A 144,179-nucleotide genomic window follows, 5' to 3' on the forward strand; every position below is an offset into this window, starting at 1 on the left:
AGTGATTTTTCTCATCAGCCAGGAAAACACTTCCTTAGTCAATGATCTCCAAGCCCTTGGGACTGAACTTGAGCAGCTCTGTTTCCTTGCCCCTGTTGGTGAAATTGTGGATGTATGCAGTGGACACCCCAGGGATGATCAAGCACACTCCCATGATGGCGAGGCCAGGGAGAATCTAGAACTCCACACCATTACTCAGACTCCAACCCGTCATTGACTCCTCAGAGGTGACCTGGATTTACCTCTCTTCCCCTGAGAAACTTTCTTGACCACACCATTCATTCCTGTGTAGAGAGTTGAGAAGTTGCAACACTCACCCAAGAGCCCCACACTAAAGCATCAGCAGTACACAAGACCTGCTCAGCAGAGAGTGTCAGCCACATCCTTGAGACTTCAAGTTGCCCTTCCCCACAGCTCACAATGCCCCTCTGTGTTTTCCCACTGAGAGCAGCTTTGCTCCTCATTGGCTTCCTGTAGGACAGGCTAGCTAGCTTTTGAACCTGGAACCCTGTTGCAAGCTTCCTCATCTTCACACACCTTCATACCCTTGCACCAAATCCTTGGCCTGGAACACTTTCTTTTTCTTGATTGCTTGGAACGTGTCTTGGTCATCTTTCAGAATCAACCCCAAATCTGAGCCTCTGAGGGTCCAGCTCTTTTCAATTCTTTCTCAGCCTGTCTGGGCAAAATTTGTGGTCTTGGCTACTGTCCTTCCTTGAAGCATTAAGCAGAGAATCTGTAAGGCAGCAAAAAGAAACAGAGCAGAGCACAGCACTAAGATCTTGGTGCACGGGGGCAGTGGGGAGGGACATCATCTTGGAGACTGGGAAGAGGAATGGGATGAGAAACTGTCTGAGGTTAGACCAGGAGGGGGGTAATGACTGGACTGTAGAAAAATTAATAATAATAATAATAATAATAATAATAATAATAATAACAATAATAGATCTTGGTGCACAGTGAGACACCTACCACCCTTTTCTCTGCCTGTCTCCATCCTAGCTGACATGTGAAGTGATTGGGTTTTGGCCAAATACTGAGTAAGACAAGGTGAAAGCACTCATTTCACTGAACTTACAATACATCTCGACCCCAATCTGTTCTAGAAACTTCCATTACAGAACGTTTTGCACTTATCGCTAAAGCTTCTGCTTCTTAATATTTATTCATTTATTTATTTATTTATTATATGTAAGTACACTGTAGTGTGTCTTCAGACACTCCAGAAGAGAGGCTCAGATTTTGTTACTGATGGTTGTGAGCCACCATGTGGTTGCCTGGATTTGAACTCAGGACCTTTGGAAGAGCAGTCAGCACTCTTAACCACTGAGCCAGCTCACCAGCCCCAGCATCTGCTTCTCTTTTTTTTTTTCTGAGTTAGTAATATTTTCTCACTATCATAAGGTGAAAAAAATCATTACATCAACCACTGTAAGTCAGATATACACATTTCCACTCGCCCCCAATATATCATTTGAATATGACTCCCTGGAGACCTCTGGCAAATACAAATGCCACATATAGTCCCTCGGTGACCCTCAGTGGGTTGGATGAAGCAAACTCATCTTGTCGAGAGAGTCGTTTATGAGCATCTGCTTCTTGATGCTCACCTCTTTCACTCAGATTCTGGGAAGCTCTAAAATGGGACAGACACAGAGTAGGACCACCATAAATTTCATTTGTCTTTTTGAGACTGGGTCTTTCTATGGACTCCCTAACCATTACTAAAAAACTAATTGCATGACACCACTTAGCTTTTGGAAGGCAGAATGAGAGGCGACATGAAATCCTTACTGAGAAAGCCATTAGTCTGCCGTCTGCCAAGACTGAATGGGGTCTTCACCCATGATAGGTTAGGCAAGCTGCTCAAGTAGTCTGGGAAACATATTTACAGAGGAATGAACATGCTGGTTGGGAGGATGGTGATTGGACCACCTTGCACTTCCCCACACTGCCCCCAATCAGACACAGTAACTTTCAAGCCGCCTCCTCCTCCTCCTCCATGTTAGAAGCCTAAGGCTAAAGATGACAGCCATGAACACAGTTCCATATGAATAAAGGAACTCCTGCCTCAATCTGTGGTGTGCCAACAGTGGTCTGGAAAGCAGCAGCTATCTGGGAGCCTGGTAGAAATGCAGAACTCACTCCTACCAAGACTTAGGGAGACCTCGAGCTAACTCCTTTGCACTTCAACTTTGAGAGATGTTTTTCTAGCCTACACAGGGATAACACTGAAAACAAGGACTTTGTTTTCTCATCTTGTCAGAAGGCTCTTATTCAAAGCATGCAAAATCTATTGTACTATTGGGATTTAATCTAAGAAAAATCAGAGGTTTGGGTCTCTATCATATGAATGTGTCATTTTGAAGTTTTGTGTGTGTGTGTGTGTGTGTGTGTGTGTGTGAGAGAGAGAGAGAGAGAGAGAGAGAGAGAGAGAGAGAGAGAGAGAGAGAGAGAGAGAGAGTGTGTTTAGTCTCATGTGTCCCCCAGGTTATCCTCTAAATTGATACATGGCTAAGGATAACCTTGAACTCCTGAGCCTCCTGCTCTCTCATATGTGGGAATACAGTCTATGCACAGTTTATTTTGTTCTGGGATAGGGGCAGGGGCAGCGGGGGCGAGGAGTTACAACTCAGAGTTTTGTGCATGCTGGAGAAGGACTCTATCACTGAGCAACATCTCCAGTCCTCCTGTGAGTCCTATTGAGAGAAACAAAATGAGGTGATGTAAAAATAACTGGGGCAGGGGCAGGACATCAGCAGTGGCAGTCAGAAAAGGCTTCCTAGAGGAAGCAACTTTTGAGCTAGGTCTGAGATAAAGAGAAGAAACAGCTGAGCCTAAGGGGCTGGGGAGAATCCTCCAAAGGAATGTAGAGACACAAGGCCCTGAGGTGGGAACTTGTTAGGTGTGAGAAAGAAGGCCTTACCTGGGTTAGAACCCTGCGGACAAAGGAAAAGAAAGCCGGTGCTGCAGACATGGGTAGGCACTGATTGCACAGGGCCATAGAACCTTCTAGAGTATGGTTTTTCATGTCTGCAACTAACACAACTGTCTTTTCACTTTAAAAATAAAGAAGACTTGACTCTAGGGAGATGGCTCAGCAGGTAAAGTGGTCACTGCTCCAGCATGGGGAACCCTAACACTCGGGTACAAACTGGGTGTGGCAGCTTTTCATCCTGGTGTTGATAGACAGAGGCAGGAGAATCCCAGGGACACACTGCCCAGCACTGTAGCCAATTGTTGAGCATCAGGTTGAACAAGAGACCCTGTCTAAGCTTAACAAGACAAGAGGGCAGGGGAGCAATGAAAGGGGATATCCAACAATCCAATGTTGACAGTACTCCAGATGCTCTCACACATGCATACACCACACACTACACACACACACATACACACACACACACACACTAATATTCCTTTACTGCTTGTAGAAAAATGATTTCATGGGTAAAGGGTGGAGTCAAAACAGATGGTAAAGCAGTTATTAGTAATAGAAAGTCGGATTACATCCACCTGTTAAATTAATTAGCTTATGTTATTTGTACAAAATGACAGGGTTCATTATCAAATTATACATGGGTGTGTTTTGGTAGCACACATCAAGAAAGTAAAGGTGGGAGCCACAGTGGGCTCCAGATAAAGGGGGCTCCAGGCAGTGCTGGCCTTGCTGCCTGCTGCCAAGCAAGCAACTATGGAGTTGGGCATTGTGATGAGCTACAGGCCCCAGAATGCAAGAATTAGAAGCTTTTGTTGGATGATGGGTTTTAGGAGCCTCTGAGAGCTCTGGAAGAGTCCCTCCTGACCAAGCACTAACTTTTCATTGTATTCTTAATTCTCATCATGTGTCTCCTCCAAGACCAATCTGGGACTTTCTAAAAACTTTACTGAAAAATACCTGGCACAGTCAACTGCATGTTTTTCACTAACTAATTAATTAATTACTAATAAATTACTCACTAATTAAAAAAATACCCTACAAACTTTCCTATGGGTTATATAAAGTATATGATTTGGATAGCTAGAGAATACATATCTGGAGATATACATATACACAGATATGAATATGTGTGTATATCCATCTACAAATATTATCGCAATCAAAATCGTAAATCAAATGGGTTGCGGTATAGCCTAAAAAAATTTAGGAATGACTGAAAATTCAAATTAAAGTTCAGTGGAAACAGTAGACTATTTAGCATGCAACAAACCCTGTGTCTTAGTTAGGGTTCCTGTTGCTGAGACAAAACACCATGACCAAAGCCGGTGATGGTACACACCTTTCATCCAGCACATGGGAGGCAGAGGCAGGCAGATTTCTGAGTTTGAGGTCAGCTTTGTTTACAGAGGGAGTTCTGGGGCTGCTGGGCCTACATGGAGAAACTGGTCTCTGTCTCAACAAACAAACAAAACAACCTATCACAAACCAAAGAACAAAATCAAATTGGGAAGGAAAGGAAAGGGTTAATTTCATCTTTTGCTTCCACATCACTGTTCCTTATTAAAGGAAGTAGTGGAAGGAACTCAGGGCAGGTACTGAAGCAGAGGCCAGTGAGAAGGGCTACTTACTGGTTTGTTCCTCATGAGTTGCTCGGCCTACTTATACATTCCAGAACCACCTGCCCAGATATCCTGTCTTTTGCGACTCAGTTATTCATGGGTGGGAGGGGGACTGCAAACGTGGAAGAAAATGAGAGGAAGAGAAAAAGGAGCTGGAGGCCAAGTAGAGGGTCCTATCAAGGTCTCAGTTTATTAGGCTGAAACGCTGGGTTTTAAAGCATACATCGAGGGGAATAGGGAGGGGTTGAGGGGGAATTAACAAAGAACAAAGAAGTGGGCATCAGGGGACACTCGGGCCGAAGTCAGGTGCCAGGCCGTAGGCACTCTGCATCTTATCTCCAGAACTTAGATCCTCCTTAACAGCCTTGGGTGGCAGGCCAGGCTCAGTGTGAAACTCATATCTTGGATGTCATGAGAGTCAGGAAGAGATAAGGAAGAGGGGACTATAATTCAGCTTTGACAGCCTCAGGTGCCAGGAAGGGAACAGGGAGAAGGGAGTGACAACCAGCTCCTTAGAACAAGGCCATTTGGCTTGTCAGGGTGGGAAACTGTGAAAAGCTCGCTTTCTCATGGTATGGTCTCCAACATCTCCCCCTTTTCAATTAAATTTAATAAGGCCACACTTAACTGAGGTGATCAAATGATCTTCTCATCTTTGGATGAGTGGGCATTAACCATGGCTGGGGGAGCATTGACCCGATTCCTCCCATGGGTGCTGTCACGACCCACACTTATGGCTCTTGGTATCTTTTGGGGAGGGGAGGCAGAGCTTTAGAAAGATTCTTTATTTGTACCTGGAACTAGATACCAACCTCCATGCAAATCGGGTGTGTCTCTCAGGGAACTCAGAAATGGTCAAATTGGACCTTCTCCTGCAGTGCTTAGCCTTGTACCCACGCTGTTGCCCATACTGAATGTGTATTATCATGAACCAGCATGCACATTTCTGAGTCCTGTGCAGCTCCTATAGGAGAATTGTCAACCTCAGATTCAGCAAGGCCTCTACAAGAATTATGCCAATTGTAACACCACAATTTGTGGCTCTTAGGCTATATTAGGAACTGGAGGTCACCCTTCCTCGTCCCTATTATATCCATGGCCTGAGGAACCAAGGGGACCCTGCATTAGCAGCAAGGGTGGAAAACCAGAGACCAGTAGTTGCTCTTTCTTCATCGGTGGGAGGAAGATGATCTTCGTCTGAGTCTTGGATATCCAGTTGATGGGAGTGGACTGCAACCAGCTTGCTTAAAGCAGCTTCAATCTGTGACTTAATAAAACTGGTTAATCTATTGAAGACCTAGGGGCCAAAAGACAAAAGCAGTAATATACCCACGAAAGGTCCCAAAAGACTGGGAAGTAGGGTAGTTAGCCAAGGAGAGGTAGAAAACCAATTTTGATACCAATATTCTTATTTCTCTCTGTTACGTTTTCTCTCTTCTCCACTAGTTCTAACTTTGTCTATGCTATCTTGAACTAAGCCAGTCTTATCAAAATAAAAACAACATTCTTTTAATATCTGAAATTTCTGTCTTTGTAGCCTTAATATTTGTTATATCCTACCTTATTTTGAGACCATTACTTCTAAGACATTAACCTTTGCCTCCAATTTTTTTATCTACAATAAGTTGCTAATATTCTTATGCATATCATTAACAAAATGAGCAGTATGCAGCTGTTGATCTAAAGCTGTGGTAGATATTTGTCAGAGACCATCCCATGAGAAAGTGAGCCCTTCACAATCTCCCTAACAGGCCCAATGGCCTTGTACTAAGAGCTGGTTATCACCCCCTTTCCTCTCTATTCCCTTCCTGGCACCTGAGGCTGTAAAAGCTGAATTATGGTCCCCTCTTCCCTATCTCTTCCTGAGTTCCCATGACATCCAAGGACATGAGGTTTGCCTGAGCCCAGCCTGACACCCAAGGCTATCAAGGAGGATCTATGTTCCGGAGATAAGATGCAGAGGGCCCACTGCCTGGCGCCTGACTTCAGCCCCCATGTCAGCAGATGCCCACTTCTTTGTTCTTTGTATAATTCTCCCTCAACTCCTCCCCTATTCCCCATGATGTATGCTTTAAAATGAAGGCACCTCAACATAATAAACTAGACCTCGATAGGTACCCTTCCTGGTCTCCTATTTCTCTTTTTCTTCCTTCCATCTCCTTCCAGGTCCCCCTCACACCCACGAATAACTGAATCCCACGGGACGAGATAGATATAGAAGTTGCAATTAAAGCAGTAAATCTTAAAATTGCTCATTTGACCTTTTCCAAGTTTGCATTCCCAGATTTTTAAACCAAGGATCATTTCCTAACTCTAACAGGCCACAAAACATAAGCAGGTCTCTATAACAAAATCATAACAGCAGATTCCTTATCTAAATTAGGATCTACACAATTAGTTAATTGACAACAATTACAATGAATATGAAAAGACTTGTCAAGTTTGGTGATCTTAACTCTTAAAATTATCTAACAATAGAGCATATAGGTAAGGTACAAAAGCTTTCACAGCTATAGGGGAGTTGGTCTGAATGGCCAAAAACAGTGTCTCCGATGAAATCTTATTAAATACACTTTAGCACTCCCTCTGCCTCATGGGTCATCATTTATAGTTGTCCTCAAATTGACAGAAGGTTGGCTCTCCTTGCCCATGGCAGAGACAGGAAGTTTCTTCATCTTGTTTCCAAGTAGCTGCTCTCCCTGATTACCCTTTCTTTGGGCACTCAACATAGTTTTCTTGTCATCACTGTCAGGGCACTCATGAACTCACAGGTCAGTCTGTCACACGAATCATTCTGGAAGCTAGCATGCTTCTGTAGCATTCTGTGGAAAAAAAAACAGAAACACCGCCCCCTTTTCCCCATATTAACTTTCTATTCAGGATCATGCCATGTGTCAATAAGTGGATCCTTTTCATCTCTCCTAGACATAATTATGTCCAGTTTTAGGAAACTATGAGGCATTTATTAAGTTCTTAGACATCCAAATTTCAAAATTCTTAAAAATAAAAGTATGATTTAAATAATGTGCACGGGGGTATAATTTCTCCCCCTTTTTTTTAGAAGATAGTTTTTAAAGTTCCACAATACCTTCCTTGTCTTTGAGAATTATTAAATTGTTGACAAAACATCTCAAACACTTGACTTATAGTCAGTTTTAATATAACATGGGCAGTGACTAATTACACTTTCAATTGTTTCTCTTGAAGAGAGATTGTAACTAGAATGCTTGAAAAGTTATTATATTCACATGTATATAATTTATTTATTTATTAATCAGAAATAAGAGAAAGTCCATAAGTTGTCTCTGCAAATAACTATCTTCTAGGGAAAAACAACTTGATCATTAAGTCTAAAACCCAAATAATTATAAGGATCCTGAGTTTGTATCCTTTCAGGAGCTATCTGTAATCTTTATCAGTTAAAGCTTTATGTAAACCTCTATAACACAAAAGCAAATCCTGGGGGGTCTTTTCCAGGCAAACCAGGACAATTTCTTAACTGACCAACACAGTCTTCTTAAAGGAACAGTATTTTTTTCTCATAAGTTTCATAAGCAATTGCAAGCTTGAGAATTAATAGTGTCTGAGGGATGAACAATTTTAAGCAATTGTAAGTTCTGAGATATAATATTGACTATTAACATACAACTTAAAGTTTGATTGTTCAACATTTTAAAACACCATCTATAGCACACAATTTAATCATCTCTGCTGAAACAGGAGGAAACTCAAAAGAATAAGTGTATATCCAATTCACATATACTTTTCTCCCATAGAAGGGCTGTTTTTAAACACAGTCAATGGGATGCATGCATGCATGCATGCATGAATTTATAGAAGATACAGAAGCATGCATAAAAACAATTTTTAACTATCTTAGGATAATGATTATCAATTTATTTTAATATGATGGTATGCAATAGATCAAACATCAATGTTCTGTCAAAACCAAATTATTGGCTATTTGGAACAAGGAACAGACACTTAGGTTCTTAAGACACAATTTTTGTTATTGTTTTTCAAAAATATATGAATTTATCTTACAATTCTTTATTAGCACCACCATGACTATATAGGTTGTTAAAACTTTACATTGAGATGAAGAAGGATGATTTTACAACAATGTTTTCTCTTGCCAAAGATTGGTTGTGGGCACATAAATAAAATGAGCAGGTAATATTTAATTACCATTGATTATAATTGATAAAAATTGATCACAGAAGTTTCTTCTGCTTTCTATGAAACCTTCTTGTTTCTCAGCAGTAATTTTGAATGTCACCAGATAACACCTAACAAAGGTTTAAGTTGCATTAAGGCCTCAAAGTGAGGTCTTAGCCAATTAACATCTCCTGGAAGCTTTGAAAATAAAATTTTGAAGCAAAACAATTTTTTCTTCTTAGCTTTTCTGGACCATGATTTTCTAATATAGCTAAAAACCCTAAGTATTAAAAGATATCGCCTCTGAATCTTATCTGGAGTTACAACTACCCCCTAGAACTTAAAAGCTCATGTGTGAGAGCAAGGATTTAAAGTTAACTTCCCCTTAAAAGCATTAGTAACTAAAATACTTTTCACTTAGGAAATAATATACGTATACATATAAGCAAACTCTGTACACTTTAATTTTATATAAAGTAGGCAAGTCAAATCTCAATGTCTTGATAAATTCCACAGCCTGATTGAGCTTTTATAAACTTTGAATTTAAACTTTATTTAGAACATCTGGCTAGGTCTGCAACAAGGCTCTTTTAGCTAAAAGGAAGGGGGGGGGAAGCTGAAGTCCCAGGTTTCCCTAGTCACAGTTTGCAAAACAAAAGAAGTGCCACATAGGCCTTGATGAGGCTGCTCCCCTCCGAGCTCAGCTTCAACCCAAACGCTTTTCTCAATCAGAGCACTCTGCCAGAGTTCTGACCTAAAGATTATCCCTATTTGGAAGTATCTTTAAAGACCTGTTTTCCTTGGTTTGTTCATGCTGCATCTTGTTTAGAATGACTCCAACCCTGAGTTACCAATTTTAAGCTAACTTTCTGTTACAAGCAAAAGGCTGCCTGCCCCTTTAAGAGGTCCATTTGCAATCGGCTCCCAGCAGGGCTTTTCCACCTCTACTTGACTCCCAGCCACAGTGCAGTGTAACTTATCAGTTTCTGCTGTGCAAATTGAGACTGATTTTTAAACAAGTTAAACTAAATCAAAGGATGGACAGCCAGCAGATAAAGTTTTAACCATTTATATTTTCAACATGAAACACAAAACAACAATCATTCAAACAACAAAACAAAAACAAACATAAATAGACAGACATATGGACAAATGGTACACCAAGGACAGACAATAGACAGAGAGGGAATAGAACTTAATTTCTCAAAGGGACCCAGATATCCTAACCAGAACTAAGAATAACTCCATAGGAGCCAGAGAGGAAGCAGGACGTCTCCCGTTTTCCTTCTGTCCCTAGGAGAGCTCTGAAATAGCTTATTTTCCTTTTCCCTCTTTTTTGCTAAAAGGTCCCAAACTGCTTTTCTGAACCTTATTTTCTCTCTCATGTTCAGACTCTAATTCTTTATCTCCTTCTCATGGGAATTCTGCCAGAGAAGGGAGAGGAAACACATTGGCAGCTTCTGATAGTTACTCTTCAACAAGAAAAGAAGGTTGCAGGGACCGTATCAGGACCCTCATTAGCTAATTTATCCTTTAAATCTCTACCTACCTTTCGCCATTTTTTACAGTGTATCTCTGCTCTATCTATAATAAACTATGGACATGCCTGGTCTATGAAAATAAATAAGTTTATCAAATCTTTCTTTTTAACTCTAACTCCTCTTTCCCTGAGAGCTATCTTTAAGCCACATATAAAGGCTGCCTCTTTAGATATCTTATTTCCCATTTCCTGAAGTGGAGATGATTCAACTCACCAAGGACTTCTTACTCCTGTGAGTGGCACAAGCGGTCGTTCACTACTTCTATTTTCTTGGTGTCGAAATGAACTTCTCTGGGAAATAGGATCCGGACCTCTCCTTCACGTCAGTCACCACTTATCTCATCCCTCTGGACTCAGTTATTCCTGGGTGAGAGGGGGACTGCAAACCTGGGAGAAAATGGGAGGAAGAGTAAAAGGAGCTGGAGACCAAGTAGACGGTCCTACCGAGGTCTCAGTTTATGAGGATAAAATGCCGGGTTTTAAAGCATATGTCGAGGGGAATAGGAAGGGGTTGAGGGGGAATTAACAAAGAACAAAGAAGTGGGCATCAGGGGACACAAGGGCCAAAGTCAGGAGCCAGGCGATGGGCACTCTGCATCTTATCTCCAGAACATAGATCCTCCTTAACAGCCTTGGGTGTCAGGCCGGGCTCAGTGCAAAACTCATATCCTTGGATGTCATGAGAGTCAAGAAGAGATAGAGAAGAGGAGACTGTAATTTATCTTTTACAACCTCAGGTGCCAGGAAGGGAACAGAGAGAAGGGAGTGACAACCAGCTCCTTAGAACAAGGCCATTTGGCTTGTCAGGGTGGGAGACAGTGACAAACTCGCTTTCTCATGGTATGGTCTCCAACACCCAGAGGTGCACAAAGAAGTAGGGCCTAATCTTAATAGTCACTAATGAAGAAAATGCCCTACAAATTTGCCTACAGGTCAGTTTTGTGGAGGCATTTCTTAAAAATTATGGTTCACTCTTCGAGCTTGTGTCAAGTTTATATACAAAAAGAGATAGATGAATAAATAAATCAATTTACCCAGGAAACCATAGTTTCATCCCTAATACCACAAAATAGGAAAGTAGATAATGGTTGACAAATATAGATTATAGATGATAGTGGTGGATAATAGAAGACAGATGACCAGATAGATAGACCGATATATAAATTATAGATAGATAGATAGATAGACAAGATGCTAGAAAATAATGATATAATATAGGTGATAGGTAAAAGACAATAGAAGAGAGATGGATGATAGATACTATACTATCTATAGATAATAGGGAAAAATAAGGTACATTACCGTAGATGAAGAGATAATAAAAGAGAAGAGACAGCAAGATAGACAATAAAGACAATACAGAAATGAAATAGCTGAGCATGATAGCCTGATTCTTTAATCACAGTACTCAGGGGCCAGAGTCAATACCATGTTTGTGAGTTCAAAACCAGCCTCATCTAAATAGTGAGTGCTAGGATAGGTAGGGCTATTCAGAGATAGCTTGTCTTGAAAACCTAAAAATAAAACAAAACCAAAATGCCGATGAAATAGATGACAGGTCTAGATCATAGAAGAAGATATCACAGAGATTGATTGACATACAGGAGATCTGTAGTTAATAGAGACAGATACTAGAAGATAAGATTAGCTGGATACGTAGATGAAGATAGAACTAATGTAAGGGAAGTTCTGGTAAGGGAGTATGGGAATTGTTAGACCACAGAATGAGAGGACAGCCTAGTTGGAACTGGGCAAGCATTCCACATTTGTCCTTTCATAAGGACAGCAGTCATATTAGTTACTTCCTACTGCTGAGAAAACTCCAACACCATGACCAGCAGTTGAGAGCTCATGTCTATCTTTTTTCTTCATTTTTCCACAATATTTTTTTTTTAAAGAAAATATTCGTTTTCATAGTAGAGCACTGGTATTTCACCTGAATGAATGTCTGTGTTAGGATGTCCGATCTCCTCGAGCTAGAGTTAGAGACAGCTGTGAACTGCCATGTGGGTGCTCACCTCGGGATTCATTCCATCAACAGCAGCCACAAGTTATTTCAGAAGTATTATCCAAGGATGGGCTATAAACTCCAAAACAGAATAGTCCAGCAAAATCTCCCCTCACGACCTGCTCAGAATGCTGTGTCTTTTCTCATGGCCAGCCTAGGACTCTCCACTCTTGGGTTGCCATAGGTACAGTCCTCAGCATCTTTTCTCACCTACTGGGGCTAGGGTTGCAATGACCATGGTCCAAGCCATGATCATATTTTGGATGTGATCCCATGCCAGAGCTGACATGCTCCTGAATTAAAATTCCTCTCCACATGTGTGCTTGCCCAGTAAGTACACTTGCCCTGACCTCATTTTCCAAATCTAGATTCTGGGAGGCCTTACTTAGACCTTTAAAATTAGTCTTCAGGAGAGGAGCTCAGGTAGCTTGTATGCTTAATAGGATTTCCAGGATTTTCCATCAAACAAAATTCTGAAGCTTTATGTGGCAGTTAGGTGGAGAAGCTCAAAGCCAGAGTGTTGGGAATTTCTTTATGAGTGTAGGCAGGCATGGTGTCATTCTTGGAGGTAAGTGAGCAGTGAGCTCATTCCAGAGCCCACAATCCAACAAACCTCTGAGGATCCATCTACAAAATAATGACTCAAGAATAAACATGGCCAAACAGTAGGGAAAAACACATGCCACAAAGCCTGATGACCTAAGTCAGTTCTCAAAACCAACATGATAGACAAGAACCAAGTCCTGCAGAGTGCCCTCTGATTTCCACATTAGCGCATGCTCACACAAATATAATGAGAAAAAAAATTTAAGACCAAAAGTATTACCAGTGGAGCTGAAAGTGTTTAATATCCATGCTTGGATCACTCCTTTGTTCTCCTGGAATGTGTTTGAGGCAGAGGGATTTGCTTGTAGGATTCTGAGCTACCTGTAAGTGGAAGCAATGCCCAAATCACAGAGGCAACCTACTCCCTACAGACTGTTTTCTAAGTGCAGTGGAATTCCTAGTGTCTGAAGCCCTGTGGGAGGCTTTCTTTGCAAAAAGCTTATAGAAAGTTTTCCTGAGTTTTTTTGATTTGCTTGGAAAACTAACTCTAGCAGCCTGAGGGTTGGGCATAATCCCCCCAGACAGCAGTGGGGAGCCAGGCACTTTGCCCCCAAACTTTCCCTTTCCTGTTAGTGCTTTAAAAACAGGGTTACATTCCAGTTCTGTTTGTATCCTTAATCCTCTCTCTCTCTCCTGACCTCTCCCACTCATCTTGGGCTTCACAGCCAATGCTGATCTCCCTGGCTCACTCTGCATTGCATTTTGGTGAGTCCCACTTAATAGTGCCAAGAAGTCAACGCAGAAGCAGCTAGCTCCTATCCTGGTCAAAGTTTCATAGGGGCTCCCAGCCTTCCCTCAGTCATGCCCTGAACCCTCCCATGGGTAGAACCCCTGAGTGTGGCAAAGAAGGTCCCTGCATGGGCCAGACCTGTAGAAATGTCTGGTTAGGCAGTTTCTCTGGGTCCCTCTGAGTAATTAGCTGAAGATGGGAGCCCAGCAAGGCCAAGACCAAGGGATTTGACAGTAGGGTTGCCAACTGATCAATGTGGTCTTTGTTCCTTGTTTCAAAAAAGATGACACAGTAATCCAGCCTGAAGCTTTTAGGAACAAGCAGCATCCCTGGAAGATGCTGCTCACTACTGTGAACCAGGAAGAGCACTGATGGCAAGCCAGGAGTAACCTCCATCCTTCATGTCTCAGGGGAATCATCACACATATAAGCAGGCTTCTCACTCATCTGAATTCTGATCTCAACTGAGAAAAAGACCCTACAGATCCTGTCCTGGATAGTTTTATGTCAACTTAGCACGAGCTAGAGCCATCTGAGAAGAGAAATCTAAATTTAGAAAATGCTTCCATAAGATCCAGCTGTAAGGCATTTTCTTAATGAAGAAATTAAGGCAATTTCATAATTAGGTGGGGGAAGGCCCAGCCAATTGTGGGTGCTGTCATCTCTGGGCTGGCAGTCCTGGGTTCTATAAGAAAGCCGGCTGAGCAAGCCAGGAGGAGCAAACCAATAACTAGCACTCTCTCCTTCATGACCTCTGCATCAGCTCCTGCCTCTAGGTTTCTGCCCTGCTCAAGTTCCTGTTCTGACTGCCTTTGATGATGAACCGTGAGGTGGAAGCCTAAGCCAAATAAGCCCTTTTCTCCCCCAAGTTGCTTTGGTCATGCTGTTTCAGCACAGTAATGGTACCCCTGACTTCAACGGGTCCCTTGTCAGATTAACTACTTGGTGCAGTAAAACATGCTCACTTTCATAAAGGTCCCAGTGGCTGCCAACCCACAGGGAGTGGACGCTTCTCTTGCCCACTGTTCACTGTCTTTGTTCTTCTCCCTCTAGTTATCTAAGCAGAAGCTTCAGCACCACTTTCCGGGCTCTTCCTCTTCAACTAATGACAATCAGTTGGTAACGAATCCACGTGTCATTGGATTGGATATTTCAGTTTATTATCCACGGGCACTGTGGTCCTGAGTCCTCATTTCCCACTGTGACCATTATCCATTTAGGTCTCTCCTCATCTGCAAGTGTTATTTTATAATAAATCTTCCCATCTCTGGGTTAACCAACTTTCCAATCACCCTGTTTACTGGGTGCCAGACTCTTTCCCATAGTGACCCTTCTAAAAAACAAATGTAGTTTTAAGCAGCTCAAAACCTTCCAGGGTCTCCCTACAGTCTAGAAATAAACCCTAAATTCTTCAATATGCTGTAAGAGATCCTTCATGGCCCAGAATGCCTGACTGTGCTGCCTCACTTCTCCTCCAACCTTGCTTGTACCCAGAGATTGAACCAGATTCTATTGACTCAGGCATTTCCTCATTCAGTTCCTGCTTTATTTCTTTTTAAGGTGTATCTATTTATTGTATGTATATGAGTACACTGTAGCTGTCTTCAGACACACTACGAGAGGGCATCAGAACCCATTACTGATGGTTGTGAGCCACCATGTGGTTGCTGGAAATTGAACTCAGGACCCCTGGAAGAGCAGTCATTGCTCTTAACTACTGAGCCATCTCTCCAGCCCCAGATCCTGCTTTATTTATCATTACACAATTAGTGTTTGGGAGTTGGGGGGCTGGAGCATACATATAAGGGAGTGTGCACTTACCCTAGCATGAGGTCAGAGGGCAACTTGCAGAAATTGGTTGTTCTATCTTCCCATGATTTAGGTCACAGGATCAAACTCAGGTTGTCTGCTCATGGAAAGTCACCAAACCACTTCAAAAAGATTTGCATTTTCAAAGTATCTCCCTGATTGGAAATGAAAGAACATTTTGAAATCCAGGCATAGTGGTACATGCCTTGAATCCCAGCACTTGAGAGGCAGAGGCAGGTAGATCTCTGTGAGTTTGAGTCCAGCCTGATCTCCATAGTGAGTTCCAGGTCAGCCAGGGCTACATAGTGAGACTCTGTCTTGAGAAAACAAAAACCAAAAAAGAATGCCTTAAACCCAGATTACCACATGATCTTCTGTACTTAACAGAAGCCAACCAACCTTTTATTCACTGGGGCTGACTTCCATTTCAGTCTACATGATGAATTCATTCCCACAGTCAAAAACTCAGCTTGCAAGCTTTAAAATTCAAGAGCACTCCTTCCCTTCTTCCCTTGCCATGTTGAGCATATCTTCAACACTTCCCATGGGACCTTGTTCTGTTATAGCATGTGGTAGTTTAGATGTGAAATGTCTGCCAAAGACCCAAGTTTTGAAGAATTGCTCCTCTAGGTGTGGCCTGAGGAAGAAAGTTAGATCATTGGGAGCATGCCTTTGAGGCTCTGTTGGGACCTTGCTCCCCTTCCCCTCCCTGCTTCTCTGCCATGGTAAACCTGATACATGCTGCTACCATGATGCACTAAGTTGCCTGATGCCCAAAGCTACAGGGCCAAGCAACCATGGACTGAAACTATGAGCCAAAAACTAACTCTTTCCTCCTAAATTGATTCCTTCATTTTGTCACAGTGATGTAAAAGTGAGTGACACACAGCACTCTCCACTTACAGGACTGTCTTTGTCACTAGATGAGTTTGCAGCAGATCAGGTATATAATCCTTTCAACTTTATGTCCTTAAAACCGAGCACTTGATTTAATTGTATCCTTTGAATGGATACATTTATACTGGTGTGTTTGTGTGTGTGTGTGTGTGTGTGTGTGTGTGTGTGTGTGTGTGTGTGGTGAGAGTACAGAAAGGTCCTCCTTTGAATCATAGAAAATGCCTTATTTCACTGTGTTTCTCTACTGGAGGATCCTGTCCATCTAAGACCCAAAAATCTTGTAAGGGATAGGTGGACCCTGTGTGTTGCTAATATTCCACAAACAGGCTTCTAGAGGAAAGAGAAAGAGGGCTCATTTTTATTGATTTGGTTAGGTTTGGCTGTTGCTGTTGTTGTCCCGGGGAGTCAAACCCAGTGTCTTAAGCTTGCCAGACAAGCACTCTGCCATTGAGCTGTTCCTTCGCCCAAGGAGTGGGGTTTTGAGCATTCTCCCAATATTGCATGATTTGGAATAGAAGTCTCTTGAACACAGACCTACATGGGAGGTGTAAACTCACAGTAGGCTTCAGTGAAGCAGGGCAGAAGGCCATGCAGACTGTGTGACATGGAACTATGGGGAGGAAGGGTCCTTTTGTCCTTCACAGTTGGCAAGATTGACCTGCAGATTTACTGGGCTCCATGGCCTATGGGTGACATTGGAAAGAAGAGAAATAGGTAACTTCTCCATGATGAAAACAGCTCCCCATGGACTAGACATAGTAAAACTTGAGAGGTTTGAAAACCAGAAGGGGTGTTTGGGTGAGAAGCTTGACTGAATTTGTGACTAAATCCTGTCAGTCTTTAGTTGAGATTAATCAGTTTAGGAAGAAGCAGGTTGGGACTCGAACTTGGAATGCACCTAACATCTTTGCTGAAATGGTAAGCTCATTTCTATATATGAATCCTTGGAAACTTAGATTCACTCATTCTTTCATTCATTTCCTCATTCATCCACTCAACATGTTCATGAAGGACCACATTTCTAATAGTTTTATTTTATTTAACACTTTAACAATTATTATTTTAGCCAGGCGTGGTGTTGCACGCCTTTAATCCAGCACTCGGGAGGCAGAGGCAAGCAGATTTCTGAGTTCGAGGCCAGCCTGGTCTACAAAGTGAGTTCCAGGATAGCCGGGGCTCCACAGAGAAACCCTGTCTTGAAAAACCTAAAAATAAATAAATAAATAAATAAATAAATAAAAAATAAAAATATTATTTTATCACTTTTATCATTATTAATCTGTTTGTATCACACACATACCACAGTATGCACGCAAAAATCAGGGGACCATTTTCTTTTCTTTTTAAAAAAATTTTCTTATTTTTAAATTTTATCTATTTATTTTTTATATGTACACTCTTTCTGTCTTCAGACACACCAGAAGAGGGCATCAGATCCAATTACAGATGGTTGTGAGCCACCATGTGGTTGCTAGGAAGCGATCTCAGGACCTCTGGAAGAGTAGTCTCTGCTCTTAACCACTGAGCCATCTCTCCAGGCCCATCTTAGGACCAACCATTTTCAAGAGTAAGTTTTCTCCTTCTACTGTGGGTTCCAGGGAATGAACTCAAGATATCAGACTTGCCTGCAGGCACTGTTACCTACTGAGCCATGTTACTGGTCCAAGCATCGCTTTTGTGCCTAGCAATGACTCTGCACAGTTTATTCTCACAAAGCCTTTTTAGTGCATCTATTATAATCGCCACTGTGCTACTTACAAAGCTAAATAAGTGTGCTTAGTTTAGGACATAATGTAGGGTTTCAGTCTGGGTCCTCTCCCTTTAAGAACTGAGGCATGCCAGGAAATACCAATGACCTGCAATAGAAGGTCCTACCCTGGAACTCACTATATAGACTAGGTTGGCCTCGAACTCACAGAACTCTGCCTCCTTCTGTCTCCCAAAGTACTGGAATTAAATTTTATGCCACTATGCACTTTCATTTTTTTTTTAGTTTTTTGATTATGTGTGTGTGTGCTCACCCGCAGGTACTTTCATGAGTGCACTTTCCCATAGAAGCCACACTGTGATCCGCTGGTTGCCATCCCCAGTTGGGAATGCTGGGAACTGAACCCAGATGTTCTGAATGGGCAGTAGATCTTAATTGCTGAGTCATCTCTCATTGATCATTGAGTCATCTCCCTGGCTCCAGAAGAACCTTCCAGACTGGCAACATGTGAGGCAGCTTCTTGGCACTGACAGAATTTGGAGATGCAGAGAAGAGGATGAGATCACAGAGCAAGTGATTGCATGGAGCTCTGGTTCTCAAGCTCTATCATCCTGGAAGGATGCAAACATCAGGAGGTGTTGAAAACAGAAGGGTGGAAGGACTGAGTTATGCAAGCCCCCCCCCTCCTTTGGCACTAACCTTTGAAAAGTCATAGCCTCTGATCCAGTGATCCAAAATTTAAGAGGCTAAGAAGGGGCCCTATGCCATCCAAGCACACATAAGGTAGGAGGGCTTCAAATTAGCAGAACAACCTCCAGATCAGACTCTGTGTTCGATTTTATCTTCCTAGGCAATAAAACGTGAAGCACATTCTTTGGCAGTGAAGAGAAAGGCAGACTGTGGCCTTTTCCTAATTCTTTGGAGTTTTATAGCATGTCAGTTAGTATAGCTCTGCTTATCACAGAGCCTGTGTCTCTGGAGCTGGAGCAGGCTGTGGATGTAAAAGGAAGTGTGGTCAGAACAGTAAAGCTCATGGTGGAGGGGGTGCTTGGTATCCAGGCTCTTAACTCTTTCGAGATCTGTTCAGCGAACAAATGCATGTCTGACTGACTGGGGTTAGAGCTCAGTTGGTAGAGTGCTCACTCAGTCCTGGCTTCAAGTCCCAGCACTGCACAATGTGGGTGTGGGGATGGTACAGGCCTGTCATGCCAGCCCTTGGAGAGTGGAGGCAAGGTCAAAGTTCAAGGCCATTTTCCTCCTTGCAGCAAGTTGGAGGTCAGCCATAGTTATATTGAGAACCTATTATTATAAACAAACAAATATATTATAAAGTTTGTATCTACATTACATACCAGGATTCCCCTGGGAAACACTCCCTAGTCATTAGGGATCTATTTTACATGAAACTTGATACCTTAGGCTCTCTACTGTTATGGATGCTTTAGTGTGGTCTATGGTGTTCATGTCTAAGGGGTTTGCTACCATTCAAATTTATTATGCTTTCAAAAGTACTTGGTAGTTGGGATTGCTTTCAATCTTATAATTTCATAGCTATCTTTTGAATAGAGTTTAGCATATATAAAATAATTATACTATGCTGCCTGATGATTATTCCTTCAGTTTAAACATCTGCTTAGAAGGATCAGTTCTTGTATAGAGTAATGGTAAGTTTTCCATGTCTGAAACACAAGTTCTCAGAAAGAAAAAAAAAGATGGGATTAGTGGCTATGAAAAATTTTTGGTGCTAAAACACTGGTGTCCAAAACTCTGTCTTCAGTTTTTACCAAAATGCTGGACTCAAAGATGAAGAACAGTTGGCATGAGAAGTAGAAAGGAGCCTTCAGAAGATAGACCTGGGTCCTTCAGTCCCACACCTGTTGCTGCTACTGTGAATGGAGCTGATCTCTGACCCTAACCCAGAGGGCTGGATCCCAAGGACTAAGCTGAATAGCAGGAATCATGGTACTGGAATGCTGGCCAGAGGGCCTTTAGCAGGTGAACATTGTTGTAGATCACAGCCCTCTGACCAATAACAGACACCATCTTTATCAGATCAACCATGCATTCTCTCAAGAGACCATCAGAAGCAACCTGTGGAATGCTGACCTTCCCTCAGAAAAGGAGTCCCTGGATCCTTAGGAGAGACTCCAGCTTCTCCTTGCATGCATTTAATTCATTTCTGCCCTAATTGGACTTAGTCTGGGGCTTAGGGATTGCTAAAGCACAATGGCTATGGAGGGGATGTAGTTAGATGGGATGTATCAGATGTGCTGTGTGAAGAGTTTCCAGTGCGCCTTTGTCTTAGTTAGGGTTTTACTGCTGTGAACAGACACCATGACCAAGGTAAGTCTTATAAAAAACAACATTTAATTGGGGCTGGCTTACAGGTTCAGAAGTTCAGTCCATTATCAGCAAGGTGGGAGCATGGAAGTAACCAGGCAGGCATGGCGCAGGAGGAGCCGAGAGTTCTATGTCTTCATCCAAAGGCTGCTAGTGGAAGACTGACTTCCAGGCAACTAGGGTGAGGATCTTATACCCACACCCACAGTGACACACCCATTCCAACCAGGTCACACCTATTGCAACAAGGCCACTCCTTCAGATGGTGCCCTGGTCCAAGGATATACAAACCATCACAGCCTTCTTAGGATTCACCCGTGTACCTGCTTGTAACTCTTCACCCCAACACTGTAAGGAAATAGTTTGCTTAGTTTGTTTTCTATTGGTGGGATAGACTGCCATTAACAGATGTGACTTGGGGTGGAAATGGTTTATTTCATCTTACAGCTTGTAGTCCATCATGACAGGAAGTCGGGGAGGGAGCTAAAAGCAGGGATCTGGAAGCAGGAACTGAAAAAGAAGCAATGGAAGTATGCTGCTCACTGGCTTGCTCCCATGGATTGCTCAACCTCTTTTCTTATGCTATTCAAGAGCACGAGCTTAGGGGAACACCATCCCTGGTGGGCTGGGTCATCCTCTCTCAGTTATCAGTCAGAAAAACCCTGCAGATTTGCATATAGTAAATCTGATGGAGGCATTTTCTCAATTGTGGTTCTTTCTGTTTGACTCCAGCTTGCTTCAAGTTGAGAAAAAACTAACCAGGACATAACCTCTGTAAATTCATTGGTTCTGCTGGATGATCCTCAGTAGAAACATATGTTGGTTTGCCATTGGGGCCTTAGGAGGAGGGAGTAGATGCTGCTTATGTTTCTCCAGAGAGAAACCAAGGCCTATCACTGCATATCTAGCCATAGAGTAAGAAGGAGGAATTCCCAAGATAATAAGACTAAGCTGGCACACTAAGCCTCATAGAAGCAAAAATCTATGTTCTGTGTTTTTCCCCATCAGTTCCTTAGAAAGCAGATCCCTTGGGATGATAGAAAGGGAAAGCAGGTAGTTTCTCATGGCAGGAAGGCACAGCAGCAAGTGACAGGCACAGAGGGAAGAAGATGAGGTTGAAAGATCTCATCTTCAACTCCATTCAGAAAGAGGAGAAGAGCAAAAGTGGAAATGGGGAGTATTTATAAACTCTGAAAGCCCACCCCTATGCTAAGCTTGCTCCAGCAAAGCTATACCTCCTGAACTTCCTCTGACAGCACCACCAACTGGAGATTTGCTGTTTAAATCCCTGAGCCTATAGGGCAGTGGTTCTCAACCCGTGGGTGGCGATCCCTTGTGGGGATCTTATTATCTTGTGGGTCACAGCATCAGGATGGTTGAGAAGCACTGCTCTAGGGGATATTTCTATTTCAAACCACCACAGAAAGGAGGTGTGGCCTGTGTTCTGTCATACTTCACCACGTTAACTATCTGTGAGATAGGCTGTCCATGCACACCTTACAAACAAGAGTCAGCTGGCTCTGTGAGCTAACATCACTTCAAAGTGGTGCTTGCCCATCTGTAAGCACAGGAGCTTCCCTGCTGTCCGGTTGTCCTTCTGTGAATGTTCTATATAAGCCAGACTCTAAGGATCAGGGTCCATATAGAGGTGGTATAACCTAAGTTAAGGAATATGTCTTTTTAGGTTTCAAACTAAGTTGGCTGCACATTGGACAGTGCACCTTCCTTGGCAAGGGAATAAAAACAACCTCCCTAAATCAGATGGGAGAAGAGACAGCTGTATTTGGTCTGTCCATGGGAAGAACATGCCAGAAGCCTACCTGCTCTTGGAGATAGCACTTCAGAGTCCTCCTTACCATCTTGATAACTTACCAAGAAGAAGGATTGTGATACCAAAATATTACTTCTCCCAGAGAAAAAAACCAGGAGTAGGCCTGGCCTTGAAACCTGGCCACCCCCACCAGCCCCCCTCTTCCTAGCTTGAGCATTAATGTTTTCTCTGTGGAAGCTGGATGGTCAGTCAGTCCTAATGAGACTATTTACAGCTGCTTGCCTGAGCTGACTAAAATAGAATGTGATCTCAAATAGGTCTTATCAACCAGCTTGCTCCATTGTCATGTTCACAAGGTAAAGATGTCCAGGGTTGCTCTGCAAAAAAGAGACCAGCACAGGGCTCTGCCCACATAAGGGAGGTATTTGTTTCATTTCCTGCTGTTAAAGTTCTTTGTATAAACTGCTCTGATCACAGATGATTTAACAAAAGCCACATAGGAGAGTAACAAGAGCCAAGGGCACTGAGGTCCCTGCACAGCCCACAGGAGAGACTTTGGGGGTCTAAGTGAGTTTGGGAAGTTTCCACAGACTCGGCAGATCCCAGACTTGGGTCCCCAGAGGGGTCTGGGCCAGGGACAGTCCAGCCAGAAAGACAGAATTAAAACATGGCAAGGTCTTTGCCAAAGGCACGCTAATAGCTCCCATCTATCACCCAGGGAAGGCAATGTCTGGGAAGAGATAATTGACTTTTCATGGAAAAGATGAAGTTTTACATGCCATGCTTCTTGAGTGACAGCTTTGCCTTGGGACAGCAGCAGCACGCAGGACGGAAAACATGTCCAAATTCTCACCCTATCCTCAGGCCGGGGTTTAACTTAGACCTGCAAGGTTATTTCCATGATTTAGACCCCAAACTCCATCTGTCTTTGTAGTCATCCCAGAAAATGGAATGGTCCCCACATTCCAGTCCACGAATTGCTATTACTTATATTTTCAGGTTTTTGTTAAAATGTGCTTACACATTTTGTACCTTTTTATTGCTACCCTAGTAACAGGTATGCAAATGGTATGCAAGGAGTGACAAGATTTTATCTGGTTTACCTGTAGGTAGACAAAATGGGTGCGGCCAGAAATATGCCTCTGCAGTTCAGAAAGGCAAAGTGGCACACTCATTGTCGCAGAGCAAAGCTGGGCTTGATCTCATCCTTCAGTTCTCAAGCTCTGCCTAGACACTGTGCCCCAATTCAGCCCACAGGTAAGAAATGCCTCCATACCTGATGCTCAAGGGTCATGTGACAGAGCTACCTGCCCATTATCCTCAGTGTTTGTCATGAGCCTATCCTGTAATGACACTGCTGCTCACAGAGTCGCCAATCAAATTGTACCCAAGCAGCCTCATGCACACACCTGTTTTCCTTAGTGGGTCTTTCTTGTCTTTTCCGGAGCTTGGTGAGGCACCAGACCACCCTGCCTGTCCTTCCTGACATCTTCCAGCCTCACAGCTGGGCTCCCAGAGTCACCCAAAGGGACATTTATATCTCTGTTCAGACTTCTGGAACTCCTGAAGCTGATTCAACCAGTCTGATTTTTCTAACAATAGAGGTTTTGCCTCTATGTTGCTGTAAGCACCTTATTTGGATAAGGACTTCACACAGTGTCTTATATATAAAATCATCAGGTAACAACTGAGGATTAGAGGGTGTTCCTAGAAAGGACCACATTTGGAACAGGGACACAACACAGGGACACAGCATAGGAGCACCTAGGAGATGTGCTGGGTGACAGAACACATATGAGAATGTCCCTTTAGGCTCCAACACCTCCCAGGAGTCTCCTCTTCCTACCAGTTCACACTGCTCAGCATTCCACATACTGTCTAAAATCCCTCTGTATTAGTCAGGGCTCTTTCTGTTCTGAGAGATCAAAGTCCTATCCTAAGGAACTTAATTACAGAAACATATGTTGATTGGCTTTCATGCCTACCTGCCCACTAAGGAGTGCTGACAGAGGAGTCACAGAGAGGCTACCACATGCCTGGCTTCCTGAGGCAAAACCTAGGAGTTGCACACAGTCATGTGGAAATGAAGAGGCAGAATAATGAGAGGGGTGGCACTGATTGTTCTGAGCTCTGGCTTTGATGCCATTGCCACACATGGGCATGCAGGGCAACCCACTGGTGTCTCTTTCTGTGGCCCCCCGGTGGGTGTTAAGAGCTTTCTATAGGACTTCCCTAGTTAGGGTAAGGAGAGAGGGAAACACTCCCAAAAAGGAGAGGAGGTAAAGTGGTCAAGAATGCCCACCCAGAGCAAGTCATTTACAAGAAACCCCTCCTCCATGTGGATATCATTTCCTTCCTGTTAAGTAATCAAGGAGAGAGCTTCAGGACCAGGTCTGCCCTGGGTAACTTACACTTGGGGCCAGAAATCAGAGAGCTGCTTCCTGCTCCTTCACTCTGATTTGTTGTGGCTTCCCCTTTTTCAAGATGGGATTTCACCCATTCAAAGAGGTTGATACAAACCAGCCGCATTTCCTGGAATCCCCCTGGGAACCCAGGACAAATTGATGAAACCAAGTTTAACAGCTGCAGGAACTACTGCTGGCATTAGTGTGTGCTTGGCTTGGAGTCCACAGCTGATGGGTTCCTGTTGGCTGTGTGTACAGGAGGGACACATTTACCATCACTGCACATTCAGGCAGTTCTCATAACAACAGATCAGGATGTGCTGGAGGCCCATAGAAACCCTGGCTGTTTCCTCTGCTTCTCCACTCAACTATTGCACACAGAGGGCTCAAAGCCTGAGTGAATCAGATAAGACCTGGAGGCAGATGTTTAGGACATACCACTATCCAGATCAGCTCATGTTTACTGATTGTCTCCTCCAATAACAGAATCATCCACCTCCTCCATTAGAATCTTTAAGTGAAGGGCTGGAAAGAAGGCACAGCAGTCAGGAACACTAGCTGTTCTTTCAGAGGACCTGGGTTCAATTCCTAGCACCTGCATGGCCCCTCACAACCATCTGTAACTCCAGGTCTAGGGGATGCTATGCCTTCTTCTGACCCCAGCAGTCAGCAGACACTTCAGTGGAGCAAAGCCATACATGCAAGCAAGACACCCATCCACAATAAATAAATAAAATCTAAGTAAATTTTTATCCATCAGGTATAGTCTAGAGCAGTGGCTCTCAACCTTCCTAATGCTGCCATCCTTAAATATAGTTCATCCCTTAAATACAGTTCCTTATATGGTGGTGACCCCCAACTATATTTGTTACTATTTCATAACTAATTTTTTCTACTGTTCCAAATTGTAGTGTAAATATTTTTGGAGATAGACGTGTGCCAAATGGGTTATGACCCACAGGTTGAGACCTGCTACTCTAGATAGACACTGCATCTTGCTGCCTGGTTGTCCCCACAGAGACATCCTCTATGTGACCCTGTCAAGTCTCTAACTCTTTCTGAGCCCTGGTTCTTCCTTTGGGAGGCTAGAAAACTTTGGTTTTACAACGCACAGAACTGTGTTGTACATATAGTAAATGTTCCATAAGGGGACTCAGGATTATCTATTATACTGCTACAGAAAGTGATTCGCCTACAAGCACAGCAGACTGTAGACACAGCATCTTTTCTAAATAGCCCTGGGAAAGCTCTTTCCCTTTCCCCCAGGGCCAGGTTCTTTACCCCCTACCCCAACTCTGGGTCCAGGACCAGGACACAAGATCCTCATGGGGAAGGTCAACTGGGAGCTTTGGGTGTGTTTCCCCTCATTGGCCTAAATTAGATGGGCTGATTGATGGCTGTTTGGGAAAAAACAGCTGCATTCTTCATGTGGTTTTTCCCCATCAAAACATGTCTGTTTCATTCTCTTTTAAAGGGCACCCATGAGTCATTTAACAGGAACTAAGATGTCTCAGTCTGCGACTTCCCAGGTGATTCACCTTCAACAGTGTGTGTGCACAGAATCTTTTAAGATCTGAAAACATGCCCCAGAGATTCCCACAGGCACTTGAGAGCAGGGGCTGTCCTGACAGAGCATTACAGAGGTGACATCAGATTTCTCAGCATCCTTTACTCACAGATGTTGTCTGGCAGGGAAGCAGTCATAGGCAGCCTGCTTGTTCTGGCAGGGAAGAAAGACAGACACAATGTGTTTCCCCAGGCTAGCTCGCTGGGTAAGACACAATGTATTAAGCCGGGCAGTGGTGGCACATGCCTTTAATCTCAGTACTTGGGAGGCAGAGGCAGAGGCAGAGGCAGAGGCAGAGGCAGAGGCAGGTTAATTTCTGAGTTCGAGGCCAGCCTGGTCTACAAAGTGAGTTCCAGGATAGCCAGGACTATACAGAGAAACCCTGTCTCGAAAATAATAATAATAAAAAAAAGACACAAAGTGTTTCCCCAGGCTAGCTCACTGTTGGAGCATCATGCTCTCAGGATAGTATCCACTCTTTTGGGAGACAACTCTCCACTCAGTCCCCAGGATTAATAAAGACACCTAAGGCAGATGGGATGAGAGGAGATAGAATAACTCCAGACTGTTCCCTGGGCCTCTGATACCTTCACCCTATGTATCTCAAGCAGGCTTCCAGTTGAGGGTTCCCTGGACACCCGTTCCACACTCCACTTGATCTTGTATTGGCTGGGAGAGCCCAGAGGTCACGAGCACGAGTTGGATTCCGGCTTTCCTCACTGACCTTGTGATCAGAACCTGTTTCAGGGTTTCATGAAAAGCACGGTCCCTTATCTGATACTGAAGAAGCCCAGAACAGAGGTGACATGCTGTTCTCAAGAGCATGTTGTCCTGACTGCCTCTACCACCACCACCACCAACACCGCCATCACAACTAACACCACCACCAACACTGCCAACACCACTAACACCACCACCACCACCCAATTTCTTCCTCTGTTCTCAGCAATTGGAACTCATTCTCTGCTCCCTAAGTTCATGTGTGTGCTGGTTACCTTATGTCAACTTGACACAAGGTAGAGTCATCTCGGGGACGGGGTCATACCTCCATTGAGAAAATGCCTCCATCTGTAAGGCAGTTTCTTAATTAATGATTGATAGAGAAGGGCCCAGCCCATTGTGAGTGGTAGCTTTCCCCGAGCTGGTGGTCTTGGGATCTATAAGAAAGCAGGCTGAGAAAGCCATAAGAAGCAAGCAAGAAAGCAGCATTCTTTCATGGCTGCTGCATCAGGCCTAGCTCCAGGGTCCAGATCGGTTTGAGTTCCTGTCCTGACTTCCTCTGATGATGAACTAACTACATGTGCAAGTGTAAGAAGCCAAACAAACCCTTTCCTCCCCAAGTTGCTTTTAGTCATGGTGTCCTAACCAGGACAATGTGTGATCTCATCTCCCTAAAACCATCAGGACAATAACACAAGCGTCTGTGCACGGCTTACTGCACCTTCCATTCTCTGACCCACTTGCTCATTCTTTCACTTACTTACACATTTGTTCACAACAATGAAGAGCATGGTGAGGCCATTGCCTTCCAGACACTGTGTTCATCCAAGGCAACAGAGCTATGAAATGTCCCCATCTCTACCTCTTAGAGCTGAGGTGACACATTCTACAGGACAAGCTATTATCAGTAGGATAGGTGATGGAGGGAGCAGGGCAGTAACCAGCAAAAGTAACCTGGATGGAGATTGAGCCTGGATCCCAGGAATCTCCTAGAGAGTGTCCTGAAGTTCTGCGGATGCCCATTGACTCCCTCAATCTTCCATACCTTATCCAAGGACTAAAGAACTATAATCTGTGCTCTCTATTTGGCACAAGCATCTTCCCTATTGAATCTTGCTGGCTCTTCCAGCCTCCCTGGCCTTTGCTCCTTCATCCTCACCATGGTCCATGCCCTCTGAAGCTCACCCAGCCTACTATAGAATCTTTCATTGCTTGCTTCCTTATGTTTCCTTGGTCCCTTGTCTGTCTCCACCAGACTGTGAAATCCCTGGGGGAAGGGACTGTCTCACTGGTGTCTGGATCCTGGGAGCTATACAGCCATTGTAAGGAGATTTCTGTTCTCAGGAATAACTGGCCCAATGGCTAAGTGGTCTGGGGGCAACAAGATTATTCACTGCAGGTTACCCAGTGTGTTCTGGCTAAATCTAATCTTAAAGGGCAAATAATCCAGCCTTGGACTCAGTTTTTGTTAATGTCCCTGGATCCCTCTTGAGAAATTCAGTTTGTTGGGGATTTGTTGTTAGGCAAACCAGTGTGATTTTCAAACTATTCATTAGCCAGGAAGCCTAGGCACAAATATCTCAATGAACAAGTCCTGATGAGAAAGGGACTCCTGGAATCACCTCTATTTGAAGATATATCTGCAGTCAATCCAAGCATGGTGGATTGAATGAGAATGGCTCCTATAGTCTCATATATTTAAATACTGGGGCTCCAGTTGATGGAACTGCTTGGGAAGGATTAGGTGGTGTGGATTTGTTGGATGAGGTGTGTTATGGGGGTGGGCTTTAAGCTTCAGAAGACTCCTGCCATTCCCAGTGTTTCTTCTCTGCCTCTTACTTGCAAAATCAAGATGTGATCTTCCAGCAGCTGCCTCAGTGTCCTGTTGCCATCCCTTCACTCTACCAGCATAGCTTCCAACCCTCTATAAGTTGTCTTGGTCATGGTATTTAGCACAGTGATAGAAAGGTAACTAAGGCCCTCTAACAGCCAGTAGTGAAATGGCTGCCAGGCCCAGTGACCTGCACCTGCAGACTCAACACTTGGGAACCTGAAGCAGAAACATTGTCACAAGTTCAAGGCCAGCCTAGGCTACATGAGGAAGTCCACACCAGCCTAGCCTGGCTGCAGTGTGACTGTCTCAAGCAAAAAGAAAAAGATGAAGCCTGGAGGATCTGTTGGTATTGATGAGACACTGCACAAATTCTGGGGCCTGTCTGCTTTCATCTCTGCAGATTAGGAGAGCCCAGGGAAAGGATAAAATCTAAAATTAACCAAAGATCCTAGGAATCCCTGCCCACCACATATCCCCGTGCTCTGGACCAAAACACTTCATATTCTGGCATTTCCCCAGTCTAGGTTATGCTTGTTATGCCAAACTACACACGAGGCTGATGCAGGAGGATTGCAATTTCAAGGCATGTCTAGGCAACATAGTGAGCCTTATTTATTTGCCTCAAGATAAATAAAAATGAGCACGAGGGTATAGCTCGGGGGTAGTATACTTGCATAGTGCACATGAGGCCATGCGTTTACTTCCTGATACCACAAAAAGACAAAAAGTGCGTGGATTTCAATTTCTTTTTTCTGTAGCATGGATCGAGAGTCCTGTGAAGTAAGAGAAAACATCCATGCAAAGTGTATGTAATGACAACAGCTTGCTGTTCCCTTGGTGTGCTGTGGCAGACAGGCCCTCGTTCCTCTAGCAAATGGCCTGTTCTCCAGGCTACTGTCACTCAGCTCTTGAGAGCCAAGCATGGTACTCACCAAGGGCCTCTGCTCACACTGAGCCACTTTATATCCTCGTGCTTGTGACTCTAAGTCCATGACTTTATTATGCATTTGTAGGCAGTTAACCCGTGGTGTAAATAAAGTTATATAGAAGCAGCAACTTCATCTTAGAGCTGTGGTTCTCAATGCTGCGACCTTTTGATGAAGCTCCTCACATTGTGGTGACCCTCACCCACAATCAAATTACGTTGTTGCTTCTTCATAACTGTGATTTTGCTATGTTATTAATCTTTTCTTTTGTTTGTTTGGTTGGTTTTTTGTTTTTTGGTTTTTGTTTTTTTTTTTTTTTTTTTTTTTTTTTTTTTTTTTTTTTTTTTGAGACAGGGTTTCTTTCTATAGCCCTGGCTATCCTGGAACTAACTTTGTAAACCAGGCTGGCTTGGAACTCAGAAATCTGCCTGCCTCTGCCTCCTGAGTGCTGGAATTAAAGGCGTGCACCACCTCGCCTGCCTTATGTTATGAATCTTGATGCAAGTATCTGATATGCAGGATATCTGATTGGGGGTTATGTCCCACAGTTTGAGAACCACCGGCTTAGATGAAAGAATGTGCACAGCTGCCTTTGAGCACTGATCATCCCAGCCACCTCTCCATTCATCTCTCCAGCCATCTCTCCATTCATCTCCCGTCCATCTCTCCATTCATCTCCCATCCATCTCTCCATTCATCTCTTCAGCCATCTCTCCATTCATCTCCCCAGCAACCTCTCCAGCCATCTCTCCATCCACCTCTATAGCCATCTCTGCCTGTTCTTAGACATTTATTTTAACTGTAAATGTACATTTACTCATCTGGTCAGTGTATTACCATGGCAATAGCAAAGTAACTACGGCACTGTCTTCTTTCCACAAGCGGTCATGGCCCTGGTTCCCCATTTGACACTCCAGAGAGCTCACAGGGAGGAACACTTCCCTTTTGTCCCTGCAAGGGATTCTCCTATGCTGACAACATTCAGATGACTCAGATGAGAGTGTACTTTTGAAGTGAAAGTTAATGTTGAAGAACAGGTAGAGAGGACTGGAGCTATAGCTTAGTAGTGAGGAGACATTTTTTTTCTACTCTTGTAGAGGAACGAGGTTCAGTTCCCACATCAATATGGTAGCTCACAACTGTTTGCCATTCAGCTTCGATGAGCAGATGTGCTCTTCTGGCCCCCACAGTCACCAAGCACACACACAGTGCACATACATACATGCAGGCAAAACACACAGACACATAAAGGATTTTTTCCTTTAAAAGAGAGTGAGAGAAGAAAAGAAAATTAGCAGCTTCAGTCTCATATTTTTGCCTCTGTCTTCCAATGAGGAAACAGACTAGGGAACAAAGTGTGGCTCCACCAGTATCCAGATGCTAACTAGATGCTAACTAGCTGTCATGGCTGGCCTAATGCAGTGGATGCACTTGGCTACTGATGAGTCATATGTCTCTTGGGGCATCTGCATGGCTGCAGCTCAGAAGCCCATCCTCCCCAATGCTGAATTAAGAGCTCCAAGATGGATCTAGGTCCTATTTATCCATGGCAGGTTTTCTATTAGTTTCCATTTTTGAAAAATTGTCATAGCAGCTTTGGTCATTATCGTGACATGATTTTTGAGAGCACTTTCTTTCTAAAAGGAAGACTTGTCAAAGGAAGGTATCTGTGAAGATGGTTATGGATGTTGTCAGCATAGGAGAGTCCTTTGAGGGGATGAAAAGGAAGTGGTCTTCAACTGGCATGTCAAATGACAGAAAAGTGTCATGACCTAAGAAGACAATGTCTTAGTTATGTTTCCATTACTGTGATAAAACATGGACCAAAAACAACTTAGAGAGGAAAGGGTTCATCCAGTCTACAGTTTATTCTCCATCTTGAAGGGAAGTCAGGGCAAGAACTCAAGGCAGGAACTTGGGGGAAGAACTGAAGTGGAGACCATGGAGGAATGATGCTTACTGGCTTTCTCCCTTTGGTGGTAGTTTGCCTTCTTATACACCCCAGGGCCCTCTGTCTAGGGATGGGACTGTGGGGCCTTCCAATCAGTCACCAATCAAGAAAATGCCCCACAGACTTGCCACAGTTAATCTGATGGGGGCATCATGTCAACTGAGGTGCGGCTTCCCAGATCACTCTAGCTTATGTCAATCGGAACATCTGGCCGCTGTCAACTTGATACATCAACACACTACTACTAACTCAGAACTCTTCCTTCCTTGTTTATCCTCAATATTTCATACATCAATATCAATATCACAGCATGAATAACTTTAAAAGTCCCACCATCTTTAACTTTTCCAAGACTTTTAGTCCAAAGTCTTTTTAAAAATACAAAAATTTTTAAAAGGTCAATGCCTTTAATCTGTAGACTCCTGTGAAATAAAATAATAATAATATTTTCTCATTTCATGAGAGAAGACTCAGGGTGTAGCCATAGTCTGAGAAAAGCAAAGCTAAACTCCAACCATGCAAATAACTCAGTCCCCAGGGCCTGGCACTCATGTTCTTCTGGGCTCCAGAAATCCTATGCAACTCTGCTTCACAGGTTCTGACATTTAAAACACCCAAATTCTTCTCAACTCATAGGCATAGGCCATCTCCACTCTACAGCATCTGCTCTCATGGGCAGTGGCCTCACTGTCCTGACATCTCCATCTTCTGGGGGCTCTAAAAGCTGCACCTTCACATAGCCTCCTGGTCTCTCTTCAGGGACCCTGACCCTGACATATGGTGTAAATCCTCAGACTCCCTCCATGGCTCCTTCAGTCTTTGTGTTCCTACCACAGCTGAGGCTGCGTTTTCACGGATGACCTCTGCTGGCCTCTCAGAGTGCCAAGCTTCAGCTGTTCTCCATGACCCCACTGTGTCTTCAAAACCAGTTAGATGTGAGAGACTCTGACACATTACTGAGTTTGGCTACCAGCATGGCCTATTGGCTTAGCTCCCTCTGAACAACAGCTTTAGTGTGCTTACTCCAAGGAAACACTCCCAAACCTCACCTCAACGATGATGGTCTCTTCTTAATCACCACTAATTTCTCAGTTCCAGCTACTTTTGATCAGTTCTCTATTTTCCCAGTAAAGCAAAAGTTTCAGTTTAGTGGTACTGGTTTCTTATTAATCACACCAGATTTTTCAACTCCAATTGACAAGACCCACAGATTCTAATTCAAATATACCATACAAACTGCCTTTTAGAATATTCAAGGGATTCTCAAACATCCTTCTGAAAGCCCACAAGCCAGGTCTCCATTGTCTGCACTGCTTGAGAGCTTGAGACAATATTCCCTTCCAAGCTCCTACAGGACAGCTCACTAAGTCGCTACTACTCAATGGCTCTATAAAGATATATTTTTATACATTTATTATTATTGCAAGATGTGTGACAGAATCCCTGTCTTCTGTGTTTGTTTTTTGTCTACTTGACACAAGCTAGAGCCATCTTGAGAAGAGGGAACTTCAACAGAAAAAATGCCTCTATCAGACTGCCTATAAGCAAGACCATTGAGCATATTCTTGATTTCAATGGAAGTGATGCTGGGGAATATTAAAAAAAAAGCAAACTGAGCAACCCAGGGGGAGAAAGCCAGGATGCAGTCCACAAACCCCCAGGTTCCTACCTTGGGTTGGTGGCCTGACTTCCCTTCCAGATGGCCCATAAACTGTAAGCTGAAATAAACACTCTGTCCTCACATTGTTTTTGGTCAGTGTTTTATCACACTAACAGAAAAGTAACTAAGATAGAAACTGAAATTGGTACCAGAAGTAGGTATTGTTAAGAGCTGGCCCCGTGTTTTGGGAAGGATTGTGGAAGGAGTTTGAAACACTGGGATAGAAAAGCTACTGGGTATGTAATGGGGCTAACTGAGATGTTATGTGGAACCTGTTAGGTGAGGTAGAGAATGGTCCTGAGCTGGGACCATTCACTGATTGAGCTTGGATAACATGTACTGCTGCTTCTCATGACTGTCACACCAGAACTCTGAGGCTGGGTCTCCTCTCCCTGCGTAATGTTTCTGTTTTGCCTTAAGAAAATAAATGGCCCTGTAGAGCCTGTGAGACTGCCCAGAGATAAAGATACTTGCTGCACAGACCTGACACCCCGAGTTCCATCTCAGAACTCACATGGTAGAAAGAGGGAACCTACTCCTGAAAGTTGTCCTCTTACTTCAATGTACCACAGTACATGCATACACACATGTGCACTTGCATGCACAAAGAAAACAAACACACACACAAATAGTAATAAAACAAATTTGTAAATGGCCTTGAAAACTCAGAAGTAGGGAAAGGATGCTCATTTGATACTTTTTTTCTTTTTTATGAGACAGGTTTCTCTTTCCAAGACAGGTTTCTCTGTGTAGCCCTGGTTGTCCTGGAGCTCACGGTGAAGTCCAGGCTGGCTTCAAACTCACAAATCTATCTGCCTCTGCCTCCCAAGTGCTGTTATTAAAGGCATGTGCCACCAGTGCCCGGCATGTTTCTCTGTGTAGCCCTGGCTGTCCTGGAGCTCACGGTGAAGTCCAGGCTGGCTTCAAACTCACAAATCTATCTGCCTCTGCCTCCCAAGTGCTGTTATTAAAGGCATGTGCCACCAGTGCCCGGCTCATTTGATAATAAAATAAACATTCACATGTTTTAAATTCAATTCTTGGGCCATGTATCGTGGCACATGCTTTTAATCCCAGCACTTGAGAAGCAGAGACAGGCAGATCTCTGTGAGTTTCAGGCCAGCCTGGCCTACATAATGAGTTCCAGGCTAGTCAAGGTTATATAGAGAGAACCTGTCTCAGAAAAAAATAAAATCAATTATTGAAAGAGAGTCAGGATGTAGCTCAATGGAGTAAATGCTAAGCATACCTGAGGCCCTGACCTCTACCCTCAGCACTGCAGGGCATAGTGGCCAGACCGGGTTACATAGACCCTGTCTCACAATGGATAGATAGATAGATAGTTGGATAGATAGACATAGATAGATAGATAGATAGATAGATAGATAGATAGATAGATAGATAGATAGATAGATAGATACATACATACATACATACATAGATACATAGATAGATACATAGATAGATACATAGATAGATACATAGATAGATGAACAGACAGTCAGAAAGAGAGAAAGGAAGAATGGAAGAAAGGAAGAAAGGAAGGAAGAAAGAAAGAAAGAAAGAAAGAAAGAAAGAAAGAAAGAAAGAAAGAAAGAAAGAAAGAAAGGAAGGAGGGAAGAAAGAAAGAAAGAAAGAAAGAAAGAAAGAAAGGAAGAAAGGAAGGAAGGAAGGAAGGGGAGAGAGAAAGAGAGAGAGAGAGAAAGAGAGAGAGAGAGAAAGAAAGAAAGAAAGAAAGAAAGAAAGAAAGAAAGAAAGAAAGAAAGAAAGAAAGAAAGAAAGAAAGTTACCAAGTACTTCTTATACATCCGTGGCCCAGTGAAGAGAAATCACACAAATCAGGGATGGCAAACCCTTGCCATCTTATGCCTGCCACCTGTGCCTCCTGCAAAACTCTAGGAAACCTTCAACTCAGAAGACAGTGACCAACAATCAGTGAGTGCAGGTCCCGATTCCCCTTGTCAGCAGCTTGTTCACTCAGTACAGAGCTGAAACTTAGAATCTAGGCTTGTCACTGTAATCCCGGGCTCCCCGCATGCAATCTGTGCTTACACCTGGAAATCATTTAACACCCTGTATTCCCCAGAGAAGAGCTATGAAGAAGTTGGCCCCAGTGCCTCAGTGTGTGGCCTTATTTAGAAATAAGATCTTGGCTGAAGTGAGCACAGTGTGTGTATCCTAATAGCATCCGTGTCTTTCTGAGAAGAAAAATTTGCCTTTCTTCTTTTTCATTTTCATTTTGGTTTAAAAGCCATTACAATCAAGGACTTCTAATAATTACTTTTTTAATGTATGAGGCAGGGGTTATCTCACTGAAGTTGGTGCTAGTCAGGTGGCCAGTGCTCCTAGTGATCCTCCTGTCTCCACCCACCACAGTGCTGGGCTTACAGGGCCACTCCTGGCTTCTTATGTTGGTCCTGGGAAAAGGATCCCAGACCTCAAGCTCACACAGCAAGCACTCTGTCCACCTTGTCATCACTTCAGCCTACAAGGACTTTTGCTCCATTTGTTTCATAGGAAAGGCAATTTGGACCCAGAAGCAAATACAGATAGAAGAAGGAAGACACAGGAAGATGGCTAAACACAAGTCAAAGAGAGGCGTGGGCAAAATTCGGCCTCCAGGCTTGACTTAGGGTTTCTATTCCTGCACAAAACATCATTACCAAGAAGCAAGCTGGGGAGGAAAGGGTTTATTCAGCTTACACTTCCACATTGCTGTTCATCACCAAGGAAGTCAGGACTGGAACTCAAGCAGGTCAGGAAGCAGGAGTTGATGCAGAGGCCATGGAGGGGTGATACTTACTGGCTTGATTCCACGGCTTGCTCAGCTTCCTTTCTTATAGAACCCAAGAACACTAGATCAGGGATGGCACCACCTACAATAGGCCCTCCCCACTTGATCACCAACTGAGAAAATGCCCCACAGCAGGATTCATGGAGGCACTTTCCCAACTGAAGCTCCTTTCTCTGTGATAACCCTAGCCAAGTTGACAACACAAAACCAGCCAGTACATGGCCTCACATGGAATCAACCCCTTCAGCACATTGATCTCGGCCCTTAGTGTCTAGAATGCTAAGATGATACATTACCATGTGAGTCACCCTAACTGTTAACCTTTTTTTTTTTTTTAACAATAGCCCCAGGAAGTGAAGAAGACACTGATGAATGGTATAGTCATCTTAAACTAACTACAGTTATGGGAGATGCTGGGGTTTTGTGTTTGTTTGTTTTCTTTTGAGACAGAGTCTTATGCATCCCAGGCTGACTGATATAAAGATATTCTTGAGCCGGGCATGATGGTGCAGGACTTTAATCCCAACACTCAGGAGGCAGAGGCAGCTGAATCTCTGATTTGGAGGCCAGTCTGGTCTACAGAGTGAGTTCCAGGATAGCCAGTGCTACACAGAGAAATCTTGTTTCGAAAAACAAACAATAACAAACTGCTTGCAAGTACTAGCATCACAGGCATGTCCCTCCAAACCCATTTTATATGGTGCTGGAACCCAGGGCTAAGCAAGAAGGACAGCAGAGTCTGGCTGTTTCCCACAAGTGTGACTACCAGCAAGGCCATTGCAAGAACAAGGTCCCTTGACTCCACATCCAGTGTTTCCACTATCGAGGATCACCACCTACTCACTGATTGCTCTGTGACGGTGGATAATGATTGTCAGCTTGATGGAATCTAGAATTACCTAGACGATAAACCTGTGGACACATCTGCAGGAGAATTTCTAGGTAGCACCATATAAAAGGAAAGACTCACCCTAAGTGTTGGTAGCACCCTTCTGTAGGTTGGGATTCTGGGCTGAATAAAATGGAGAAAGCAACTGAGCACCAGGATCCATCTCTCTCTGCTCCTGACTACAGATGTGTTGAGGTTTGGCAGTCGTGGTCAAGATTCAGCCTGTGGTCGACCCATCTTCGTCTCTCCTCAGCACACAACCCTTCCCCATATCTGTTCTGCAGGCTGTCAGCAGTAGAGACAGACTCCTGTTCTAGCTAGTGTCAGGGTCCCAGCACTTTCCCTATGTCACCTTGAAATTCCTGGTGAAAATTCCAGTTCCTTGGGGTCCATTATCACTGTTCTCAGAAAGCTGAAGGGAGGGCACAAGTGTGTTTTTAGAATAACCTTGGTCTTGCCACGACAGTCACAGATTCTTCCTGCTTTCCAATCTGATAACTTCAACAGAGTTTGCATCTCCAACCTGCCCTATCTACACAATGAACTCTGTGCTTTTCTAGTGGGGTGCAATCTAGAGTGACTGCTGTGGGCGCCCTCTTCTCAGAACAATGCTCTTGTCTTCTAGTATCCTATGGTCTACACTCCCATCCGCACAAATCAATGGCTCTTGAATAAACCACTTGGCTATCCAGCTTCAGTTTTCTCATTGAAAAATGAAGGTTTTTATGTTGGGAGACTTCAGTCTCTTTTCATTAGGAGAGCCCTGTCTTCTCAAGGGCTGCTCCAGGCTTGCATTGAAGGCTAAGACCAAGGCTCTCAAGCTTCAGCTCCCAAAGGAATTGCCGCAGGAGAGGTGTAGGAATCCAGGTGCCACACTCCAGTACTGTGATGCTGTGGCCTGGGGCCAGTTCCACGGAGCTGCATTCAAGAAGACCCAACCTCAGGCACATTGCTGCCTCTCTGGCTAATGAAGTCTGACAAGCCTACAGGCCAGGAGATGGCTTGAAGAGAACCCTCCCTAGATCTGAGCATGCTCTTCAGACTGGCTGGTCCCATGAAGGACAAGTGTTTCGTTTTGCTTTGTTTTTTTGTTTTGCTTTGTTTTGTTTCGTTTTTTGTTTTTGCTCCTTCCACTGACTTCACAGCCAATGGGCTCTTTGTTCCAAGGAAGCAGCATCCTAATTTGGCTAATGGAAGTAGTAAGGGATTTTATTTGTGAGATCTGGGTGACTCCCAGATCTCCAGAGGGGCCCAGACTAGGTCAGGCACTACACAACCAGAACCACATGTCCACTGTGTACATAGGTGTTTGTCCTCTCAGGACCCTGCTGCCCAGCTGTGGCTTCTGAACATTCTCTGATGGTAGAGGGGAGTAGTTAGATCTTTCTGCTGATGTCTGCCACCCCAGGGAAGATTCTTGCCTCCTTTTCACAATAAAATCCCAGTTCAGGACCAGGGCCAGGACCTAGGCACTGTACAAGGTGGCTGAGACCGTAGTTCTGGGATTTCAGTTTCTGAAAGCCAGAAGGGTTTTTGCTTAAAGGAAGAGTCAGTGGCAGACAGATATGGGTACAGAAACATCTGTTTTATAGGGCAGAAGAAAGCTTGTCACTAGCCCTACTGCCTCCCTTGACAGCAGAATCTACCTTCTAGAGTCCAGGCCCCCATGCTCAGGGGGAAGACATGAGCACACCATCCAAGAATAGACTTAAGGTCTCTAGGAGACCAGGGAGGAGTGTTGTTCAGTGCCTGTGGCTCCTCCCAGCTCTCCCAGCATCCCTCAGTACTTTTGGCTCCTCCCAGCTCTCCCAGCATCCCTCAGTACCTATGGCTCCTCCTAGCACTTCTCACCCCATCCCCTATCCTAAACTTCTCCTTCCTGGGAGCTAGACTTTAGATTCCCTTCCCCAAGCCTGATCCCTGTATAACTCAGCCATTTGGGTTATGCTGTTCTCTTGGCACTGGACACCTCTCTTGGTCAGTGATTCTCTCTCTCTCTCTCTCTCTCTCTCTCTCTCTCTCTCTCTCTCTCTCTCTCTCTTTCTCTCTCTCCCTCTCTCTCTCTCTCTCTCTCTCTCTCCCTCCCTCCCTCTCTTCTCACATGGTTTATTCTGCTGGCAAGTTCAGTCTGGCCTCTTTCCTCTATCTGCTTTCTTCCTTATAGCTACAATGAAAACCTTCCCTGTGCTTTAGGAGTAGTTATGCCCCCTCTACTATTTAATTTTTCATTTACATTGTGAAGTTGATTTTCATCCTTGATGCCATACTAGAATCACCCAGATGATTTAAACATTCCCAGCAGACATGGATTGGACCAGAACCTTGGGACCTGGAACCTGCCCACAGTTGTCTTTTTTTTTTTTTTTTAACATTTTGTTTATGTATTTGTATACATGGGTCGTGTGCATGGTCAGAGGACAACTTGCTAGAGTCCATTCTCTCCTTCCACCACATTTGTCCACAGGTTCAATTAAGCTTGGTAATAAGCTCCTTTGCCCACTAAAGCCATCTTGCCAGGCCTCATGAATATTCTTCAACATTCTACTTAACTGATCTTACCTCACATCAGGGCTGGGAGTCATGTGTCTGAGTGTGAAAATCTATGTTGACTGTGTTCACTAGGGAAGGAGGATTAGACAAGTGAGGGACTGGGGAGCAGTGCTCCTGAGTTAGAAGGAAGGAAACAGTCAGGTAGGGCACCTGAGAAGGGACATGGGGGTGGGCCTGTCTTTGCATTCCTGTGCCTGAGCCCTAGGTCCAAACAGGAGCCAGGGAGAGCTATTTAGTTTCCCACTAGGTGGATCTGACTCGGCTTACAGAGTTTATTACATCCTCAGGCACAGGGAACAGTCAAAGATTTTAACTTGTTTGACAGAGACAGATTCAGTCTGGATACTCAAATCAGTGATCAGAGAGAGTCCTTGTAGCCTGAAAGAAACTTGTGATTTGGACCTTAGAAAGGGTGACCAGATAGACTGGACAGACAACTGGACAGATAGAAGATGTCAGCCGTACCACAGACACACATTCTGGCATTCTGACATCCATCGATATTTAGTCTGTGGTGAGTTGCAACACCCTGTAAGGGTTCCAGCTTGCTCACCTGTAAAACAAGATGGATTCTCTTAACTCTTTGATAGGGCATGTGCTGGTTAGTGGTTTTGTCAGCTTAACATGAGTTAGAGTCATCTAAGAATCGAGAACTTGAATTGAGAAAATGCCTCTATCAGATGTCCTGTAGGCAAGTCTATGAGACATTGTATTGATTAATGGTTAATGTGTGGGAAGGCCCAGCCACTGTGATTAGTGGGACTGGTGTGTATAAAAAATGCTATCTGAGGAGATGGAGAGATGGCTCAGTGGTTAACACTGGCTGCTCTTCTAGAGGACCTGGTTTCAACTTCCAGAATCCACATGGTGGCTCAAGACCATTTGTTGTTCCAGTTTCAGGGAATCTGTCGCCCTCTAGTGGCTGCTTAGAACATAGCATGTACATCTTATGCAGACAAGCAATAAGTAAATAAATACATACATGCGCTAAAAATAAATAAGTCTCAAAAAAAAAACCCAAACAAACAAGCTGAGCACATTGTGAGGAGCAAGACCATAAGTAGCCCTCCTCCATGGTCTCTGCTTTAGTTCCTGCCTATTGGTCCCTGCCCTGCTTGAGTTTCTCCCTTCTTTTCCTTCATAATAGACTGTGAGCTGCCAAATGAAATGAAATCATTCCTCCCCAGCTTGCTTCTAATCATAGTGTTTAACGCAGCAATACTAAGCAATGTAGTTCAGTGAGTTTCTTTTATTGGCATTTGGGGACCATGAAGAGCTGTGCTCAGTTAATACTGGAGGGAGGTTATCCTCCGTAGATCCACACATGACTGTGTGGGTGTCAGGGAGATCAGCAATAACTCTGAGGAGGTGGGGAGCAGATGAACAGAGATAGTTTAGTTTTATCATGAATCAACTGAAAAATGTCTTGCATTGGCAGGGCTTTACACCCAGCACCTCAGGGGATTGGACCCTAAAGACAGAAAGTTAAGTCTTACCTGAAAACGAAAGAACCTAAAGAAAACTAAATAAACTAAGAAAACTAAAGAATGCACTTCAGCATGAAGAAAAAGACAAGCTTTTTCAGCCAGGCTGTGGTGATGGTGGTGGCTGCCCTCTCACCTTTAATCCCAGTACTTGGAGTGTGGGGAAGAGCAGACAGATCTCTGAGTTCAAGGCCAGCCTGGTCTACCGAGTGAGTTTCAAGACAGCCAGGGCTACAGAGAAAACCCCTGTCTTGAAAAACCAAAATCCAAACAACTACCCAAACACACAACCAAAAAACAAACGCAAAAACTACAACAAAAAATCCAGACAAACATACAAAACCCAACAAGTTCTCCAGGACAAGAGAGATGGATCAATGAAAGTCCTTGTTTTTCTTGCAGAGGACCCAGGTTTGATTCCCAGCACCTGCTCACAACCATGGTAACTCTTGTTCCAGATGAGAGGGGTGGGGTTTATGCTCTCCTTTGTCCTCCACAGGCAGTAGACACACATGCACTGTATACCTCTAGCATGAATGCATAAAAACTGTATCCCTGGACATTTTACATCAGTGAATGTTTTATCTAAATTTTCTTTGATATTTAATTATGTAGAGATTTGTGTGTGTGTGTGTGTGTATGTGTGTGTGTGTGTGTATACACACAGATACACACACACACACACACACACAGATGCTCACAATTGAGTGCAGTGCACAAAGAAGGTAAAGAGTTGGTTGGTTTCCTGGAGCTGACCTTACACTTGGTTGGGAGCTGCCTGATGGGGGTGTTGGGAACTGAACTCCTGTCCTCTGGAAGAGCCTAAAATGCTGTTAACCACTGAGCCATCTCTCTAGCCCCTTCTCTTTGTATTTAAATCCAATAAACCCCATAGTGAACTATCATTGCTTATGTGTCAAAATAGTTAAAATAAAAACAATGACACACCAAACAGTGGCAAAGATTTACATTGACTGAATTTCTCATAAATTGTGGGTGTGGATGTACAATGTCCCAGCCACCTGTAATGGCAGCTTTTGGTTGTCAACTTGACTTCATCTTGAATGAAGTAAAACCCAAACTGCTGGGAACACCTGTGAGAACTTTTTTTCTTTTGAAGTAGGAAGTCCCACTTTTAATCCAGGTTTTCCGAGGTGGGAAAACGAACCTGTAATCTAGATCCTTTGAGATGAAAATGTTCACCTTTAATCTGGCTACACTTTCCCGTGGCAGCCTATAGAAAGAACATGGAAAAGGGAAGCTTTTGCTCTTTGCCTGCTTGCCCTTACTCTCACTGGCAAGCTCATTCATTCACTGGCATTGGAGTCTATGTCTTCTATGTCTTCAGGATTCCAGAGTCTACTGAAGACCACCTGAGATGCCCATCGTCATGAACTGAAAAACTACTAGATTCCTGGACCAGTAGACAGCCATTGTTGGACTAACTAGACCACAGCCTGGAAGACACTCTAATAAATCCCCCTTTTATGTCTCTGTATAGATTTTCTATCTGTTTAGGTCTCCTAATTCACCTTCCTAGAAAAGAGTTCAGCTGTTCTGTAAGAAACAAAACATAGCACACTGTGGGTACTAAAGAGGGGCAAGGGAAGGAGGGGGAAGGAAGGATAGCCCACGTCTGGCCAGAGTTCCTCCTATGCTCTGGGCAAGCAGATGCAGGAGGGCTACCAGATGCTATCCACCCGGACCCGGGGGGGGCATCTAAGCCACTAACCCCACTTGAAGGGGGGTGGTGGTGGTGGTGGATGAAAAGGGACAGCCCCTGACCTGGGGCCCAGGGACGACACCCTGTAGCACTGGGGTTATTGGAGTGAGGGCAGAGGGAGAGAGGTTCCCATGCAGGTGAGAGTAAGCACAGCAGGCCTAGATGAACAACGAGAGTCTATGGTTTTAGAGCTTTATTATTGAAAGGCAGGGAGAATGAGAAAAGGTAGAAAGAGAGAGAGACCAGCCATGGCCAAGAGGAGAGAAGGAGGAAAAGAAGAGAGAGAAGAAAGTCTAGAGTAAGAGGGAGTGAGTAAGAGGTTGGAGAGGAGAGGAGAGGAGAGGAGAGGAGAGGAGAGGAGAGGAGAGGAGAGGAGAGGAGAGGAGAGTGGAGAGTAAGTGTAAGAGGAGTAAGAGCAAGAGAGCAAGAGAATGAAGAGGGGCCAAACAGCCCCTCTTATGGTATGCTGTTATCTTTACTGTTGCTAGGTAACTGGGGATGAGTTTAACCTGAAAGTCAGAAGCTTGGGGCATTGCCTATTTGACTAAAGCCATGCTTCTCTTGTGAGGGCTGTGGGGGTGGTAACTTTGACAGGAGCCAGAGTTCCTGGAGACATGAGAGAACTTCTGTCCCACTGGGTCCCTGGGTTACACCTCAGCTTGACTGGAGACCAGACTGTCAGTGTATAGCCCAATGCCCAACAGCACACAGGCTGGTAAGATGGCTAAGTGGGTAATGGTGCTTGATAACCTGAGGCTAAAACCCAGGATCAATGTAGCAAAACTGACTCCTTCAATTTGTCTTCTGACCTCCACATTCATACACTCCATCTATGAAAGAAGTAAATGAATAAAATTTTAAAACAAACAATTGAGCTGAGCATACAATTGCTGTGAGGTCCAACCATCGTGTTCCTGGGCAGTTATCCCACAGACATGGAAACTGGTGTTCACAGATACACCTTTTTGTAAATATTCACAATTATTGTGTGTAATGGCCATAAGCACTGTCCAGATGTCCTTCAATAGTGACTTGGTAACCCAGATGCCATGCATTGGTGCTGTGGAAGGCAGCTTAGCCATAAAGAATGTCTAGGGAATTCTATGGAGTGAAAAAATATCCCAAAATGGAAGAGAGGAAGAGAGAGAGGTATATGATTATTAAAAGGCAATGGGAGGCTTCTGAGGGGGCTGGAACCATCTGAAGAATTGGGGGGGGGAGACAGGGTTTCTCTGTGTAGCCCTGGCTATCTTGAAACTTACTCTGAAGACCAGGCTGGCCTCCAACTCAGAAATCCACCTGCCTCTGCCTCCCAAGTGCTGGGATTAAAGGTGTGCCCCACTACTGCCTGGCTTATTTGAAATTTTACAAGTGTCATTTATTTGCTTGTTTGTTTGTTTGTCTCCAGGATAGGGTGTATATAGCCCAAAGTAGACCCAAACTTCATGCTTGCTGTTCAGATGATGATGATGACCTTAAATTTATGATCCTCCTGCCTCCACCTCTGAGTTCTGGGACTATAGATGTGTGCAACCATGCCTAGTTTTATGTAGCACTGAGTACTCCACCCAGGGTGTCATGAAAGTTAGGCAAGCTCTCGACCAAATTTGCTACATGCCAGCCCGAATATGATTTATTTTTGTAACTCAAGGGAGATTTTGCTTTAAAAATAAACCTGTTCTTATTCGTAGCAGTTGCTTAAGCCTTGCTAAGCTGGAGCCTGAAGAACTTTCTTGGGCTGCTGAGGGGTGGTGAGAAGGCAGACACTTCTATTGCAAATGAGGACTTCTAAATTTCTACCCAACAACTTCCATCTCCACCTGGGTTCATGACATAAGGTTTCTGAGAGTCACCTAAAGCCTCAAAAGCCCCAAGGATGTCTGTACCTCACGAACCATAGGCATGGTTCTCGTTCTTTGCCCTCACCTCTTTTTGAAATCCCTGGCTGCTGGAAGATGTATTAACTGCTGGAAGATATATCTGCTGCTGGTGTTCCTGTTCATACCCATCTACAGGTCTCTTTATAATCTTCTCTGTCCCTCTCCTACTCCAAACATCCTCTTTGGCTCTATCAGGGCCAGGTCTCTCCTTGTTGCATAAGCATGACATGTTTGTTCTTCAGAGGTTGCCTTGCCTGAATTTTGTAACCAGCTCCCTCAGGAAGGATAGGACCCATCTCATTGCTAACAGTTTTCCCTTCTGAATTCCCATGAGCATGTCTGTTCTGCCCATGACTGAGCTGTATCTGTGAGTAAGGAAGAGAGTTAGTTAATACTTAGTTGTACTCAGGCTCATGGGTGAGGCTCTGTGGGGCTTGTGTCTTCTGGGGCAAAGTCAAGAAGCAGCCCCACATGTCAGTGTCCACACATACTGCTGTAGGTGTGCTGAGAAAGCCTATTCATCAGTCTAGTCTAGACAGACTGCACCTCCTCTCCTGCCTCCTCACTTGGAAAATGTCACTGAGCTAGCTTTGTGGAGAAAGCGGGAGCTGGGAATTTCCTAGGTCTGTGCCACTTTGTGCGGTGGAAGGGGGCCTGGCTCTTTTCTGATGATGGTAATAAAGACATGTTGCTGTCTTGGTTTACCCACTTCTGAGTCTTGCTACTATGGAAGAAAGGTTCTTTCTCAGCTGCAAGTGAGTAGCTCAAAAGAGAAAACTGTGTCCAACAGAGGCCCCAAAAGGAGGAAGCAGAGGACACACAGGACTTAATATGGAGGCGCCAATTGCTCTGTGGAAGGCAGGTGATGAAATTGCTTCACATCAATTCTGGTTTCTGTTTTAAAACATTTGGTTTGTTGCTATGAAAACAAATATATGGAAAGAATGCAGGTCAGTGACACAAAAGGCATTTCTTCTTCCTAACTTTAGATGCTGTTTCCCTCTACCCTTTGACAAGTCGCTGGCCAGCAGAGGAGACAGACGTGGGAGGGCAGCCAATGCTCTTTCTGGAGATGTGGCCTCAGCCCAAGCTCACAAGGTGTGTGTGGGGTGGGTCGGGTGCAATTTTAAACTAATTGATGTACTGCTGTGGGGAGTCTACTCATTAAAACACACTCTTGGAGGGCTGGTGAGATGGCTCACTGGGTAAGAGCACCCGACTGCTCTTCCAAATGGTCCGAAGTTCAAATCCCAGCAACCACATGGTGGCTCACAACCATCCGTAACGAGATCTGACTCCCTCTTCTGGAATATCTAGACGACTACAGTGTACTTACATATAATAAATAAATAAATCTTAAAAAAAAAAAAAAAGCTGGGCGTGGTGGCGCACGCCTTTAATCCCAGCACTCGGGAGGCAGAGGCAGGCGGATTTCTGAGTTCGAGGCCAGCCTGGTCTACAGAGTGAGTTCCAGGACAGCCAAGGCTAAACATTGAAACCCTGTCTCGAAAAAGCCAAAAAAAAAAAAAAAAAAAAAAAAAAAAAAAAAAAAAAAACAAAAACAAAAAACAAAACACACTCTTGGTACTGACGAAACCCTAAGCTACAGGGGACAGGAGGAGGCATGGAGATCATGGCCAAGGGGACAGTCTTTATGGTTCTGTGTGATTCACCAGTCTGTCTTCTGGGGACAGGGGACAGCACAGTCTTGGTGGCAGGGTGAGTGTCACTGTGATTGCCTGTCTATTTAAAGATCATGAGGAAACACAAAGAGGAAACAATTGTCCCACAGGATAGTCTTCTGTAATGTCACTGCTACAGACCCTTCTACATGAGACTCATTAAAGGTCTGGCTCTAAGGACCAAAATGGGGCAAGGGTGTCTGGGATGGAGTAGAAGTACAGGAACAGCGTGGCCCTTCTAAGTCCCTCCCTTGGTAAAGAGAAGGTTTAACTTACATTGATGTATTAGGTCTGTATTTTGCTGTGAGAAAGGATATCCCATACAAATCAGAGACCTTTTAAAGCAGGTGAACTTTGGGTTAGACTCTCCTAGGTTCCAAACTGGCCTCAGATCACACAGCAGAGGGACAACTGCAGTCCCAGGTGAGCTCCCTAAGGGCCCTCTCCCCACCCTGAGGGAGGTGACTTCCTCATAGTCCCTGCCAGGATGGGAGCCCATTCCACCCCGGTACTCCTAGCAATGCCATCCTTTCTGAGACCAAATGTTTCTCTTTTCTCATACAAACCCATAGACAGTCAATTGCTGTGCTTCCTCTACTGATCCCAGCTCTCAGACAGGCAGGCCCACGTCACTAACAACTCTGGAGTAGGCGAGTGGGCAGAGGAGGCAGTGAGATGGACTCGTGTGTGTGTGTGTGTGTGTGTGTGAGAGAGAGAGAGAGAGAGAGAGAGAGAGACAGACAGACAGACAGACAGACAGACAGACACAGTGACAGACAGTGACAGACAGACAGGCAGACAGACAGACAGACAGACAGACAGAAGGTGTGGCACTGAGCACCTATCTCAGTGTGTCCTGAGAAACTCTTGGGATTGATTCTCCCTGTTACTTGCTGGCCAGTCTGTGCTAGAGACCAGCAGTTGTCATGGTGGGAAATAGGATGGGATGAGTGGGCCATTTCTTTACTTCAGCCCAATGCTCCCTCCCTCCCTCTCCCTCTCCCTCCTCCCCTCCCTCCTCCCCTCCCTCCTCCCCTCCCTCCTCCCTCTCCCTCTGTCCTCCCTCTCCCTCTCCCTCTCCCTCGCCCTCGTCCTTGCCCTCTCTCTCTCTCTCTCTCTCTCTCTCTCTCTCTCTCTCTCTCAGCGCAGACCAGGTCTCTCTATAATGTAACTTTGGCTGTCCTAGAACTCGCTATGTAGATAAAGGCTGTCGATCAGGCTGTATCTTTGTGTGCTGGGATTAAAGGTATATGCCACCGTGCCTGGCTTCTGCTTTTTTTTTTTTTAAAAAAAAAAGGGGTTGTTTAATTTTATGTGTATAAGCATTGGTACACCTGTATGTAGGTGTGCCACATGAGTGCAGTACCTCTGAAAACCAGAAGAGGGAGTCACTGGAGAAACTGACCTTTGTGAGATGCTGTGTGAGTGCTGGGAACCAAATGGGGTTGTCTGCAAGAGCAGCCAGTGCTCTGAATCACTGAGCCATCTCTCCAGCCTGTCTTATTTTTGGTTTAAATGTTGTCTGTAACTGTTGAAGAGCCCTTAGTGACTGTCAGCAGCCCAGGACTTCTCAGGAAGCATTCACATTCCCCATGGGTCCCCACTGGTGTGCCTTTAGACAGTGGACCTCCTCCCAAGGTTACCCTTAAACTCTTAGTGTTTGCTCTCCCAGCATTCCTGTCGCTCAGGAATGCAGTAGCTCAGCTGTCCCAGAATCTGGGCTGTGGCCAGGGCAACTTTCTCTCTGTGTGTTTTCAGGTGGCAGCCGGCAGGCCCTGGTTCCTGTGGGCTGTTGCTACCTGGGCCTCTCTATAGGGCTCCTAACACTGGCAGGTAGCCTCCCTCCTCATAATGAGTGGGCAATAAGTTGATAGAGACCAACTCAGGGGCCTGTTTTATCACTAGATGTTAGAAGTCACCCGTTGCTTGAGGTTGGAACCCCTGAGGACCCCTAAGGAGGTTGCCTCTCATCTCTCTCCTTTATTTTTATTATTTATTTATTTATTTATTTATTTATTTATTTATTTATTTATTTAATTGAGAAAGGGTTTCTCTGGTTACCCTTGGCTGTTTGGGAACTCAGTCTGTAGCCAGGCTGGCCTCAAACTCAGAGATTCAGCTATTGCTGCCTCCTGTTGGGATTAAAGCCATGCTCCACCACTGCCTGGTGCCTTATTCTTATACACAGAAGCATGCCAAGGTTTTTCATGTGGCTATTTAGATATATCTTAGTCTTGTGAATGTATGTACCTATGTCTGTGTATCACACATTCTGTGTATCATATTCTGCATACTGCATTCCATACCCCAAAATTGCTTGACTGCATCTCTCAGGATTGATGTTCAGTTCTTATGACAAAGAATGCTCTAGTGAGCGTTTGCCAGTTATGTCTGTGTGGCTGAGGGAGAAAGCTCTGATGTCAGTCTAGTCTCCTTCCTTCCTCCCTCTGACCTCTAACTGACCTGCACCCTGGCTCATCTCATAGCTTGTTAACAAATACCAGAAAGGCCTAGACAGTCCTCTCTCCTCCCCTCTCCTCTCATCCCCTCCTCTCCCTACTCCCTCCCTTCTCCCTCCCTTCTCCCTCCCCTCTCCCTCCTCTCTCCCTCCCCTCTCCCTCCCCTCTCGTTCCCCTCCCCTCTCCCTCCCCTTTCCCTCCTCTCCTCTTTCCCTCCCTTCCCCTCCCCTTTCCCTCCCCTCCTCTTTTCCTCCCCACACCTTCCCTCCCCTCCCCTCCCCTCCCCTCCCACTGATCATCTTGCCTCTATCTTATGCATCTTGTTCTTCCCCAGGTGGCCCTGCTTGCAGCCTAAGCTCCATAACTCCCCATACCAGCTTCAGGCAACCTGTATGAACATTCCAGGTCAGACTGGGCATCTCTCTTCCAGGTCACACAGAGACCTCATCAGGGTCCCATTCAGAACTTGGAGGCTACCTCAGGACTATCTGGCATGTCTGTCTTTCTGGGCCTGGGAGATCTTCACTAGCAGGTATCAGCTGAAACTCTGAATGGAAGCCTTGTATAGTCCTGGCCTTAGCTGCCACGCTCTGACAGCAAGTGCAGGAATAATGGATCAACCACACCTTGAACATGAACACTGTTGTTAACAGAGTTGCCTTTCAAGGCTGGAGACAAACATAGGGAACCGTCAGTTCTAAGTACTTGTGCAGTGTAATTGCATCTCTGGACTGTGGCTCTCTGACCTCCATTCCTTTTCCATGCAGCCCTGAGCACGATAGAGTTTTCTTCCTCCTTTGGTCCTCTGACATTGATTTCTGCTCAGCCCCAAGACCTGAAGGAGTGGTCATCTCCACGCTGAGTTACAGTTATAGTACCTAATGTTGGCCTTCCTCACTCCAAGGCCCCTGACAACCCATGCTCACAGTGGTTACTGAAGGTCAGGAAAGGCATTTATCTCCCTGTCGTTAGTCTGTGCCCACTGGGGAGACACATTGGTGGCAACTTTTCTTCTACCCAAATTTTAAGAATCAGCGCAGTGAGGCTCAGTGGGCCAGGAGTTCCATTGGAAGAGATCTGTGATTGACCCTCTGTGGTTGCTCAATATTAGTTTTTGACAGGATCTAGTGTAGCAATTCTCTTCTCAGCCTTCCTAACCCTACGACCCTTTAATACAGTTCCTTGTGCTGTGGTGACTCCGAACCAAAAGTTATTTGTTGCTACTTCAAAACTTTATGTTTCTACTGTTACAAATCAGATTGTAAATATCTGATATGTGACCCCCACCACCAAAGGGGTTGAGACCCACAGGTCGAGACCCACTGATCTAGCATCACCATAGAGATATGACTCAGGGTGTGTCTTCAGGGGATTGTCTGTTAGGTTAATTGAAATGGGAAGAGCCACCCACCTTAAATATGGGCAGCAGTATTCCCCCAGCTAGCGTTCCAGAGAGCATAAACAGGAGAAAGCCAGCTGAGTCCCAGTACTCATCTCTCTGGGCTTCCTGCTGCTATGATAGACTGCATCCTTTTAAACCATCTGCCATAGAAACCCTTTCTCCCATGAGTTGCTTTTTGAAGATATTTGGTCACAGACACCAGAGAAGAAACCAGCAAACCCTTCCAGCTCTGGCTGCATTGCTCAGCCACTCTGAGCTGAGGAACTGTCTCTAAGAGATCTGCCCTAGGGGATGTCAGATGTGGCTCAGTGAAGGACTGAGTGTGTAATTGCTTGGAGTCTCCATTAGAGTGAGGTGCCCACTCCCAAGCATCATTCCTCAAGTCTTTGCTATACCCCTTCAGAGACCACATCCCCACAGGCTATAGTTTCATATTACAGCCACCTCCTGATGTCCATTTCCACAGTGGAGTCTGAACTCCTGACAAGAGCCACCATTGTAGCACGGCTCTGGTCCCTGAGCACAGTGTCTGTTGAATGGACTGACTGTCTTCACTGCTGACCTCCTACCCAAGCTCCCTGCCACAGTTAACTCTCACTGTGCACCTCTTCCATGCCAGCACCGTTCCAGGTTTAACAAAATCCATCCGAGTTGGTATCCAACTGGTGACAGTGAAGAAAGTGCTGCCCAGCTTCTCTTTAACCCCATGACCACTGATCTTGGCCAGTTATCTTGACTGCATCTGGCATCAACTAAAATCCAAACTTGTTGGCTATGACTGTGCACCAGTAGATTATACAACTGCAAACACAGATGAGAGAGTTAGGGTGTGGTTGGTCCCTGCTTGCTCTTTATCTCCTGCATCCCAGCCTGAACATCTGTGGGTTTGAGGAAGACTGCCCCATCCTGGCTTAAACAAACACCCTCCAAGATGGCCAGGACATCAGGAAGACTAGGGGCGGGGCTCTGTCATCCATATGGCTATGGAGAAGAACTGGTCCCTGCAGGATAAAGGCTTTCTATGTGCAGCCTTTTGGGTGAGGAGCACCCACACTACTGCAAACACCTCCCCCTTATGTTCTCTAAGGAAGCTCAATAAACTCATTGGCTTTACAGAATGAACTTCGGCAAATCTTGTTTCCGTTTGACATGGAGACCTTAGGGGGAACTGTACCATTTTGTCTCCCCAGAGGAGGGATTTTAGTACTGCATGTGTTTAGTTAGTCTCACTTCACAAAGGAAGGAGCAGAGGTTTGGGAAGTTGTGTGACTTGTGGGCTCACACATATGTCACACGGGTCCTAGTTGTGGGTGAGAAAAGCAGCTGAGGTACAAAATGTCCTTAAACTCCAAACTCCCCTATCACATGGCCAACTGCTCCCTTGGAAGTTGCTCCGGGCCTTTTATCTGGTGCCTAATGCCTGAGAGGTGCTGAGTGGACTTTTGGAGCCAGCCCTGGCTCTGGAACCAGAGGATCAGATTTGGCTAGTTGGTTCTGACCAGACAGAACCTGGTCTCTCTAGAGATTCCTTGTCTTTCAGTCTGAAACTCTCCTTAAATCTTCATGTCTTTTGCTTCAGACACTGAGTTTATCTAAAATTTCCACAAAGAGGAGGACATTACCTACGAAGACAAACCCTGTGTCCACCATAGGGCTACCCTGTAAGGCAGGTACCCAGTCCACAGGGGGCAATGCCAGGTGATTTTTCTGCCGGGAAAGGCTCCTGGCCAGGATTATGGGTCTGGACTTTGGGTCTATTCTCAGTGTCATTGCTCAAGATGACAATTGTCAAGAGCCTGAACTCTTGACAGGTCCAAAGATGGAGAAACTAGCACCAACCACAGCAAGGCAGATTTATCAGTTCTCAACCTAAGGGTTAACTTTTTCGGTACACTTCTATCTCCAAAAATATTTATATTAGAATTCATAATAGCAGCAAAGTTACAGTTATGAAGTAGCAAGGGAAATAATTTTTTTGACTGGAGGTCACCACAACATGAGGAACTGTATTAAAGGATCGCAGTATTAGGAAGGTTGAGAATCATTGTTTAAGTGGACATAGAAGGAGATGCTAAGGAGGACCCCAGTTTCTATCCTGGAGTGGCCCTGGAATTCAGTACCAAGGCAGTGATGGGTTTCCTTCAGGTCAAGCTAGTTTGAGAAAGCTGAGAGATATGTAGAGAGGAAAGGGCCAGATTTACAAACCTCAGCTGGAGGTCAGAAGAATGGACTAGTCACAGACACCCGGGCCTACAGATTTCTTTACATTTCTGATTTTAATGTTTTTGCATGTGTATGCATATGCACTGTGCATGTGTATTTCCATATTGTAGGCACATGTGCATGTGTGGGCAGCTCAAGGTAGACATTGGGTGTCTCCCTACCCCACTCTCCACTGTATTTATTGAGGCCAGGTCTCCTGAACTGTAGCTTGCTGATTCCAGCTAAGCTAGCCAGGCAGCTGACCCTGAGGATGTCCAGTCTGCCTCTCAGATGCTGGGATTACAGGTAACTGCCATACCTGCCCAGCTATTACATGGTTCTAGAGATCTGATTTCTGGTCTTCATGCTTACATCGAACATGTTTTAGTCACTAAGCCATTGTCTCCCCACAGCCCTGTTTTAAAAAATTAAATAAAAGTTTTGATGTTTGAGTAATGACAGACCCAAGGGAAGCTGCAGCTGGGTCCATGCATCTGTCCTTCAAATTCACCCCTGGTCCTGTCCTGCACAGCTACAGTGATGTTGAAGTCAGGGATAGGGACACTGCTACCATCCACACAGCTTTTTCATATCATGATTGTGTGCGCACACATACACATGCATGCTGTGTGCATGGTATCTGGTGCAGTTTCAGAGCATGTGTAGATCTGCCTTGTCACTATCACTGATGGCTCTTCCTATGGTTAGAAAATTGCAGAGAAGTTTCTGTGGGGAGGTGACCATAGGGTCTCTTAATAATGAACCTTCCTGCCCCATCCTCGGCTCTGCACCCTTCCTTTCTGCCCCATCCTCCTCTCTGTACCCTTTGTGCAGGCGACTTTCTGCTCAGGCTCACTTCTGAGTACCCTCCCCCTGTGGTCCATCCTGTGGTAAATAACCAGCTTAGAAAGGACAATGGACTAGTTTCTAAGCTGCATTTGCCAGAAAAGGCTACATGTCTAGAAGGCTTTGCAGGGCCTTGTGCTAATTTTAGCTTGAATCAAAGAAAATACACTTTCATGATTTGTCGATTACATTTAACAGCTGCAGCTGACGCTGGAGTGACCCTGAAGTCCGTGTCAAGAGGTTGAAGCATAGCTCCGTGCACTAGTGACACCATTGGGGGTGCTTCTGTTTTTTGGCTAAATTCTACACTTTGAGGGGTCTTTCCTAAATGAGACAGTCTCTGAGAAACCTAGTAAATGAACTCCCACAGAAACAAGGGGGAGGGAAACACCCTATCTTCTTGATATCAATTTTTGGATCCACGTATTTTCGGTCACTCACTAGCATATTAATTCTTCCATCCATGAATTCTGATATTGGAGGTTCGTAACAGAAGCCACAGACTCACCCAGTGGAAAAATAGTCCTTCAGGCTGCAGAAGCAGCAATTGAGTAGTGCACCACTGCCATCTAAGGCTCATGAAAGAAAATTAAAAAAATTGAGATCTGTGATTCATGTAATGTATGTCAAATAGCCCAAAGAGTTGTTTGTGAGCTTTGAAACCTGGGGCTGAGAAAATAGCAGAACAGGCCGGGACATGCCCGGGCAGGCCCATCGTTACATGTTCTGACTGGCCTGTTGCCTCCCTATCTCCTGCACTTCTGACAGTCTGCTGATGTTTAAATCAACCAATCATGTGAAACCGCGCCAATTCCTCCCCCAGCACCACCCCTTTTCTTTAAAAACCCCTAGCTTCCAAGCCTCATGGTCAAATCCACTGTCTCCTCCCTGAGATACATTTCGACCCAGAGCTCCGCCATTAAACTACCTCCTGTTCTTACATCAAGTTGGTCGTCTGTTCGTGATTCTTGGGTGCATGTCGAATCAGGAATTGAGTGGGGGTTTCCCCACTAGGTTCTTTCAGCTCACATTCAGTGTTGCACCATAGGGTGGCTCTTGAATATCTTGGAATCGAGACTTGTTAGACTGTTCCTGGGCCTTTCAATGGGAACAATTCAGTCAACTTCAATGGCCCCCAGAAAAAAGAAGTCTAGTGTAGAGAACCTGGGAGTCAAGGGGACCCTGAGATGAAGCTGACAAGGCTTCCCACACCATTTGGATGAGGACAGAGCTAAGCAGTGGTGACAGTATCTAGGGGCTCTGTGTCAGGCAGCACAGGGTTTGAGTCCTGAGTCTGTCCCTTGTCAGTTACTGGACCTAGAACAAGCTACTTAGGCCTCTTCATTCATTCTATGAGACAGGGTGTTCCTGGGGAACCAAAGGTGACCTAAAATTTGAGATTCTTCTGCCTTAGCTCCTCTAGTGCTGGGATTGGAAAGTTGAACCATCATGACTGGGCCACTTAAACTTTTGGAGAATAGTGGTTTTAATACCTAGTGGGAAACAGGACTAGTGATCTGACCCTAATTAGGCCAGCATGGCCATTAAAAATATGTGAACCACAAAGAACATAATAGAGCCTCCAAATGGAAGGCATATATATTTCTTACTGACTGGTAGCTAGTAAGACTAAGAAGGAGATATGGGGGACAGGGAAGGCTACACAAATGAGACAGAGAGACAAGGTTTCACAGGATCAGTAGGAGTTTTCCATTCAAACAGGGAAGAGGAGTCCAGATGCAGGAACTCTGTGTACAAAGGCATTTTAGTAATAATTGTCCCACGTGCTGAGTGCATTTCATTGAGTTTGGCCTGGTCTAAGCTCAAAGGGGATGAGGTATGGCTGGAGAGAAACTCAATGGTTAGAGCACTTACCACTTCTGCTGGGATCAGAGTTTGGTTCACAGCATCCAAGTACCAGGGCTTACAACTGCCAGTAACTCCAGCTTCAGGAGATCCAATATCTTGCTCTGGGCCTCCACAGGCACCTGCATGCATATATGCAAATGCATGTAGTATTTCTCTCTCACACACATGCCCACAATTGAAATAATAAAATAACTCTTAAAAATCCACTGAGTGAAATAGAACAGGTGATTTTGGCTAGAACCTCCAGGAAGGCTCAGGAGTCCATCTTGCTTCCAAACTTCCTCCAACCTCTATCAGAGCTGAATCAAGTGGGCTGGAAAAGGGCAGGCCTGCATAGGGCAGAGAGTGTATACCAAAAACCTCTGTGCCATCAACAGTTTCACAGGCTCACCTACTCCCCTCTCCGTACCCTCACCCCCTCTTCAAATCCCCTCTTCCCACTCCACCTGCTCACTCCTACCATGTTTCCTACCTTCATTGCTTGTTTCCATCTGCCTGAAGATCTTGTCTGTTTGATTCTCGGGCATGGACTTGTCCTCAGGCATCTTCATCACGGAGGACACCATCTTGTAGATGGCCTGCAAAGGGGCATCTGTGAGTGTGCTCTGGAGGACGGAGGGTGAGTTACGGTCCTTGCTCAGCTAACCAAGGAGCAATGACAGGGCAGAGTCAGGACCCTTCTCTCATCAGAACAAGTCTCACAAACAAGGTGCTGGGTAAAGGGAGCCAGGAAAGTTTAAGTGATGTTCAAGAGCACAGGATACAGCTGGGGCATGGAAGAATGTAGGGCTCCTTGGTTCTGAGTAGAGGGGAGGTTGTGGGGGAAAGCATCTGTCTGAAAGGAAGGTCTTTGGTGGGGAGCTGGGAAATCCTTGAGGGAAGGTCAAAGGGGAAATCCATTGATCCCTGCCCACCCATGGGTCCTGAATCTGCAGATTCAACAAAATACAGGTGGAAAATAGTCTAGAAAATGAAACTGGAGGTACACAGTTTCTTGTTATTTCCCAAATAATACAAATTATTATTAACATCTATAGCCATTGTATTAGGCACTGTATATAATTACTTTACTTATTTTATGGATGTATGTAATTATTTATTTGAGGGAGATGACCTCACGACCAATTCAGAGGACAACTTGTGGAAGCTGGTTCTCTTTTCCTACCATGTGGGTCTTAGGGATCAAAGCCAGGCTGCCAGGCTTGGTAGCAATCACCTTTACCCACAGAGTCAGCTCACTGGACCAAATACAGAGATGGTTTAGAGCATGGAGTAGGAAGGATGCAAGGTGCACATAAGCATTGCTCCTGTGAAGGACTGACTGCTGACTCATCCTTTACTGTGTCGTTCTGATTTCTATAGGAAGCCCTATAGACAGCTAGTGTGTGTGTATGTTATACATATGTGTGTAGATGATCACCCACCCATGCAGAGGCCAAACAGGAATACCGGTGTTCACAAGATTCCCTTTCTCTATCACTGAACCTGGCCGGGGCTTATCATTTTAGCTAGGTTGCCTGCTCAGCAAGCTTCTGGGACTCACTTGTCCCCTAGTTCTAGGGTTTCGGGCATGCTCAGCCACTCCTGCCTTTTCCGTGGGTGTTGGGATTCAGAACTCAGGTCCTCATGCTGAGTATCAAGTGTTCTTCCCCACTGAGCCATTTTCCCAGTTCTTGCTTTGACAATTCTTAATCACCTATCTGAGCCTCACATCTTATTAGAGGTTAAAAAAAAAGACCCGTTTTATAGAATTGTGTGAATAAACCTGATGGATGAGCTCAGCTGGGGCCTGATTTCCAGCAAGCAATCGATAGATGCTTAGCTTTTATCATTATTCTGTGCAGACATGCAGTCCTTTAGTATACCAGGTAGCAAGTGGGCAGAGGAATGACCTGGTGTATGGGGCCGGGGATGGGGGTCCTGGATCCCTGACTCCCCATGCGCCAGGCCCTGTCAAGTGCAGGTACCTGCACTATCTCCAGCATTTCACTGCAGCTGATGTAGCCATTGCTGTCTAGGTCGTACATGCTGAAGGCCCACTTTACCTTCTGTTTCAGCTTGTCCTGAGAGGTCATGCTCAGAGCAATGATGAACACTCGGAAGTTGATGGTGCTATCACTGTTGGTGTCAAACGTGTGGAAGACATGTTCAGCGAACTTGGAGGCTTCTCTGTAGGGGTAGAATTTGGCCTAGATCTTGAAATTGTCCACGGTCAGGTGGCCAGTGGAACACCCATTGAGGAAGCCCTTCTACCACTCCTGAAGCTCATGGTTGGTGAACTCCCTGTGTTTCCGCAGGTCCTGCAGCACCTCAGGATCCAGCTTGCTGTTCTGCTTGCCCATGGCAGCTGGCAGTGGAGACTAAACCTGCAAGGCCAAGACACAAGGTAAGCTGTGGATAACTGAAACTCCATGTCTGGCTTCCTATCACACTCTACCACCATGCTGGCTAAGCAATATCTGCTGTATGTCCAGTGCCATCCATCACAGCAGTGGTTCTCAGCCTTCCTAAAACTGCAGCCCCTTAATACAGTTCCTCATGTTGTGGTGAACTCCCAGCTATAAAGTCATTTTCGTTGCTACATCATAACTGTAATTTTGCTATGGTTATGAATCATAATGTAAATATGTGATATGCAGGAGGGTCTTAGGTGACTCCCTTTGAAAGGGTCATGCCATTGTCAAAGGGGTTATGATAACACAGGTTGAGATCTTCTGGGCCAGAAGAACTCAAGACCATGATAGTGCAAGCTCTGGCTTTTAGTATTTCCAGGATGGCTCTCCTCAGGAGGTACAAAATGGCTGTATATAACATGGCAAAACCCAGAACACTCTAGGAAAGACAGAAAGAATATCTTTTTATAGCTAAATACAGTCTACTTGGAGCATGCATGCAGAATCATGGTATAAGGAGACAAGGAGAGGCAAGCCAAAATCAGTGGAATGAAGCTTTGTCAAATGTCCTGTAAGGGTTACACAAGAGGCAGGATTGAGACAAACCCCTCAGCTCATCAGCTTGGGGTAAAGGGGTCTCATGGACCCAATCCTGACTCTTCGCTTTGAACAGCTCGTTCTTTTTCTCGTGGGGGACCCGGTGTGTTTGTTTCCTTGTCACAGATACATTTGCTGATGCTGCATAGTAAATAAATCCTGCCTGCATAGGCAGATGTTAGTGGTTCACATTCCTACCTAACACAGCTAGGGTAAATTTAGAACTAGGTTGACACCCATTCTGAGTGGACTCAGGGATGATACCAGAGAACAGGAACATGGCTTTGGCCCTTCAAAGTTCAACTTCATTTATCAGCAACCTTAATTTTATAAATGACATTTAAAAACCCCATTCTTACCCAGATTTCTGGGTTAATCTGGGTATGTAGGGTTTCATGGGGACCCAGGTATTAAAGCTTTGAAGCATGTTGATAGGGGGTTTCTAGACCCCCCAAGACCTCCTTATCCCCCTCCATACAATACTGGGAGAAGTTATCAGCACATGCCATGCTATTTTTAACCCTAGAAGAGACACCTGGAACCTTATGGGAGTCCCCACTCTTTATTATGCCTATGAGATATTGTTCTGCCAGGGAGATCTAGAATTAGTATCAATCAGTTGGTGAATGTCCATGTGAATGTTAACAGCTGAAACAGCCTCCATGGAAATTCAGGACTGTGCTTCATTGGCCAGCACACCACACTGCAGTCTTCTACAAGGTCCAAGTGTGAGATCCTGCAGTGATTGGCCATTGGCCATTAATACTCGTTCACTTCCCTACCTCAATTTTGATTTCTTTCTTTCACAGTAACACACCTGTATAGCTCAGTTATTTTTGAAATGTGTAGAAGAACTAGTGTGGGTGAGTCTCCTCTACCCAAGTCCCAAAGGAAACCACTCTGAAGTGCTCAGAGGCTTATGAATTCTAAGCACTACGTGCTAGGTCCTGTTAAGGAAGATGAGACATGCACTCAATATTACCTGCCACCGCCCGTCTTCATCACCTCTTTTCCAGGATGTTAGCATTCTATGTACATATTTTATTTACTTATTCACAGGACTAGGAGATATTTAAAGTTCCTTGTCCAACACAGACATATGGCACCTTGATATTGCCTTTCAAAGAACACATTTACTTACCTAAACATGCCCTCCCCTGTACAAACAACCAACTCAAATGTCCACAGTATCTTGATCAGAAATAATCATCAACTCATGTAGTCAGGTGCCACACATCTGTAACTCCAGAACTGGAGGGTAGAGGCAGGATTATCAGGAGTTCAAGGTCATCTATGACTATATAACAAGTTCATGGCCAGCCTGAGCTACATGAGACCCTGTCTAACAAAGTTATATTAAAAGAAAGAGAACAGGAATTCCAATAGTGGTGCATGCCTTTAACCCCATCACTCAGTGACAGTGCAGACAGATAGGAGTTCAATGAAGGCTACCCTGGGCTACAGAGCAAGTTGTAGGATAGCCAGGACTACACAGAGAAACATTGTCTCTCTCTGAAAGACATACACACAAACATAGACTGGGGGGGGGGAGAGAGAGAGACCGAGAGACAGAGAGAGATCTTCAAATGGAAGATTATGCACAAGGGCATGTGGTGATTGATGCCATCTATGAGAACAAGTCTGATGGGTTTGTGAGTGGAGGCCTCCTGTGGAAGAACTTACTGGAAAGGTAAAGTTTAAGTGGGGAATTGGCTGAATGGACAGGTACCTTGTAGGACTTTCTGTCGTGTTTTCCTTTGTAATTTTATTTGTTTGTTTGTTTTATGAGATAGGGTCTCATGTAGCTAGAAAGAGCGATGACACTACGTTCTTCTCAAAGCAGTTTATTCAGGAACCTTTCAACATGAATGCATGAATCTCTCTCCACGAATAGTCTCTTGTGTATCTCCTTGCCCCCAATCGCAATCCCTTATATAGCCCCTCAACCATGCGCCATCAGCCCAGTCCACGTAAGAGCAGTCCATTGGCCAGAATCATCACTCGTCATATGGTCTGATCTTGAATGATGGTGCACCTACGCAGTTCTCATGATGGTCGTGGCTTATTTTCAGGTGTATGAGGAAGTCGGGTGCAAGTCGTAAGACTTGGCTGCAGTCCCGGGCGCCATCTTGGGACTGCTGTGACACCCACTCCCCACATCTCCCCCTTCTGTACTTATTGGCAGAGAGAATGTCTGTCTTATGTCGCACCCTGTGGCAATGCCCCTTACCCATCATCGGGAGACAAAAAGCATTGGTTTGATCCCTGTCTTAGGTTGGTGACATGCCCAGGGAGTCTTACCCGTCATTGACTACTTCTCTAGCATGCCAAGCCACACATGAGGAGATTGTCCTGTTTTGGCTGGCGCAAAAGCCTGTATCATAAAGGCTTGGGCTCTGCACTGATGACTCTGCATGCGGCAGTTGCACCAGAAGGCCAGGATGCTGATTAATATCAAACACAGGGCAAGTCCATCAATTCTGGCTCACTCTTTCAAGTGGGAGTCCGCGGTCAGCAATCCAAAGCTTCTGCAACTCCAACGGTTAAATTATTCACAGCCACGGCAGTTTGTAAGGGATATGGCCGCACTGGTGGCTGCAGTGGCAGAGATTGCTACAGCAGTGACAATGGCTGCAGCAACGCCAAAAATCCCTCTTAGGTCCAAACAAAGTCATAGCAGAAGGAGCCTGAATAGGCAAAGGTTCAAAGCGAGGCATCCTAGTCACAACAGCTAAATGATATTTAGATGCATTCCAGCACATACTATAATAACAAATATCACTACTACAATTAACAACATTATTCTCATAACTACCATTATAAACAATAAACACAAAAGGAGGCCACATACAAACAGGCATAGCCTGAAAAGAAGCATTCCTCCCTCCAGCAAATTGAAATACAGAAGTTTTAAACACATTAGTCCATTCCAATTAAAACTTGCATTGCCCCAGGCCCCTCTCGCCACCATGCTTAAGGGGGGAAGATCAGTGCAACTACCATTCACCCCACCTAACACCATATATTAAAAGGATTACTAGCTCCTACTTGAGCTGGATTTTGATATGTCCAATTATACCCTGAAAAGGAACTATTATGGACTGTACCTATATAAGGGGAAAATGAAAAATAATTCTTCACTGCCCAAGGTACTTTTCTAGATTGACAGCCGGTCCAAGGTGGAAGGGAATCACGAAAGCTCCTACAAAAAAGGGGCCCATCTAGGTTAGATAGGTGCTATTGCCCTTGGATATTCTGGCAGGCCACAACCCTCAAACCCAGGTAGCAACAGCTTTAGTAGATACAGCTGAACACAATCACTCATCTGTGAAATATTTTGAATCATCTGAAAACACAACAATCCCCTTAGCTGAAGCAGCATAGATTCCGGCACTGGAGCTATCTCTCCATCCCATGATAAAAAAAGGCAATTGTAGCAAAGCATTAGATGTAAAGAATTGAGGAAACACCTGTGCCAAATGCGTCAACGGCATGGTTTTCAGGAACACAGAAATAATTCCCCAATGAAGCTCTTCAGTTCTCACTAGCGGGACCATTCCCAGCCACAGGAATATCCACATCCTCATTGCTCTGATTGCCCTGAATTGCTCTGGTCAGCCTCTCTGGGATCCACAGCAGTAGTTGGTGATCCTGGGGAAACACACAAACAGACCCTCTCTCCCAAACCAACACTGGGTCAGGGCCCTTCCAACAACCAGTCAAGAAGTACACTTGGATGGGATAATTAGTTTGAGCCGCTACAAATCTCCCTTGTCCCAGCAGCATGTCTTGATCCCAGGCTGCCTGGCCATTGCCAGCATTTATTGCTGCATGCTCAGCAGCAACCTCAATGAAAAATGCCGTCCAGTCTAAATATTGGCCTGGTGACAATCAGGCATGAGCCAGATTCTGCCAATTGCTTGGAGTCATGCAGTAGCGGTGCAGGTTCTCTAACTGCACTCTTACAAAAGCAGCACTGACACCATAAGTACGAACTCCTTACGCTAATCTTTGAACAATCTTCCAAACAAGTGGCTCATGATAATGACCTCCCTGTGCATCCTTAAATACAGGAAAGCACTGGGCTCCCAGTTCCCTCCAGGTTTCTAAATGCAGACTATGCCCAGATCCTCTGTCAGGGGCTCATGGAGGCTGCCACAGCGGCCCTGGCCCTGAAGGTTCTACCTTCATTTTTAGTTTCTCTAGACTGTCAGCTATGCTCTCCAGATTGTCCTCAGACATATCCCCATCACTAGAACTTCCTTCTGCCTCTGACTTTTGGGATCGCGCCTCTCTCACCTGATTCAGTGCCTCATTGCCCTTTTGGAGTTCTACTCCACACTGGCAGCACCCCTTTAGCAAGAACTCCCTGTTCTTCTGCAAACTTCAAGTCCTTCCCTAACTTCTCCCACCTGAGCCCTGTAAGAAGTCCTGATACAGAGAACCAAGGAGCGACCTGATCCACTACTTTTAAAAAGTTCTACAGGGTCTCCTTTTTCAGCCTGATTCCTTTCACTTTCAGCAAGTCCTTAAGGGCTTGGCTAACTGTTTGACCTGAGGTTGAATTCCCCATGGTGCTTGGTGCAACTTGTCCCAAAACCAGGAACCTTAACTTGTCCCAAAAACGGGAACCTTAACTTGTACCCAAACCGGGAAACTTATAGTCTCAATCCAAGAACTTAAATTGTCCCACTTACCCGGGAACCTTACCAGCTAGCTGCCCAGACTGTGATGAGTTCTGAACGTCCCACCATTGGTCGCCTCCGATTCCGACCAGCAGAAAGAAGTGATGACACTACGTTCTTCTCAAAGCAGTTTATTCAGGAACCTTTCAACATGCATGCATGAATCTCCCTCCAGGAGTAGTCTCTTGTGTATTTCCTTGCCCCCAATCGCAATCCCTTATATAACCCCTCATCCACACCCCATCAGCACAGTCCACATAACAGCAGTCCATTGGCCAGAATCATCACTCGTCATATGGTCTGATCTTGCATCATGGTGCACCTGCGCAGTTCTCACAATGGTCATGGCTTATTTTCAGGTGTATGAGGAAGTCAGGGGCAAGTCATAAGATTTGGCTGCAGTCCTAGGCACCATCTTGGGACTGCTGCCACATCTGCTCCCCAGAGTAGCTCACTCTGACTTCAAACTTACTACGTAGCTGAGGACAACCTGCACCCTTACCTTCCTGCCTCCCCTGTCTAGCAGTCACAGGTGTGAGCCACAAAGCCTGGCTCTTTTGTAGATTTTTTTTTTGTTTTGTTTCTTTGGTTTTTTGTTGTTTTGTTTTTTGAGACAGGGTTTATCTGTATAGCCCTGGCTGTCCTGAAACTCACTTTGTAGATGAGGCTGGTCTCGAACTCAGAAATGCCCCTGACTCTGCCTCCCTAGTGCTGTGATAAAACGTCATTTACAGTTTTAAGATGTCAAAATGTGTACATGTGTTCTTTTCCTTTTTTCTCTTTCAAAGCTTTAAAAATAATTATCTATATAGTATGTTACAAATGATTTTCTTTTTATATAATACATTCTGAGGTTGCCTGGTACCTGCAAAGGCCTGAGTAGTATGTCGGATCCCTGGAACTGGAGTTACAGAAGTTTTGAGCCACCATGTGGGTGTAGGGAACAGGACTGAACTGGGGTCCTCTGCCAGAACAGCAAGAGCCCTCTCTCCAGGATTCCATTCCCCTTAGATTTCATTTTCTACTCAAAGAAGAAGAATCCCCAAATCATAGTCGCCCAGCCTCTAACTCTTGACTGGTGGCATGTCTAAGAACCTCTGAGTTGATAGGACACTATAAGCTAAGGCCTGTCTGGGAGGGGCTTCAGGAACAAGAAATAGAGACAGAGCCTTCGCGCTGGCACACAGTTCTAATTCCAGCAGTCAGAAAGCAGAGGCAGCCAGATAACTTTGAGCTCCATGCCAGCCTGGATTACAGAGAGAGGACCCTGTCTCGAAAACAAAAAACAACCGAAACGCAGAACTAGGGTCCTAGAGGACCTGCATACAGGGGTGAAGGCTCTCTTGAGTCCCCTGGTGATGGCTTACTGTCAGATCCTCTCTTTTCTTGCTACATGCACTTCCTATCTCACAGCCTTGTTCTACCACGGTTTATTGTCCTCTTTCCTTATCACCTACAGCCTGGGCTTCAACCACGGGTCAGCCAACCTCTCCCTTGCTCACTGGACATTGAGCTTGACAGGGTGGCCAGTGCTAGCTGGAAGTATCCTCAGAAGCTAGCTACATCCATCTCTGAAGAGGAGCACACAATACCAATTTCCCCAGCCACAGAGAGTCTGCACAAAGAGGACAAATGCGACTGCTGGTGGCTGAGGGGTCACCACAGGCCTAGGATAAGCATACAGATGAGCTGCTCTCCATGGATCCCACTACCCATGGCTCTAATCCACACCCCAACATAGAGTAAGACCATATCATGACTCTTTGGGAAGGGATAGAAATGTCCTGGCTTTATTGTAGGTAATTCATTTTGGAAACTCAATTAAGAAAACACATGTAAAGTTGAAGCCACCCTGGGAACACGGAGGTGTAGGTAAGAATAGGGCAGCCAACAGTTGGAGGGTGGTACACCTGGTGATGGTTGGTCCAAAGAATCCCTTAGTGGAGCAGGAAAAGAGGTACAAAAAGAGATGTCTGGGGACAATCCAGGAATACTGATACAGAAGAAAGGGAGGAAGGAGGGGAGGAGGAAGGAAGGAAAAAGGGAGGGAAGGAAGGAAGAAATGAGGGAGAGGGAAAAGGAGGGCATGGGAGGGAGAAGGGAACTGGAGTACCTAGAGGAAGGAACAATGAGCTGAGCCCAGGAGGTGACTACTAGGATGTTACTGTCAGAGGCAGGCCCTCAGGAGACCCTCAGGCAGGAGACAAAACTGTGAAACAATGTGAACAGGAGACCCCAGAAAAGAGAGCAGAGTTTGGGGTGGTAGCAGGTAAAAGGTAGAGAAGCCAGGTTGGTTCAAGATGGGAGGTGTGGGGTCCTCTGCTCAAATACTAGTATTGAAGAGAAAAGATCTAGACCCGGTGAAGCCATGTAGCTCCAAGGCCCTCACCACTGAGCCATTCACACAGGGAAACTTACAATGTGTCTCTGGCCTGGAGTTCACTTAGAAATGTCACCCATCAGATACATCTTGCTAACCAGAGAACTGACCATGAGAGAGCTGCAGAACCTCTCCTAAGTGAGCCAGGACCTGACTCCAGGATACCCAGGTATGGGATTGTGCTGGTATGACAGTCCCAGAGAGGGCAATGTGGAAACAGCTGCATTGCCACCATAGCTAGCCCTGTGCTTGTGGCTCCTCTTCATGATCAACAGCCCTGGACCCCACTGCCTTGCCACAGACCCTTGGTTTCCAGCTCATGAACGCAGCATCCACCCACCTCATTGAACACACATCACTGCTGTGTCTGTGATCTATCATCTAACAGATGCTACTAGAATGCCAAACTCCTTGTACCCTCTCTGCAAAAACCTGCCAGGAGGAGGCTGCAGTGCAGACAGCCTTGGAGGTGTTGGAGGAGAGGCTTCATTTCCCTTATTTCTCATGCCCTTCCCAATGGCTTGAAGATCTGCTCCTTACCAAATATTTCGGAGGTAGGAGCTCCAGAACACAGGGCTGTGCCTCTGCCCAGCCTTTGCCTCCTCCCTGTTATCAGGCTGCTAATTAGAATTCATGCTTTGCATTGGTTTTGGACATTCTTGCTGTTGTGGTTATAGTACACACACACACACACACAAACACACATACACACACACAGAGACAGATGGCCTTGTTCTCAGGATGTACTAATACTAATTTGGAGGCAGGAAGAATTTTGACATAGCTCACATCCAAGCAGATCCCAAGTGACCCTCTGTGGATCAAAGAACAAGGTGTAAGCATCAGGAGGATGGAGATCACCCGGGAAACTTCAATCCATGTTTCAGGGCTATCCCTGAGGTGTTGAGGGTTCATGGGATGTAGAAAAGGGAAAAGGAAGGGTCTGATCCTTAGGACCTGGTTCTGAGGAGCAATGGCTTGAAGATCTGTTCCTGCATGCAATGTCATTCAAAGAATGGGTTGTGACAATGGGAATGTGTCTGGCCATCTTAAGCACCTGGGACCAATGGCATAAACAGTATGAGATAAGGAGGAAGAGAGGGTAGGATTGACTCTTTTCTAAAACTCCAGTAAAGAAGGGCTCTATGTAAAGAAGCCTCAGTCCTGGAGGGACTCCATGGAGCATAGTCCTCCTGCCCTGCCATGTTCCACTACACCCAGATGGGAAAACACACCTTTACAATGCTAAGTGCTGCTGAGACTCTTCAATATCCAGCAGCTAGCCCTGAGCCATAGGAACTCTCAGACAGTGCAGTCAGTGACAGTGACCCCTATTCTCCTCCAAAGGGGACAAGGATTCAGTACAGACACTTGGGACAAAGGACCAACAATCATATAGCAAGCTAGCCAAATAACCCTCCAAGAAGGACAAGAAAGCAGGCTCCCAGAAGCAGAAAGCCCCCTAACCCCACCTTAGCCTCTTTCTTGACAGATACACCCCTTCACCTGGGAGAGTGTATCACCAGAGAAGCCCATACTTGAGCAGACAGTTAGGACCTGCTTCAGTGTTTTCCAGTCTCTTGGGTTCTTGAAGTATAGATGCTTGAGTCATGCTGGATTTTGGTCCCTACTCTCGAGTGCTCTGCACTACAAATGCACATTCCTAGGCAGGACAACTAGGTGCTCTGGCCAAGAAGATGGAATTTAGAGTCAAAACTGAAGGCCAAGAGGGGATTTTGGAAGGTGACAGAGCCTCCAGTGAGTGGTAAACCGTCTCACATGCTTCAGCTAGTGAAGGAAAATGAGATTTTGTAACTTGTGATTCATGTAAAGAGTTGTCTAGGAGCCCAGATGCCAGGGCAGGGCTCTTTTGTAAAGATGAAAAAGAATGCAAGGACACAAGCAAGGCTATCTTGTCTGAGTTGACACCATCTGGCCAGAACCTCCCCTCTGTCTACTGCCCTTTGGCGCCGGGGTAATGTCATACATAAACTGGTTGCTATGTGAACAAAGATAAGCCCCCAGCCCACAGGAACAAGGTCATGATGCCCTTTGGCTGACATGTATTCTTACTGTTAATGTTTGAATGAGCCAATCCCATACCTTTGTTGAAATTCCTTGCACTCCTATCCCATTTTCTTTCATAAGAACCCCCCTAGTTCTAGAGACTCTGAGTCGACTCCCCTGCCGTCTGTGTAAGGTACATGTCGGCCCAGAGATATTCCAATAAAGTCTCATGTGTATTGCAACAAGAAGGATTCTTGCATGTTCGTGGGTGCACCCTATCCCTGGATTAGAGTGGGGGTCGCCATATGGGGGTGTCCTACATTTAGGGGCTTGTCCGGGATTTGGAAGCGCCCAGAACCCCAAAAATATCCCTTGGAGGTATGTCTGTGTGAGTTTGGTGTGTCTGAGTGCGGTGCTGCTGAATTTGTGTCTCGGTTTTCCAGTTTTAGTATTCTGGCAACTACCGCTGAGGTCCGTGTGAGTCCAGTGGCTGTGGAAGGAGATGTCCTGAGTCCACAAGCTGCAATCCTGGGAAGACATTCCAAGGGTGACCCTGGAGGAAGTGCTCAGGGTTAGGGACAGCCGGGATGACCTGGCTGTCCTCTGGCAGAGTGAGGAAGATCAGGTGCTCTTTCTGACAGAGCAAGAGTGGACACGGAAACCCACCCCATCAGAGGTAGCGTTTGGCTGGTTGTATAGTTCCAGGCAGGGAAGAGTGTGCTTGGACGTTCTGGTGTCCCTTGTCTCTGTCTTCATTTTGTCTTTGTTTCTGATTTTTGTCATGGGACAGACTGTCTCAACCCCATTATCTTTGACTGAGGACCATTGGACACACGTTAGGGCAAGAGGACGAAATCTATCAGCAAGAGTTAAGAAGAAACCTTGGCAGACTTACTGTACCTCGGAATGGCCCATTTTGGGGGTGGGTTGGCCTCCCAAAGGAACGTTTGATCTCCCCACCATTAGGGCCGTAAAGGCCGTTGTTTTTCAGGAAGGACCAGGATCGCACCCGGACCAGCAACTGTACATCACAGTGTGGGAAGATTTAGCGTGATTTCTGCCTGCATGGGTTCGTCCATTTCTCCCACCACTACGTCCACGTACCAAGGTTTTGATGGTCTGAGAGAATGCCGAGAAGGGGAAATCGAAACTACTACCTGTAGAAGCCAGCGAAAAATCTACTCCGCTGCAGCCAGCGGCCATTTCTAAAATCTACCCAGAAATAGAGTGGCCCCCTGAATGGCCCAACTCTCTACCACCACCTTATCCCCTGATTCTCCAACCTGTACCCCAACCCTCAGCTCCCATGGCTCCACCTTCGGTTCTAGGGATCGGGGAGGGAGGTCCCTCAGCAGAAACAAGAAGCCAGCGGGGAGCCCCCAGCGAGGGGCCAGCCGATTCTATGGTGGCACTTCCCCTTAGGGCTGTTGGAGCTCCCCCCTGCCAGCCAGAATGATCTACAGCTTCTGCAAAACTGGCCTTTTTCTTCCTGTGATCTCTATAACTGGAAAGTAAACCACCCCCCCTTTCTCAGAAAATCCTACAGGGCTTAAAGGGTTGATAGAGTCTCTGATGTACTCACACCAGCCCACCTAGGATGGTTGCCAACAGCTCCTACAAACCCTGTACACCACCTAGGAGAGAGAAAGAATTCTCCTCGAGGCACGGAAGAACGTCCGAGATGGGGCCGGTTGGCCAGTCCAGACCCCGGTCAAGATAGACAAAGGATTTCCTTTGACTCATCCTCAGTGGGATTATAACACAGCACAAGGTAGAGAACGGCTGTCCAATTACCAACAGACACTAGTTACGGGTCTCAGAGGGGCCGCTCATAGGCCCACAAATTTGGCTAAGGTAAGACAAGTTATCCAGGGGCCAACTGAGCCCCCCTCAGCTTTTTTAGAGAGACTCATGGAGGAATGCATTTTGTGGTGAACTTAGGGATAGACTTTAGACTTCGGGGAATCTTAGGCAAGCATTCTACCAACAGTCGTAGCCAACTCCAGCCTACCCTTCCTCCTCTCCCTCCCCCTCACATTTTCATGTGACACAGTCTTTTCTCTGTGTAGCCCTGGCTGTCCTGAAACTCCCTCTGAGACCAGGCTCACTTGGAACTCACACAGATCCATCTACCTCTGCCTCATGAGTACTGGGATTAAAGAAGAGCCTCACCACCATCTGGCTATGATAGAGTCTTTCTAAACAGCCCAGTCCAGCCTTGAACTCAAGACACTCTTCAGTCTGCTGAAATTACTGGAGCACAACATGCCTTAAGTGCTCTTTTGAAGGATATGTAAGACATTGCTGCAAGCAGGAAAGGGCAGAGGCCTCCAATTCGTTCCCCCAGTCCCTCTACAGATGGATGTCTTGTGCAATCAGTCCTGGAGGGATGGAGTCAGAATAGGCTTCTCTGTCTTGCTGCTCAGCATCCAGGATCAGGTTGGAATGTTGGAACCAGGCTTGATGCAGCAGGTTCTTTTGGATCACTGAGCCAGCTATGTAATGACTCACACATGGGTTCCTGATTGGCTGGGATGACAGGTCATATCAACAGTGTTCTGATGCTGCAGGCCAAGAAGCCAGCAATGGCCTTCCCCCAGTAGCCAGGGGAATGGCACGGGGCCTCTAAGACTGGTTCTGCATGGTCAATGACTGAGGCTGCCCTAGCCAGTGGCCAGCACCCAACACTCCTGGGACGGTCCAGCAGTAACCCAAGGGTGCTGAGCCAGGCCTAGCATATAGCATGGTAGAATATCTCTCATTGCTTGTGAATGAGCCTATGTGTGTCCCTCTCTAAAAGGAACTGCAGTTTACTTCGTCAGGCTGCAATGGGACATGCAGATTTGGTAGTCCCTGGGTCAATCCCTGCCTACAGCCTTCCCTTCTAGCCATATGTTCTTGCTACCTTGATTTCTCTGAGTCCTGTCTCCTTAGCTGTAAACCAAGAGTGAAGGTCCCTGTGTGTGGAGTTTACAGCCTATTTCTATGAAAGGAAACAGAAGCTATGAGGAGACAGACAAACTGAACCACAGGCAAATGCTCGGTGGGGACATTAGAGGACTTTTACTGTGAAAGACCACAGGCTTCCTCAATGAGCTCCATCTGAGTACAGCACCCTGTGAGGAGGGAAGCCACCGAACTGAAAATCTTCTCTTGCAGGTCACACCTAGTGTAGTGCCATTAAAAACCATGTTCTGTGCTGGTAAAGAGCCTGGGGTCACTGTGATTTGGAAGCATCCCTGGGTAGGGTCAGTGACGTCCTAACTCCTGTACTTCAAACAGGAAATGAGGGGAGGGAAGGAACGATGTAGCCAGGCAAACATCAGAGCAGGGACCACAGAGGCTCCTGTTGCTGAGGGGCAGGTCTAGTACAGGGGCCCAAGCACCAAGGGCTTGCTAGACACAGGGTTGGGGTTTCAGGAGGAAGGCCCCTTCTCTCATGGCCTTCCTCCTGAAGGTCCATGCCTACTGCTTGGGAATAGGAGTGTGAGGGTTAGGGACCCTCAGGCAGTGGCTCACACTTCATACCATACACGTTGTAAAGTTTACAGACACACACACACCCGAGCACCCCTTCACCAACACAGAGATGTGTTACCTCACTGACTACTCAGAGGCTCCCATCCCTCCTGGCTCCTGTGATAGCCCAGGAGGAAGAGCAGTTAGAAGGAGGACTCCTCAGAGCACTACATAAGACTCCGGAAGATATTTGTCCGGGGAGCTCGCTATTCTTACACACAGGAATATGAGTCCTTTGCTCATTCATTCATCCAGCCACCTTAACCAAGTACGCATGGACTTGGCCTGAAGATGTGCTGAGCGAATGACCCTAAACTTCGGCAGATGGAGAATATGCTGACTGGTGGACGGGAAAGATGGATGCTGAGAGGAAGCCTCACTGTGCTCAGAGGTGAGTAACTATGGCCCAGAGAGAGCAGGAACATGTGGAGAAATTAGGGAGGAAGGGAGTGGGTCATTATCTACTACCGCAGAGCTGTCACTCAGTACACGTTGAGCTCTGAGCTGCAAAGATTCACTGCACCCCATCAGCATGACCCTTCTTCCCATCCTCTCTGGCCACGAATATCTCCACTGCTTCTGTATCCATCCCTATGGCTGCCACTGGGCCTTTGCTCCCACACCTTCTTCAGGCTCTCTCCGAGCTCACATCTCTTAGCCTTCCTGGAATACTTTGACGAAAAGGGAAGACTCTACATACAACCTTCTATGCCTAACATCTTTCCAGCTTTACTTTTTTCCAATATTATAATGAGTTCAAGGCCCAGGCTTTACTTTGCTTTTCTTTGCCATTAGAAACCAGAGCGCTCAAGATCACTTGGGACAGTGTATATTCTTAATACATGCTGAGCATAGCCATACTGTCTGCCAAGGTAGACAGCTAGCAGGAAGGCTGTGCCCCAGACTTGTACATGCTTTCATCCACAGGCAGGTGGGTGGGAATGGTGGAGGTGCCAATCATCAGAGGGATCTTTCTACTGATCATCCTCTGACTTCTGACCCCATAGCAAAGTTCTGACATAAGATTAAGAACTATCTGACCCAGACTCTCCTCATTCAGTGCCGAGGTGTGTGTGGCTACAGAGGAGTCACTGGGTGTACACCAAAGCATCCAAGGGCCTCAGGATGAGAAGAGGCACTATAGGCTAGAACTTGTACTCCTCTGACCTCTTTGTCTGCTCCAGCTTCCAGACATCAGTTTCCAGGCTTGACTGGACCCTACCATACACTTGTGCATGGATGGCATCTGGAGTCGAGGACCCTGGGGCCTGGAGGTACATATGCAGTTGACATTCAGTCATATAGACTCAAGAACTGCTCTCTTTAGCCCCAGCAGTGCACACCGTATTCCATTGTGTCTATTTTCGATTGAAGGGACTCAAAGACCCTCTTTCCGAAGACAAGGGCCTCTTTCAGGTTATCTCCTTCAGACTTACTTACAACCTGGACAGAATGTCTATGGAATGTGGGGGAGTGAAGAAAAAGGCAGCAGGAGATATCCTCTCCCTCCAGGAGATGAAGGCCAGAAAGGAACTCCACCCAGAGGAAGTCCTGAGGACACCAGGTGCCATTAAAATCCCTCTATGAATGCTATAGGAGCTTCTGTGTCTGGGGCTGGGTGTAGGGGTGAGGGAGACCCAGCCACTCCTAGGTTTGCTGGGAACTGCTGGTCTAAGTCTCTAGGGAACTAGCTGCATTTACCAGAGCCAGGGACAGAAGTACTGCTTGACATTTGCCTCTGCATGTTGCAGACCTCTTGAGGTAGCAGCCATTGGGATTAGAAAGAACCACGACACATGCATAATCTCAGAAACAATGGTGGTGCTGCTGGCCTCATGGTTAAGTAGGCCTGGCTCATCCTGGTACTTACAGGGTTCTTCTTACCTCTCAGCCTCCATTTCATGACCTGTCCTCTGAGATCTCTGAAGAGACTGTCCCCACAGTCTCTGCAAATGGCAACCCTTTCATCCTCAGCTCTAATGCTCTGCAGGCCTATTGGCCTCGGGGTGACTTATCTAGGACCAAGTGGAGGCCAAGGCAGAGCAGGGATCAGACCCACTGGAGGATGATGCACAGGCTCGACAAGCTGCTAGACCATGCCCATGGAAAAGAAGACCACAGGTCATATAGGGCACTGGCACCTGGGTGAGCTCACAACATCCCTTCACGTACCCCAAGTACCCAAGTAAAGCTGATTGTGTGTGTGTTTACGTGAGTATGCACGTGTGTACTATGTGTGCATTTGTGTATGCATGTTCTCTGTGTGTGTGTAATTCCTATGATCCCCCATTAACAGAAGCCTGGTGAGATACTGGTCACCCTCAGCTGGAATAAGATTGTCACAAAGCCAATGTGGGTGATGGTCATGGCCATTGCTCTATGGATTCAGGTGACTGGGCTATCCAGATGCAGCTGTGTGTGGCTCCTAGACCTTTTTCTTTTCTGGTCATTAGGATGCTTGATAGAGTATCCTGGCTGGGCTTGGGAAGGCTCAAAGGAGCACCCAAGGTCCTGCTGTGGAACTTATTAGGAGTGACCCGAGCCAGGCCTTTTCCTCAAAGCCCATATTGCCCAGACATGCTTTGCTGGCTCAGAAAATGGCACATAGAAAGTATACACATGGAGTAAAAATATGTCCCAACTCAGACAGCACACTACTGTCACCAATCTGGTCAAAGATACACACAGTCGGCATCATGAATATAACTTAGCCCCCCTTGTAGAGCCAGCTCTGAAGGCCATCTCTTTCCTCCCTGTCTGTTCCCAACATGGGGACTGGAGACCTCTTCCCAGTGAACAGTATTATGGGACTGTTCCTAAATAGTCTTGTACCTCACTCAAAGCTGTCATTGTACCCTGAGATCCTCGGGACAGACCAAGGAGGGAGGCCCAGTGTTACCTCCATTTTCTTGAGAGGGAAGATGGGGCTCACAGGGAGGCTAGTAATTGACTCAAGAGCTAAGTGGCAGTCAGAATGGGATAGGAAAGTCCTGTCACCCGAGCACAACTTCTCTTCCTAGGCTACAGCACTGTCTCAGTTTCCCCTTATGGTGCAATCTCTCCATTCCCAGCAATGATCATACTTGCAATGTTCTTACTGAACAAGCACTGGTTTGGCCCAGAGTCTGTTCTAAAGAGCAGGAGGACCTAGGACTCCCCTTGCTCTGCAGACTCGGGATAGTGGTGGAGACTGGGTGTCTGCCCTCCTCCCACCCAGCCAGGTAGACTGGACACCATGAAGTCAAGAGGGCATCACTTCATTCATCACCTTGCATCAGTGCCTAACCAGGAGCTATAAACAAAGCAGGCACTCAATACTCAGTGCTTTACAAAGGATTACCCCTGAATTCAGACAAAGACCAAAAATCCAAGATCTGGACTAGAAAATCCATGCACTTCCCTAACAGATATGTGCACATTAGTGTGGAAATGTGCACGTTAATGCAGGTGCCCATTGAGGCCTAAAGACAGCAAACCATTCCCCAGAGCTGGAGTTACCAGTGATTGCGAGCCTCTCAACACGGGAGGAAATGAACTAGCATCTGCTCAAAGAACAGTAAGAACTCTTAAGCATGGAGCCACCCCACCAGTCCACATATGTATTTTTTTAATAGATATTTTCATTATTTTATATTTCAAATATCCCCTTTCCTGTTTCCCCTTTGAAAATCACCTATCACTTGCCCCCCTTTCTATGCTCCCCAACCCACACACTCCTGCTTCCTGGCCCAGGCATTCCCCTATACTAGAGCACAGCACCATCTCAGGACCAAGGGTCTCTCCTCCCATTGATGACTGACTAGGCCATCCTCTGCTACATATGCAGCTGGAGCCTTGGGATTCTTTTTGGTTGGTGGTTTAGTCCCAGGGAGCTCTGGGGGTACTGGTTGGTTCATATTGTTTGTCCTATGGGGCAGCAAACCCCTTCATCTCCTTGGGTCCCATATGTATTTTTAACTGACTTTATTTTAGGGCAGTTTTAGATTAATAGAAACATTGAGAGACAGGCACAGAGACATTCCCTGGGCCCAACTGTATCTTATTACAAGAAAATAAGTGTTGGCCATGTTTCTGTTTTGTCTGTTGGGTTCTGAGGTTACAAGTGGGCAAAATCACATCTTACTTTCAATTGCATTTCAGTCATTGGGCACAAGCAGTTTTTACAGCCAAGTTGTTGTGGTATATATTACTTGTGGATTTCTTACCACCACATAAATTATAGAGGTATTAAATAATAATAATAATAATAATCAAAGAAGAGAATAATAAACTAATAAGAAATAGTAATAATAAATAATATGAAATAATAAGAAATAATAAAATAAGAAATAATATTAATATGATGTAATAATATATTAAACAATAATAATGTGAAATAATATCAAATAATAAAATAAGAAATAATAATTATGATTAGTAATAATAATGATTATAAGCATTAAAGCACCATCATGGGGCTAATTTCTCTACTTCTTTACTAAGAACTGTGAGATATCACTCGCCATATTCTTTTTTTTTTTTTTTTTTTTTTGATTTTTTCGAGAAAGGGTTTCTCTGTATAGCCCTGGCTGTCCTGGAACTCACTTTGTAGACAAATCTGGCCTAGAACTCAGAAATCCGCCTGCCTCTGCTTCTCAAGTGTTGGGATTAAAGGCGAGTGGCATCATGCCCGGCTCACTTGCCATATTCTGCCCAGGCTGCTCATGCTCCTAGGCTAGCCCTCCTGGCCATGCTCTCCCAATCCATCCACCCATGGGACCTTTTTGCTCCTTCTTCTTCCCTCTCCTTCATGGTCTCTTCCAAAGACACCAAGGCCCGGAACTGAAAGGCCATCAACCTTTCTTCTTGCCAGCTGCAGGCATTAGATGTGTTTACTGATTGACCACAGAAGGTAAAAATGATGTAATCATAATCCCCAAATTATCGTAAAATATGGGTCCAGAGTCGGGGATCTGGTATTAGATCAAATGTTACTCATACTATTTCCTCTCAGACAGAACGTCTAAAACCTAGAACGTAACAGTTCTTTTAGGCAAGGCTACATCAAGCTAAACATATAGACAGACTTATCTATAGATAGATGGATAGATAGATAAATATATATATATAAATTTAAAGATATATAGACCTTTATATATAGATTTTTATATATATGAATATATAGATGATATATGTATAGATTTAGTGATATAGGTATAGATCTATAGATGTATAGTATATAGTGTATAGATAGGGGTATACATATATAGATATATACATATAGATGTATAGATAAGTAGATATATAGATTTATAGGTGATATATAGATGTATAGATTGAAGATCTATTGATGATATAAAGAAATAGAGATGAATAGATATAGAAATATATAGATCGATATATATCTATATATTGATATATTGTTGTAGGGGGAAATGTCACACAAGGACAGGTCAGTGTACTGACTTCAGGGGGTGAAGAGGATGGCAATCAGATAGGAAAAACAAATCTGTGACCTAACCTGGACTCTTCAGACCTCCCAGCCAAAAACCAAGGAGCATCCAGGGTCTGGCTCATTGCCCCAGGCACATGTGTAGCAGAGGACTGCCTTGTCTCTCTGTCCACAACGGGACAGGAACAGGATGTACTTAAATAAATAAAAAACATTAATTAAAAAAGGAAAAATTGAAACATAATTGAATATATATATATATATGTGTGTGTGTGTGTGTTATCTGGCAGAAAAAAAAATGGCATTAAATCAATACTCTTTGACCTGGCTACTGTGTGCAATATCAGTTACTGTGATCTGTCACATGACACACAACTACAGCCAATGGCCTGTGTCATAATCATCTGAGCTAACTAAACCCTGAAGGTGCATTGGACATATCTCCAAAATCAGAAATTCAATATTGCTTGGATCAAGCTAAAGTCCCCAATTTGCATATCTATCAATCTGGTCTGTCTTCATTCACCTGACATGAATAAATACACGCTGGAAAATTACAAAGTTGCTCACCCTGTCACCATCAGCTTTTTTTTTTTTAATGGTGACTCCAAGGTTAGTGATAAAAACAGGTGTCTCACAAAAAGTAACTCTTTCAAAAAGTGCCTCACTTGGCTACCTGTCCAGTGTAAGGAGAAAGAACACCTTGGGATAAATCACACATCTGATTAAATCGAAGCTGAATACTTAGCTTAGATAGCGCCATTCCATTCCATGACAATGGTACTCGATAATGTAATAAGGACCAGCATTTATCACTCTCTGGCTAATGACTCTGAGCTCATTTATATTGTCAAAGAAGGTCTTAAATCTTCCAACAAAGCTACATTACAAGAAAAACACTATAACCCCAAATGTATGGAGATGACAGAGTTCCTTAAAGAGGAAATGACCAAATCACTTAGAGAAATCCAGGAAAACAAAAAAAATTGGAGGAAATCAATAAATTCCACAAAGAAGTCCAGGAAAACACAAACCAAAAAGTAGAGGAAGCCAAAATTCCTATAAATAAAGCCAAGAAAGAACACACCAAAGGGTGAGGTAAACAAACTATTCAATACAGAAAAGTTGAAATAGAAACAAAAAAGAAAACTAAATCTTAGGAAATAGTGGAAATAAAAATTTAGGACTAGGCCGGGTGTGGTGGCGCACACCTTTAATCCCAGCACTTGGGAGGCAGAGGCAGGTGGATTTCTGAGTTCGAGGCCAGCCTGGTCTAAAAAGTGAGTGCCAGGACAGCCAGGACTATACAGAGAAAACCCTGCCTCGAAAAAAACCAAAAAAAAAAAAAAAAAAAAAAAAATTAGGACTGCAAAAAGGAACTACAGAGGCAAGGTTCACCCACAGAACACAGACATGGAAGAAAAATCTCAATCATTGAATAAGCAATAGAAGGAATGGGTAAATCAGACAATAAAAATGTTAAGTCTAAATCTTCCTGATATAAAATATCATGGAAATCCAGGACACTGTAAAAGGACTAAACATAAGAATACTTAGGAAGAGAGGAAGGAGAATCCTCACTCAAAGTCTCAGAAAGTATTGACAACCAAATCCTAGAAGAAAAACTTCCTAACATAAAGAAAACACAAGAATCATCAAAACACCAAACGAAAGGGATCATAAAATAAAGTCTCTTCCCTGTGTAATAATCAAAACACACAGTTCAAGGAAAGAATACTAAAAGCTGCAAAGGCAAAAAGCCAGAAAAAGCATAAAGGAAGATCTATTAAGATCGCAGATGTCTTCTTGGAGTCTGTAGACACCAGAAGGGTTTGCACACATGTGCCGCAGAAACAACAGGTGCCTGGATTTTAATATGTAAAAAAATGACTATACTGTAAATGGAAAAAATTAAGATAGTCCACGATAAACTCAAATTTAAACAACCTCTCACTAAATATACTGACCAACACAAAGAGATAGAGATAGAATCTAACCCGAGGAAGTTAAGGATACAAAGGAAAACACCGGTAGTAAATAATCTCTTACTGTCTACAAAAGAAGGGAAAGTACACACACAGTCCAACACCAACACCACCCACAGCTGCAACAACAACAGCAACAAAATACAAGGAGTTAGCAATCACCATTTATTGACTCATTCAATAGAAATGTTTTGATTTGGGAGAAAATGTAGCTGTAAGTTGGCCCAGGACTTTGAGGTGTTTGTGTTTGAAAGCTATACAACTTTCTGTCTCAGGTTGGGTGTGGGCAGTGAGGTTTTGAAGATAAACTTCTGAGTATACTTTTGTGTCTCTCACTGATCAGTAGTGACTTAATTCCAATAAATTTTTTTTTCCTTTTTTTGTTTTCCCAGACAGGGTTTCTCTGTGTAGCCCTGGCTGTCCTGGAAAGCACTATAGACTTGTTGGGCCTCAAATTAAAAAATCAGCCTGCATCTGCCTCCCAAGTGCTAGGATTAAAGGAGTGCACCACCACCACCCAGCCCAATAAATTCTTATCCTTTGCATTGTCCTGGAGTGTGAGTTGTGTTGAACCTGACTGGACCCAACAATGTAAACGCTTTACCACACTGCTGACATTCATAGCATCCGTCTCCAGTATGAATAGTCTCATAAAAAGAAGAATATACATAAAAAGAAGCTCAATGAAAAAGTTCACCATACTAAATAGATTCACAATGTTTCTACCTAGTTCAAATTCTTCCATGATGAAGATGACTAGAAAATTGTGCAAAGGCTTTCCCATATTAAATATACTCAGAGGGTTTCTCCCTCAGCCTTTCAGTGGCTAGGAACAGATCTCATGACCAAACCAACTCTCAGAAAAGCAAACATTTAAATTGGGGTTTCTCTGCCATGCAGTTTGTCTTGTGTATGCCTAAACAACTATGACATGCAAAGGTTTTACTACATTCATAACATTGACATGGGTTCTCACTTGTATGTGACCTTTTATGTCATTGTAGATGACCGTGAAATCAAATGCTTTACAACACCAATTACCTTCCTAAGGTTTCTGTCTTCTATGTGTTCTTTGAAAATAATGGAGACTATAGAGTTGTAAAAAGTCTTTACCACATTGATTATAGAGACAATAACTTTGAGAATAGGCTTTATCACATTGATTACATTTCTAAGGTTTCTCTCCATTATGGGTTCTTTCATGATAATGGAGACAACTGTGACCTGCAAAGGCTTTACCACATTGATTACATTCATAGAGTTTCTCTCCATTATGTTTTTTTTTTTTACATTTCAATCTTTTATTAGATATTTTCTTCATTTACATTTAAAAAGCTATCCTGAAAGTCCCCCTATACACTGCCCTACCCACCTACTCCCACTTCTGGGCCCTGGCATTCCCCTGTACTGGGGCTTAAAAAGTTTGCAAGACCAAGGGGCCTCTATTCCCAATGATGGCAGACTAGGCCATCTTCTGCTACTTATGCAGCTAGAGACATGAGCTCTGGGGGTATTGGTTAGTTTCTATTGTTGTTCTGCCTACAGGGATGTATACCCCTTCAGCTCATTGGGGACTTTCTCTAGCTCCTCCAATGACGGCCCTGTGTTCCATCCAATAGATGACTGTGAGCATCCACTTCTGTGTTTGCCAGGTATTGGAATAGCATCACAGGAAACAGCTTTATCAGGAAAGTATGTGTTCTTTTATGATATTGGAGATGACTGTGACCTGTAAAGGCTTTACCACATTGATAACATTCATAGGGCTTCTCTCCAGTACGTTTAGTTTTCTGACGTTGGAGATGACTGTGAGGTGCAAAGGCTTTACCAATTACGTTCTTAGGGTTTCTCTCCAGTATGTGTTCTCTTATGACATTGGAGATAACTGGGTCATGCAAAGGATTTACCACATTGATTACATTCATAGGGTTTCTCTCCAGTATGTGTTCTTTCATGACGGTGGAGACCACTGTGACTTGTAAAGGCTTTACCACATTGATTACATTCATAGGGTTTCTCTCCAGTATGTGTTCTTTTATGACATTGGAGACTACTGAGTTGTGCAAAGGCTTTACCACATTGATTACATTCATAGGGTTTCTCTCCAGTATGTGTTCTTTTATGACATTGGAGATAACTGTGACGTGCAAAGGTTTTACCACATTGATTACATTCATAGGGTTTCTCTCCAGTATGTGTTCTTTTATGACATTGGAGACTACTGAGTTGTGCAAAGGCTTTACCACATTGATTACATTCATAGGGTTTCTCTCCAGTATGTGTTCTTTTATGACATTGGAGATGACTGTGACTTGCAAATCCTTTACCACATTGATTACATTCATAGGGTTTCTCTCCAGTGTGTGTTCTTTTATGACATTGGAAACTACTGCGTAGTGCAAAGGCTTTACCACATTGAATACATTCATAGGGTTTCTCTCCAGTATGTGTTCTTTTATGAGCTTGGAAATTACTGAGTTGTGCAAAGGCTTTACCACATTGATTACATGCATAGGGTTTCTCTCCAGTATGTGTTCTTTTATGACATTGGAGACCACTGTGTCTTGTAAAAGCTTTACCACACTGATTACATTCATAGGGTTTCTCTCCAGTATGTGTTCTTTTATGACATTGGAGATCACTGTGACTTGTAAAAGCTTTACCACATTGATTACATTCATAGGGTTTCTCTCCAGTATGTGTTCTTTTATGACATTGGAGACTACTGAGTCGTGCAAAGGCTTTACTACATTGATTACATTCATAGGGTTTCTCTCCAGTATGTGTTCTTTTATGATATTGGAGATGACTGTGACGTGCAAATGCTTTACCACATTGATTACATTCATAGGGTTTCTCTCCAGTATGTGTTCTTTTATGATATTGGAGATCACTGTGACGTGCAAACGTTTTACCACATTGATTACATTCATAGGGTTTCTCTCCAGTATGTGTTCTTTTATGATATTGGAGACTACTGAGTTGTGCAAAGGCTTTACCACATTGATTACATTCATAGGGTTTCTCTCCAGTATGTGTTCTTTTATGACATTGGAGATCACTGTGACTTGTAAAAGCTTTACCACATTGATTACATTCATAGGGTTTCTCTCCAGTATGTGTTCTTTTATGACATTGGAGACTACTGAGTCGTGCAAAGGCTTTACTACATTGATTACATTCATAGGGTTTCTCTCCAGTATGTGTTCTTTTATGATATTGGAGATGACTGTGACGTGCAAATGCTTTACCACATTGATTACATTCATAGGGTTTCTCTCCAGTATGTGTTCTTTTATGACATTGTAGACTACTGAGTTGTGCAAAGGCTTTACCACATTGATTACATTCATAGGGTTTCTCTCCAGTATGTGTTCTTTTATGACATTGGAGATGACTGTGATGTGCAAATGCTTTCCCACATCGATTACATTCATAGGGTTTCTTTCTAGTATGTGTTCTTTTATGACATTGGAGATGATTGCATTTTTTAAAGGCTTGACCACATTGATGACATTCATAAGGTTTCTCTCCAGTATGGGTTCTTTTATGATATTGAAGATGACTGGGTGTTGGAAAGGCTTTACCACATTGGTTATGTTCATGTGTTTTCTCTACAATTTGTCTTCTTATAGGACATTGGAGATGACTGGGACATGAAAAGGCTTTAGAACGTTCATTACATTCATAGAGTTTCTCTCCACTATGATTACTTACATACCTGCAATGAAAATTGGTACATGTGATATGTTTACTACATTAATTTCCCTATTCAATCATTCCATCAAGATGAATAAACTTTACAAATTGGTCTAATGATAAAGATGGACCGGATCATCTGGTTTTGTCACTTTATATATGTTCATGGTGTTCTCCCTCATTATGGGTTGTTTTTCATCTTTCGAGATATCTGTGATGGTTATTACATGGCTAACATTTATAACATCCTTTTTATATGGGATATTTATATGGTGTATTTCATCTATATGAGAAAAATAGAACAACTCATAGCTTTGTAACAGGAATTGCTTTCATAATTTTTCCTGTAGCGTGAATTGTACCACATTTGACTGTGAACCAGGACAAACAAAAGAATTTTCAAATTCCTAGTACCCAGAAAGATTTTCTACAGTGTGAGCTTTGGGAAGTTCCCAGTAAAATTAGAAAACCAATTCATAGCAAAGTTTTATCATATTCAGAATGTCTACCAAAGATAGAATATGACAATTTTCTCAAAGTTCTGGGATAGAAAGCGGTACATTACTTCTTTCAATATCCCTATGCTCAAATAGCTTTTATCCACTGGGACACATGATATATATATTAATAGAAGAGTAACAGATGAAAGGTTTCCACACTGCATTCACACTGTTTGACTTTTTGTTAATCATAGACGTGTAATATATGAATTAAGGTTTCTCCTATGACAACACTCTTGATTCTCATAAACTGTACCCTAAACAAATGATCAATTTCACTATAAGAATATGAGCATCACCAACTTTCCCATGGATATTTTGCTTATCGGAAGGTTTTGCATATATATTTATCACTATTCGATGTGCAATATCTAAGTCTTGTAAGTCTATACACATTATCAGATCAGTATAGCTCTAATAGAGGTACAAATTGAATAAAGGTATCCCTTAAGGCAATGTTTCCTCGCCTTTTTTTTTTTTAAAAGGAATGCTTTGATAAATAAATCACATAACTACATCTAGGCAGTACATTTTTTTTAAGAATAGTATTATTAGGGCTGGAGAGATGGCTCAGTGGTAAAGAGCACAGACTGCCCTTCCGAGGGTCCTGAGTTCAAATCCCACAACCACATGGTGGCTCATAACCATCTGTAACAAAATTTGATGCCCTCTTCTGGAGTATCTGCGGACAGCTACAGTGTACTTATATATAATAAATAAATAAATATTAAAAAAATATTGTAATTATAGTTACACCTCAGGTATTGACATTTTACACTCCTGCTTTGATTTAGAGCTTCCATATCATAGTAAAATTTCCTTAGAGGCATAATTGCATAAGCTTTCACGTGAAAATTACCTTAGATTTCTTCTTGAACTTTGACAATGTCTTTCAATATGATGGTTTTCCCAAGTGTAGCCTAAAAGACAATACCAGAATAATGAATGATACAGTATTGGAAATAAGGCAAAATTCAAGGTACTGTGAATTTTCACATCACTGGACACTATTTATTCAGCTCAGTCTTCCTTGTTCTCAATTGTAATAGCAGAGCACCATCACTCACCAAGAGACATGTCTTCCCACTATTTTGAAAAGCAAAAGAAAATTCACAGTCATACCTATAACAGTGAGGTTCCAGTAGGTCTCCAGCATCACATCTTTGTAGAGACTCTTCTGGGAAGGATCCAGCAAATTCCACTCTTCCCCAGTGAAGTTCACGTGCACATCATCATAAGTCACTGCATCCTAAAATATCCCATACATGTGTACATCACAAAGCATGGTACTGACATCATTGTAAATCAAATGTACGCTTCCTTGACCATATTCATATTCATATTACATATTCATGTAATTCTGGTGCTTCCTCCACTGACTTCCTGACACAGAAGTTATAACCTAAGTACTATAACATTTTAAAGGAAATTGAGTTGAAGGTTCACCTGTGTTGCTTATGATCATTTTAAATAAATAGGGTAAAGACTTTCGAGAGGAATTTCAATTGTGAGGGAGATGTAGGGTGAAATAGATCAACAGTACTGAGCACATATCCCCGAAATTGTAAGAAGAATCACTAACGAGAAAAATCATGGACAAGCAGGGTGTATTTGTTCATGTCTTTAATCCCAGAATCACGGGCAGGTATACGTCATTGAACTGGATCCCTGTCTGTTCTATGTAACACATTCCAGGACAGCAAAGGTTACATATTAAGACCCTTACTCCACTGCAAAAATCAACCACGGAGACAAAAATGATAGAAAGAACTCAGTTGTTTACTACAGTTCCTACAAAGAAGTATACATTCCCTGCACTTATGTACTCATCTAGCAGAAACAGGAAGTGTACCGCTTTAAACTGCAACATTAGTAAAACTTTACTGGCAATCAAAGCACATTTAGTGGACCAATGGACAGATGAAAATATTATTAATATAAGTTTTGAACATAAAAAGCAGCATAAGGCAGGAGATTGCCATAACTCAGCCGTGGAAAGCTATTGCTTGTCTTCCAGATAACAGTGGTCAATTACTAGCATTCCCGTGACCCATGGCTTTATGAACAGGAGTTCTGAGTCCACCTTCCAACAACACTAACGAGGTGGCACACATGATATTCATATTCACACACACAGGCAAAACACTCCTATTTATTTAAAAATTTCAAAACAAACACAAGAGTTTGGGAAAACATCAACACCCAGAATATAATGTCTCTGAACCCTCAGGCAGTATTGATGTCATGAGCATATGCCATCCTAAGAAATAGACTATAATCTATGTGCCCACGGCGTACATAGGGGGCCCCAACCCCACTCAAAGGAGAAACAGAGGAGATTGGGAGGAGGGAGTCTGTGAGGGCAGGGACCTAGAGTAAGGACAGTGGTCAGGGTGATAATGAATATCTAAATTATAGGATTAAAAAAAAAGGAAAGAAAGAAAAAGGAAAATTTTGAGTGTATATACACTTTCATCTCCCCAAGATGAATCTAGAAAGACTCCTGCACTGTTCAAACGTCTAAAGTCTCTGCTGACACTCAAAACAATATCTTGACAGCCACATCAGAAAGCAAAGTTGCAAAATCAAAAAGCAAGTTATATCTTTCTAACACAAAATGGCACTGAATACCCCTTCCCATTCCAATCGATAGGAATGTGCACATAGGGAGAGAAGATTGGACAAAGGCAAGAAAAACAGCAGGGCAAACATCAAATCCTATAGCTTTGTCTCAAACACATTGGACTTCAATTCCTAAAGGCATAGATGGTGCTCTTCCTGTAACTTCTCATACAACTCTCAGTTTGGGTACTTCATCTCCCTGTAAGCATCTCTCCATGGCAGATTTCTCAATGCGTTAGTTTTCTCCACAACCTGTGGTCACAAAATGCAACTCAAGCATCAACCTCACCACTTAAATGCAAGGAACTCAAACAGAGTCTTCCCTGGGATCCTGACTCTGTCAAAAGATGGCTGGAGTGGTGCTAAACTGAAACCATAGAGAAAGAATCTATGACCATGGTATTTTCATCTTTCAGTTTCCAGAAGCGGCACGATATGGATGATCCTGTGAAGTTTTGCTTCTAAATTAATGGACCCTGCCTCCCTTGAACCACATTTGCAGCAGGTTTTGTTTAAGGTTCCATCCTGGGATGAGGAAACACGTTGAATAGTCCTTCCATTAATTTAAAACATAGCAAGCCAAAGGAAGTACTACACTCAGGGTACCTTCATAGGCGCATACCCACAAGGGCATTTGCTCCAATAAGTTCACAGCCACTTTATTTATAACAGTTAGAAACAGGAAAGAATGCAGATGTTCCTCAACTAAAATGTGGACACAAAAACCATGTTTCATTTACAAAATGGAGTGCTTCTCAGGTATGAAAAACAAGGACATCATGAATTTTGCAGAGAAATGGGTACAATTAGAAACTAATATCTGGAATGAGGTAACTCAGGCCCAAAAGGACATGAATGTACATACTCACTTCCAAGTGAATAATAACCATAAGTATAGGATACCCACAGTGCACTTCATAGACGGAAAGACAGTAAACAAGACATGGCACAAAAGAGCATGGTTGAATCTCACTCAACGGGTTATGAAAGAGACAGAAGAGGTAGATGGAAGGGAGAAACTGGATGAGACAGTAGTTAAGAAATAAGAAGGGGAGTGTTAGGAACAAGTGTGGTAAGAGACAAGGGCCAGAGAGCCAGGAAAATGAAATGAAATCAGCAGATGCTGGGAGAGAGGGGGGTTAGGGTGGGGGCATCTGTATAATGTGCCTGAGACTATGAATGGGAGGGCACAAATGCGGCTAGGGAGGTGATCTTAGCTTAGATATAAAGCATTGAATTATGGGCCATGAAGAGGTGACATCTTGCAGTCAGGCAGAACCACCAGTGAAGTGTTCACTACACCAAGAAAACCAAATACCTTTACTCCCAAAATTTGTTCTGTCTGCAAGTAAGGCATGCACAAAGTTGAAACAGAGACTGAGGGAATGGCCAAACTATACCCTGCCCAACTGGTAACCCATCCCATGGGCAAGCACCAAGGCTGGCATTACTGAGGATAATTTGTTATACTTGCAGATAGTAGCTTAGCATCATTGTCCTCTGAGTGTCTCCATCCAGCATCTGACTGAAACATATGCAGAGACCCACAACCTAACATTGGACAGGGCTCAGGGAGTATTTTAAAAGAGTTGGGGAAAGAATTGACGGCCTCTGTAGGAATAGGAAGTCCATGAGAAGACCCTCAGAGTCAAATAACCCAGAACCTAGGAGACTCTCAGAGATGGAGCCACCAACCAACGAGCACACACAGACTGGGATGGAGGCCCCCACCATATATGTAGTGGATGTGCTGGTCAGTCTTCATGGGGTCCCCAACATCCAGAGCAGGGCATGTCCCTTAAGCTGTTCCTGACTGTGCAAACTGTTTCCCTAACTGGGGTGCTTTGTCTGACATCAGTGGGAAAGGATGTGTCTAACCCTGCAGAGACTTGACATGCCATAGTTCAGGGATACTAAAGTGGTTCCCACCATCCCTGGGGAGATAAAAGGGAGTCAGTAATGAGGGACTGTGGAAGGTGGAATGGGATGGGTGTAACAATTAGAATGTAAATTGAATAAAGAAATAGGGGAAGTCAGGTCTTGGTGGAGCAGGACTTTAATCCCAGCACTCAGGAGGCAGAGGCAGGGGGATTTCTGAGTTCGAGGACAGCCTGGTCTACAAAGTAAGTTCCTGAACAGCCAGGGAGACACAGAGAAACTCTGTCTCAGAGGAAAAAAAAAAAAAAAAAAAAAAAGAAATAGGAAAATTGAACAAATAATTATCAGTTGCATAAAAATATACAAATCAGGCAATATTTTTGTTTGTTTGACCTACTCAATATCTCAGGGCATAAGCCAAGTAAAAAATTTTCTAGTTTTCTTTTCTTTTTTTTTTTTTTTTTGGCCAAAATATCACAGAAATGACCTCTTCCTAAAGTTTTCAGTCTATTTTCCACTGAAATAGTATGACCTCAACTTCCTGTGGCTGCATTACTGTAAACGCTCCAATCTTCCAGATCCTATGGGAACAACCGATTAAGCTCCATATACAGCTTTCTATGACTTTTGCCATTTCAATTTCTGATATTTTCCATATTCCTTCAATAGAGAACAGAGATTCTGTCCAACAGCAAAATCAGCTTTTGAAACAATTGTTGTTGTTGCTGTTGTTGTTGCTTTTGTTGTTATTGTTCTGCCTTGCAACTCTGCTGCTGTGATGGTTTCCTCTGAGCAGAAGCATCTCAGGTAATAAATGTTTGTTTTACATGGTTCTGTCAGATCACAGCACATCCTATTGCGAGCTCAGACTAGAAACTAAAGCTAGAAAATGAAGGGAAAAATATTTGACAAACACTACTTCCTGCCTTGCTTTCTTGATTGGTCACTCTCTCATGCTCTGTAGCCTCCCTCAGCCTTGGAGCAGGCTGAGCCAGACGTTGACCTTGCTGCCATTAAGAAGGAGATTACCTAGTGTCTTAGTCAGGGTTTCTATTCCTAAACAAACATCATGACCAAGAAGCAAGTTGGGGAGGAAAGGGTTTATTCCCCTTACACTTCAATACTGCTGTTCATCACCAAGGAAGTCAGGACTGGAACTCAAGCAGGTCAGAAAGCAGGAGCTGATACAGCGACCATGGAGGGATGTTCATTACTGGCTTGCCTCCCCTGGCTTGCTCAGCTTGCTCTCTTATAGAACCAAGACTACTAGCCCAGAGATGGTCCCACCCACAAAGGGGCCTTTCCCCCTTGATCACTAATGGAGAAAATGCCTTACAGTTGGATCTCATGGAGGCATTTCCTCAACTGAAGCTCCTTTCTCTGTGATAACTCCAGCTGGTCAAGTTGACACATAAAACCAGACAGTACACCTAGGGTAGAGACTTCTGACCTTGATGGCCCTATTTGCTCTTCTCCAATACTCTGCTTCCTGCTGAAAGGTCCTGGAGACTATCTGGAGACAAGCCCTATAGATCGCCTATGGGCTGGCTCCAGGCACAAAGAATGGGCTGGCAGATGATGGGCCTACCCTCTTTATAAGCAGGGACGCTCAGTAAACTTCAGAGGCTTTGAACAGAAAGGTTTGTCTTGGCCTCATTCTTTTGTTGCCCTCTGATCTCTTTCAGCCCCGGGATGCCTTTCAGGGGAACCCAGTTCACATGGCCACAGGCGGCTACAATGCTCACCTAGCTCTCTCATCCAACCCATGTCCACTTGCTTCCCAATATTGCCACCCTTCATGGAAGAGTCTTCCTATATCAATTATCAACACTATCTCTCAGAGACATAGAAACCAGCCATTCTGATGAGGGCACACCTGCAACTGAGGCTCCTTCAGATGACTGTAGCCTGAAATGTTGAGTTAAAACAACTATGACACAGAGACAATAATAAATGAGAGAGTTGTAAAATTCCAAAACCAATGATCTAACCATCTCATTACAGGACCCCTGCCACCACATCAGGGAGTTGGAGTAGTGTCTGAGCCAGGATAAAATGGGAAGGGCTCCTGGCTCAGAGCATGGAAGGATATGGTGGAATGGGGAGAAGGGAAGCTGCACTGCCCTGTGGTGTGGTGTCCTTAACCCTGGATTCCCAGGCCAGGGAGACCAAAGAGGTGGCCAAACAGCTGGAAGGTGAATAGAGGAGTAGATTGCCCCACAGACCTGGAAATAAGACTGCTGGTCTAAGGAAGATATGCTAACTTTGCTGGAAGGGATGAAAAACAACCTCCTATATACTAACAGCTCCAAGTTCAAAACTACAGAGTCACATATAGACTGAGAACAGGGTTGTTTAGAAGGGGGCAAAATGAGTTCTTTGTCCTTTCCACCCTGTTTTGCAGGGTCTGATTTTACCCTGAATGTGGTCATAAAGAGCTCTCTGTCAAGGGCAATTTAATGGGTACAGGTCCTCTTGATAAGAGGGATTTAACCCAAGGTGGAAGGTGAGTAACTATATCAATTGGGATGGAAACAGTCTCATTTCCTCTCTCAGTTAGAGAATACTAAAGTGGCACACACATAATAGAGGGCCACGAGGGGGCGGTGAAGGCTAAGCAGCAGATTCCACCACTTGTACAGAGGAGAAAATGAAGACAGGATTGGCAGCTGTGAGCCATGGAGCAGGGTTCCAAGACTGCTGTAACTTCCCAGAAATTAAGGCCAGGGGCACACAACCCCTGTTCCAGGGTCTGGAACATCTTCCTAGCCCTTTGTAGCTACGACTCGCCAGCATTTCCACTTCACTGGAGTTCCACATTCACTATGTTCATCTCACTCCACAAGTACTCAAGAAAAATAAAAAAACCAAGGTACACAGACACATTTCTGACAGACAGGTCACTGATGCAAAGAACAACAATGACACATCCTAACAGCGGTCTTTCAAGCGTTCCGATGGGTGTCCTGAGGGTCTTGGGGTTCCAGTCAAAGCATCAAGGTTTTATGCCTAACTCACAGAAACTGTAATGAACAGCACAGAGCCTATTGCAATGCAAACACACAGAGGCCTTTTTTATGACCTCAGTAACAAGGACTCGCAGCAGTCAAACTCCCATTAGGTACAAACTGAGAGATCAAGTCTAGAGGTTTTGAGTATTTATTGTAATTACAACAAGAGTGGGGAGTTTGCATACAAATCAGCATTGTAATATTTTGAAAATTGTATGTCTGGCATAATGTGCAGGTACCAAGCAAGGGGGGCAAAAAAATCTGACAACCATGATGGGTAAGCTGTTTCTGTTTTTGGTTTCTATAGGAGGTCTTAGTTATCTCTATGTAGCTTAACCCTGCTGATGTACCTTAACTGGCTGTTGATAAGGGGATTTTGTCATGGGATTTTTGCTGGAATGTACAAATGTACATTCTCAAAAAGCAAACTGTTTGGGATTTACAAACTCATCTCTGTTGCTGAGCCCCTGATTATAGACAGAAACTCCTGGTTAACCACAACCATGCCTGTCCGTAGACTAGACTTTGTCCAAAGACCTACCTCACTCTCTGTTACTGCAGACCCTAATATCAGCTGCCCTTAACACTGGTAAAGAGTAGCAGTGGAAATATCCTCTCCTCCTGTGCAAGCTTCCTATAGATACCATAGACAATCCCCACCTGCCTATCCATTCCTGCCTCATCCCTGTGTCTCAGCCCCCACTTGGGCAGATACTCCCTATTCAACCACATTCCATGACTGAAAGGACACAAGGTAAGCTTCCATAGATCAACCTCATGATTGATTGATTTACCACAGGTTCAATTTTCCCAGTTGTTCCAACATTGTATTAAACACCATGGGCTGCTTGACCTCTCTTCTGACTACGGCTCCTTGTGGATTACTAAGATCTTCTGTTCCTGCCTGTCGCTTCTCCCAGATTTTAATATCACAAAGCATCCCCTGTTGACCATACCTACAAAATAGGTCAGTAAAATAGGAAACTGTCAGTGAACACTCTCTTCAAATCCATGTATCAAACAGTAACCCAGGAACAAAACTCCCACCCAAAAAGACAAACCCAGAGGTCAATAACCACCCAAACAGAGATGGCTACACACCAGCATAGCAACATAGAGAGTAACAGCCAGGAACAATTGCAACCAAGAAATCCAAGCTATCCCATCACAGCAGGTCTGAGAAATTAAAGCATGCAACAGATAAAGTGCAAAAGAGGTTGTTTGGGGGAAGGGAGAGGAGTGAGAACCTGGGGAAGGGATAGAAATACATAAGAGGACCTGCAGACAGACACACAGACAGGGAGGAGAAAGAGAGCCATGAGGGGAGAGATGACAGAGAGTGTGCATGTGCAGAGAACAGAGACAGGGAACAAAAATAGAGAGCTGCTATAGCTGGTGGCTGATGTATATAAAGCACGCCTGACAACAGACACAGGGGATGGAGGCAGGAAATGACATAAGGAGTTGCTAAGTCCCTAAGAGCAGGACATGAGATTACCTGACAACTACAGAGGCAAGGTTCACCCACAGAACAGGAAAGGAAGACAGAATCTCATGGATTCAAAACGAAGAGAAAAAATTGATATTTCAGTTAAAAAAATGTGGATTCTAAAAGTTTCGTGGCAATAAACAACTGGGACTTCTGCAAAATATGTGAAGGCGAAAATTACAAACGATTGGAATAGAAGAATATCAGCTCAGAGGTCTATCATTTTCCAATAAAACCACAAAAAAATTCTGAAATTATTAAAGTCCCTTTCCCAAATAATAATAAACTCACTAAACATGTGATGCAAAAAATATGAAAAAACTGCAACAGAACAAAAATTAACAAAACCTAAACAAAACAAAAACAAGTATAATGTATGAAATCAGACCTATTAGAATTTTACCTGTTTTCGTAATGTATAAATAAAGACAAAGGGGTTTGGACATGTGTGCTACAGACTCAAAGAAACCACCCTTGTTTTCACAAGCCAGCCTAACTAAGGTCCAAAGGATTTGGGAAATGATAGGGAAGTTATTAGAGGTCACCCCTGATGGAGCAAGTGAGGAGCAACACGAGAGACCTCACAGGTGCTCACATATGGCTTATACTTCCCATCTAGCCCCAAAGAGGACTCACCACCCCAGCTTCCACTGCTCAGCACCCTGCCCCTACCCTCTGTGGGCAGTAACCCTGTGCTCACCATGCCTCAAAATCAGAGCTTCCCTGAGGTCCTCTCACAGCACCCAACAGCAGAGCTCACAGCAGGACACAGAGAACCATTCAAGCCTGCACAGCCACAGTGAACTTGGGGAAAGGCACTCGGAAGATCCTGCCTCCTTGTCTGACTGGCTGGCCTGCCTGTGGAGACCTTGATTGGCCAGTGGGTCTCACCCTTCCTCCAGGTTAAAGTGTGCTTCAAATCCAGGGCCACACCTTTTCCAGATCTCAGGTGTGGTTTGCACTACATTAGCATTTGAGCCAGTCCCCAAGAGGACTCTCACCCCTCCCAGCCCTGGGGGAGAACTCACCATTCATGTGGGGCACTGGGCTAAGCATGGACAGGGTGGTCTCCAGTTGAGCTGAGGTCTGAACCCCGGAAGGGTGATAATTCACCTATGTGACAAGGAAGGCATCAATTCCCTCATGCTTCTGGAACTCAGGCTCCTGCCTAAGTTACAGTCCCCCACCCCCACCCCAGCCACCACAAGAGAAGCCTGGCTAAAAGTCATGTAGGCAAAGTCCCAAGCTTCTGACCTTCAGGCTAAACTCCTCCCCAGTTACCTAGCAACAGTAAAGACCATAAAAAGGGATGTTCAGCCCCGCCTATCTCTCTTGCTCTCACTCCTTTGATCTCTTACCTCTCACTTCTTGCACTCCTCTCTCCTCTTTCCTTTCTCTTTGACCTCTCCTCTCCTCTCCTCTCCTCTCCTCTCTCCCTCTTACTCTCTATCTAGCCTTCCCCCTTCTAGCCTTCTAGGGGGGCCTCTCTCTCTCTCTTCTACCTTCTCTCTTTCTCCCTGCCTTTCTATAATAAAGCTCTAAAACCATAGAATATCTCCTTTCATCAAGGCCCACTAAGCTTGGAGGATGGGATAGGCTTTCTCGTAATGAGCCCTTTCTAATCTCCCCATGGAAGGCCTTCATGTGCTCCAGTCAAGATCCACTGTGCTCACTCTCACAGGTGTGGGAACCTCTCATCCCTCTTCCCTCTCTCCCATACCCCAGGGCTTTAGGAAAGTAGCCCCAGGGCTCCCAGGTTGGGCTGCCACTTGTTCACACCCAAAGAGTGGGTGAAAGACTTAGATGCACACCCAGGGCTGAGCAAAGAGTGTATGGCAGCTCTCCCACATCTCTGTCCAGAGCATAGGTGGAACTCTGGCACGGTGTGGGCCTTCCCCCCCCCCTTTCCTTTCTTCCCCAGGGCCCCCTTTTAGTTCCTAACACGTTCCAGCTCAGGGTAGTCAGCTGCCTGCTCCTGTTCTCTGTGAGAAATGATCCTGCATTACCAGGACCTGACTTCAGACCTTGCCTGAGCTTGCCTCACAGCACTTGCCTTCCTCTTCCTGAAATCCAGAGGAAGAGCTTGCATAGCCCATTACCCAAGGTGCAGTGGGGTTATCAATCTGAGTGGGAGGGAGCCCAGGCAATGAACATTAAAGAGGGATTTTAGGAAACAAGAGTTTTGTTTGGGGCTCAGTGCTGGGCTCAGGGAGACTGCAGCTCCCTTTCACCAGATGATACCAAACAACCCTGGGAGGAAAGCCAGAAATATAAGGGAAACACTGTTGAGCCTTCTTGGTAGCCAGCACATCGCCATCAGTGGCAAAGTAGAGAAAAGCCACAGTTGTATTAGGACAGGTTCTCTAGATAAACATATCTCAAATCAGAATGAATTTCTCTGTGGATGTAGAAAGGAAATTTAATAGAATGTCTCTCTAATGTCTAATATAGAAAGGCTATCAGCCAAGGGAACTTAGAAAAATCAAGGACGGGTTATCTCATGTTGCAGGTTATTACAGCTGATATTCACTATGTACCAGAATTCTGAAGAAATAAGTACTTTCCAATGCCAATTTTAAACCTCAAACTAGCAAATCACCTTTTCTAAAATACAAAAATAGGGCAAGTATAAACAATGAAAGAACAACCCTGTTCATTGTCTTTTATGTATGTAGGATGCCAAAAGAATCTATTGCCTAGATTGAAGGTGGATCTGACAATCTCAAAAGATCAAGATTAAGAAATGGTTTCTCACTTCAAAAGGTATAATGAACACATTTCCCTCACAGTAAGCAGGGTTAGACTTAGGGTTAGCCTATTAGAGGGTTACGGTTAGGATTAGGTTTCATAGTGTTAGGGTTGTTAGAGGCAAGGCAATGGTCAGGAAGCAGGGGTGAGCTGAACTGGAAGGTTTATTATTTATTTGTTATTAATTTATTCTTTGACAATTTCATATTTGCACACAGTATATCTTGATTATTTCTATCTCTCATTCCTACCTCTACCTACATCCTCTCTGACACTTGCACCTTCATGTCTCCATTGTGTCTTCTTTTTCCTCCTAGTTCCCCCATTTCTCCTCCCCCTCCATCCCCTCCTCCTCCTCTTCTTCCTCTTCTCTTCTTCCTTCTCTTCCTCCTCCTTCTTCTTTATCACCATCACCATCATTAGTACGGTCACTTAGTGCTGCCTGATGGAATATTACTCAATATCTGTTAGGCTGGATCTTGTGCATATAAATGGAATGGCACTGCCCAGGGTGCAATGGTCACATTATATCCAGAAAACAAGTGTTTTACCAAATGTGTCCTCTGATGCAATTTGTACTCCCTCTTTTGCCATGTTCCTGTGGGTATTAGTTTTGGAGACTTTTTCTTTGATCTGAGAAGAATGTATCCTGATGATTAGGACAACCCTAGGTGGAAGGTTTGTCCCTAACAGTTACCTTAATTGGCATGGTTTAGCTTGTGCCCCTCTAAGAAGCAGCAGCCACCACACACAGATCTCCTGGCCTCGAAGACCCAGCCTCAATCCATTCACTATGAGACCTTTATGTACACAACCCAGATGGTTTTCTGGAACCCACAGCCCTAAGGGACCAGGCATATTATTAGACAACTCACTCTGTGGCAGTGAAGGCCTCTCAGTAAATGCCTCTAGAGGTTACAGAGGCAGCTCAGTTGGTAGAATGTTTGCCTGGCATTCAAGAGGCTCAGAGTTTGATCCCTGGCACCACATAAAATAAAGATGATGAAACATGCTGTAACTGCAGCCTTCGAAGGTGGAGGTAGAGGCAGGAGGATCTGAAATCCAAAGTTATATTTGGTACATAGAGTTCAAGGCAACCCTGAAGCCCTGACTAAAAAGTAAAACAAGAAAAGAAAAGCCTCTAAAAAAAAGGGCCTCTAATGCCTCCCCAGGGGTTAGCACTTGATATCTCTGGAGTTGTCAGTCTTGGCTCCTCTAAGTTGACAACAATGGAAGATGGCCTGCAGAGACTCAATGGACACTAGCTTGCACTAAGGAAACCCACCTCTGTACAGTGAAAGGACATAGAAGAACCAACCAGAGTGGTCAGAACTCCTGTTTTGTCAACTGCTGAAACCCAGAGTCACATGACTCTATGGTGCCTATATGACTGAAAGACCCACAACGTGAGGACTCCCCCAAGTTCTGACTCAGGAGAGGCGACACCCCAAAATCACCCACAAGAAACGGTCTTGCTGCAAATTGCAAGAGGATTTTTATTCAAGAGCGCTCTTGGGCCCATGGTCATACACCACGCAGGGTGTATGTAGAGGACCTTGTGTATGTAGAGGACCTTGCCCCCCTCCCCCCCGAGTAGCTGAGTAAGGGGGTATTTAAAGGAAGAAACCACAACTCAAGGAGGTGGGGAGGGCGTTGTTGGAAAATACCAAAAATACCAGTTAAGAGTCACAAGGAAGTGTAAAGTCACAAGTGTCAGGTTATCTCTCAAGACAGTTTCTAAGAGCCCCTAACAATCTAAGAGCCCCTAACAATAGCACATTTGCATTGCAGGTTCCAGTAATGGTCAGGGTGCCATTCTTTGAATTGAACCCAGGAATTGGGTGGGTGGAGGAATGTCGCTATCTGTTTTATGACCAGAACCTGGAGCACTAAGCCACAAAGACCACACTCCCAAGCCTGGGCCTAAAAGCCTCGAATTTTGTTTTTACTTTGCTATACTTCTTCATGACCTCTCCCAAAAAGAAATAATTTAATGCTTTCTTACTTTACAATTACTTTTCTTTATTTTTTGAAATTGTAATATAATCTAATCATTTCTATTCTCCAAACCAACCCACATATCCCTGCTTCCTCTCTTTCAAATTCATAACCTCTCTTTTCATTTGTTATTTCATACATATATGTATATTCCCTAAACATATAAACACAGCCTGCACAATCTGCATAATATTATTTATATGTCTGGCTTTGGTGCTGACCATTTGGTATTAGGCAACGAACTGGCAAAAGCACATTTTCTTAACATAGAATTAAAGCTCATAAAAATGCTAGTTATAGCCAGGTGTGGTGGTGCACCTCTTTAATACCAGCACTCAGGAGGCAGAGGCAGGTGGATTCATGGGTTCGAGGCCAGACTGGTCTACTAAGTGAGTTCCAGGACACCCAGGGCTATACAGAGAAACCCCGTCTCAAAAAAAACACCCACCACCCAAAAAAAAAAACCCAAAACCAAAACCAAACAAATAAACAAAAAACAAAAAGACTGCTTTCAATACAAGTCCTCTAGACAGCCAATCCTCACAGTAGACCTGGTCTCTACCACTAAGGCATGCTGGACAGTGCCACTTTTACCTTGGGGATGATAGGAGACCCATGCTTCAAGTACCAGGGAATGACACCCAGTTCAAAGGACACTTCTGCACTGCCACCACCGCAGCATCCAAATGAACCCCTACTCCCTTGCTGGTCTCCCCATCTTTCTCCTGGGACTAGGAACAAGCACCGAAATGTCTTTAAACTGTGAAGCAGTGGCTGGAGAAATGGTTTATTGTAAGAGAACTTCCTGCTCTTCAGGAGGTACCAAGTTTCATTCCCAGCACCCACAACCAAGCAATTCACAGCTGCCTACAACTCCGGCTGCATAAGCTCTAAGGACATCTGCATTCTGAGTGTCACACACAGATACAAATCAATAAAAATTAAATCCTAAAGAGGAAATCAGACCATGGGAGTCTGAGCACCAAACCCTCTAACAGCTTTGCGCCACTCCACAGCCAACGTGCAAATTCTCTCCCCAAGGTAAAGCCCAGTGCTATCTGGACCTAAGCCACCCCTCCACACAGGCCCCTCTGCTCTCCCTCACCTCTGATCACAGGCCTTCTGTCTGCCCTGATACTCACATCTCAGCCCTTTTCCAGGATTCATCTATGCCTAGGTCTTTGCAAGCAGGCAGCCTCTACATTCCAGACTGCTCAAAGGTCACCTCTGCAGAGATGCCTGTCTTGACTTCAGTTTCCTCCCCTCCAAACCACATCCTTTCCCCAAGTTATGCATAACCTTGTCTTATCACAACCTGTCACACAACCTGACATAATCACCTCTCTATCAGTGATTATCAACTAGGGAAGAGCCTTTTACAAATATAAAAGCTCCAGGCCTCAACCAAATCATATGAGATCAGAATTCAGGAGAGCAGAACCAGGTTCTTCCAGTCCACAGACACCCCCTCGCCCACCCAGCAACTCTGAACACAGCCAGGACTCAGGGCAGCCTACAACAGTACTTTCAAACCCTGGTGCACACACTGCTCCTGAGAGTGCTGTTAAAATGCACACTCTATTTCCACAGCTCTGCCATGGAACCTGAGGCTCTGCAAGTTCCACACCACACTGACTGGTGTTGTCAAGTGAAGCATTTTGCAGTTGCAAGGGCCTAAAACTGTGCTCATCAACAGGACTTCCTGCAAGTATGGAGAACAAAGTCCTGAATCTACATCACACAACAGAGTGGCCACCAACCCATGTCGCCACCAAGCATCTGAGACAGAGTAATGTTAGCAAAGAGCTGACTTCATTCTTGGGCTACAATGCTGACCAAAAGCCAAAAGTGCAGTTTCCCACCATGAAAGGCCTCTGTAAATTCTTGGCCTAAGGAGCCTTCTGCAGCCTGGATGGATAGGAAAATTCCACCAAAGGCCTAGTTGATCACCAGCCCAAGAGTGGATAAATATTTCTCTAAGGTAGGGACACAGATATGGAAGACTGGATTAAACCACCTTGGAGCCTCTTACACCAGGATTCCATTCAAGGCCCTTTCATCCACATCCCTGATCACATGTAAGCAGTCCCAGTCTTCCTGTTCTCTATATCATCGCCATAGATGCTCTGATCACATGTAAGTGGTCCCAGTCTTCCTGTTCTCTATATCATCACCATAGATGCACTTGCAGACATGGCCTCACGTCACTGATCTGCCTGGAGAATTGGTTTCTCCCCACGGAACCACAGATTCTTTCAAAGAGAAGAGATGTCTAATCCCTTCACCTAACACACAGCAGCAGGTCCCAAATGAACCACAGCAAGAGCGGGGATGCACAAGGAGTGGTATCATAGTAACTGCACTACTAATCATAAAAGAGAAACTGAATTCAGCTGGAGGGAAACCAATTCCACCCTAACTGATTCAAGACATTCCAGAGACACCAATTCAGATTTCAGGGCAGCATAAAATGATCGACTGTTAACCTACTCCCTTCCAAGGATACACTGAGAAAAAGGGGGCATCCTTCTGACCATAGATTCAAAATCTGTTAGCCTGGGATTCTGAAGGAGCTGGTTTACAAACAAGTCACAAAGGACTACAACTCAGAATCAAATGCAAGGCCAGTTCCCACTGGAACTGCTGGGCGCAGCCTGGCCCCATGAACAGCATCCCCTGGGAGTCTGTACAGTCCAGAGGTTCATTCTCCTTTTGCAGTTAGAACAGCAAAGCGATTTCCAAGGTAACCAAGGACAACAGAAGAAGAGACTCATGGCCATGGAAGGAAAAAGTTAAATTTTAATACTTAAGAGTCAATATCAAATTTATTTTTAAAACCACATCAATGCCAAATAAGCAGGGTAGGAATGAATGGAGCTATGAAGAAGCCCTAACAAACAACAGGAGTGTCCCAAGAATGCACACAATGTTACTCTATTTCCAGAGTATTTTGAAGTAACCAGAGGCTTAAATAAACTAAGATATAAAAATCAAAGCTAGGAAGAGGGTGGGGGTGTCGCAGCTCAGTTTTCAAATTTATGCCACAATTACTTATTTTCTCCCTTATTTCCAAAGCACAAAGCTGACACCAGTTGCGCTCTGCATTTTGCAAACTGTGCAAAGTAAGTCACCCAGAGAAAGTCATCAGGAAGTGAAAAGTTTCAAACCACCTACACTCTCACCTTTTACCAAGACAATAAGTTCCTTAGAGAGAATGCATGGGGGCTGGGAAGGCAGCTTAGGGGGTCAGGTGCTTGCTGCACAAGCTTGTGAACCTGCATGGGGATCCCCAGGATTCAGGGGAAGCAGAGACAGGCTGTGGGGAACTGGTTCAGGAAAGCTTTGCAAGTTCAGCCTCTGGCCTAGGTCAGCACAGGAACCATCACACACACACACACACACACACACACACACACACAGAGGCACACCTAGGGGGAGGGACAACAATTTCCATTTATATGCACGCCTTCATCCATTCATTCATTTTCTTCTCCCCTCCTCCAATCTCATTCCAGGGTCTATACAGTAACTACAGTGAAATCTGGTAAAGCAGCTACCATTTACTAAGTCTACTGGGTACTGTACCAGAACCTTCAGAAATAGACATGATTATCTAGACTGTGAACTGGATTGAAAACGGTAAAAGTATCTATGGGCGGTTACGGTCTCATCCCAATTCATACAACTGGAAAGTGATGGAGCCTGACTTGGAGGTGGCTGATCTAGCTATGGGCAGTTTTGAGAAAGCACCATAACTAAGCATTAGATAACGCCAAGCAGTTTGAGAAAGCAGCATCCAGCCAAATTTAAACTCCACTTGCTGTGTCTATAACCTGAACTAATCTCCTAGCCTCAAATCCCTTATCTGCACAGCAGGGATAGAGATTAAATACAACAGTTTGATACCTGTAATACAGGTCAGGCACTGGCAAACAACTGAAATTCAAGATACAGGTGTGCAGTCAAGAAAGCCTATTTCAGTCAAAAAATGACAACAGCTAGACATATTCTCAATTGGGAGCAATCAGGTTTGCCAAAGTTAATCAGATAAGTTTACCTATTCCATAACTCATTTAAGTAGAAGACCCGGGACTTATTTTTTTAGTTGTATTTCTATGAAATGCGTAACTTTTTGTATGTCACAAAACCTACCCTAATGTCTCATCTGACCATAAAAAGACATTTGCTTAAAGTCTAAGTATTGTAAACATGGTGTGTTATTACACTAGAGAGAAAACAACTTTTTGTATTGGAAGTGAACATTAAATTATGTAGGAGGAGAAAGAAAGCATTATTTTAAGTAATCCACACTGAGTCCTTTCACCCTTCAAATCAGTTCATACACACTATTATCTTAGAGTGGATGCTGGCCTCACTTAAAATGAGATGAGCCTGCAAGGAGTTCAGGTTTTCCCTGTTTCCAACTCAAATCCATTTTCTGCTTTGGAGGCTGAGTGAAGCCAGCCTGCAATTTAACAGAATGACCAAATCCAGTCTCTCTGTAATCTACCCAGTAACTGAGCTCTTGGGTAATCTCCTGCACTGCATGGAAAAGCAGCTTTGGGTTCATCCAAAATAAACTAAAATTAATCAGAGAGAGGCCATGCCTACTTTAATTGCAACTCGTATTTTCCTGGCTTTCCAACATCTGCCAGTATTACTGATACCTAACTGATTCAATGCAATGAAGAGAAGCGTCCTAACCTTATAAACATGGGCTGTCTTTTAAGGACATCAGACACAAGTGTCCTTTCCACAGAGGGAATCCTACCTTTTTTGGATGTAATTATTTTCATAAATATTAATGATGTATTTTCAAAACACTGTGACTATCTTCCTAGTGCTTTTCAAGGGCCCTCATGGGGGAGGAGATCTCATCCCCCTCATCCCCCACCTGCCTCATTAAAGGCATCAGTGGCACCTAAAGGCCAGGCTGAGAAAAGTGGACTAAAGCAATCTGCTCTCACTGACTTTGCTACAAAAGATTTACAAGCAGATCTTTGGGAAGACAGGAGAGAGAAAAGAAAGGGGACTAGGGTGAAGGAGAAGAACGGATACCCTAGCTCACTTCCAAGAGCAGGATGCTGAACCTAGTATTTTTCATTTCCTGACTGTGTAGGTCTACAAAGACAAATATTTTACACGAAAGAATAATAGTCTAGTCCCCCACCCCACTCCCCGCCCAGCCAAAGCCTAATAGCGAATGCTTTGTTCAACCAACGGGAAAGGATGTAATGACATAGCTTAATTTAAAAGCTCTCCGAACACCAACCTCTGGCAAGAGTATTTTAAAATGTCTACCTTGATCTTAAAATTCTGAGCAAAAGAAATGTAGTCATCGGTTCACTACTGCTATACATGTGTGTCTCGTTCTCCAGCTACCTTTTGTGAGTCTGGCTGGATGCACAAAGCCTACAGAGCTGAAAACACGAAACTCTAAATTCTGTTGGGGAGGTAAAGAAAATGATGTAAGTGAGGCTTTCCCAAGCTATGGACAGCCGTGGTCTCTGAACTCACACAGCCTCTTCCAAGCCTGCTTCAATTTTCAACCCAAACTGCTTCCTTCTCGCAGTCCCTCTTCCCCAGGATCTGGAGAGCTCTCTGCTTAGCCACTCAATACAATGACTATGCAGGCCCTTTCCAGGTTAAGGGCACAGGAACTGATCATACTGTCAACAGGCACCACACAGGTAGCCCAGAAGCGGCCACCAAAGACCTTTTGGACCTCAAAGAGACCATTCTCCACATCCCTCTACAGCGCTGCTCTGTGGCAAGTAGTGGGCACTGCCAGGCCTCCCAAGATTCCGGGATGGGCACCCGTGCCTAAGCAGCTTGGGGTCCCTGGATCTGCTCAACATGTTGGCTCAGAAGCCACTGCTGCCCCTGCCGGGCTACTTCAGGAACAAGTTGGAGAGGTCCGGAACAAGTTGGAGAGACCCATCACTTGAGGGCCGCAGAGCTCGCAGGGGTCCCCGGCTCGAAGCTGCCACAGACTCTGCAGCCGAAATTGACCTCTTCGAGGATGGGAGCAAAGAACCTGAAACCCTGCGCTGGAAATGGGAACAGACAGGAGCGTTCCCAAAAAAGGCCCAAGGTGGCCAAGCAGCCTCTCCCTAGAGCAGGGAACAAAGGGCTTCTGTGTTGGGCACTGCTGGTCCGGCTGCGTCCGGCTTTGGGGTACCAAAAACTTTTCCCGGGTGTGGACGCAGGAGGAGGGCACTGGGTATCGGGCACCAGGCGCGGAAGCCTAGCGGGTCCCCAGGACGCAGCGCGATCCCCGCGACCCTAGCCTCCCGCCTGGCGCGGGCGACGCTACCGCTCACCTCCTCGATGGCCATTACGGCGTTCCCGCACTGGGCCGTGCGCGTGGTGAAGCTAGAGGCCGTGGGGGCCTTGTAGTCCTCATGGGTCTCGGCCACGAATTCCGACACGGAGATCTGGTCCGGCATCGCTGCGGCTCCAGGGCGCGGACTGCGGCCGCCTCAGTCGCCCATGGCGCGGGCTCCGACCCCGCCGCCGCTCGGGGACTTGAACAAAGGGAAGCGCGGATGCGGAAGTCGCCGCGGGGCGCGGGAGCCACCGCGGGAGGCCCGGTGGCAGCAGGGGCGCGCGCAGCCCGCAGCTCTGCCCGCTGTGCTCCGGGAGCCGCAGCTTCCGAGTCCTCCCAAAGGAGCCCAGACGCGGGCGCACACAGTCAATGAGAAGGAAGCGCCACCAAGCCGCTGTCCGGGACGCATCCGGCGGAAAGGAAGGGCCCGGCTGGGGAGGGCGCGGAGGCCCGCCCAGCGGGGCGGGGCGCAGGCTTGGCCGCCAATCGGGGCGCCCGCCGCTATCGCGTCGCCAGGAAGCGGAGGCCTCAGCAAGGAGGGCTATGTGCGCTCAGGGCCTGTCAGTGGCTGTGGGCTGCTGGGTTGTGTCTGCCTTCTGGAAGTGCTGGGGTTCCAGGGCGCGCTCTCTCATGAGCTGGGGTGCCCAACTCCCACCCCGCACCCGCCATGACCTCTAGCAACATTGCCCAGAGGGCGTGGAGTGGAACCGGGGATACTGGCTTCCCAGCTGGAAGGGAGCCCACCCTTTTGCTCCCCAATCTCACCATTAGCCTCAGAACCCCCTGAATTCCCCATCAGAACCTCAGGAAAGTGCCAGTGAGACAGTGTGGGTTGCTTGCCCCCTACAAGACAGTGAAATCCTCCAGGGCACTTTAGCAGGACAAGATGTAGGGACAGTTAGTTGGGGATGCAATGACAGGGACCATGTTCTGTTTGTGCTCCTTCTCACAGCCTTAAGAAGCCAGGGATAAAGGGTAAAGTCAGGTGTTTTGCATAGGGAGTTGACCATGATACAAGCCGAATGGGAATTCAAACCCATGACCTTTGACTTGGAAGAATACTCCAACCCCTATTAAGCATCCTGTTTCCTAAGCTTGTACAATTAGGGACACTCCCAGTTACCTGAAGACAGTTTTAGGGTGCTAGGCCAGGCTTCACCCTGAGAAAATCATAGAATGCACTGATGTGGTGTGGGAAGTGGGGGATACCCAAGAGAACCAGAGGTAGAGATGGTTCTCAGAGAGAACTCCTACCCACAGCTGACTGATCACAGACACAACTGGGCCAATAAATCATCTGAATTAGGACATTTTCATCTATATCTCATTCAGGAATTCTCAGCTGTATTTTATTTTATGTTTTTTTTCACATTTTGTGTTCATTTTAATGATAAAAAAGGGCACAGGAGAAAAAAACCTGATATTTCACTTACATTGCATAACAAGCTAACCAAACTGGACTTGGGGGATGAATTATAAAACAAATCATTTTATATATCTTCCTAGGACTATTCTTCAATTAGACTTCTGTATTTCAAATAAGGCTGAGATATAGTACACTAAGAGGCAAAAAGAATAGTGCCAAAGTAACAGATCCCCAAAACCAGACCCCATGTCAGAACACATCATAGAGCAACCATTTATCAGATCAGAGCCTCAGCTGTATTTTAAAAACTCAGAGGCTCTGAAGACACTAGTCAAAAATCACACCCTCTAACTCCCCAAGACAAGAGGCATGGTTACTGCTGCTGCCAACAATACAGCCTAGAGAAACTTTACAAAAACCTTTTGTGGGTCTGAAAAGAAGGGAATGTGAGGGACATTATAAGCCCAACATGGGAAATAAAAGTGGTCTCCTGCTGCCATAGGACAGTAGACCAGTCCATCTTTTTAAGGCTCCCATGTACAAATATGCTGTATGAGGTAGCAGCTGAGGTCAGACATTATGTATGGCTTCTGGTATTTTACCAGCACTGCCTGTGAACATCCTTCCATTTAGTGTCTCAGGGTCACACCTATCTCAGCATGTATAACTTGAGGATATTGTGTTATAGTACAGGCTCTCCTTCACAAGGCAATTTTCTGTTCCCTCTGCCTCTCTTCCCACCTATAAGTGCTTTTGTTCTTCTCTGAAATTGAAGAATATTCCCTGTGACTTTTCAAGGTTTTATTTTTGGAGACATCGTCTCTGTGATGCCTTGGGAAGTTAAAAGAAAGTAGTGTTTTTCCTTGACATGATATAGTACCAGTCAAACTAATCAATGTGTCTAACACACACACAGACACATAGACACACAGATACACAGATACACACACAGAGACACACACACAGACACACACACAGACATACACATACACATATACACACACATACAAACACAGGGACACACACATAAACACACAGACACAGAGAGACACACACACGAGACACACACACAGAGACACACACAAAGGGATATACACACACAAACAGAGACACACTCACACAGACATGAACATAATTTAAGGTTTAAGTTGAACAGGAATCAAGGGAGCACTACCCACTCCTTTGTATGTGGTACTGAGGATTGAATCCAAGACCTTGAACCTATAGGCAAGTGCTCGAACACAGAGTTACTACCTCAGCCCTCATTTACATATTTTTAATGCATCGAGAAAAGAAGATGCTGATATTACCATTACAGACACGGACACCACTAAGTTTATTTTTAAAAAAACCTGAAATATCTATTTCTAAAAATAATTCTTGTTGGGCATGGTATCAAATCCCTTTAACCCCAGCACTCAGGAGTCAGAGACAGGTTGGTCTCAATGAGTTTAAGGACAGCCAAGTCTACAAAGTGAGTTCCAGGATAGCCAGGGCTCTATACAGAGAAACCCTGACTCAAAAAAGATATAATAATTCTCAAGGATAAAATTGTCCTAAAACTGATTTGAGGCAATATACAATTTCACTTGTCCCATACCATACAAACATTTATGTTTTGCTGTAAAATATAAATGCCTTTGATCATACACTATTCTTGTAGACCTCACTAGGGGCTTGGTTCAAAATACATACCATGTAAACCTATGTTAGTTTTAAAGCCTGAGAAATTATGAATCCATATATATTTGAGCCTATATTTTTCATATAAAAGACTATACTCCTATTATTTTTTCCCTTGGGTGTACTGGTCTGTTTCTGTGGCTATAATATACCTGAGGTTGAAATTTTTGAAGAAGAGGAGGTTGGCTAGGATGTTGCCCAAATGGTACATTGTTAGTGCTTGTCTGGAGTATATGGAGCCTGTGGGTTCATCTTGACACCGGGAGAAAATAAGAACAGCAAGGGGAGGGGAGAGGGGAGGAAGTTAGCTAGTGGTTTTGGAAGCTGCCCTGGTTAGTTTTGTCAACTGGACACAAACCTAGATATAACTGGAAGGGAAATCTCAGTCAAGGAATTGTTTCCATCAGATTGGGATTCAGACATGTCTGTATGACATTTTCATGATTATTAATTGATGTAGATGGCCCAGTCCACTGTGGGTGGCACAATTCCTAGGCAGGTGAGCATGGCCTGTGTAAGAAAGAGGCTAAGAAGATCAAGGAAGGCAAGCCAGTAAGCACCATTCCTCCAAGGTCTCTGCTTCAGCTCCTGCCTCCAGTTCCTGTCTTGGCTTTCCTGAATGATGGTCTATAACCTGTAGACCAGTTAAACCCTTTCCTTCCTCGAGTTTTAATCAGTGTTTTATCACAGCACAGAAAACAAACTAGGACAGAGGTGTACAGTCTAAGATCAAGCAGACCCTTCCATGTAGCTTCACGTAGGTGGTAGCATAATGTTGACATTATTTACTTGTAAGATTGATCACAGGCTGGAAGCCAGAAAAACAGAAATCAACTCCCTACTTTAGAACTCGCTTTAATGAGAACTAATGGAGGTTCCCAAGAAAATTTCCTTAATTGCTTCCAAGGATAGTACCCTCAGTGCCCTAACTCCTCCTAGTCCCCACCTGAGCCCCACCATGACACCAAGGCCAAGTCTACAATACAAGGATCATTAGGGGACAAACCACATCAGAGCAGTAGCAGAGAGAGAAAGGGTTTGTTATCCCAGAATTTGGGATAAGCAAGAACTATGCATAAATTCATACAAGTTCATTTCAGATCAGTTTATTTAGTTTTGTTTTTGTTTTTTTGTAGACAGGATTTCTCTGTGTACCCTGGCTGTCCTGAAACTCACTTTGTGGACCAGGCTGGCCTTGAACTCAGAAATCCGCCTGCCCCTGAACTCCTGAGTGCTGGGATTAAAGGCGTGCACCACCACGCCCCACACTTCAGATCAGTTTTACCACTGAGAGTTATTTTTAAAAACTATACTTTTGCCAAGTGTGGTGGCCATACCTTTAATCCCAGCACTCTAACGAAAGAAACAGGCAGATCTCTCTTAGGCTGTGGCTAACCTGGGCTGCAAAGTGAGACCCTCTCTCAGACAAGTGGATTCTTTTTGAGACTTTGAAGAGCTAAAAAGGTCTAGATAACGACTTGTAGACCTCTCATGACATCATCAGCATCCTCTGAACAGTGCTTCTGGGAGATAATGGAAGCTAGCAGACAGGCCTTTGTTTGGCAAGTGTTACTAGATCCTTTCAGGGAAGAAAATACTGGAAGTCTGGCTTCTCTCCTCTCTCTGATTCCCCTCTGTCATGCTGTGAGCATCTCCCCTACCCTGCATTCTTCCACCAGGATGTCTTGCCTCAATTACAGGCCCCAAACCAGCAAGAAAAAAGACAGAAACCTCTAATCCTATAGGCAACATAAGCTTCAACCTTTACTCAATTCAGCTAAGGAAACCAAAGGAAGGAGGATAGAAAAGCTCATGTCTGGTGCCCAGTAAGATTGACTAACAGCCCATTTTCCAGAGGAATGTTCTGCCTCTAGTAATTCCCAAGAACCTGAGATTTCTCACTGTCCAGCCAAAGGAAAAGGTAATGTTCTCAGCTCCGGAATTTTCCGGAGGCTTGGCTTGTTTAACACAGACATTTCCAGTTTGCTTGCAGTTAATTTGTAAATGATTACTCGTGGAATGAACAGGTCTGAGTCTTAAAGGAACTTTGTGGTAAACTATGCAATAAAATAGGGACACCCACAAGGACCCGTGATGATGTGAACAGGGAAATGTCACTGGGACTTTCACCTCCACCTCATAGAGTACTTACCCCCAGATAATGTTGTGAAAGCAACCCATTTACACCCCAAGGTGAGAGACAGCCACATGCATGGGTCACTCACCTCACAGTTTGTGCTTTGGGGACAGAGGCAGGGAAGGATTTGGCAGCACACAATTATAACAGAGATGGAAATTTAGATCTGGGGGTCAATCTTTTGCTGGTGTGCCCAAAGACCAGAGAGGGTGTCAGATCCCCTTGAACTGGGGTTACAGATAGTTGTTTTGTTTTTGTTTTTTTTTCCGAGACAGGGTTTCTCTGTATAGCCCTGGCTGTTCTGGAACTCACTCTATAGACCAGGCTGGCCTCGATCTCAGAAATGCCCCTGCCCCTGCCTCAAAGTGTCCCAGTGGTGTGCCACCACTGCCTGGCCAGATAATTGTAAGCAACCAAGTGAGTGCTGGGAGGAGCAACAAGTACTTTTAACTGCCGAGTCATCATTTCTCCACCCCACCCCTATCTTTAAAACACACTCACAGGCATGCACACACATGTACAAGTGCACACATACACATGCACACACATGTACAAGTGTACACATATAATGCACACATACACACACATTTTAAAGTTCTTGTCATTTTTTATGTGGCTGTTTTGCTTTCATGTATGTCTGTGCACCACATGCATGCAGTGCTCTCAGAGACCAGAGAGGGCATCACATCCCCTGGAACTGGAATGACAGATGATTGTAAACTTCTGTGCTGGGAATTGAACCTGCTTTCAACCTCTGAATCATCCCCCCTTTAATAGGTGTTCTTCCACTGAGCTATATGTCCTAGATGTGCTCATGTCTACACCACAGGTCTCTGCTCTAGTGTTCACCATCCCATTATCCATGTTTTGTGTTTGTTTCTGAAAAGAAAAAAATACCTTAGGAAGCTCATCACTGGGCCCAGACACTTGTATTTGTTCTTATTTTTTGAGACAGGATCTACTTTGTAGCCTGGATAGCCTGGAATTTTCTTGTAGACAAGGCCGGCTTCAAACTCACAGATATTTGCCTGCCTCTGAATTCCTGAGTTCTGGGATTAAAAGTAAGTGCCACCATGCCCAGTTTAGGCCTCAACATTTGAAAATGTGTGTTTTCTGGGTCACCTTTATGACTGACTTTAGAAAATGAATGACAAGCAGATCTATCCTCAGCTTATTTTACAGAACAGAACACAAAGACTGTTCATTTTGTCATTTTAATAAAGTCTGTAGACTCTCCGTGCTGAAATAAAGTAGACAGTCCTCGATAAAGGAGCCTTAAACTGGAGTCTGTGGGGGCTACTCAGGTGAGCTGTGCCACACAGTCAGGAAAGCTGGGTTTGGGAACTTGTGTATGTGGTAGAAATACTACATGGTTGTATGTCACTGTGCATCTCTTCCCAGTTCCATAGTCTGGCAGCTTGAAATTGCTTCGTAGGAGTATTTACACCAGAGAAATGGGCAGCCGCTGATCCTGTCTGGACCTCTTGCTTAACTGATTGTCTAAGCCAAACAAGGCAGGGGAGTGGTGGGACTTTGTTGAGGATTATATTCACACGCAAGCACATCTGAGCCACCGCATTGTGAGTAGCAACGATGTTTCTGGAAAAACGCTGCCAATCCTCTCTGTTATAGCAAGGAGGCCGCAGGTGTCATGGGCAGATGAAGTTACACCAGACATCTTTACCAGCCTTGCTTGCTCGTTAACATAAACAAATGCCAACTGACATTGATGTCGGAAAGAGACTCATCTGTCAATGACAGCAGCTACTTCTTTGCTGACTGAGCTGGATAATAAGCATTTCTTCTACATCTTATTTTGTCCAGGCATGTTTAAACTGCACACTGGGTATTGATGTAACCACTTGGCAAAAATCAATGGGAGCATGTATGAGAATCAATTAGCTACATGGGCTTGACTATAGAGTAGCGGATATCTCTGAATCCTTTGCAGGCTGTGTGCTGTCCAGTCTGTAAGTCAGCAAACATAAAATAAGTGTATTTATGGATATACACACTCATCTATTTTCAGAGACTAGCCTTTCAGTATTTACTAGCCCACTTTGAATACATTTCTATCTTTCCTGCCAACGGGCAGAACAGTGGCCCTCCCAACTCTGATTCATGCTCCTGGAATTAAATACATATAGGATTAAAGCCCTGATATGCTGAAATGCAAGCAAATGCAATGAGTGTTAAAAATATTATTTGTCTTTCAGCAATTAAGGGGATGCCATTTGTTGTTTTCAAGCACTTAGAATAATACAAACAAGTGCCAGAAAAGGGCCGGGTTTGTTTTCATGGGAAAGCAAAACAAACCAAAAGAAATAAGAGTTTAATTAGCACTCCATATGCAGAGAGCTTTTGCTAAAGCTTTTAAAGAGTGCTTGCATACTTTATTTTTTTCTTATATCACAGCACTCTCTTCATATCTGGGTGTGGTGGTGCGTGCCTGTGATCCCAGCACCGGTGAGGCTGAGTGGGAAGCTTAGGAATTTGATGCTACAAATTCCGGGCAGTAGAGCTGATTTGAAGCCAGACCTAGTAAGATCCTGTTTCTAGAAAACAAAACAAACAAACAAAAAATCCCTCTTCCTTCAGCGTGTGGATGCTGAAGGTTTCTCTCCCTCTCCTTTAGATGGGGCAGCCATTTCTCCAGTGTTTTCCTATTGTCTATGAAATAAAAGTGAAGATCTTGATTCTACTCTAGCCCTTCCCCCAATCCTTCTCCCAGCTACCCTCTGACCTCTAAGGACCTCCAAACCCTGCCTGCATGTGTAGGGGCCTTCCACTAAGAATAACTTCGACAGGTTCTGTGGGACTCAGACATGAATGACTGGGAAACTTTTTTTTATGCATTTCATAACATGCGCATAGTATATAATATGCTGCATAGCCTTCTAACAGGAACAGATGACCACAGCTGAGTGATTTTTCTCATCAGCCCGGAAAACACTTCCTTAGTCAATGTTCTCCAGGCCCTTGGGGCTGAACTTGAGCAGCTGTTTCCTTGCCCCTGTTGGTGAAATTGTGGATGTATGCAATGGACACCCCAAGGATGATCAAGCACACCCCCATAATGGCAAGGCCAGGGAGAATCTAGAACCACAACTCCACACCATTACTCACACTCCAACCTGTCACTGGATCCTCAGAGGTGACCCGGCTTTACCTCTCTTCCCCTGAGAAACTTACTTACTTTATCTTTCTTTCTTCTTTTCTTTCTTTCTTCTTTCCTTTCTTTCTTTCTTTCTGTCTGTCTGTCTGTCTGTCTGTCTGTCTTCCTTTCTTTCTTTCTTTCATTTGTTTTTTTTTTGTTTTGTTTTGTTTTTTGTTTTTTTGTTTTTTTGTTTTTTTTTTGAGACAGGGTTTTTCTGTATAGCCCTGGCTGTCCTGGAACTCACTTTGTAGACCAGGCTGGCCTCAAACACAGAAATCCACCTGCCTCTGCCTCCCGAGTGCTGGGATTAAAGGCATGTGCCACCATGCCCAGTCTGAGAAACTTTCTCGACCACAACATTCATTCACCTGTAGAGAGTTGAGAAGTTGCAACACTCACCCAAGAGCCCCACACTAAAGCATCTGCAGTACACTAGACCTGCTCAGCAGAGAGTATCAGCCACATCCTTGAGACTTCAAGCTGCCCTTCCCTGCAGCTCAGAGTGCCCCTCTGTGTTTCCCCACTGAGAGCAGCTCTGCTCCTCATTGGCTTCCTGTAGGACAGGCTAGCTAGCTTTTGACCCTGGAACATTGTCGTGAGCTTCCTCATCTTCACACACCTTCATACCCTTGAACCAAATCCTTGGCCTGGAACACTTTCTTCTTCTTGACTGCTTGGGAAATGTCTTGGTCATCTTTCAGAATCAATCCCAAACCTGAGCCTGAGGGTCCAGCTCTTTTCAATTTTTCTCAGCCTGTCTGGGCAAAATTGGTGGTCTTGGCTACTCTCCTTCCTTGAAGCTTTAGACAGAATCTGTGAGGCAGCAGAAAAGAAACAGAGCAGAGCACAGCACTAAGGTCTTGGTGCATGGGGGTAGAGGGGAGGGACATCATCTTGGAGACTGGGAAGAGAAAAGGGATGAGAAACTGCCGGAGGTTAGACCAGGAGGGGGATAATGACTGGACTGTAGAAAAAAGAACTATTATTAATAAGAATAATACTAATAGATCTTGGTGCACAGTGAGACGCCTACCACCCATTTCTCTGCCTGTCTCCATCCTCACTGATATGTGAAGTGATTGGTTTTTGGCCAAATATTGAGTCCGACAGCCATGAACACATTTCCATATGAATAAAGGAACTCCTGCCTCAATCTGTGGTGTGACAACTGTTGTCTGGAGAGCAGCAGCAGCCTGGGAGCCTGGTAGAAATGCAGAACTCACTCCTACCAAGACTTAGGGAGACCTCGAGCTAACTCGTTTGCACTTAACCTTTGAGAGATGTTTTTCTAGCTTACATAGGGATACACCAAAAACAAGGACTTTGTTTTCTCATCTTGTCAGAAGGCTACTATTTCAAAGTGTGGGAACTCTATTGTACTATTGGGATTTAATCTAAGAAAAATCAGATGTTTGGGTCTCTATCATATGAATGTGTCATTTTGAAGGTGTGTGTGTGTGTGTGTGTGTGTGTGTGTGTGTGTGTGTGTGTGTTTAGGCTCATGTGTCTCCCAGGTTTTCCTCTAAATTGATACATAGCTTATGATAACCTTGAACTTCTGAGCCTCCTGCCTCTACCTCTCATATGTGGGAATACACTCTATGAACCATTTATTTTGTTCTGGGGTCAGTACAGGGGGTGGGGGTGGTTGGAGTTAAAACTCAGAGTTTTGTGCATGCTGGAGAAGGACTCTACCACTGAGTTACATCTCCAGTCCTCCTGTGAGTCCTATTGAGAGAAACAAAATGAGGTGACATAATAATAACTGAGGCAGGGGCAGGACATCAACAGTGGCAGTCAGAAAAGGCTTCCTAGAGGAAGCAACTTTCGAGCTAAGTCTGAGATTAAGAGAAGAAACAGCTGAGCCTAAGGGGCTGGGGAGAGTCCTCCAAAGGAATGTAGAGAGCCAAGGCCCTGAGGTGGGAATTTGTAGGCTGTGAGAAAGAAGGCCTTACCTGGGTTAGAGCCCTGCCCTCAAAGGAAAAGAAAGCCAGTGCTGCAGACATTGGCAGGCACTGATTGCACAGGGCCCTAGAACCTTCTAGAGTGTGTTTTTTCATGTCTGCAACTAACACAACTGTCCTTTCACATTAAAAATAAAGGAGACGTGACTCTGGGGAGATGGCTCAGCAGGTAAAGTGGTCACTGCTCCAGCATGGGGACCCCTAACACTCGGGTACAAACTGGGTCTGGCAGCTTTTCATCCCACTGTTGATAGACAGAGGCAGGAGAATCCCAGGGACACACTGCCCAGCACTGTAGCCAATTGGTGAGCATCAGGTTGAGCAAGAGACCCTGTCTAAGATTAACAAGACAAGAGGCAGGGGAGCAATGAAAGGGGATATCTAATAATCCAATGTTGACAGTACTATAGATACTCACACACATGCATACACCACACGCTACACACACACACACACACACACACACACACACACACACACAAATATTCCTTTACTGCTTTTAAAGAAATGATTTCATGGGTTAAGTATGGAGCCAAAACAGATGGTAAAGCAGTTATTAGTAATAGAACGTCGGATTACACCCACCTTTTAAATTAATTAGCTTATGTTATTTGTACAAAATGACAGGGTTCGTTATCAAATTATACATGGGTGTGTTTTGGCAGCACACATCAAGGAAGTAAAGGTGGGAGCCACAGTGGACTACAGATAAAGGGGGCTCCAGGCAGTGGTGGCCTTCTTGCCTGCTGCTAAGCAAGCAAGCTATGAAGTTGGGCATTGTGATGAGCTAGAGGCCCCAGAATGCAAGTTTTTTGTTGGATGCTGGGTTTTAAGAGACCATCAGAGCTCTGGAAGAGCCCCTCCTGACCATGCACTCACTTTTCATTGGATTCTTAATTCTCATCATGTGTCTCCTCCAAGACCAATCTTAGATTTTCTAAAAGCTTTGCTGAAAATAGCTGGCACAGTCAACTGCATGTTAATCACTAATAATTAATAAATCACTAATTAATTACTCACTAATTAAGAAAATTCCCTACAAACTTGCCTATGGGTTATATAAAGTATATGATTTGGTAGCTAGAGAATACATATCTGGAGATATACATATACACATATATGAATACGTGTGTATATCCATCTACAAATATTATCACAATCAAAATTGTAAATCAAATGGGTTTGGGTATAGCTTAAAAAATTTAAGAATGACTGAAAATTCAAAGTAAAGTTCAGTGGAAACAGTAGACTATTTAGCATGCAACAAACCCTGTGTCTTATTTAGGGTTCCTGTTGCTGAGACAAAACACCATGACCAAAGCCGGTGATGGTACACACCTTTCATCCAGCACATGGGAGTCAGTGGCAGGCAGATTTCTGGGTTTGAGGTCAGCTTTGTTTACAGAGGGAGTTCTGGGACAGCTGGGCCTACATGGAGAAACTGGTCTCTGTCTCGAAAAACAAACAAAACAACCCCAAACAAACCAAAGAACAAAAGCAAATTGGGAAGGAAAGGAAAGGGTTAATTCCATCTTTTGCTTCCACATCACTGTTCCTTATAAAAGAAAGTAGGGGCAGGAACTCAGGGCAGGTACTGAAGCACAGGCCAGTGAGAAGGGCTATGTACTGGCTTGTTCCTCATGAGTTGCTCGGCCTACTTCTACATTCCAGGACCACCTGCCCAGACATCCCGTCCCTCGGGACTCAGTTATTCCTGGGTGCGAGGGGGACTGCAAACCTGGGAGAAAATGGGAGGAAGAGAAAAAGGAGCTGGAGACCAAGTAGAGGGTCCTATTAAGGTCTCAGTTTGTTAGGCTGAAACGCAGTGTTTTAAAGCATACATCGAGGGGAATAGGGAGGGGTTGAGGGGGAATTAACAAAGAACAAAGAAGTGGGCATCGGGGGATACGAGGGCCGAAGTCAGGTGCCAGGCGGTGGGCACTCTGCGTCTTATCTCCAGAACATAGACCCTCCTTAACAGCCTTGGTTGTCAGGCTGGGCTCAGTGTGTAACTCATGTCCTTGGATGTCATGAGAATCAGGAAGAGATAAGGAAGAGGGGACTATAATTCAGCTTTTACAGCCTCAGGTGCTAGGAAGGGAACAAGGAGAAGGGAGTGATGACTGTCTCCTTAGCACAAGGCCATTTGTCTTGTCAGGGTAGGCGACTGTGAAAAGCTCGCTTTCTCACGGTATGGTCTCCAACATCTCCCCCTTTTCAATTAAATGTAATAAGGCCACACTTAACTGAGGTGATCAAATGATCTTCTCATCCTTGGATGAGTGGGCATTAACCATTGCTGGGGGAGCATTGACCCGATTCCTCCCATGGGTGCTGTCACGACCCACACTTATGGCTCTTGGTATCGTTTGGGGAGGGGAGGCAGAGCCTTAGAAAGATTCTTTATTTGTAACTGGAACTAGATACCAACCTCCGTGCAAACGGGGTGTGTCTCTCAGGGAACTCAGAAACGGTCAAATTGGACCTTCCCCTGCAGTGCTTAGCCTCATACCCACGCTGGTACCCATACTGAATTCATATTATCACGAACCAGCATGTACAGTTCTGAGTCCTGTGCAGCTCCCAAAGGAGAATTGTCAACCTCAGATTCAGCAAGGCCTCTACAAGAATTATGCCAATTGTAACACCAAAATTTGTGGCTCTTAGGCTATATTAGGAACTGGAGGTCACCCTTCTTCATCCCTATTGTATCCATGGCCTGAGGAACCAAGGGGACCCTGAATTAGCAGCAAGGGTGGAAAACCGGAGACCAGTAGTAGCTTTTTCTTCACTGGTGGGAGGAAGATCATCTTCGTTTGAGTCTTTGATATCCAGTTGATGGTAGTGAACTGCAACTGGCTTGCATAAAGTAGAAAACCAATTTTGATACCAATATTCTTGTTTCTCTCTGTTACGTTTTCGCTCTTCTAAACTAGTTCTAACTGTCTATGCTATCTTGAACTAAGCCAGTCATATCAGAATAAAAACAACATTCTTTTAATATCTGAAATTTCTGTCTTTGTAGCCTTAATATTTGTTATATCCTGCCTTATTGTTGAGACCATTACTTCTAAGACATTAACCTTTGCCTCCAATTTTTTATCTACAATAAGTTACTAATATTCTTATGCATATAATTAACAAAATGAACAGTATGCAGCTGTTGATTTAAAGCTGTAGTAGATATTGAAGTTAAAATTGCAATTAAAGCAGTAAATCTTAAAATTGCTCATTTGACATTTTCCAAGTTATCATTCCCAGATTTTTAAACCAAGGATCATTTCCTAATTCTAACAGGCCACAAAACATAAGCAGGTCTGTATAATGAAATCATAACAGCAGATTCCTTATCTAAATTAGGATCTACACAATTAGTTAATTGACAACAATTACAGTGAATATGAAAAGACTTGTCAAGATTGGTGATCTTAACTCTTAAAATTATCTAACAATATAGCATATAGGTAAGGTACAAAAGCTTTCACAGCTATAGGGGAGTTGGTCTGAATGGCCAAAAACAGTGTATCTGATGAGATCTTGTTAAATACACTGTAGCAGTCCCTCTGCCTCAGGGGTCATCATTTATATTTGTCCTCAAATTGACAGAAGGTTGGCTCTCCTTGCCCATGGCAGAGATGGGAAGTTTCTTCATCTTGTTTGCAAGTAGATGCTCTCCCTGATTACTCTTTCTCTGGACACTCAACACAGTTTTCTTGACATCACTGTCAGGGCACTCATGAACTCACAGGTCAGTCTGTCACACGAATCATTCTGGAAGCTAGCATGCTTCTGTAGCATTCTGTGGAAAAAAAAAAAAACAGAAACACCACCCCCCTTTCCCCATATTAACTTTCTATTCAGGTTCATGCCATGGGTCAATAAGTGCATCCTTTTCATCTCTCCTAGACATAATTATGTCTAGTTTTAGGATACTAGGAGGCATTTATTAAGTTCTTAGACATTCAAATTTCAAAATTCTTAAAAATAAAAGTATGATTTAAATAATGTGCACGGGGGGTATAATTTCCCCCCTTTTTTGTTTTTAAGAAGATAGAGTTTTTAAAGTTCCACAATACCTTGTCTTTGAGAATTATTAAATTGTTGACAAAACATCTCAAACACTTGACTTATAGTCAGTTTTAATATAACATGGGCAGTGACTAATTACACTTTCAATTGTTTCTCTTGAAGAGAGATTGAAACTAGAATGCTTGAAAAGTTATTATAGTCACATGTGTAAAATTTATTTATTTATTAATCAGAAATAAGAGAAAGTCCTTAAGTTGTCTCTGCGAATAACTAACTTCTAGGGAAAAACAGCTTGTTCAGTAAGTCTAAAACCCAAATAATTATAAGGATCTTGAGTTTGTATTCTTTCAGGAGCTATCTGTAATCTTTATCAGTTAAAGCTTTATGTAAACCTCTATAACACAAAAGCAAATCCTGGGGTTCTTTTCCAGGCAACCCAGGACAATTTCTTAACTGACCAAAAACAGTCTTCTTAAAGGAACAGTATTTTTTCTTATAAGTTTCATAAGCAATTGCAAGCTTGAGAATTAATAGCGTCTGAGGGATGAACAATTTTTAAGCAATTGTAAGCTCTGAGATATAATATTGACTATTAATATACAACTTAAAGTTTGATTGTTCAACATTTTACAACACCATCTACAGCACACAATTTAATTATCTGTGCTGAAACAGGAGGAAACTCAAAAGAATAAGTGTGTGATCCAATTCACATATACTTTTCTCCCATAGAAGGGCTGTTTTTAAACAGAGTAAATGGGATGCATGCATGCATGCATGAATTTATAGAAGATATAGAAGCATGCATAAAAACAATTTTTAACTATCTTAGGATAATGATTATCAATTTTGTTTAATATGATGGTATGCAATAGATCAAACATCAATATTCTGTAATAACCAAATTAATGGCTATTTGGAACAAGGAATAGACACTTAGTCAGGTTCTTAAGACACAATTTTTCTTATAGTTTTTCAAAAATATATGAATTTATCTTACAATTCTTTATTATCACCACCGTGGCTTTATAGGTTGTTAAAACTTTACTTTGAAATGAAGAAGGATGATTTTACAACAATGTTTTCTCTTGCCAAAGATTGGTTGTGGGCACATAAATAAAATGAGCAGGTAATATTTAATTACCATTGATTATATTTGATAACAATTGATCACAGAAGTTTCTTCTGCTTTCTGTGAAACCTTCTTGTTTCTCGCCAGTAATTTTGAATCCCACTAGATAACACCTAACAAAGGTTTAAGTCGCTTTAAGGCCTCAAAGTGAGGTCTTAGCCAATTAACATCTCCTGGAAGTTTTTGAAAATAAAATTTTGAAGCAAATCAATTTTTTTTCTTCTTAGCTTTTCTGTACCACGATTTTGTAATATAGCTAAAAATCCTAAGTATTAAAAGATATCGCCTCTGAATCTTATCTGGAGTAACAGCTACCCCCCAGAAGTTAAAAGCTCATTGTGTGAGAGCAAGGATTTAAAGTTAATTTCCCCTTAAAAGCATAAGTAACTAAAATACTTTTCACTTAGGAAACAATATACATATACTTATAAGCAAACTCTGTACACTTTAACTTTATATAAAGTAGGCAAGTCAAATCACAATGTCTTGATAAATTCCACAGCTTGATTGACTTTTATAAACTTTGAATTTAAACTTTATTTAGAACAACATCTGGCTAGGTCTGCAACAAGGCTCTTTTAGCTAAAAGGAAGGGAGGGAGAGTCCGAGGTTTCCCTAGTCATGGTTTGCAAAACTAAAGAAGTGCCACACAAGCCTCCTGAGGCTGATCGCCTCTGAGATCAGCATCAACCCAAATGCAACCTTTTCTCAATCTGAGCACTCTGCCAGAGTTCTGGGCCAAAGATTATCCCTATTTTGAAGTATCTTTAAAGACCTGTTTTCCTGGGTTCGTTCATGCTGCATGTTGTTTCGAATGACTCCAACCCTGAGTTACCAATTTTAAGCTAACTTTCTGTTACAAGCAAAAGGCTGCCTGCCCCTTTAAGAGCTCCTTTTGCAATCGGCTCCCAGCAGGGCTTTTCCAGCTGTACTTGACTCCCAGCCACACTGCAGCATAACTTATCAGTTTCTGCTGTGCAAATTGAGACTGCTTTTTTAAACAAGTTGAACTAAATAAAAGGATGGACAGTCAGCAGATAAAGTTTTAACCATTTATATTTTTCAACATGAAACACAGAACAATAATCATTCAAACAACAAAACAAAAACAAACATAAATAGACAGACATATGGACAAATGGTACACCAAGGACAGACAATAGACAGAGAGTGAATAGAACTTAATGTCTCAAAGGTACCCAGATATCCTAACCAGAACTAAGAATACCTCCATAGGAGCCAGAGAGGAAGCAGGACGTCTCCCGTTTTCCTTCTGTCCCTAGGAGAACTGTGAAATAGCTTATTTTCATTTTCCCTCTTTTTTGCTAAAAGGAACCAAACAGGGGATAACTGCTTTTCTGAAACTTATTTTCTCTCTCTCTCATGTTCAGACTCTAATTCTTTATCTCCTTCTTCTGGGAATTCTGCCAGAGAAGGGAGAGGAGACACAGTGGCAGCTTCTGATAGTTACTCCTCAATAAGAAAAGACGGTTGCAGGAACCACATTGGGACACTCATTAGCTAGTTTATCATTTAAATCTCTACCTATCTTTTGCCATTTTTTACAGTGTATCTCTGCTCCATCTATAATAAACCATGGACATGCCTGGTCTATGAAAATAAATAAGTTTATCAAATCTTTCTTTTTAACTCTAACTCCTCTTTCCCTGAGAGCTATCTTTAAGCCACTTATAAAGGCTGCCTCTTTAGATAGCTTATTTCCCATTTCCTGAAATGGAGATGATTCAACTCACCAAGGACTTCTTACTCCTGTGAGTGGTGGAAGCGGTCCTTCACTACTTCTATTTTCTTGGGGACTAGATAAACTTCTCTGGGACCTCCACTGAAGGAAATACGATCCAGACTTCACCTTCACTTTGGGCGCCACTTATCCTGTCCCTCGTGACTCAGTTATTCATGGGTGAGAGGGGGAACGCAAACCTGGGAGAAAATAGGAGGAAGAGAAAAAGGAGCTGGAGACCAAGTTCAGGGTCCTATTAAGGTCTCAGTTCATGAGGCTGAAATGGCAGGTTTTAAAGCATACATCGAGGGGAATAGGGAGGGGTTGAGGGGGAATTAACTAAGAACAAAGAAGTGGGAATCAGGGGACACGAGGGCCGAAGTCAGGTGCCAGGCAGTGGGCACTCTGCATCTTATCTCCAGAACATAGACCCTCCTTAACAGCCTTGGGTGTCAGGCCAGGCTCAGTGTGTAACTCATGTCCTTGGATGTCATGAGAGTCAGGAAGAGATAAGGAAGAGGGGAGTATAATTCAGCTTTAACAGCCTCAGGTGCCAGGAAGACATCAGGGAGAAGGGAGTGACGACTGGCTCCTTAGCACAAGGCCATTTGGCTTGTCAGGGTGGGAGAGAGTGAAAAGCTCGCTTTCTCATGGTATGGTCTCCAACACCCAGAGGTGCACAAATGGGTAGGGCCTAACATTAATAGTCACTAATTAAGAAAATGCCCTACAATCTTGCCTACAGATTACTTTTGTGGAGGCATTTCTTAAAAATTATGGTTCACTCTACCGGCTTGTGTCAAGTTCATATATGGAAAGAGATAGATGAATAAATAAATAAATTTACCCAGGAAACCCTGGTTTCATACTCAATACCACAAAATAGGAAAGTAGATAATGGTTGACAAATATAGATTATAGATGAAAGTGGTGGATAATAGAAGACGGATGACCAGGTAGATATATTCATAGATAAATTATAGATAGATAGATAGATAGATAGATAGATAGATAGATAGCTCTCTACCTAGATTGATAGACAAGATGATAGAAAATAATGATATACGTGATAGGTAAAAGACAATAGAAGAGAGATGGATGACAGATACGATACTATCTATAGATGATAGGGAATAATAAGGTACATGACCGGCAGATGAAGAGATAATAAAACAGAAGACAGAGCTAGATAGATAATAAAGACAATAGATAAATGAAATAGCCAAGCATGGTAGCCTGATTCTTTAATTACAGTACTCAGGGGCCAAAGTCAATAGGATGTTTGTGAGTTCAAAGCCAGCCTAATCTAAATACTGAGTGCTAGGATAGGCAGGGCTATTCAGAGAAAGCTTGTCTTGAAAAACTAAAAATAGGTGCGCGGGACCTGAGACTGCATTAGTTAGGGAAGCAGAAAACCGGCCTGAGTAGGGCCACAGGCCTCTTCTGGCCTGAACAGCACCGGGGTAGCTAGAGCGCAGGGTCGGCTGACACCCGCCAGCTACCCACGACACCCGCCACAGGATTTTGAGACTTCTGGTGAGTGGAACACAGCTTCTGCTCCAGTCCAATCACACGGGACCTGAGACTGCTTTGGTTGGGGAGGCAGAAATCCGGCCTGAGTAGGACCACAAGCCTCTTCTGGCCTGAACAGCACTGGGGTAGCTAGAGCGCAGGGTCGGCTGAAACCTGCCAGCTACCCACGACACCCGCCACAGGATTTTGAGACTTCTGGTGAGTGGAACACAGCTTCTGCTCCAGTCCAATCACACGGGACCTGAGACTGCTTTGGTTGGGGAGGCAGAAATCCGGCCACAAGACTCTTCCTGTCAGAATAGCACCGGGGTAGCTAGGGCGCAGGGTCGGCTGACACTCGCCAGCTACCCACAACACCCGCCATAGGATCTTAAGACTTCTGGTGAGTGGAACACAGCTTCTGCTCCAATCCAATTGCACGCGGGACCTGAGACTGCATTAGTTAGGGAAGCAGAAAACTGGCCTGAGTAGGGCCACAGGCCTCTTCCGGCCGGACCAGCACTGGGGTAGCTAGAGCACAGGGTCGGCTGACACCCGCCAGCTACCCACGACACCCGCCACAGGATTTTGAGACTTCGGGTGAGTGGAACACAGAGTCTTCTCCAATCTTTAAACAGTGACAACGATAACAACTAACCCCAGAGATTACCAGATGGCGAAAGGTAAACGTAATAATCTTACTAACAGAAACCAAGACCACACACCATCATCAGAACCCAGCACTCCCACTTCGCCCAGTCCATGGCACCCCAACACACTGGAAAAGCTAGACACGGATCTAAAAGCATATCTCATGATGATGGTAGAGGACATCAAGAAGGACTTTAATAACTCACTTAAAGAATTACAGGAGAACATGGCTAAAGAGTTACAAGTCCTTAAAGAAAAACAGGATAACACAATCAAACAGGTAGAAGTCCTTAAAGAAAAACAGGAAAACACATCCAAACAGATGATGGAAATTAACAAAACCATACTAGACCTAAAAAGGGAAGTAGACACAATAAAGAAAACCCAAAATGAGGCAATACTGAAGATAGAAACCCTAGGAAAGAAATCTGGAACCATAGATACGAGCATCAGCAACAGAATACAAGAGATGGAAGAGAGAATCTCAGGTGCAGAAGATTCCATAGAGAACATCGGCACAACAATCAAGGAAAATGTAAAACACAAAAAGATCCTAACTCAAAACATCCAAGAAATACAGGACACAATGAGAAGACCAAACCTACGGATAATAGGAGTGGATGAGAATGAAGATTTTCAACTAAAAGGACCAGCAAACATCTTCAACAAAATTATAGAAGAAAACTTCCCAAACCTAAAGAAAGAGATGCCCATGAACATACAAGAAGCCTACAGAACTCCAAATAGACTGGACCAGAAAACAAATACCTCCCGACACATAATAATCAGAACAACAAATGCACTAAATAAAGATAGAATACTAAAAGCAGTAAGAGAAAAAGGCCAAGTAACATATAAAGGCAAGCCTATCAGAATTACACCAGATTTTTCACCAGAGAGTATAAAAGCCAGAAGATCATGGACAGATGTTATACAGACACTAAAAGAACACAAATTCTAGCCCAGGCTACTATACCCAGCCAAACTCTCAATTAACATAGATGGAGAAACCAAAGTATTCCACGACAAAACCAAATTCACACATTATCTCTCCACGAATCCAGCCCTTCAAAGGATAATAACAGGAAAAAACCAATACAAGGACAGGAACCACGCCCTAGAAACAACAAGAAGGTAATCCCTCAACAAACCTAAAAGAAGACAGCCACAAGAACAGAATGCCAACTTTAACAACAAAAATAACAGGAAACAACAATTACTTTTCCTTAATATCTCTTAATATCAATGGACTCAACTCCCCGATAAAAAGACATAGACTAACAAACTGGCTACACAAACAAGACCCTACATTTTGCTGCTTACAGGAAACTCATCTCAGAGAAAAAGATAGACACTACCTCAGAATGAAAGGCTGGAAAACAATTTTCCAAGCAAATGGTATGAAGAAACAAGCTGGAGTAGCCATTCTAATATCTGATACAATTGACTTCCAACCCAAGGTCATCAAAAAAGACAGGGAGGGGCACTTCATACTCATCAAAGGTAAAATCCTCCAAGAGGAACTATCAATCCTGAATATCTATGCTCCAAATACAAAGGCAGCCACATTCATTAAAGAAATTTTAGTAAATCTCAAAGCACACATTGCACCTCATACAATAATAGTGGGAGACTTCAACACACCACTTTCACCAATGGACAGATCATGGAAACAGAAACTAAACAGGGACACAGTGAAACTAACAGAAGTTATGAATCAAATGGATCTGAGAACATTCTATCCTAAAACAAAAGGATATACCTTCTTCTCAGCACCTCATGGTACCTTCTCCAAAATTGACCACATAATTGGTCACAAAACAGGCCTCAACAGATACAATAATATTGAAATTGTCCCATGCATCCTATCAGATCACCATGGACTAAGGCTGATCTTCAATAACAAAATAAATAATAGAAAGCCAACATTCACGTGGAAACTGAACAACACTCTTCTCAATGATACCTTGGTCAAGGAAGGAATAAAGAAAGAAATTAAGGACTTTTTAGAGTTCAATGAAAATGAAGCCACAACATACCCAAACTTATGGGATGCAATGAAAGCATTTCTAAGAGGAAAACTCATAGCTCTGAGTGCCTCCAAAAAGAAACTAGAGAGAGCACACATTAGCAACTTGACAACACACCTAAAAGCACTAGAACAAAAGGAAGCAAATTCGCCCAAGAGGAGTAGACGGCAGGAAATAATCAAACTCAGGGGCGAAATCAACCAAGTAGAAACAAGAAAAACTATTCAAAGAATCAACCAATCAAGGAGCTGGTTCTTTGAGAAAATCAACAAGATAGATAAACCCTTAGCCAGACTCACTAGAGGGCACAGGGAAAGCATCCTAATTAACAAAATCAGAAATGAAAAAGGAGACATAACAACAGATCCTGAAGACATCCAAAACACCATCAGATCCTTCTACCAAAGGCTATACTCAACAAAACTGGAGAACCTGGATGAAAAGGAGAAGTTCCTAGACAGATACCAGGTACCAAAGTTGAACCAAGATCAGGTTAATGATCTAAACAACCCTATATCCCCCAAAGAAATAGAAGCAGTCATTAATAGTCTCCCAACCAAAAAAAGCCCAGGACCAGATGGGTTTAGTGCAGAGTTCTATCAGACCTTCAAAGAAGATCTAATCCCAGTTCTTCACAAACTATTCCACAAAATAGAAACAGAAGGTACTCTACCCAACTCATTCTATGAAGCCACAATTACTCTGATACCTAAACCACAAAAAGACACAACAAAGATAGAAAACTTCAGACCAATATCCCTTATGAATATTGATGCAAAAATCCACAATAAAGTTCTTGCTAACCGAATCCAAGAACACATCAAAACAATCATCCATCCTGACCAAGTAGGTTTCATCCCAGGGATGCAGGGATGGTTCAATATACGGAAATCCATCAACGTAATCCAGTATATAAACAAACTCAAAGACAAAAACCACATGGTCATCTCGTTAGATGCAGTAAAAGCATTTGACAAGATCCAACACCCATTCATGATAAAAGTCTTGGAAAGATCAGGAATTCAAGGCCCATACCTAAACATGATAAAAGCAATCTACAGCAAACCAGTAGCCAACATCAAAGTAAATGGTGAGAAGCTTGAAGCAATCGCTCTAAAATCAGGGAGTAGACAAGGCTGTCCACTTTCTCCATACCTATTCAAAATTGTACTTGAAGTCCTAGCCAGAGCAATTCGACAACAAAAGGAGATCAAAGGGATACAAATTGGAAAAGATGAAGTCAAAATATCACTTTTTGCAGATGATATGATAGTATATATAAGTGACCCTAAAAATTCCACCAGAAAACTCCTAAGCCTGATAAACAGCTTCGGTGAAGTAGCTGGATATAAAATTAACTCAAACAAATCAATGGCCTTTCTCTACGCAAAGAATAAACAGGCCGAGAAAGAAATTAGGGAAACAACACCCTTCTCAACAGTCACAAATAATATAAAATATCTTGGCGTGACTCTAACTAAGGAAGTGAAAGATCTGTATAATAAAAACTTCAAGTCTCTGAAGAAAGAAATTATAGAAGATCTCAGAAGATGGAAAGATCTCCCATGCTCATGGATTGGCAGGATCAACATTGTAAAAATGGCTATCTTGCCAAAAGCAATCTACAGATTCATTGCAATCCCCATCAAAATTCCAACTCAATTCTTCAACGAATTAGAAAGTGCAATCTGCAAATTCATCTGGAATAACAAAAAACCTAGGATAGCAAAAACTCTTCTCAAGGATAAAAGAACCTCTGGTGGAATCACCATGCCGGACCTAAAGCTCTACTACAGAGCAATTGTGATAAAAACTGCGTGGTACTGGTATAGTAACAGACAAATAGACAAATGGAATAGAATTGAAGATCCAGAAATGAACCCACACACCTACGGTCACTTGATCTTCGACAAGGGAGCTAAAAACATCCAGTGGAAGAAAGACAGCATTTTCAACAAATGGTGCTGGCACAACTGGTTGTTAACATGTAGAAGAATGAGAATCGATCCATTCCTATCTCCTTGTACTAAGGTCAAGTCTAAGTGGATCAAGGAACTTCACATAAAACCAGAGACACTGAAACTTATAGAGGAGAAAGTGGAGAAAAGCCTTGAAGATATGGGCACAGGGGAAAAATTCTTGAATAGAACAGCAATGGCTTGTGCTGTAAGATCGAGAATTGACAAGTGGGACCTCATGAAACTGCAAAGCTTCCGCAAGGCAAAAGACACCATCAATAAGACAAAAAAACCACCAACAGATTGGGAAAGGATCTTTACCTATCCTAAATCAGATAAGGGACTAATATCCAATATATATAAAGAACTCAAGAAGGTGGACTCCAGAAAGTCAAATAACCCCATTAAAAAATGGGGCTCAGAACTGAACAAAGAATTCTCACCTGAGGAATACCGAATGGCAGAGAAGCACCTGAAAAAATGTTCAACATCCTTAATCATCAGGGAAATGCAAATCAAAACAACCCTGAGATTCCACCTCACACCAGTCAGAATGGCTAAGATCAAAAATTCAGGTGACAGCAGATGCTGGCGAGGATGTGCAGAAAGAGGAACACTCCTCCATTGTTGGTGGGATTGCAAGCTTGTACAACCACTCTGGAAATCAGTCTGGAGGTTCCTCAGAAAATTGGACATAGTACTACCGGAGGATCCAGCAATACCTCTCCTGGGCATATATCCAGAAGATGTCCCAACCGGTAAGAAGGACACATGCTCCACTATGTTCATAGCAGCCCTATTTATAATAGCCAGAAGCTGGAAAGAACCCACATGTCCCTCAACAGAGAAATGGATACAGAAATTATGGTACATTTACACAATGGAGTACTACTCAGCTATTAAAAAGAATGAATTTATGAAATTCCTAGCCAAATGGATGGACCTGGAGGGCATCATCTTGAGTGAGGTAACACAATCACAAAGGAACTCACACAATATGTATTCACTGATAAGTGGATATTAGCCCAAAACTTAGGATACCCAAGATATAAGATACAATTTGCTAAACGCATGAAACTAAAGAGGAATGAAGACCAAAATGTGGACACTGTGCCCCTTCTTAGAATTGGGAACAAAACACCCATTGAAGGAGTTACAGAGACAAAGTTTGGAGCTGTGATGAAAGGGTGGACCATCTAGAGACTGCCGTATCCAGGGATCCATCCCATAATCAGCTTCTAAACGCGGACACCATTGCATACACTAGCAAGATTTTGCTGAAAGGACCCAAATTTAGCTGTCTCTTGTGAGACTATGTAGGGGCCTAGCAAACACAGAAGTGGATGCTCACAGTCAGCTATTGGATGTATCACAGGGCTCCCAATGGAGAAGCTAGAGAAAGTACCCAAGGAGCTAAAGGGATCTGCAACCCTATAGTTGGAACAACATGATGAACTAACCAGTACCCCGGAGCTCTTGTCTCTAGCTGCATATGTATCGAAAGATGGCCTGGTCGGCCATCACGGGAAAGAGAGGCCCATTGGACTTGCAAACTTTATATGCCCCAATATAGGGGAATGCCAGGGCCAAAAGAATGGGAATGGGTGGGTAGGGAAGTGGGGGGCGCTATGGGGGCCTTTTGGGATAGCATTGGAAATGTAATTGAGGAAAATATGTAATAAAAATATTAAAAAAAACTAAAAATAAAACAAAACCAAAATGCAGATGAAATAGATGACACATCTAGATCATAGAGGAAGATATCACAGAGATTGATTGTCATACAGGAGATCTGTAGTTAATAGAGACAGATACTAGAAGATAATTTTAGCTGGATAAGTAGATGAAAATAGAATGAATGTAAGGGAAGGTCTGGTAAGGGAGCATTGGAATTGTTAGACCACAGAATGAGAGGACAGCCTAGTTGGAACTGGGCAAGCATTCCACATTTGTCCTTTCATAAGGACAGCAGTCATATTAGTTACTTCCTATTGCTGAGGAAAAAACCCACCATGACCAGCAGTCGAGAGCTCATGTCTATCTTTTTTCTCCATTTTTCCACAATAGTTTTCTTTTTTTTTTTAAGAAAATATTCGTTTTCATTGTAGTGCACTGGTATTTCACCTGCATGAATGTCTGTGTTAGGATGTCTGATCTCCTCTAGCTAGAGTTACAGACAGTCGTGAACTACCATGTGGGTGCTCACCTCAGGATTCATTCCATCAACAGCAGCCCCACGTTATTTCAGAAGTATCATCCAAGGATGGGCTATAAACTCCAGCACACAGAATAGTCCAGCAATATCTCCCCTCAACACCTGTTGAGAATGCTGTGTCTTTTCTCATGGCAGGCCTAGACCTCTCCACTCTTGGATTGACATAGGTACAGTCCTCAGCATCTTTTCTCACCTACTGGTTGCAATGACCATGGTCAAATCCATGATCATATCTTTGGATGTGATCCCGTGCCAGAGCTGCCATGCTGCTGAATTAAAATTCCTCTCCACATGTGTGCTCGGCTTTGAACTCAAGTCATGCTTGCCCAATAAGTACACTTGCCCTGACCCCATTTTCCAAATCTAGATTCTGGGAGGCCTTATTTAGACCTTTAAAATTAGTCTTCAGGAGAGGAGCTCAGGTAGCTTGTATGCTTAATAGGATTTCCAGGATTTTCCATCAAACAAAATTCGGAAGCTTTATGTGGCAGTTAGGTGGAGAAGCTCAAAGCCAGAGTGTTGGGAATTTCTTTATGAGTGTAGGCAGGCATGGGGTCATTCTTGGAGGTAAGTGAGTAGTGAGCCCATTCCAGAGCCCACAATCCAGCAAACCTCTGAGGATTCATCTACAAAATAATGACTCAAGAACAAACATGGCCAAAAAGTAGGGAAAAACACTTGCCACAAAGCCTGGTGACATAAGTTCAGTTCTCAGAACCAACATGGTAGAAGAGAGAACCAAGTCATGAAGAGTGTTCTCTATTTCCACATTAGTGCATGCTCACACAAATATAATGAGAAAAAATTTTAAGACCAAAAGTGGAGCTGAAAGTGTCTAATATCCATGCTTGGATCACTCCTTTGCTCTTCTGGTATGTGTTTGAGGCAGAGGGATTTGCTTGTATGATTTTGAGCTACCTGTAAGTGGAAGCAATGCTCAAATCACAGAGGCGACCTAGTCCCTACAGACTGTTTTCTCAGTGCAGTGGAATTCCTAGTGTCTGATGCCCTGGGGGGGGGGCTCTCTTTGCAAAAAGCTTATGATTGTTTTCCTGAGGCTTTTTGATTTGCTTGGAAAACTAACTCTAACAGCCTGAGGGTTGGGCATAATTCTCCCAGACAGCATTGGGGAACCAGGCACTTTGCCCCCAAACTTTCCCTTTTCTGTTAGTGCTTAAAAAACAGGGTTACATTCCTTTTCTGTTTGTTCCAGTACTCCTCTCCTCTCTCTCCTGACCTCTCCAACTCAGCTTGGGCTTCACAGCCAATGCTGATCTCACTGGCTGACTCTGCATTGCATTTTGGTGAGTCCCACTTACTAGTGCCAAGAAGTGAATGCAGAAGCAACTAGCTCCTGTCTTGGTCAAAGTTTCATAGGGGCTCTCAGCCTCCCCAGGGTCATGCCCTGAATCCTCCCCTGGGTAGAACCCCTGAGTGTGGCAAAGAAGGCCCCTGAATGGGCCAGACCTGTAGAAATGTCTGGTTAGGCAGGCTCTCTGGGTCCCTCTGAGTAATTAACTGGAGATCGCAGTCCAGCAAGGTCAAGATCAAGGGATTTGACAGCAGGGTTGCCAGCTGATCAATGCGGTCCTTGTCCCTTGTTCCAAAAAAGATGACATAGTGATCCAGACTGAAGCTTTTAGGAACAAGCAGCATCCCTGGAAGATGCTACTCACTACTGTGAACCAGGAAGAGCAATGATGGCAAGCAAGGAGTAACATCCATCCTTCATGTCTCAGGGGACTCATAGCCCATATAAGCAGGCTACTCACTTGTCTGAAGTCTGATCCTACAGATCCTGTCCTGGCTAGTTTCATGTCAACTTAACACAAGCTAGAGTCATCTGAGAGGAGAAATCTAGATTTAGAAAAATGCTTCCATAAGATCCAGCTGTAACGCATTTTCTTAATGAAGAAATTAAGGCAATTTTATAATTAGATGTGGGAGGGCCCAGCCAATTGAGGGTGCTGTCATCTCTGGGCTGGTGGTCCTGGGTTCTATAAGAAAGCAGGATGAGCAAGCCAGAAGGAGCAAACCAATAACTAGCACTCTCTCCTTCATGACCTCTGCCTCAGCTCCTGACTCCAGGTTTCTGCCCTGCTCAAGTTCCTGTTCTGACTTCCTTTGATGATGAACTGTGAGGTGGAAGCCTAAGCCAAATAAGCCCTTTTCTCCCCCAAGATGCTTTGGTCATGCTGTTTCTGCACAGTAATGGTACCCCTGACTTCAACAGGTCCCTTGTCAGATTAACTACGTGGGGCAGTAAAACATGCTCACTTTCACGGAGGTCCGAGTGGTTCCCAACCCACAGGGAGTGGATGTTTCTCTTGCCCACTGTTCACTGTCTTTGTTCTTCTCCCTCTAGTTATCTAAGCAGAAGCTTCAGTACCACTTTCCGGGCTCTTCCTCTTCAACTAATGACAATCAGTTGGCGACGAATCCACAGGCGATTGGATCGGATATTTCAGTTTATTATCCACGGGCACTGTGGTCCTGAGCCCTCATTTCCCACAGTGCCCTTATCCATTTAGGTCTCTCCTCATCTGCAAGTGTTAATTTATAATAAATCTTCCCATCTCTGGGTTAATCAATTTTCCAATCACCCTGTTTACTGAGTGCCAGACTCTTTCCCATAGTGATCCTTCTAAAAAGCAAATGTAGTTTTAAGTGGTTCAATATCTTCCAGGGTCTCCCTACAGTCTACGAATAAATCCTAAATTCTTCAATATGCTCTAAGAGATCCTTCATGGCCCAGAATGCCTGACTGTGCTGCCTCACTTTTCCTCCAACCTTGCTTGAACCCAGAGATTGAACCATAGTCTATTGACTCAGGCATTTCCTCATTCAGTTCCTGCTTTATTTTTTTAAGGTGTATCTATTTATTGTATGTATATGAGTACAATGTAGCTGTCTTCAGACACACTAGAAGAGGGCATCAGACCCCATTACAAGTGGTTGTGAGCCACCATGTGGTTGCTAGAAATTGAACTCAGGACCCCTGGAAGAGCAGTCAGTGCTTTTAACCACTGAGCCATGTCTCCATCCCCAGTTCCTGCTTTATTTATCATTACACAATTAGTGTTTGGGAGGGGGGATGGAGCATACATATAAGGGAGTGTACATTTGCCCTAGCATGAGGTCAGAGGGCAACTTGCAGGAATTGGTTGCTCTATCTTCCCATGATTTAGGTCACAGGATCAAACTACTGTTGTCTGCTCATGAAAAGTCACCAAACCACTTCAAGAAGGTTTGCATTTTCACAGTATCTCCCTGACTGGGAATGAAAGAACATTTTGAAATCCAGGCATGGTGGTACATGTCTTGAATCCCAGCACATGAGAGGCAGAGGCAGGTAGATCTCTGTGAGTTTGAGTCCAGCCTGATCTCCATAGTGAGTTCCAGGTCAGCCAGGGCTACATAGTGAGACTCTGTCTGGAGAAAAGAAAAACGAAAAAGAATGCCTTGAACCCAGATTACCACATGGTCTTCTGTGCTCAACAGAAGCCAACCAACCTTTCATCCACTAGGGCTGACTTCCACTTCAGTCTACCTGATGAATTCATTCCCACAGTTCAAAACTCAGTTTGCAAGCTTTAAAATTCAAGAGCACTCCTTTCCTTCTTCCCTTGCCATGTTGAGCATATCTTCAACACTTCCCATGGGACCTTGTTCTGTTATAGCATGTGGTAGTTTAGATGTGAAATATCTGCCAAAGACCCAAGTTTTGAAGAATTGCTCCTCCAGGTGTGGCCTGAGGAAGAAAGTTAGATCATTGGGAGCATGCCTTTGAGGCTCTGTTGGGACCTTGCTCCCCTTCCCCTCCCTGCTTCTCTGCCATGGTAAACCTGATACATGCTGCTACCATGATGCACTAAGTTGCTAGATGCCCAAAGCTACAGGGCCAAGCAACCATGGACAGAAACCATGAGCCAAAAACTAACTCTTTCCTCCTAAATTGATTCTTTGATTTTGTCACAGTGATGTAAAAGTGAGTGACACACAGCACTCTCCACTCACAGGTCTGTCTTTGTCACTAGATGAGTTTGCTGAAGGTCAGGTATATAATCCTTTCAGCTTTATGTCCCTAAAACCCAGCACTTGATTTAATTGTATCCTTTGAGTGGATACATTCATACTGGTGTGTGTGTGTGTGTGTGTGTGTGTGTGTGTGTGTGTGTGTGTGTGTGTATGGTGAGAGTACAGAAAGGTCCTCCTTTGAATCATAGAAAATGCCTTTATCCACCGTCTTTCTCTACTGGAGGACCCTGTCCATCTAAGACCCAAAAACCTTGTAAGGATAGGTGGACCCTGTGTGTTGCTAATATTCCTCAAACAGGCTTCTAGAGGAACGGGAAAGAGGGCTTATTTTTATTGATTTGGTTAGGTTTGGCTGTTGCTGTTGTTGTCCTAGGGAGTCAAACCCAGGATCTTAAGCTTGCTAGACAAGCACTCTGCCATCGAGCTGTTCCTTAGCCCAAGGAGGGGGGTTTTGAGCATTCTCCCAACATTGCATGATTTGGAATAGAAGTCTCTTGAACACAGACCTACATGGGAGGTGTAAACTCACAATAGGCTTCAGTGAAGCAGGGCAGAAGGCCATGCAGACTGTGTGACATGGAACTATGGGGAGGAAGGGTTTCCTTGTCCTTCACAGTTGGCAAGCTCCACCTGCAGATTTCCTGGGCTCCATGGCCTATGGGTGACATTGGAAATAAGAGAAACAGGTAACTTCTCCATGATGAAAACAGCTCCCCACTGACCAGACATAGTAAAGCTTGTGAGGTTTGAAAACCAGAAGGGGTGTTTCAGTGAGAAGCTTGACTGAAATTGTGACTAAATCCTGTGAGTCTTTAGTTGAGATTAATCAGTTTAGGAAGAAGCAGGTTGGGACTCGAACTCAGAATGCACGTAACATCTTTGCTGAAATGGTAACCTGATATCTATGTATGAATCCTTGAAAACTGAGATTCACTCATTCTTTCATTCATTTCCTCATCCATACACTCAACATGTTCATGAAGGACCGCTTTTCTAATATTTTTATTTCATTTAACACTTTAAATATTATTATTTTGTCACTTTTATCATTATTAATTTGTTTGTATCACACACATACCCACTAGGCATGCAAAAGTCAGGGGACCGTTTTCTTTTCTTTTTTCAAAAAATTTTTTATTTTTAAAGTTTTATCTATTTATTATTTATGTGTACACTGTTGCTGTCTTCAGACACACCAGAAGGGTGCATCAGATCCAATTACAGATGGTTGTGAGCCACCATGTGGTTGCTAGGAAGCGATCTCAGGACCTCTCGAAGAGTAGTCTCTGCTCTTAACCACTGAGCCATCTCTCCAGCCCCATCTGAGGACCATTTTTAAGAGTAAGTCTTCTCCTTCCTCTGTGGGTTCCAGGGATTGAACTCAAGATGTCAGACTTGCCTGTGGGCACTGTTACATACTGAGCCATGTTACTGGTCCAAGCATCACTTTTGTGCCTAGCAATGACTGCACAGTTTATTCTCACAAATCCTTTTTAGTGCATTTATTATAATTGCCACTGTGCTACTTACAAAGCTAAATAAGTGTGCTTAGTTTAGGACATAATGTAGGGTTTCAGTCTGGGTCCTCTCCCTTTTAGAACTGAAGCATGCCAGGAAATACCAATGACCTGCAATAGAAGGTCCTATCCTGGAACTCATTATATAGACTAGGCTGGCCTCAAACTCACAGAACTCTGCCTCCTTCTGCCTCCCAAAGTGCTGGAATTAAATTTTATGCCACTATGCACTTTAATTTTTTTAAAATGTTTTTTGATTAGGTGTGTGCGAAATGTGTGTGTGTGGGCTCGCCCGCAGGTACGTTCATGAGTGTGCTTTCCCATAGAAGCCAGAAGCCAGAGTGTGATCCCCTGGTTGTGATCCCCAGTTGGGAATGCTGGGATCTGAACCCAGATGTTCTGAAGGGGCAGTAGATCTTAATTGCCGAGTCATCTCTCATTGATCATTGATTTATCTCCCTGGCTCCAGGAAGAACCTTTCAGACTGGCAACATGTGAGGCTGCTTCTTGGCACTGACAGAATTTGGAGATGCAGGGAAGAGGATGAGATCACAGAGCAAGTGATTGCATGGAGCTCTGGTTCTCAAACTCTATCATCCTGGAAGGATGCAAATATCAGGAGGTGTTGAAGACAGAAGGGTAGAAGGACTGAGTTATGCAAGCCCTCCCCCACTTTGGCACTAACCTGTGAAAAGTCATAGCCTCTGATCCAGTGATCCAAAATTTGAGAGGCTAAGAAGGGGCCCTATGCCATCCAAGCACACATAAGGTAGGAGGGCTTCAAATTAGCAGAACAACCTCCAGATCAGACTCTGTGTTCGATTTTATCTTCCTAGGCAATAAAACGTGAAGCACATTCTTTGGCAGCGAGGAGAAAGGCAGACTGTGGGCTTTTCCTAATTCTTTGGAGTTTTATAGCATGTCAGTTAGTATAGCTCTGCTTACCACAGAGCCTGTGTCTCTGGAGCTGGAGCAGGCTGTGGATGTAATAGGATGTGTGGTCAGAACAGTAAAGCTCATGGTGGAGGGAGCGCTTGGTATCCAGGCTCTTAACTCTTTCAAGATCTGTTCAGCGAACAAATGCATGTCTGACTGACTGGGGTTAGAGCTCAGTTGGTAGAGTGCTCACTCAGTCCTGGCTTCAAGTCCCAGCACTGCACAATGTGGGTGTGGGGATGGTACAGGCTTGTTATGACAGCCCTTGGAGGGTGGAGGCAAGGTCAAAGTTCAAGGCCATTTCCCTCCTTGCAGCAAGTTGGAGGTCAGCCATAGTTATACTGAGATCCTATTATTATAAACAAACAAATATAGAATAGAGTTTGTATCTACATTACATACCAGGACAGCTCCTGGAAAATACTCCCTAGTCATTAGGGATATATTTTACATGAAACCTGTTACCCTAGGCTCTCTACTGTTATGGATGCTTTAGTGTGGTCTATGGTGTTCATGTCTAAGGGGTTTGCTACCATTCAAATTTATTATGCTTTCAAAAGTACTTGGTAGATGGGATTGCTTTCAATCTTATAATTTCATAGCTATCTTTTGAATAGAGTTTAGCATATATAAAATAATTATACTAAGCAGCCCAATGATTATTCCATCATGATAAACATCTGCTTACAAGGATCAGTTCTTGTATAGAGTAATGGTAAGTTTTCCATGTCTGAAACACATGTCCTCAGAAAGAAAAAAAGATGGGATTATTGGATGAGAAAAGTTTTTGGTGCTAAAACACTGGTGTCCAAAACTCTGTCTTCAGTTTTTACCAAAATGCTGGACTCAAAGATGAAGAACAGTTGGCATGAGAAGTAGAAAGGAGCCTTCAGAAGATAGACCTGGGTCCTTCAGTCCCACACCTGTTGCTGCTACTGTTAATGGAGCTGATCTCTGACCCTAACCCAGAGGGCTGGATTCCAAGGACTAAGCTGAATAGCAGGAATCATGGTACTGGAATGCTGTCCAGAGGGCCTTTAGCAGGTGAACATTGCTGTAGAACACAGCCCTCTGACCAAAACAGACATCATCTTTATCACGCATTCTCCCTCATCAACCATGCATTCTCTCAAGAGATCATCAGAAGCAGCCTGTGAAATGCTGACCTTCCCTCAGAAAAGGAGTCCCTGGATCCTTAGGTGAGATTTCAGCTTCTCCTTGCAGGCATTTTCAATTCGGCCCAATTGTACTTAGTCTGGGGCTTAGGGATTACTAAAGCACAATGGCTGAGGAGGGGATGTAGTTAGATGGGATGTATCAGATGTGCTGAGTGAAGAGTTTCCAGTGTGCCTTCTTAGGGGTCACCCGTGTACCTGCTTGTAACTCTTCACCCCCACACTGTAAGGAAATAGTTTGCTTAGTTTGTTTTCTATTGGTGGGATAGACTGCCATTAAAGGAAGTGACTTGGGGTTGAAAGGGTTTATTTCATCTTACAGCTTGTAGTCCATCATGACAGGAAGTTGGAGAGGAAGCTAAAAGCAGAGATCTGGAAGCAGGAACTAAAAAAAAAAAAAGCCCTGGAAATATGCCACTTACTGGCTTGCTCCCATGGATAGCTCAATCTCTTTTCTTATGCTGTTCAAGAGCATGTGCTTAGGGGAACACCATCTGTCAGAGACCATCCCGTGAGAAAGTGATCCCTTCACAAATCTCTTTAACAAATCAAATGGCCTTGTGCTAAGAGCTGGTTGCCACCCCCTTCCTCCTTATTCCCTTCCTAACACCTAAGGCTGTAAAGTTGAATAATAGTCCCCTCTTCCCTATCTCTTCCTGAGTTCCCATGACATCCAAGGACATGAGCTATGCCTGAGCCCAGCCTGACACCCAAGGCTGTCAAGGAGGATCTATGTTCCAGAGATAAGATGCAGAGTGCCCGCCGTTTGGCACCTGACCTCAGCCCCCATGTCAGCAGATGCCCACTTCTTTGTTCTTTGTATAATTCTCCCTCGACCCCTCCCATTATTCCCCGTGCGATGTATGCTTTAAAAAGAAGGCACCTCAACATAATAAACGAGACCTTGATAGGTACAATCTACTTGGTCTCCACCTCTCTTTCTTTTCCTCCCATTTCCTTCCAGGTTCGCGGTCCCCCTCGCACCCACGAATAACTGAATCCCGCGGGACGGGATAACCATCCCTTGTGGGCTGGGTCGTCCTCTCTCAATTATCAGTCAAGATAACCCTGCAGATTTGCATATAGTAAATCTGATGGAGGCATTTTCTCAATTGTGGTTCTTTCTCTTTGACTACAGCTTGTGTCAAGCTGAGAAAAAACTAACCAGGACATAACCTCAGTAAACTCATTGGTTCTGCTGGATGATCCTCAGTAGAAACATATGTTGGTTTGTCATTGGGGCCTTAGCAGGAGGGAGTAGATGCTGCTTATGTTTCTCCAGAGAGAAATCAAGGCCTATCATTTCATATCTAGCCATAGAGTAAGAAGGAGGAATTTCCAAGATCATAAGACCATGCAGGCACACTAAGCCTCATAGAAGCAAAAATCTATGTTCTGTGTGTTTTCCCCATCAATTCCTTAGAAAGCAGATCCCTTGGAATGATAGAAAGGGAAAGTGGGTTCATTGCTTTTCTGTTGCTATAACCAAACCCCTCACCAAAAACAACTCATGGAAGACAGGGTTTGTTTTAGCTCATAGCTACAGTGGGATATGAGTCTCTCATGGCAGGAAGGCACAGCAGCAAGTGACAGGCACAGATGGAGGAAGAGGAGGTTGAAAGATCACATCTTCAACTCCATTCAGAAAGAGGAGAAGAGCAAAAGTGGAAGTGGGGAGCATTTATAAACTCTGAAAGCCCACCCCTATGCTATGCTTGCTCCAGCAAAGCTATACCTCCTGAACTTCCTCTGACAGCACCACTAACTGGAGATTTGCTGTTTAAATCCCTGAACCTTTAGGGCAGTGGTTCTCAACCCGTGGGTGGCGATCCCTTGTGGGGAGTCACATGACCTTTTCATATGGATCACATATAAGATATTTACATTATGATTCACCACAGTAGCAAAATTACAGTTATGAATTAGCAGTGAAATACTTTTATGGTTGGGGTTCCCCACAACATGAGGAACTGTATTAATGTGTCACAATATCAGGATGTTTGAGAAGCACTGCTGCTCTAGGGGATATTTCTAATTCAAACCACTACAGAAAGGAGGTGTGGCCTGTGTTCTGTCATACTTCACCATTTTAACTATCTGAGAAATAGGCTCTCCACCCACACGTTATAAACAAGAGTCAGCTGGCTTTGTGAGCTAACATCACTTTAAAGTGGTGCTCGCCCATCTGCAAGCACAGGAGCTTCCCTGCTGTCTCATTGTCATTCTGTGAATGTTCTATATAAGCCAGACTCTAAGGATCAGGGTCCATATGGAGGTGGTATAACCTAAGCTAAAGGAATATGTCTTTTTAGGTTTCAAACTAAGCTGGCTGCACAGTGCACAGTGCACCTTTCTTGGCAAGGGAATAAAATCAAGCTGCCTAAATCAGATGGGAAAAGAGACATCCATATTTGGTTTGTCCATGGGAGGAGCATGCCAGAAGCCTACCTGCTCTTGGAGATAGCACTTCAGAGTCCTCCTTACCATCTTGATAACTACCAAGAAGAAGGATAGTGATACCAAAATGTTACATCTCCCAGAGAAAAAGCCAGGAGTAGGCCTGGCCTTGCAGCCTGTCCACCTCCACCAGCCCCCCTCTTCCTAGCTTGAGCATTAAAGTGTTCTCTGTGGAAGCTGGATGGTTAGACAGTCCCACTGAGGCTATTCACAGTTGCCTGCTTGAGCTAACTAAAATAGATTGTGATCTCAAATAGGTCTCAGCAACCAGCTTGCTCCATTGTCATAGTCACAAGGTGAAGATGTCCAGGGTTGCTCTGCAAAAAAGGAACCAACACAGGGCTCTGCCCATATAAGGGAGGTATTTGTTTTTATCTCCTGCTATTAAAGTTCTTTGTATAAACTGCTCTGATCACAGATGATCTAACAAAAGCCACATAGGAGGGTAACAAGAGCCAAGGGCACTGAGGTCCCTGCACAGCCCACAGGAGAGACTGGGGGTCTAAGTGAGTTTGGGAAGTTTCCACAGACTCGGCAGATCCCAGACTTGGGTTCCCAGAAGGGTCTGGGTCAGGGACAGTCCAGACAGAAGTAAAACATGGCAAGGTCTTTGCCAAGGGCAGGCTAATACCTCTCATCTATCACCCAGGGAAGGCAATGTCTGGGAAGAGATAATTGACTTTTCATGGAACAGATGAAGTTTTACATGCCATGCTTCCTGAGTGACAGCTTTGCCTTGGGACAGCAGCAGCACGCAGGAGGGAAAGCATGTCCAAACTCTCACCCTATCCTCAGGCCTGGGTCTAACTTAGACCTGCAAGGTTATTTCCATCACTTAGACCCAAAACTCCATCTGTCTTTGTAGTCATCCCAGAAAACGGAATGGTCCCCACATTCCAGTCCACAAATTGCTATTACTTATATTTTCAGGTTTTTGTAAAAATGTGCTTACACATTTTGTACCTTTTTATTGCTACCCTATTAACAGATATGCAAATGGTATGCAATGAGTGACAAGATTTTATCTGGATTACGTGTAGGTAGACAAATTGGGGGCGGGCACTAATATGCCCTCTGAATTTCAGAGAGGCAAAGTGGCACACTCATTGTTGCAGAGCAAAGTGGGCTTGACCTCATCCTTCAGTTCTCAAGCTCTGCCTAGACACTGTGCCCCAATTCAGCCCACAGGTAAGAAATGCCTCCATACCTGATGCTCAAGGGTCATGTGACAAAGCTACCTGCCCATTATCCTCAATGTTTGTCATGAGCTGCGGGAAGCAGGTGCGGACCAGGCCCCATGAAACCCACTTGTTTACTGCCTTGCCCTAGCATGCACAGTGAGGCTGCATGAGTGGGCTGCCTGCCAGGCTGGACAGTTCCTGGTGATCCAGACATGTCAGCCTATCTGTGAATGATCTAAGCTTGTGCCTGGAGCGTGTGTGAATTCTGATTGGATGAGGTGGGGTGGGGCTAGAAGGAGGTGAGTTGGTGCGAGTAGTGAGGAGGTGTTATTTTAGCCCTTGCCCTAGGTAGAAGGCAGAAGTAGAGTAGTGAGTAGTTTTAGCCCTTGCCATGAGTAGAAGTAGTAGAAAGTAAAGAGGTTGCTGTGTGAACCCAACTTGGTGTCCATGTCGTTCGTGTCACTGCTGGCTCGGAGGACTAACGACAAATGGTGGCCAGTATGGGAATGGGGAACTCATTGCGTCGGTCGGCAAAGGTAAGTAAGAAAATTTTAGTAAGCAGAGGTAAGGAAATTTTGGTAAGAATAGCGATAGGAAAAACCTTAGTAAACAACAGTAGGAAATTTTAGTAAACAGTAGTAAGGAAACCTTAGTAAACAATTGTAGGAAATTTTGGTAAACAGAGGTAAGGAAACCTTAGTAAACAGTGGTAGAGAAATTTTGGTAAACAGAGGTAAGGAAACCTTAGTAAACAGCATAAGCAACAGTATTTAAAGAAAGCACAGGCCTGTATGTTTCCCTGGAAAAAGGGGACGAAGCATTAAGGTTCTCAGGAATAGAGACAAAGCATTAAGCTTCTCAGGAATAGAGACAAAGCATTAAGCTTCTCAGTTATAGAGACGAAGCACTAAGGTTCTCAGGAATAGAGATGAAGGGAATTTTGGAACTAAAGAAATCATAGGCGTGACAGGTTCCCTGGGAAAAAGGGGGATGGAGCACCAAGGTTCTCAGGAATAGAGACGAAGGGAAAAGCATAAGCCTAACAGGTTCCCCAGAAAAAAGGGAACAGAACACTAAGGTTCTCAGGAATAGAGACAAAGGCAATTAAAGAAAGCATAGGCCTGATAGGTTCCCTGGAAAAAAAGGGGATGGAGCACTAAGGACCTCAGGAATAGAGACAAAGGGAATTTCAGTAACATGGGTTCAACTCCGACTAAAATGAAAGTAAAAATGTTAGTCATCTAGATCTTGGTCAGGGCATGCTTGAAGGACGCCAGTGGAAAGTACAGTGGGTCTCTCCTGTCTTTTCCCGAGCTTGGTGAGGCACCAGACCACCCTACCTGTCCTTCCTGTCACCTTCCAGCCTCACAGCTGGGCTCTCAGAGTCACCCAAAGGGACATTTATATCTCTGTTCAGACTTCTGGAACTCCTGAAACTGGGTCAACCAGTCTGGTTTTTCTAACAATAGAGGTTTTGCCTCTGTGTTGCTGTAAGCACCTTATTTGGATAAGGACTTCACACAGTGTCTTATACATAATCAGCAGTTAACAACTGAGGATTAGAGGTTGTTCCTAGAAAGGACCACACTTGGAACAGGGACACAGCATAGGAGTACCTAGGAGATGTGTGGGTGACAGAACACATATGAGAATGTCCCTTTAGGCTCCAACACCTCCCAGGAGTCTCCTCTTCCTACCAGTTCACACTGCTCAGCATTCCACATACTGTCTAAAATCCCTCTGTATTAGTCAGGGCTCTTTCTGTTCTGAGAGATCAAAGTCCTATTCTAAGGGACTTAATTACAGAAACATATGTTGTTTAGCTTTCATGCCTACCTGCCCACTAAGGAGTGCTGACAGGGGAGTCACAGAGAGGCTACCACATGCCTGGCTTCCTGAGGCAAGACCTAGGAGTTGCACTCAGTTATGGGGGAATGAAGAGGCAGAATAATAATAGGATGTGTGGCACTGATTGTTCTGAATTCTGGCTTTGATGCCATCACCACACATGGGCATGCAGGGCAGCCTACTGCTGTCTCTCTGGGTGGCCCCCAATGGATGTTAAGGACTTTCTATAGGACTTCCCTAGTTAAGGTAAGGAGAGAGGGAAACACTCCTGTAAGGAGCCGCCCTCACATTCGCCATTACAAGATGGCGCTGATGGCACTGGCACCCATGTAATCAAACCATCTGTGCATATGCCGGGGTAGTTTCCCACCTCATGTGCTCTGCCTTCCCCGTGACGACAACTCCGGCCAATGGGCTGCAGCCAATCAGGGAGCGACACGTCCGAGGTGGAGGACAGTCCGCCATAAAAGGGACGGGTTTCCGCCATTCGGGGGATCTCTCTATCTCTCTCTCTGGCGCTCTCTTCTCCACTGGCTCCTGAAGGGGTAAGCAATAAAGCATGTGCCGCAGAAGATTCTGGTTGCCCTGAGCGTGTTCTTACCAGGGTGAACAAAAGCGCGGGCAATAAATGGTGCCTAAACCCGCGAGCTACTACATCACGGGGAAGGAGCGGTTAATGAAGTGTTCCCACAAAACAGACTGTTGAGAAGGATCCGGCGTGGATTCAGAACTCTTCAGCTGGGGAACTGTGGTAATGAAGTGTTCCCGCAAAACAGACTGTTGAGAAGGATCCAGTGTGGATTCAGAACTCTTCAGCTGGGGGACGGAGCAGAACCAGAACTGCAGCGAGATGCATTACAGTTTTACAAGGTATGTCTGGTCTTGAACTTTCTCTAGTGTTAAAAGCCTTTTTGTTCCTTTTCATATGTCAACAAGTGGTTAAGGTGGGGTGGAGAATTCTGGACAAAATTCAAGACAGTCTATCAGAAGTAAAGCAGGGAGAGAGAGCAGGAAAAAAGAGGAAACATGGTGCACCAAATAAGTATACAGGCCTTTCCACGGGTCTTGAACCCGAGGAAAAGTTAATGTCAGGGAAAAATACCTGGGGAGAGATTAGAAGGAAAGAGGAGAAAAGAGACAAGGTTAAAGAGCCAGTTCTTAGTAGCTGTGAATCAGATAAAGAAATTAGCCCTTCTGAGGAAACAGACTTGGAGGAGGAAGCAGCTCGTTATGAGAGAGAAATGCAAGCTTATAGGTCAAGAAAGAAGCCAAAAGCTGCTGGCAAAGGCCAGCTTGCTGCTCGACCTCTGGGCAGTCGGCTTCAAGGTCATAGTGCACCTCCGCCCTATGTGGAGCCCCTGCCCTGCGTAGTGCATCAGCCCTGTGCAGAGAGGCAGTGCGCGGACTCGTTCATTTCAAGAGAGGCACAAAGGAAGATACAACAGGCATTTCCGGTCTTTGAAGGAGCCGAGGGTGGGCGTGTTCATGCTCCGGTAGATTATACACAGATTAAAGAGCTTGCCGAATCGGTCCGTAAATATGGAGCCAATGCTAATTTTACCTTGGTGCAGTTAGACAGGCTTGCTGGCAAGGCATTAACTCCTGCCGACTGGCAAATGATTGCAAAAGCCGTTCTCCCCAGTGTGGGCAAATATATGGAATGGAGAGCACTATGGCAAGAGGCTGCACAAACACAGGCCCGAGCAAATGCTGCCGCTTTGATTCCAGAGCAGAGAGATTGGACCTTTGACCTGTTAACGGGTCAGGGAGCTTATACCGCTGATCAAACAAATTATCACTGGGGACCTTATGCCCAAATTTCCTCCACGGCTATTAAGGCCTGGAAGGCGCTCTCCCGAACAGGTGAAGCCACTGGACAATTAAGTACCTTATACTGCTGCACAGGTTCAAACCTTGGCAGCCACATCTAATGATTGGGCAGTTTTAGTTACCTCCTTTTCAGGACAAATAGATAACCATTATCCAAAACATCCAATTTTACAGTTTGCCCAAAATCAATCTGTTGTGTTTTCACAAATAACAGTAAGAAACCCACTTAAAAATGGGATTGTGGTATATACTGATGCATCAAAAACTGGCATAGGTGCCTATGTGGCTAATGGTAAAGTAGTATCCAAACAATATAATGAAAATTCACCTCAAGTGGTAGAGTGTTTAGTGGTTTTAGAAGTTTTAAAAACCTTTTTAGAACCCCTTAATATTGTTTCAGACTCCTGTTATGTGGTTAATGCAGTAAATCTTTTAGAAGTGGCTGGAGTGATTAAGCCTTCCAGTAAAGTTGCCAATATTTTTCAGCAGATACAATTAGTTTTGCTATCTAGAAGATTTCCTGTTTATATTACTCATGTTAGAGCCCATTCAGGCCTACCTGGCCCCATGGCTCTGGGAAATGATTTAGCAGATAAAGCCACTAAAGTGGTGGCTGCTGCCCTATCATCCCCAGTAGAGGCTGCAAGAAATTTTCATAACAATTTTCATGTGACGGCTGAAACATTACACCGTCGTTTCTCCTTGACGAGAAAAGAAGCCCGTGATATTGTTACTCAATGTCAAAGCTGCTGTGAGTTTTTGCCAGTTCCTCATGTGGGAATTAACCCACGCGGTATTTGACCTCTACAGGTCTGGCAAATGGATGTTACACATGTTTCTTCATGACGACAACTCCGGCCAATGGGCTGCAGCCAATCAGGGAGCGACACGTCCGAGGCAGAGGACAGTCCTCCATAAAAGGGACGGGTTTCCGCCATTCGGGGGATCTCTCTCTCTCTCTCTCTCTCTCTCTCTCTCTGGCGCTCTCTTCTCCACTGGCTCCTGAAGGGGTAAGCAATAAAGCTTGTGCCGCAGAAGATTCCGGTTGCCCTGAGCATGTTCTTACCAGGGGGAACAAAAGCGCGGGCAATACACTCCCAACAAGGAGAGGAGGTAAAGTGGTCAAGAATGCCCACCCAGAGCAAGTAATTTATAAGAAACCCCTTCTCCATGTGGATATCATTTCCTTCCTGTTAAGGAATCAAGGAGAGAGTTTCAGGACCAGGGCTGCCCTGGATAACTTACACTTGGGGCCAGATATCAGAGAACTGCTTCCTGCTCCTTCACTGTAATTTGTTGTGGCTTCCCCTTTGTCAACATGGGATTTCCCCCATTCAAAGAGGTTGATACACACCAGCAGCATTTCCTAGAAAACCCATGGAAAT

General features: G+C 44.2%; 1 protein-coding gene and 1 long non-coding RNA gene across 2 annotated transcripts; both read right to left on the bottom strand.

Annotated features, from left to right (window-relative positions):
• Positions 1-10,477: 10,477 nt before the first annotated feature.
• LOC115030301 (uncharacterized) lies at positions 10,478-15,553 on the bottom strand. The gene is made up of 3 exons (XR_003835888.2): positions 15,421-15,553; positions 13,090-13,190; positions 10,478-10,642 (listed from the first exon to the last, which is right to left on the bottom strand). It is a non-coding gene; the product is annotated as an uncharacterized LOC115030301 (long non-coding RNA).
• A 3,405-nt stretch (positions 15,554-18,958) lies between these two features.
• LOC147001150 (uncharacterized) lies at positions 18,959-102,358 on the bottom strand. The gene is made up of 7 exons (XM_085830230.1): positions 102,233-102,358; positions 83,286-83,412; positions 83,023-83,083; positions 57,013-57,333; positions 55,440-55,545; positions 54,974-55,086; positions 18,959-19,004 (listed from the first exon to the last, which is right to left on the bottom strand). Exons 1-4 carry the CDS (start codon positions 102,356-102,358, stop codon positions 57,180-57,182), a joined length of 468 nt encoding a protein of 155 aa, XP_085686356.1. The 3' UTR covers positions 18,959-19,004; positions 54,974-55,086; positions 55,440-55,545; positions 57,013-57,179.
• Between the last annotated feature and the right edge of the window lie 41,821 nt (positions 102,359-144,179).

This window comes from Mus caroli, unplaced genomic scaffold, assembly GCF_978045245.1.
Source record: "Mus caroli unplaced genomic scaffold, Mus_caroli_1 scaffold_14, whole genome shotgun sequence".
Taxonomy (NCBI): Eukaryota; Metazoa; Chordata; class Mammalia; order Rodentia; family Muridae; genus Mus; species Mus caroli.

Coding starts and splice junctions, on each gene's coding strand:
- LOC147001150 (XM_085830230.1), bottom strand. CDS start 102,358: ATGCCGGACCAGATCTCCGTGTCGGAATTCGTGGCCGAGACCCATGAG. Junction 83,413..102,232: donor CCGTAATGGCCATCGAGGAG/GTGAGCGGTAGC, acceptor GGGATATTTTAG/GATGCAGTGACTTATGATGA. Junction 83,084..83,285: donor CTGGAACCTCACTGTTATAG/GTATGACTGTGA, acceptor ATTGTCTTTTAG/GCTACACTTGGGAAAACCAT.